The sequence below is a fragment of the Scyliorhinus torazame genome, chromosome 14 (assembly GCF_047496885.1).
Source record: "Scyliorhinus torazame isolate Kashiwa2021f chromosome 14, sScyTor2.1, whole genome shotgun sequence".
NCBI classification, from domain to species: domain Eukaryota; kingdom Metazoa; phylum Chordata; class Chondrichthyes; order Carcharhiniformes; family Scyliorhinidae; genus Scyliorhinus; species Scyliorhinus torazame.
This window is the reverse complement of record NC_092720.1, coordinates 156,466,643-156,610,821: the sequence shown is the minus strand read 5'-3', so window position 1 is coordinate 156,610,821 and position 144,179 is coordinate 156,466,643. Positions and strand designations below refer to the sequence as shown.

Genomic DNA, 144,179 nt, shown 5'->3' with positions numbered 1-144,179 from the left:
TCTCTCCATCTCCAGTGGTCTCCAAGGGGCATCCTGCGGGCGTCGCATGCCAGAGGATCCGGGTCTCTCCATCTCCAGTGGTCTCCAAGGGGCACCTGCGGGCGTCGCATGCCAGAGGGTCCGGGTCTCTCCATCTCCAGTGGTCTCCAAGGGGCATCCTGCGGGCGCCAGGGGGTCCGGGTCTCTCCGTCCCCCATGGTCTCCGAGGGGCATCATGCGGGCGGTCTGCATCTGCGGGGATGGGTGCCTCGACGTTTGCTCCTGCGATACACAATGAAGCATGCATGGTTAGACACGCAGGCAGTGATCAGGTGATATGGGGGAGGGGGGATATGGGGGAGGGGGGACATGGGGAGGGGGATATGGGGAGGGGGATATGGAGGATATGGGGGAGGGGGGATATGGGGGAGGGAGGATATGGGGATGGGGATATATCGGAGGGGGGATATGAGGGATATGGGGAGGGGGATATGGAGGAGGGGGAGGGGGATATGGGGGAGGGGGGATATGGGGAGGGGGATATGGGGGAGGGGGGATATGGGGGAGGGGGGATATGGGGGATATGGATATCGGGCAGGGGGGGGGCAGCTCACCCTGGCTGCTCTGACGAGGTCGTTCACCTTCTTGTGGCACTGGGTGCCTGTCCGTGGTGTCAGGGCCACAGCGCTGACGGCCTCTGCCACCTGTCTCCACAGACGCCGGCTGTGGCGTGGGGTGACTCTGTGGCCATGTCCGGGATCCCTCCTCTGCTCCACTGCATCCCGGAGCGCCTCAATATCGCGGGATATCCGGTCAGGTCTTGTGGTCGGGTGGGGGGAGCAGCGCTTCTTATGAGCCGTCACGCCATGCGGCGTGTATGACGCCGCATGACATGAAACACGTGAGCCAGCGCTGCTAACGTCACGTCGCTGCTAGCCCATTCCGGGCCGGAGACTTTGCGACGTTTGGGGCTGCGTGATGCAGGTGGGATTTGCGCCGTTTTTGGCGCTGGTCGGCGGACATCGCGCCGATAACGGAGAATTTCACCCCCGAAACGGACAATCCGGCGCCGGGGCAGGTTCTCCGTTGCCCGACATCAAAATCGCGGAGACACTATTTGCACAGCATTAGCGGGCCGAACCCTGGGCGCGATTCTCCACTCCCACGCCGGTTGGGAGAATCGCCTGGGCCGCCAAAATTTCCGGGGCCGCCGGTCTGACGCCCTCCCGCGATTCTCCCAAGCAGCGGGAATGGCCCGGTCGAGTTTCGCGGGCTAGACCGCAGAATCGCCGGAGACACCCAAAACGGCGATTCTCCGGCACCCCTGCTATTCTGAGGCACGGATGGGCCGAGCGGCCAGGCCAAAACGGCGGGTTCCCCCCGGCGCCGTCCACACCTGGTCGTTGCAGTCGTGGGTGGTGCGTGAACACTGGGGGGGGCGGCTTGTGGGGGGGCGAGGGGGGATCCTGCACCGGGCTTCACCTGGAATGTGGGGTGGCCCGCGATCGGTGCCCACCGATCGTCGGGCCGTCCTCTCTGAAGGAGGACCTCCTTCCTTCCACAGCCCCGCAAGATCCGTCCCCCATCTTCTTGCGGGGCGGAATTAGAGAGGACGGCAACCACGCATGCGCGGGTTGGCGCCGGCCAACCCGCGGATGACGCCCATTATGCGGCGCCGGCCGTGTCATCTATGCGGCGCCGCGTTTACCCGGGCGGCAAGGCCTGGCGCGTGTAGATGACGCGGCCCCGATCCTGGCCCATTGTCAGGGCCTGAATCGGTCGGGACCGGGGCCGTTCCGCGCCGTTGTGAACCTCAACGGCGTTCACAACGGCGCGGCCAATTCGGCGTGGGAGTGGAGAATCCCGCCCCCTGTATTCTCCGGGGCCTCCGGATTCTCTGCCCCCGATGGGCCAAGTTCCGGATCGCATAATTCACATGTGCTTTTAAAAATCGTTAAATCGCCGTTGTGGCTGCTGAGAGACAGAGAGAGGAGGTAGGACATGGCGAGGAGCGACTGCGGACTGCCAGCCCCAACACGAGCCGTGCTGGCTGGGGTTGTGGGAGCTTTTACAACCTCACTTCTAATGCGTTTTGCCAAATTAGTAATCCTTTTGGAGTTACCTGACCCAATTAAATTGAACAAGCTGAGCAGGAAATCTATCTCACACTGAGTGCACGTTGACTTCTTTGGGATGGCAGTTTGTATCAGCGATTGTTCAACCTTGACATCTCATAACACTGTCTTAAGGGCATATGTTCCTTCTCCCTTGTCAATTGTGAGTGTGATGCGAAGACCGGGTCATGGCTTGGGCTTGTTGCGAAATTGAGTATAAAACAATATTGAGTTACGATACGTAGATTATGTGTTAACTAAACTAAAATAAATGTCATTTCAACTCATGAGTAACGTGCAATATAGTTCCAGTTTTCATAGGGTGAGATCGTACTCTTCCACCCCTTATATCATTAGTATTCTTCATCACTTTCTTTCTCCATCCCTTAAGTGGAGTGATCAGTGCAGGGAGAAAATTCACTTTTGTTTTCGATTCCACTTTATTCCATAATCTATTGGATCTTTGAATGTGATCTTTGAATAATTTGTTTGATACCCCTTTCTCTCTGACACTCTGCAAATCACTGAAATATCATTCAAAATAACATCATGCATGGACTTAAAATATTCTCCAGCTCTCCAAATTGTCTGTATCCGTCTTGTGGCTATTCCTCAGCTGATTTACTTGCTACTAGGCCCTTACTTGTTCTTATCCAAATAATCCACCCTGTCACTCGAATTGTGCTAATTTCGCCAGGTGTTTGGGGGTTAGTGCGGGGGTTAGTGTGTTTAATTCAATCGCAATTATTTTAAGTAGGTTTTTCTATGGGATATATGCCAGTGCTTTGATCACTTAATTATATTGTTTCAGTCTGTTGGCCAGATTGACCATTTCGGCAATGCTGTTTGTCAAGTAATGTGCATACATCGGGCCTGCTGTTCAAAGCAGAACGGCAAACCTGCCTATCCATCACTTCACACGTAATTCTTCTGCGCACACACGCGGTGCCCTGAATGTCATACCACGCATTCTTGAACTTTTGTAATCTTATCAAATGATCTCAAAGTTGTTCCTTCTCTCTAGATGTATGGTCTAGCAGCCTTGGATGGTGGCCAGAGTATCAGACTTTGTTCTCTTGAAAAAAAACATAGACAAGGACACAAACATTACCGAGAGACATTTATCAATTTACCAGCTTCCCCTAGACTGTCCCCTTCATATTAATGTTAGATTGAAATATTCCATTGAATTGCATCCAATATTCCAATTCCCATTTCCTGTTTTGATTTGCTGTCTCAATTGTCGACCCTCAGTTCCTTAATCCTATCCCAAAAATGAGCCTTGGAGAAATATTGCAGTACAATAAAATATCTTCATGGTGAAAATAGAAATCAAATATTTCCATTTGATTCCAGGCAGTAACATTGTGATTGTTTGCTCTTTGTCTTACATTTCCGAGAACAGTATGTAATGGAACCTACGAGGGAACAAGCAGTCTTAGATCTGGTCATGTGTAATGAGACAGGATTGATTCATAATCCCATAGTTAGGGATCCTCTCAGAAGGAGCGATCACAATATGGTGGAATTTAAAATACAGATGGAGGGTGAGAAGGTACAATCAAACACTAGTGTTTTGTGCTTTATCAAAGGGGATTGCAATGGGACGAGAGACGAGCTAGGTAAGGTAGACTGGGAGCAAAGACTTTATGGTGAAACAGTTGAGGAACAGTGGAGAACCTTCCACGCGATTTTTCACACTGCTCAGCAAAGGTTTATACCAACAAAAAGGAAGGTCGGTAGAAAGAGGGAAAATCGACCGTGGATATCTAAGGAAATAAGGGAGAGTATCAAATTGCAGGAAAAAGCATGCAAAGTAGCAAAGATTAGTGGGAGACTAGAGGACTGGGAAACCTTTAGGGGGCAACAGAAAGCTACTAAAAAAGCTATAAAGAAGAGTAAGATAGATTATGAGAGTAACCTTGCTCAGAATATAAAAACAGATAGTAAAAGTTTCTACAAATATATAAAACAAAAAAGAGTGTCTAAGGTTAATATTGGTCCTTTAGTGGATGAGAAGTTAGATTTAATACTGGGAGATGAGGAAATGGCTGAGGAACTGAACAGGTTTTTTGGATCGGTCTTCACAGTGGAAGCCACAAATAACATGCCAGTGACTGATGGAAATGAGGCAATGACAGGTGAAGATCTTGAGATGATTGTTATCACTAAGGAGGTGGTGATGGATAAGCTAATGGGGCTAAAGGTAGACAGGTCTCCTGGCCCTGATGGAGTGCATTCCAGAGTGCTAAAAGAGATGGCTAGGGAAATTGCAAATGCACTAGTGATAATTTACCAAAATCCACTAGACTCTGGGGTGGTCCCGGCGGATTGGAATAGGCAAACGTGTTTATAAAAAAGAGGTAGGCAGAAGCGGGTAATTAAAAGCCAGTTAGCTTAACTTCGGTAGTAGGGAAGATGCTGGAATCTATCATCAAGGAAGAAATAGCGAGGCATCTGGATGGAAATTGTCCCATTGGGCAGACGCAGCATGGGTTCATAAAGGGCAGGTCGTGCCTAACTAATTTAGTGGAATTTGTTGAGGACATTACCAGTGCGGTTGATAACTGGGAGCCAATGGATGTAGTATATCTGGATTTCCAGAAAGCCTTTGACAAGGTGCCACACAAAAGGTTGCTGCATGAGATAAAGATCCATGGCATTAAGGGTAAAGTAGTAACATGGATAAAGGATTGGTTAATTAATACAAAGCAAAATGTGGGATTAATGGGTGTTTCTGTGGTTGGCAACAGTAGCTAGTGGTGTCCCTCAGGGATCAGTGTTGGGCCCACAATTGTTCACAATTTACATAGATGATTTGGAGTTGGGGACCAAGGGCAATGTGTCCAAGTTTGCAGACGGTACTAAGATGAGTGGTAAAGCCTGTAGGGGAGGTCCCGGAACACAGCGACACCTCGGACTCCCCCCATTCCTTCCTAGGTGCATCGGGTGGGCAACGGGCAGGACAGGCTGGCAGCTCGCCATCCCAGTCACCCGGGCCGCAGCCTGGACCATCTAGGCCAGGACGCTCCAGGAAACGGCCGCCAAAGGGATCCCGTGTCAGAGGGCAGGAATCACAGGAGTCCACCTCCAGTTCTGCTGTACCATCTGGGGAACCACGTAGACGTAGTCAAAGGGCCCGGAAGGCCAAACAATTAGACACTGAGTAAGTTGGCACGGGTGCAGGGCACAGATGAGTGTTAGGGGCTAGGGCACGTGCATGAACTCCTTTGGTTATTAAAGTCAATGTTACACCTACAGAAGCTGCCTTTGTGCTCTGTCCAAAGCGTGCGGGGGTGTCATGTACGTTGAGCGCAAGTGTGTGTGTGAGGCGTGGTCTTACCTCAGCCCCAGGTGAGTCTGCCCCTTCCCCCTGGGCCGCCATCAACATCCCCCCCGGGCAGAGGACGGGACCGTGCGCTGCAGTGTCACAGCCGCATGCAGGGATGGTCCGGGTGGATGGTGGTACTGTGGCCATGGGTCAGACATAGTCCAACTATGTGGAGCCAGGAACTCATCGCAGGGCGGGTTGTCATCATCCTCCATGGCCTGCAATAGACACGCATCCACCGGCAACTGTGTGAGCCCGGCCATTGTGCCGCAGGTGGATCGGCAATGGGGGGGGTGGTGTGCATGCGGGTGGGGTGGGTGGGGTTGGGGAGGGGGGGGGAGGGTGCTGGGTGGGTGGATGGGTGGGGGGTGTGGGTGGTCGGCTGTTGCCATGGTGTGCGGTCTGTGGCCGTTCTACTCGATTCCCACGCCCATCTAGTCAGTGAAGCGGGCGGCTATCAGCCTGTCCCGTGCCCGCTGGGCCAGCCGGTAACGGTGGACAGCCACCCGCCTGTGTCTAGCCCGTCTGCCCTGACCATTGCCCCCATCCCTCTCATCTGGGAGGACTGCGCCTCTTCCTCTGCTCCTCCACTCCGCCCTCCTCTGCCTGCAGCACATCGCCCCTCTGCTGGGCTATGTTGTGCAGGACGCAGCACACCACAATGATGTGGCCGACCCTATCTGACCGACACTGGAGGGCGCCCCCAGAGAGGTCCAGGCACCTGAAACGCATCTTCAGCACGCCAAAGCACCGCTCGGACACTCCCCTTGTCGCTACATGGGCATCATTGTAGCGGTTCTCCGCCTCATTGCATGGCCTCTGTATAGGCGTCATCAGCCACGATCGCAATGGGTAGCCCCTGTCGCCCAGCAACCAGCCCCTCAGCTGGGGATGGCGTCCCTCGTACATGCCGGGGATGGATGACCGCGACAACACGTATGAGTCATGTACACTGCCTGGGTAACGGGAGCAGATGTGCAGGATCATCATGCAGTGGTCGCAGACCACCTGTATGATCATCGAATAGTCCCCTTCCTATTGGTGAACACGGCCCTGTTATCTGCAGGTGGCCGCACGGCGACATGCATCCCATCAATCGCGCCCTGTACCATGGGGAACCCGGCCACGGCAGAGAAGCCCACGGCCCGGGCATCTTGGCTGGCCCAGTCCAAAGGGAAGCGGATGTAGCGGTGCGCCATGGCATATAGGGCATCTGTCACTGCCCGGATGCACCGATGCACCGATGTCTGCGATATGCCGGACAGGTCCCCACTCGGTGCCTGGAATGACCCCGTTGCATAAAGGTTCAGGGCCACCGTAACCTTGACGGACACGGGGAGAGGGTGTGCCCCGCCAGTGCCATGCGGTGACAGGTGTGCCAGCAGGTGGCAGATGTGTGCCACGGTTTCCCGCCTCATCCGGAGTCTCCTCCTGCATTCCCGGTCTGTGAGGTCCTGGTATGACTGCCGGGGGCCGGTACACGCGGGGCGCCCTCGGGTGCCTCCGTTGCCGTGGGGGCCGCGGCGTCCTCCTCCCCTCCTCGTCCTGTCGGTCAGGTGTCCTTCCAGCCGGGGCGGCTGCCGCCTACCCCTCTGCGCAACTGCTGCCTGCCCTCTGCCCTCTCTGGCACGCTCCTCCTCCTCCTCATCCAGGGCAACATAGACATTAGCAGCTGCCGCCACGGCGGCCAACATCGCTGGATGATCGGAAAACATGACGGCCTGGTGGGGGAGGGGGGGGGGTGGGAACGACGACATGTCTTCATTGCCCATATCCCCGCCTCTACCCAGCCAGGTGGCATGGACCGCATGGGTCCAACTGTTGGAGGCTGGCACCTGGCCAGGTGGACCAACTCACTTGCCCTCCCACCCCCCCTCCCCAGCACGGACCCCCCATCCTCCTCCCCGGCACGACCACCCCCCACCCCACCCCACCCCCCTCCCCGGCACGGACCCCCCATCCCCCCTCCCCGGCACGGACCCCCCATCCTCCTCCCCGGCACGGACCCCAACCTCCTCCCCGGCACGGGCCCCCCCATCCCCCTCCCCGGCACGGACCCCCCCATCCTCCTCCCCGGCACGGACCCCCCACCCCATCCCCCTCCCCGGCACAGGTCCCCCATCCTCCTCCCCGGCACGGACCCCCCCCACACCCCCCTCCCCGGCACGGACCCCCCATCCTCCTCCCCGGCACGGACCCCCCATCCTCCTCCCCGGCACGGGCCCCCCATCCCCCTCCCAGGCACGGACCCCCCATTCCCCTGCCCGGCACTTGCCCTCCCATCCCCCTCCCCGGCACGGACCCCCCCATCCTTCTCCCCGGCACGGACCCCCCTCCCCCATCCCCCTCCCCGGCACGGACCCCCCATCCTCCTCCCCGGCATGGACCCCCCACCCCCACCCCCCCCTCCCTGGCATGGACCCCCCATCTTCCTCCACGGCACGGCCCCCCCCCCCCATCCCCCTCCCCGGCACGGACCCCCCTCCCGGCACTCCCCTGGAGCCCAGCCCACTCTAGCCACACACACCCCCGCCGCACACACACACACACAACCCTAGACACACCTCTCCCCACACATTTAGACTGCGGCCGCGCCATCGCCTGCCCAGCGGCCAAACCCCCAGGCCGTCACTCACCTCCACGCTGGTCGGCGTGAACCTGGAGCACAGGTTGACGCCGATTAAAAGGAGGTTTGATTTACGTCGACATGACCCGTCATCACGTCGACGGGACTTCGGCCCATCCGGACGGGAGAATATCGGCAGGCCCAAAATTGGCTGCCTTGCGCAGACCCGTGACATTCTCCGACGTCTGCGGCGCCATTAACGCCCCGCCGACTTTTCTCCCTTCGGAAACTTCGGCAACCGGCGGGGGCGGGATTCACGGCGGCCAACAGCCATTCTCCGACCCGCTGGGGGGTTGGAGAATGACGCACAAGGTGAATTTTCAATCATCTTTAAACAGAGATTCTACTTGCAGCTACTTGAAGTTTTCAGAGGCTAAAGTGAGACAGTATAAATGTGAGCCAGCTTACAGCGCTGACTTTGTATACACCGAGTACTGGGTTTGGGTGCATTACAGTGCTATAGTGAGAGTTTGGTGACTGTGGGAGTTAGGTGAGGCGGGAGCAAGGTGCTCCTTTCATTTCGTTTCCTACACTTCCTCAAAGAGCGTTCAGGGAGCTGGGAGTTTACAAAGAGTGCAGCTGACTGGGTGCAGTCGGAGGGCGGAGTTCCAGCTGTTTCACTGGGCAGCTACATTCTGCAAGGTACGAGTTGTTTGTTTTGGGGTTTTTATATTTTAAATTTTTTTAATTGTATTTTTTGTGTTTTTTTGCTTTTGGGAGGCAGCAAGCTATCATTGTACCATTTCGCAGAATCACCAAATTTAGAGGGTTCACTTGGGAGACTAGCGATAGTATATATATATATTTTTTTAAAGGGCCGAACGGGTGTTTAATCTTTTCTTTTTTTTCCCCTTTAAATCTCTTTGTAAATTCAGATCAGAGCGGATGGAGGCTAGGGCAGCTCCATGCTCCTCCTCTAGGATGTGGGTGGTATCCCCGCTGACAACACCTGCGGGAGGTGCACCCAACTCCAGTTCCTCAGAGACTGTGTTAAGGAACTCGGATCATCCGGGAGGCAGAAGTGGTAAAGAGAAGAGTTACAGGGAGGTAGCCACACCCAAGGTTCAGGAGGAAGGGTAGCTGGGTTACAGTCAGGGTAAGGAAAACTAACGAGCAGACAGTGCACGGGTTCCTCGTGGCCGTTCACCTTCAAAACTAGCATACCGTTTTGCACGCTATGGCGGGGTGGGGGGGATGACCTACCAGGGGGAGGCCCTAGCGGCCAGGTCTCTGGCACTGAGCCTGGCTCTGTGGCTCAGAAGTGAAGCGGGGAGAATAGAAAAGCAATAGTGATGGGAGACTCAATGGTTAGGGGAATGGATAGGAGATTCTGTGGTCGCGAACGAGACAATCGCAAGGTATGTTGACTCCCAGGTGCCAGGGCCAGGGATGTCTTGGATAGAGTCAGGATTCAAAAGGGGGGAGGGGGATCAACCAGAAGTCGTGGTGCACATAGGCAGCAACGACATAGGTAAGAAAAGGGATGAGGATTTTAAAAGTGATTTTACGGAGTTAGGTTGGAAGCTAAAGAGCAGAACACGCAGAGTAGTGATCTCAGGATTGCTGCCGGTGCCACGTGAAAGTGAGGCAAGGAAGAAAGAGCGAGTGAAGCTGAACACGTGGCTACAGGGCTGGTGCAGGAGGGAAGGCTTCGTATATGTGGATCATTGGGATATCTTCTGGGGAAGGTGCGACCTGTACGTGTCGGACGGATTGCACCTAAACTGGAGGGGCACTAATGCCCTGGGTGGGAGGTTTGCTGGAGCTCTTCGGAAGGGTTTAAACTAGTTTGGCAGGGGGATGGGAACCAGAGCTATGGATCCGAGGATAGAGCAGCTGTTGAACAGGCAGAAATAGTATGCAGCAAGTCTGTGAGGAAGGATAGACAGTTCATCGGGCAAAGTTTCACTCAGTGGAACGGGTTAAAGAGTATCTGTTTCAATGCAAGGAGTGTCAGGAAAAAGGGAGATGAACTTAGGGCATGGATCAGTACATGGAACTACGATGTTGTGGCCATTACGGAGACATGAGGCGAAATTCTCCGTTATCGGCGCAAAGTCCGCCGATCGGCGCACAAAACGGCGCAAATCCGACTTGCGTCACGCCTCAAAAATCGTCGCGAAGTCTCCGGCCCGAAATGGGCTAGCAGCGACGTGACGGGATCCGCGCTTGCTCACGTGGTTCATGCCTTGCAGCGTCATACGCGCTGCACGGCGTGACGGCTCATAAGGACGCGCTGCTCCCCCCCCACCCGACCGGAACACCCGACCGGAACACCCGACCGGATGGCCGGCCGCCGCTCAGCCCCGAGGTTCCAGTCACGGGATGTGGAGGCGCTCCTGGACGCAGTGGAGCAGAGGAGGGAGGCCCTGTATTCCGGGCACGGCCGCAGAGTTGCCCCACGCCACAGCCGGCGTCTGTGGAGGGAGGTGGCAGAGGCAGTCACCGCTGCGGCCCTGACACCACGGACAGGCACCCAGTGCCACAAGAAGGTGAACGACTTCGTCAGAGCAGGCAGGGTGAGCCTCCCCGCCCCCCCTGCCCGATATCCATATCCCCCATATCCCCCCTCCCCATATCCCCCCTCCCCCATATCCCCCCTCCCCATATCCCCATCCCCATATCCCCCCTCCCCATATCCCCCATATCCCCCCTCCCCATATCCCCCATATCCCCCCTCCCCCATATCCCACATATCCCCCCCCCATATCCCCCCTCCCCATATCCCCCCTCCTCATATCTCCCTCCCCCATATCCCCCCTCCCCCATATCCCCCCTCCCCATATCCCCCATATCCCCCCTCCCCCATATCCCCCCTCCCCCATATCCCCCCTCCCCATATCTCCCTCCCCCATATACCCCCTCCCCCATATCCCCCCACCCCATGTCCCCCATATCCCCCCTCCCCCATATCCCCCCTCCCCCATATTCCCAAGTGAATCCAGCCCTAACCTTAACCTCTGCAATACACGCGCAACCGATGGCGTGCATTCATATACCTGTCTAACACTGTTGCCTTTTACCCCTGCCACCCCCCCCCCCCCCCCCCCCCCCACGCCACAGGAGAAATGCGCACACAACACCAGGGAGCATGTGAGGACTGGAGGAGGGCCCGCTGATGAGAGGCCACTGACCGAACACGAGGAAAGGGCCCTGGAACTGGCTGGCGGACCTGAGGACCAGGAGGTTGCTGATGCAGAGGTCGGGGGCGTACCAGCAAGTAAGCCACCGACAGCCCGTCCACATATCCCCCCTCCCCTATATCCCCCTCCCCCATATCACCTGATCACTGCCTGCGTGTCTAACCATGCATGCTTCATTGTGTATCGCAGGAGCAAACGTCGAGGCACCCATCCCCGTAGATGCAGACCGCCCGCAGGATGCCCCTCGGAGGCCACGGGAGACGGAGAGACCCGGACCCTCCGGCATGCGACGCCCACAGGATGCCCCTCGCACACCACGGGAGACGGAAAGACCCGGACCCTCCGGCATGCGACACCCGCAGGATGTCCCTCGGAGACCACGGGAGACGGAGAGACCTGGAGCAACAGGGAGATGACGCCCCCGTCACGTGCGGGTGCGACGACGCAGGCGTGTGCCACCCAGTGATGAGAGAGGCAGCCACAGGCCCCCGTCACAGCTGAGCCAGGACACCACTACCCAGGATACCCCTAGCCAGGACACCCCTACCCAGGACACCAGTACCCAGGACACCATGACCCAGGACAACACTACCCAGGACACCCCTACCCGGGACACCCCTACCCGGGACAGAACTACCCAGGAAGACAAAATACCGGACAGTGACACAGAGTGGATGGGTGGAGACGAACCTCCACCCCAAAGTGCCATGGACTCAGAGTGGGACGAAGAGCACGACACAACGCCACTGCTGTCACCAACACCCTCCACCATTGCAGAAACACTCACCTCGGTTGGGCACTTTAGTGATGAGGCGCCCGGGCGGTCGGAGGGCAGCCCAGCCCAAGCGAACATCTGCCGCCCAGATGGATCCCGGGTTCCTGGAGTTACCACACCCACCCATAGATCCGATGCAACCACCGACCCGGAGACGAGCGAAGAGGGTGACGGCTGGCTTGCGGCGGCTGCAGTCGCAGGTGGAGGAGTCCACCCGCGTCCAGGAGCTGGGAGTGGTGCCGGTCATACGTGCCACCCAGGCCGACACCGCACGGGTGGCGTCCGCGGTGGAGGCAATGGGTGCGACGGTGTCAGACATGGGGAATGGTTTGCGAGGCCTGGGGCTTTCCGTGCAGGCGCCGTCTGTGGCCCATGACATGGCTGCCCCCTCACAGGAGGCCATGAGCCAGCGCCAGCGCCAGATGGCAGAGGCGCTCAACGCCATGGCCCAGTCTCTGCAGGCCATGGCCCAGTCTCAGCAGGCCATAGCCCAGTCTCTGCAGGCCATAGCCCAGTCTCAGCAGTCCATGGCCCAGTCTCAGCAGGCCATCGCTGAGGGCATCGGCGCCATTGGCCATGTGCGAGCCGGCGTCGCACAGTCACAGACAGGGTTTGCCAATCCCCTGGGCTCCATGGCTGCAAACTTGCAGACCCCTGTCGATACCAGCACGGGCCTCCAGGACTGGCAGCGCCAGATGTCGGGGGGCGTCGGATGGCCAGTCCGTTCGCATCCCCCACCCATGTAGAGGCCTGCGGGCCATCGGGCACCCCGAGGGAGGAGGAGGTGCTGTGGTCCGTCCCGGGTCCCCCTGTAGGGGAGGTCCCGGAACACCGTGACACCCCGGACTCCCCCCCTTCCATCCCAGGTGCATCGGGTGGGCAACGGGCAGGACAGGCTGGCAGCTCGCCATCCCAGTCGCCCGGGCTGCAGTTTGGCCCATCTAGGCCAGGACGCCCCAGGAAACGGCCGCCAAAGGGATCCCGTGTCAGAGGGCAGGAATCACAGGAGTCCACCTCCAGTTCTGCTGTACCGTCTGGGGAACCACGTCGACGTAGTCAAAGGGCCCGTAAGACCAAACAATTAGACACTGAGTCAGTTGGCACGGGTGCAGGGCACAGATGAGTTTTAGGGGCTAGGGCACGTGCATGAACGCCTTTGGTTATTAAAGTCAATGTTACACCTACAGAAGCTGCCTTTGTGCTCTGTCCAAAGCGTGCGGGGGTGTCATGTACGTTGAGCGCCAGTGTGTGTGTGTGAGGGGTGGTCTTACCTCAGCCCCAGGTGAGTCTGCCCCCTTCCCCCTGGGCCGCCATCAACATCCCCCGGGCAGAGGACAGGACCGTGCGCTGCAGTGTCACAGCCGCATGCAGGGATGGTCCGGGTGGATGGTGGTACTGTGGCCATGGGTCAGACATAGTCCAACGATGTGGAGCCAGGAACTCATCGCAGGGCGGGTTGTCATCATCCTCCATGGCCTGCAATAGACACGCGTCCACCGGCAACTGTGTGAGCCCGGCCATTGTGCCGCAGTTGGATCGGCAATGGGGGGGGGGGGTGGTGTGCATGCGGGTGGGGTGAGTGGGGTTGGGGAGGGGGGTGAGGGTGCTGGGTGGGTGGATTGGTGGGGGGTGTGGGTGGTCGGCTGTTGCCATGGTGTGCGGTCTGTGGCCGTACTACCCGATTCCCACGCCCATCTAGTCAGTGAAGCGGGCGGCTATCAGCCTGTCTCGTGCCCGCTGGGCCAGCCGGTAACGGTGAACAGCCACCCGCCCATGTCTAGGCCATCTGCCCTGACCATTACCCCCATCCCCCTCATCTGGGGAGGACTGCGCCTCTTCCTGCTGCTCCTCCACTCCATCCTCCTCTGCCTGCGGCTCATCGCCCCTCTGCTGGGCTATGTTGTGCAGGACGCAGCACACCACAATGATGCAGCCGACCCTATCTGACCGATACTGGAGGGCGGCCCGAGAGAGGTCCAGGCCCCTGAAACGCATCTTCAGCACGCCAACGCACCTGTCTATCACTCCCCTTGTCGCCACATGGGCATCATTGTAGCGGTTCTCCGCCTCATTGCATGGCCTCCGTATTGGCGTCATCAGCCACGATCGCAATGGGTAGCCCCTGTCACCCAGCAACCAGCCCCTCAGCTGGGGATGGCGTCCCTCGTACATGCCGGGGATGGATGACCGTGACAACACGTATGAGTCGTGTACACTGCCTGGGTAACGGGCGCAGACGTGCAGGATCATCATGCGGTGGTCGCAGACCACCTGTATGTTCATCGAATAGGTCCCCTTCCTATTGGTGAACACGGCCCTGTTATCTGCAGGTGGTCGCACGGCGACGTGCATCCCATCAATCGCGCCCTGGACCATGGGGAACCCGGCCACGGCAGAGAAGCTCACGGCCCGGGCATCTTGGCTGGCCCGGTCCACAGGGAAGCGGATGTAGCGGTGCGCCATGGCATCTAGGGCATCTGTCACTGCCCGGATGCACCGATGCACCGATGTCTGCGATATGCCGGACAGGTCCCCACTCGGTGCCTGGAATGACCCCGTTGCATAAAAGTTCAGGGCCACCGTAACCTTGACGGACACGGGGAGAGGGTGTCCCCCGCCAGTGCCACGCGGTGACAGGTGTGCCAGCAGGTGGCAGATGTGTGCCACGGTTTCCCGCCTCATCCGGAGTCTCCTCCTGCATTCCCGGTCCGTGAGGTCCTGGTAAGACTGCTGGGGCCAGTACACACGGGGCGCCCTCGGGTGCCTCCGTTGCCGTGGGGCCGCGACGTCCTCCTCCCCCTCCTCGTCCTGTCGGTCAGGTGTCCCTCCAGCCTGGGCGGCTGCCGCCTGCCCCTCTGCGGCAGCCTCTCTGGCACGCTCCTCCTCCTCCTCCTCCTCATCCAGGGCAACATAGACATTAGCGGCTGCCGCCATGGCGGCCAACATCGCTGGATGATCGGAAAACATGACGGCCTGGTGGGGGCGGGGGGGGAACGACGACATGTCATCATTGCCCATATCCCCTCCTCCCCCCAGCCAGGTGGCATGGACCGCATGGGTCCAACTGTTGGAGACTGGCACCTGGCCAGGTGGACGAACTCACTTGCCCTCGCATCCCCCTCCCCGGCACGGGCCCCCCATCCTCATCCCCGGCACAGCCCCCCCATCCCCCTCCCCGGCACGGGCCCCCCATCCTCCTCCCCGGCATGGACCCCCCATCCTCCTCCCTGGCACGGACTCCCCCCCATCCCCCTCCCCGGCACGGGCCCCACATCCTCCTCCCCGGCACGGCCCCCCCACCATCCCCCTCCCCGGCACGGGCCCCCCATCCTCCTCTTCGGCACGGACCCCCCCATCACCCTCCCCAGCACGGGCCCCCCATCCTCCTCCCTGGCACGGCCCCCCCCCATCCCCCTCCTCGGCACGGGCCCCCCATCCTCCTCCCCGGCACGGCCCCCCACCCATCCCCCTCCCCGGCATGGACCCCCCATCCCCCTCCCCGGCACGGACCCCAACCTCCTCCCCGGCACGGGCCCCCCCAACCTCCTCCCCGGCACGGGCCCCCCCATCCTCCTCCCCAGCATGGACCCCCATCCTCCTCCCTGGCATGGACACCCCCCCATCCCCCTCCCCGGCACGGGCCCCCCATCCTCCTCCCCGGCACGGACCCCCTCCCCATCCCCCTCCCCAGCACGGACCCCCCATCCTCCTCCCCAGCACGGACCCCCCCACCAGCCCCCTCCCTGGCACAGGTCCCCATCCTCCTCCCCGGCACAGAGCCCAACCTCCTCCCCGGCACGGGCCCCCCATCCTCCTCCCCGGCACGGACCCCATCCTCCTCCCCGGCACTGACCCCCCTCCCGGCACTCCCCCGGAGCCCAGCCCACTCTAACCCCCCCCCGCCGCACACACACACACACAACTCTAGACACACCTCTCCCCACACATTCAGACTGCGGCCACGCCATCGCCTGCCCAGCGGCCAACCCCCCAGGCCGTCACTCACCTCCACGCTGGTCGGCGTGAACCTGGAGCACAGGTTGACGCCGATTAAAAGGAGGTTTGATTTACGTCGACGTGACCCGTCATCACGTCGACGGGACTTCGGCCCATCCAGATGAGAGAATATCGGCAGGCCGAAAATCGGCTGCCTTACGCACACCCGTGCCATTCTCCGACGTCTGCGGCGCCATTAACGCCCCGCCAACCTTTCTCCCTTCGGAGACTTCGGCAACCGGCGGGGGCGGGATTCACGGCGGCAAACGGCCATTCTCCGACCCGCTGGGGGGGTCGGAGAATGACGCCCATGGAGTTGACAGGGGCAGGAATGGTTGTTGATGTTCGGGGGTTTAGATGTTTTCAGAAAAATAGGGAGGGAGGTAAAAGAGGAGGGGGGAGTGGCACTGTTAATTAGGGAGTGTACCACAGCTGCAGAAAAGGATGTAGTTGAGGAGGGTTTGTCCACGGAGTCAGTATGGGTGGAAGTCATAAACAAGAAAGGAGCAGTCACTTTATTGGGAGTTTTCTACAGACCCCCCAATAGCAGCAGAGAGATAGAGGAACAGATTGGGTGGCAGATCTTGGAAAAGTGCAGAAGTAACAGAGTTGTTGTAATGGGTGACTTCAACTTCCCTAATAGTGACTGGTACCTCCTTCGTGCAAATGGTTTGGATGGAGCAGATTTTGTCAGGTGTGTACAGAAAGGATTCCTGACTCAATATGTAGATAGGCCGACTAGGTGGGAGGCCATATTGGACGTGGTGCTCGGCAACGAACCAGGCAGATGCCTAACATGTGTGCCGCCCCCGCCAACACCGCCAGGGTAGCGTCCATTGTCTAGGCATTGTGGCAACCGTATTGGCATGTGCCAGAGCCCCCTGGACATTGCAGCAGCGTTCCTCAGCGTTGCCCAATCACAGCCATGGCTGGGAACGCCAGCGGCATTGCCCAGGCGCTGGCCAGTGTGGCACAAACACAGCAGAAGGTGGACCATTGCCAGAGGGAGATGGTGCAGTTACTGGTTGAGTTGACAGACATATAAGGTGATGGCACAGTCACAGCATGATGTGGCGCAGCCCCAGGTGGAAATGGACCACTCCCTGTGATCCATAGCCATGAGCCTGCAGACCCTGGCCGAGACCAGAGTGGCGTCCAGGATTGGCAGTGCCAGGTGGCGGTGGAGCCTAAGGGCCCTGCTCGTATCCCCGTACCATTGAGTAGCCCAGGGGCCATCTGGCATCCCGAGGGAAGAGGAGGTGATGAGGTCCGTGCAGGTGACTCCCGCGGGGGAGGTGATAGAACAATGCAGCACCTCAGACTTCCCCTCCTGTCCCTGGCGCATCTGGTGGGCAGCGGGCAGAACAAGGCAGCACCATGCCATCTGGAACACCTGAGCAGCGGCAGGGCCCATTCAGGCTCGGTTGTCACAGAAGACACGTGCCAATGGGGACTCTTGTCACAGAGCGGGAGTCACAGCAGGACGCCTCCACTCCTGCTGTACCGTCTGGGTAACCACCTAGACGTAGCGATAGGGCCCATAAGGCCAGAAAGTTTGACGCTAGCTTGGTTGTTATGAGGGCCGGGCAGAGTTTAGTCATCGGAACTAGGGCACAGATCGCAAATATCTGTACACAATTAAGACCTGTTACCACTGTTACAATCTGCCTCGGTACTCTGTGTGATGGGTCTGATATGTCGGCTAGTCTGGCTGGGTGGCAGCGGGAGGAGGAATGGTGCAGGCCTGTGGGTGGCCAGTGCTCAGCACCTTCCTTCCCACAGCCCCCACCATCCCAACCACCATCGCTCCAGGAATTTGGTGGGACCATGCGATGGAATGGCCAGCCCGGATGCAGGGATCACCCAGGTGGACGGTGCAACCGTGGTCATGAGTCAGATGGTGTCATACGATGCGGAGCACCTTGGCTCATCGAAGGGCTTGTTGTCATCACCCTCAATCCCAGAGCTCAGACCCGTTGTAACTGCCAACCCAGTGTCTCCACCCCGCAGTGCTGCTGGCATGTATCACGGAGGGGTAGTAGATGGGGTGTTTAGAGGGTTGGAAGTGAGGAAGTATGGGGTTGGGATGTGGTGTCCGTGCCCCTGGACATGTTGGAAAGTCAAACACAATCCATTAGAGTCAGCATATTTTTAGGAAAGCTAAATTATATTTGATTGATTTGCAACAGTCCTTTAAAAGTATAACAAGCAAAGTGGATAATGGGGATCCTGGATGCAGTACAACTGGACTTCCAGAAAGCAGTTGATAAGATGCTGTACAAAAGCTTAATCCACAAGGTTAGATCACACAACGTTCAGGGCCATTCTTTATCTTGGATAGTTGACTGACTGACGGACAGAAGACAAAGAGATGGGATAAATTAATATTTTTCTGGATGGCGAGCTAGAACTAGTGGGCTTCCACAGGAAACAGTTCTCGGGCCCCAACTATGTACAATCTATGTTAATGTCTTGTCAAGGGGGCAGATGTTTCCAATTCCAAACTTGCAAATAATACAAAACTAGTCGGGACACGAACTTGCAATGAGGTAATAAGAACCTTACAAGTGGATATAGATGGGTTATGTGAGTGGGCTCAAATGTGGCAGAAGGAGTTTAACGTAGATAAATGTAAGATCATCTACTTGGTTGGGTAAAACGGAATGTCAATCTATTATCTAAATGGGGAGAGACTTTTGGGGGCTCGGGTGCAGAGGGATATGAGTGTCCTCTTGCATAAGTTGCAGAACACTAGAATGCAGGCATAGCAGGTATTAAAGAAAGTGAATGAAATGCTGGCATTGAAGGAACTGAGTCTAAATGTAAATATGTGTTGTTGCAATTGAACAAGGCATTGGTGAGGCCGCAACTGGAGCAATGTGCACAGTTTTGGTACCTTTATTTGTGGACTAGTGCAGTGGCATAGGAGGCATTTCAGAAGAGATTACTAAATTTATTCCAGAGATGAGGGGTTTGTCTTATGAAGAAAGATTGGGCAGTTTAGGCCTATACTCTCTGGAATTTAGAAGAATGAAGGGAGATCAAATTGAAGCATATTAGGTGATAAAAGGTGTGGATAAAATAGACGTAGAGCTTCCTCTTGCGGGGCATTCTAGAACGGGAGGGCACAGTCTCAGGATAAGGGGCAGCAAATTCTTCAAAGGGTTGAGAGTCTGTGGAATTTGTTACTTCAGAGTGCAGTGGATGCAGGGACAGTGAGTAAATTTAAGGAGGAATTAGACAGATTTTTAATTGGTAATGGTTGAAGGGTTGTGGAGAACGGGAAGGACGGTGGAGTCCATGGTGCTGAATATTATGCATCATCCGCAAACATTGCCACTTCTGACCTTATGATGGAAGGGAGGTCATTGATGAAACAGCTGAAGATGGTTGGGCCAAGGACACTACCCTGAGTAACTTCTGCAGCTGAGAAGATTGACCGCCAACCACCACAAAAACCTTCCTTTTAGCCAGGTATGACACCAAACAACGGAGAGCTTGCTCCCTGATTCCCATTGAGTCTAGTTTAGCTAGAGCTCCTTGGTGCCATACTCGGTCCGATGCTGCCTTGACGTCAAATGCAGTCATTCACACCTCACCTCTGGCATTCAATTATTCTGTCCATGTTTGAACCAATGCTATAAAGAGGTCAGGAGCTGAGTGAAGCAAGCAGAACCCAAACTGAACGTCCGTGAGCAGGTTATTTCTGAGAAATTCAAAATTGGCTGGACGGCAGAAGGCAGAGGGTGGTTGTAGAGGGTTGTTTTTCAAACTGGAGGCCTGTGACCAGTGGTGTGCCTCAGGGATCGGTGTTGGGTCCACTGTTATTTGTGATTTATATTAATGATTTGGATGAGAATTTAGGAGGCATGGTTAGTAAGTTTGCAGATGACACCAAGATTGGTGGCACAGTGGATAGTGAAGAAGGTTATCTAGGATTGCAACGGGATCTTGATCAATTAGGCCAGTGGGCCGATGAATGGCAGATGGAGTTTAATTTAGATAAATGTGAGGTGATGCATTTTGGCAGATCGAATCAGGCCAGGACCTATTCAGTTAATGGTATGGCGTTGGGGAGAGTTATAGAACAAAGAGATCTAGGAGTACAGGTTCATAGCTCCTTGAAGGCGGAGTCGCAGGTGGACAGGGTGGTGAAGAAGGCATTCGGCATGCTTGGTTTCATTGGTCAGAACATTGAATACAGGAGTTGGGACGTCTTGTTGAAGTTGTACAAGATATTGGTACGGCCACACTTGGAATACTGTGTGCAGTTCTGGTCACCCTATTATAGAAAGGATATTATTAAACTAGAAAGAATGCAGAAAAGATTTACTAGGATGTTACCGGGACTTGATGGTTTGAGTTATAAGGAGAGTCTGGATAGACTGGGACTTTTTTCCCTGGAGCGTAGGAGGCTTAGGGGTGATCTTATAGAGGTCTATAAAATAATGAGGGGCATAGATAAGGTAGATAGTCAACATCTTTTCCCAAAGGTAGGGGAGTCTAAAACAAGAGGGCATAGGTTTAAGGTGAGAGGGGAGAGATTCAGAAGGGCCCAGAGGGGCAATTTCTTCACTCAAAGGGTAGTGAGTGCCTGGAATGTGCTGCCAGAGGTAGTAGTAGAGGCGGGTACAATTGTGTCTTTTAAAAAGCATTTAGATAGTTACATGGGTAAGATGGGTATAGAGGGTTATGGGCCAAATGCGGGCAACTGGGACTAGCTTAATGGTAAAAACTGGGCGGCATGGACTGGTTGGGCCGAAGGGCCTGTTTCCATGCTGTAAACTTCTATGATTCTAACTGCCACTTGATAGCACTGTTGACTCCTTCCATCAGTTTGCTGATGATGGGAGTAGACTGATGTGGCGGCAATTAGCAGGGATGGATTCGTCCTGTTTCTTGTGTACAGGTTACACCCGGGTAAAGTTCCACATGCCGGGTAGATGTCAGTGTTGGAGCTGTACTAGAACGGCTTGTCTAGGGGTGGAGCAAGTCTGGAGCACAAGTTTGCAGTACTATTGCCGGAATAATGTCAGGGCCCATACCCTTTGCCTTCAGCCGTTTCCTGATATCACTTGGATTGAGTTCTTGATATCACTTGGAGTGCATCGAATTGGCTGAAGACTGACACCTGTGATGCTGGGGATCTCCGGAGGAGACAGAGATGGATCATCCACATGGCAATTCTGGCTGAAGATTTTTGTGAATGGCTCAGTCTTAACTTTTCCACACATGTGCTGGGCGCCTCCCTCATTGAGGATGGGGATATTCGTGGACACTCCTCCAGTGAGTTGTTTAATTGTCCACCACCATTCACGGCTAGATGTGGCATGACTGCAAAGCTTAGATCTGATGCGTTCGTTGTGGAATCACTTAGCTCTTTATATTACTTCCTGGTTATGCCGTTTTGCACACAGGTAGCCCTGTGTTGTAGCATCAGCAGGTTGTCACCTCATTTTTCGGTATGCATGTTGTTACGCCTCGCATCCTCTCCTGCACTCTTTGTTGAACCAGGGTTGATTCCCTGCCTTGATGGTAATGGTAGTGTGGGATATACAACAGGTGATGGTGTTGTGGATTGTGGTTGAATACAATTCTGCTGCTGCTGATGGCCCCCAGCACCTCATGGATGCCCAGTTTTGAATTGGTAGATCTGCTCGAAGTCTATCCGATTTAGCACGATGGTAGTGCCACACAACATGATGGACGGTATCCTTAATGTGAGGAGGAGACTTCGTCTCCATAAGGATTGTGCAGTGGTCACTTCCACTGATATTATCATGGACAGATGCATCTGGAGAAAGCAGATTTGTGAGGATTCTGACAGAGGGACTATTTAAGGTTGTGAAGTCAGGAAATTCAGTGTGGATATATTAAATGGAGTTCAAAAGTTGGAGGATGTTGATTGGATGTTTTATGGAGGTAAGAAATATGGTGGATGTGGGCAGCACTGTGGATGGGTATTTTGGCAAGGCTTCTCACAAAGCCACATGGCAGGCTCCCAAGAAAACAAAGGTCCTCAGGATCTAGGGACCAACAGGATCCAGAACCAAATTACCGGCAGGAACAGAAATGACAGCTGGTTTTTTTTGCGAACGGAACCTGCTACCAGCAAGTATTCACAGCCTGCCTGGGTACTGGGTTTTTCAAGTCAATATCCACGATTTAGACTCAAATATACTGGCGTGATGAAGAAGTTTGCACATGATACAAAAATTGACCGTAAATTTAACTATGAAGAGGCGTTGGTATTGTCATCCAATGGTCGAGTCATTCAGACACCCAAGAAAATGCTCTAGGGATCCGGGTTCGAATGCACGATGGCAGATTGTGAAATTTGAGCTCAACAAAAACGATGGCATTTTTAAATAAAAGGCGATAGTGAAACAATTTTTCATTATAAACCCACCAGAAGAATCACAGGGGGGGTGAAATGGACGTGTGTACAATTATCCGTGACCGAGAGCTTTACTTACCGAATGTTCAAAAACCAAAGATTTAAACCTGAGGAAGGAGCAGCGCTCCGAAAGCTAGTGACATCGAAACAAACCTGTTGGACTTTAACCTGGTGTTGTAAGACTTCGTACTGTGCTCACCCCAGTCCATCGCCGGCATCTCCACATCAAAGATTTAAAATAACGGATAAATGGATCAGAGGGGAGGTACGGGACAGATCCTTCACCCAGTGGGTAGTAGGGAGCAAGAACTCACTCCTGGAAATGTGTTGGAAGCAGATTCTCACATTAAAAGGCACGCCAACTTGGAGAGCTCGGACCGGCAGAGCCGTGTACCGGAGCTGCTTTCCTCTGAGCACAGATCGAACTGGGTTGTGACTTGCTATGAGGTTCTAAGCCTATGATATTCTCCCGTCCAGCTCTGTAATATTATCCTTAATCAATCCCCCATCTCCTCCTGTGTCTCCTCCCCTGAATTCCCTAAATCTTCTTTATCCAGGAACATTTTGTAATTTGTCCTGAAATTTTCGGAGACCAGTCTCTGTTGCTCCCACATCCAATAATCACCTATAATGGCATTTACGTGAGAAAAATAAATGAAATCAGAGATCGGATTTCCACACAGTGACAGATATGAGGACTTCACTTCAACAGTGAATGACGTTTCGTCAATTGTTAATGTTGTATCTGAGATTGAAAGATTCTGAAATATAGTACTTTTCAACCTATAGATCTTACACAATCTGTTTGTTTAATGACTGTGAACAATATATGTCTCTCTGGGACCAGCCTGTCCCACCAGGGGGTTGCTCTCCACAATAAATAAGGGATTAATGTCATAATTATCTTCCGGAGCAAGACGGCGCGTGGCCTGAAACACATGGACCAAATCGCGGGAAAATCGCATGAGCCTCCATCATGTTCTCAAAAACCGAAGGTTCCATGGTACAATCAGTTACGATGGGCACTCGAGAAGATTGACGATGTATACTATCCGCTCCTTGCTGCTGTCGGTGTTTGTTGTAAGTCTGTACACATTTAGTAATTCTATACTCTCTAACTGTATCGCTATATTTTAACGTAATGCCATTTCTTCCTTAATGTTGGTGCATCTGGTAAGGTTTCGTGCGCAGCTTTAATTCACTAAACCGCGTTTGGCAATACTATCATCAATACATAGATTCATCCACCGCTGCTTAACTGGATTACTGTGCAGATTCACTGTTCGCTCCTCACTTCTGCCGTTACCTTGAAAGGCACTCAGTCCAGTTGTTCCAGTTCTAAAACATGTTTAAGAATCTTGTTTATGGATTAATATGTTAGGATTGCAGAAGTCTTGTTTCTCATACAAATAAATCTCAGTTGGTTTGCATTTCACTGCATGACTGATCAAGTCCTAAAATTTATGTTGCATGCCGTTTTATCACAAACTGAACGCCAGCCGATTTTATCACATTGTATTCTAGATATGGGTTAAGGAATTTTCCGTTGAAAAGAGGAATACAATTAAACGAACCGTTTTTTTGACAATATTTGTTGAGTTGAAAACATTAGGGATTGATATTTCCATCGATTGTTTGAAGATGTTCTATTCAATTGGCCATTCTCTCTCGAACGCAGCATGACAGAATAGAGATCAAGAGCAGAAACCTGTGCTTATATCTCTCTCTAACCCAAGTTAGCTGTTTAGATATTATGATAAAGAAGGTTTTCTGATTCCATTTCCTGGCACAGGATAACTGCGTTGCAGTCAGGAGCAGAAACATCTGCGCATCCTCCAGCTAACCAAGGATAACTGCATAGAAACCAGGAGCAATAGCCTGTGTTGATTCCGATCCCCAACCCAGGATATCTGTATAGAGATCAAGAGAAAGATGCTCTCTGATTCCTTTGTCTAATGCAGAGATAAGGTACAGGAAACTGTGCTGATTCCTCTCTCTAACCCAGGCTGACTGTACAGGGATCAAGAGCAGGAAGCTGCACTGAATCCTCTTTCTTACCATGGATAAATAAATAGAGATGAGGAGCAGGCAACTGTGCGTATACCTCTCTCTAACCCAGGATAATTGTAAAGCGATCAGTAGCTGGAAGCTGTGGGATTCCACTCTCTAACCGAGGATAACTGAATAGAGATCAGGAGCAGCAATTTGTGCTGCGTCCTCGCTAACCCATTATAACTGTATAAAAGTCAGGAGCATGAAAATGTGCTGATTCCTCTCTGTACCCAGGGTAACTGTTCAAAGATCAGGATCAGGAACCTGTGTTGATTCATCTCTCTAACCCAGCATAACTGCAAAGAGATCAGGGGAGGGAATCTGTGCTGATGCCTCTCTCCAACCCAGGATACCTCTCTAGCGAACAGGAGTAGGAACATGTGCTGAGTTCTCTCTCTAACACAGAATAACTGAACAGAGATCAGGAGCAGGAATCTTTGCTGTTTCCTCTCATTAACACACGATAACTTTAATGTTATTGGGAGCAGGAACCTGTGCTGATACCATTTTCTAACACAGCTGCAAGAAGCCGTGTTGATCCATCTCCCTAATGCAGATTAACTGTACAGAGATCAGGAGCAGCAACCCTTGCTGATCCCCCTCTGTAATACAGGATAACTGCATAGAAATCATGTGCTGATACTACTCGCGAACCCAGGATAAGTGTACTGATATCAGGAGCGGGAAGTGTACTCATTCCTCTCTCTAACCCAGGATAACACTATAAATATCAAGAGCAGAAAATTGTGCTGATTGTACTCTGTAACTCAGTATAACGTGCAGAGATGAGGAGCAGGAAGCACTGGTGAATCCTTTCTCTTACACAGGATAAATGTAAGGATATCATGAGCAGGGTGCCGTGCTGACTCCTGGTCCTAATCCACAGTCATCAGAAGCAGGAAGCTCTGCTGATTCCTCTCTCGAACAAATGATCAATGGGTAGAGATGAGGAGCAAAAAGCTGTGCTGATACCACTCACTAAGCAAGGATAAATGTAGCGAGATCAGGAGCAGGATCCTGTGCTGATTCCTGTCACGGACAAATGTTAACTGTATAGCGGTCAGAAGCAGGAGACTGAGCTGAGCGCGCTCGCTCTCTAACCCAGGATCACTATATAGATATCAGGAGCAGGAACCTGTGCTGATTCCGCTCTTCAACCCAGGATAAGCATATCGAGATCAGGAGCAGGAAGCTGTGTTGATACGACTCACCAACCCAGGATAACTGCACAAAGATCAGGAGCAGGAAACGTTGCTGATTCCCCTCCCGAACCCTGGTTAACTGTATCGAGATCAGGAGGAGGAATATGTGCTGATTCCCCTCCCTAACCCTGGTTAACTGTATCGAGATCAGGAGGAGGAATATGTGCTGAATCCCCTCCCTAACCCTGGTTAACTGTATCGAGATCAGGAGGAGGAATATGTGCTGATTCCCCTCCCTCACCCTGGTTAACTGTATCGAGATCAGGAGGAGGAATATGTGCTGATTCCCCTCCCTAACCCTGGTTAACTGTATCGAGATCAGGAGGAGGAATATGTGCTGATTCCCCTCCCGAACCCTGGTTAACTGTATCGAGAACAGGAGGAGGAATATGTGCTGATTCCCCTCCCGAACCCTGGTTAACTGTATCGAGATCAGGAGGAGGAATATGTGCTGATTCCCCTCCCTAACCCTGGTTAACTGTATCGAGATCAGGAGGAGGAATATGTGCTGATTCCCCTCCCGAACCCTGGTTAACTGTATCGAGAACAGGAGGAGGAATATGTGCTGATTCCCCTCCCGAACCCTGGTTAACTGTATCGAGAACAGGAGGAGGAATATGTGCTGATTCCCCTCCCGAACCCTGGTTAACTGTATCGAGATCAGGAGGAGGAATATGTGCTGATTCCCCTCCCTAACCCTGGTTAACTGTATCGAGAACAGGAGGAGGAATATGTGCTGATTCCCCTCCCGAACCCTGGTTAACTGTATCGAGATCAGGAGGAGGAATATCTGCTGAATCCCCTCCCTAACCCTGGTTAACTGTATCGAGGTCAGGAGGAGGAATATGTGCTGATTCCCCTCCCGAACCCTGGTTAACTGTATCGAGATCAGGAGGAGGAATATGTGCTGATTCCCCTCCCTAGCCCTGGTTAACTGTATCGAGATCAGGAGGAGGAATATGTGCTGATTCCCCTCCCTAACCCTGGTTAACTGTATCGAGGTCAGGAGGAGGAATATGTGCTGATTCCCCTCCCGAACCCTGGTTAACTGTATCGAGATCAGGAGGAGGAATATGTGCTGATTCCCCTCCCTAACCCAGGTTAACTGTATCGAGATCAGGAGGAGGAATATGTGCTGAATCCCCTCCCGAACCCTGGTTAACTGTATCGAGATCAGGAGGAGGAATATGTGCTGATTCCCCTCCCTAACCCAGGTTAACTGTATCGAGATCAGGAGGAGGAATATGTGCTGATTCCCCTCCCTAGCCCTGGTTAACTGTATCGAGATCAGGAGGAGGAATATGTGCTGATTCCCCTCCCGAACCCTGGTTAACTGTATCGAGATCAGGAGGAGGAATATGTGCTGATTCCCCTCCCTAACCCTGGTTCACTGTATCGAGATCAGGAGGAGGAATATGTGCTGATTCCCCTCCCGAACCCTGGTTAAATGTATCGAGATCAGGAGGAGGAATATGTGCTGAATCCCCTCCCTAACCCTGGTTAACTGTATCGAGATCAGGAGGAGGAATATGTGCTGAATCCCCTCCCTAACCCTGGTTAACTGTATCGAGGTCAGGAGGAGGAATATGTGCTGACTCCCCTCCCGAACCCTGGTTAGCTGTATCGAGATCAGGAGGAGGAATATGTGCGGAATCCCCTCCCTAACCCTGGTTAGCTGTATCGAGAACAGGAGGAGGAATATGTGCTGATTCCCCTCCCTAACCCAGGTTAACTGTATCGAGATCAGGAGGAGGAATATGTGCTGATTCCCCTCCCTAACCCTGGTTAACTGTATCGAGATCAGGAGGAGGAATATGTGCTGAATCCCCTCCCTAACCCTGGTTAACTGTATCGAGATCAGGAGGAGGAATATGTGCTGAATCCCCTCCCTAACCCTGGTTAGCTGTATAGAGATCAGGAGGAGGAATATGTGCTGATTCCCCTCCCTAACCCTGGTTAATTGTATCGAGATCAGGAGGAGGAATAATTGCTGATTCCCCTCCCTAACCCTGGTTAACTGTATCGAGTTCAGGAGGAGGAATATGTGCTGATTCCCCTCCCTAACCCTGGTTAGCTGTATCGAGAACAGGAGGAGGAATATGTGCTGATTCCCCTCCCTAACACTGGTTAACTGTATCGAGATCAGGAGGAGGAATATGTGCTGATTCCCCTCCCTAACCCTGGTTAACTGTATCGAGATCAGGAGGAGGAATATGTGCTGATTCCCCTCCCTAACCCTGGTTAGCTGTATAGAGATCAGGAGGAGGAATATGTGCTGATTCCCCTCCCTCACCCTGGTTAGCTGTATCGAGGTCAGGAGGAGGAATATGTGCTGAATCCCCTCCCTAACCCAGGTTAACTATCGAGGTCAGGAGGAGGAATATGTGCTGATTTCCCCTCCCTAACCCTGGTTAACTGTATCGAGAACAGGAGGAGGAATATGTGCTGAATCCCCTCCCTAACCCTGGTTAACTGTATCGAGGTCAGGAGGAGGAATATGTGCTGACTCCCCTCCCGAACCCTGGTTAGCTGTATCGAGATCAGGAGGAGGAATATGTGCGGAATCCCCTCCCTAACCCTGGTTAGCTGTATCGAGAACAGGAGGAGGAATATGTGCTGATTCCCCTCCCTAACCCAGGTTAACTGTATCGAGATCAGGAGGAGGAATATGTGCTGATTCCCCTCCCTAACCCTGGTTAACTGTATCGAGATCAGGAGGAGGAATATGTGCTGAATCCCCTCCCTAACCCTGGTTAACTGTATCGAGATCAGGAGGAGGAATATGTGCTGAATCCCCTCCCTAACCCTGGTTAGCTGTATAGAGATCAGGAGGAGGAATATGTGCTGATTCCCCTCCCTAACCCTGGTTAATTGTATCGAGATCAGGAGGAGGAATAATTGCTGATTCCCCTCCCTAACCCTGGTTAACTGTATCGAGTTCAGGAGGAGGAATATGTGCTGATTCCCCTCCCTAACCCTGGTTAGCTGTATCGAGAACAGGAGGAGGAATATGTGCTGATTCCCCTCCCTAACACTGGTTAACTGTATCGAGATCAGGAGGAGGAATATGTGCTGATTCCCCTCCCTAACCCTGGTTAACTGTATCGAGATCAGGAGGAGGAATATGTGCTGATTCCCCTCCCTAACCCTGGTTAGCTGTATAGAGATCAGGAGGAGGAATATGTGCTGATTCCCCTCCCTCACCCTGGTTAGCTGTATCGAGGTCAGGAGGAGGAATATGTGCTGAATCCCCTCCCTAACCCAGGTTAACTGTATCGAGGTCAGGAGGAGGAATATGTGCTGATTTCCCCTCCCTAACCCTGGTTAACTGTATCGAGAACAGGAGGAGGAATATGTGCTGAATCCCCTCCCTAACCCTGGTTAACTGTATCGAGGTCAGGAGGAGGAATATGTGCTGATTCCCCTCCCTAACCCAGGTTGACTGTATCGAGAACAGGAGGAGGAATATGTGCTGATTCCCCTCCCTAACCCTGGTTAACTGTATCGAGGTCAGGAGGAGGAATATGTGCTGATTCCCTTCCCTAACCCTGGTTAACTGTATCGAGAACAGGAGGAGGAATATGTGCTGATTCCCCTCCCGAACCCTGGTTAACTGTATCGAGGTCAGGAGGAGGAATATGTGCTGATTCCCCTCCCTAACCCAGGTTAACTGTATCGAGGTCAGGAGGAGGAATATGTGCTGATTCCCCTCCCTAACCCAGGTTAACTGTATCGAGGTCAGGAGGAGGAATATGTGCTGATTCCCCTCCCTAACCCTGGTTAGCTGTATCGAGATCAGGAGGAGGAAACTTTGCTGATCCCCCTCCCTAACCCTGGTTAACTGTATCGAGGTCAGGAGGAGGAATATGTGCTGATTCCCCTCCCTAACCCTGGTTAACTGTATCGAGATCAGGAGGAGGAATATGTGCTGAATCCCCTCCCGAACCCTGGTTAACTGTATCGAGATCAGGAGGAGGAATATGTGCTGATTCCCCTCCCTAACCCAGGATAACTTTCTAAAGATCAGTAGCAGGACCAAGTGCTGATGCTTCGCCCTAACTATGGTAAACTGTACAGAGGTCAGGAGTAGGAACCTTTACTAATTCTACACTCGAACCCAGGATTACTGCAGAGTTATCAGCGGCAGGAAGATGGCCTGATTCCTTGCCATAACCCAAGTTAACTGTACGGAAATCAGGAGCCAGAACCTGTGCTGATTCCTCTCTCTAAGCCAGTATAACCGTGTCGAGGTCTGCAGAAGGAAGTCGTGCTGATCAGTATATCTAACACAAGGTAACTGTATGGAGATCAGGGCGGCACGGTAGCACTGTGGTTAACAGTTTCTTCACAGATCCAGAGTCCCGGGTTCAATTCCCGGCTTGGGTCACTGTCTGTGTGGAGTTTTCACTTTCTCCCTGTGTCTGCACGTGTTTGCTCCGGGTGCTCCTGTTTCCTCCCACAGTCCAAAGATGCGCAGGTTAGGTGGAATGGCCATGCTAAATTGCCCTTAGTATCCCAAAAGTTCAGGTGGGGTTACTGGGTTACGGGGATAGGGTGGAGGTGTGGGCTTCGGCACGGTGCACTTTCCGGGAGCCGGTGCAGACACGATGGGCCGAATGGACTCCTTCTATACTGTAAATTCTACGGGCAGAAAGTAGTGCTAATTCCCCTCCATAAATTAGTGTTGAGCCTTTTATCACTGTATCTTCAAAAGAGGTTAAACAGTTGCGTATCAAACCAGCACTTTACACTGAACAAATAATTCAACATGGTGTATTCACTAAACTTGCATAAAATACACCATGTATTCAAATGTCATGCTATTCTACTGATCACAATTTGCCTCAATTTGTCTCAGAGCTTCAGACAGAAGTAGAGCTTACTTTGAACTGAATTTGCCAAATTCTTCTCGGAGGTCTGTTCTGTTCTCTGAGCCGTCACTCAGTGCCACAGCCTTTGCGCTGGTTGATCCAAGGTCTTCTCCTCAACAGAGTTTCGATCCTTGGTACTTGGACTCTTTCTGACCCGTGACCGAGACAGAACAAATTCGTCCTACTTCGAACTGCTGAATTACAACTTTCTTCTTACCACAGATCCATTCTTCAGACATTGTGGTTAAAGGTGTCAACTCAATTTCTGCTTGGCATTCCGCAATCTTTCCATTGGTGTATTGCAGCCTCCAAATAGGTGACCAGTCAGAATGTAACAAGTCCCATTTCAAATTGACCAAAACGTTTCCATCATGTCAGCAATCAGTCAGTTTAGCACAAACAGGTTCTTATCGCTACAGCAAGATAACTGTATAGTGATCAGAATCTGGAACCTGTGCTGATTCATCGCTCAAACTGAGGATAATTTAGTAGAGATCACCTGCAGGGAGCCATTGTGATTCCTCGCCCAGATTAACTGTACAGAGATCAGGAGCAGGAATTTCTGCTGATCCCTCTCTTTAACACAAGATAACTGGATAGAGATCAGGAGCAGGGAGCTGGACTAATACCAATCCCTCAACCAGGATATCTGAATAAAGATAGCAGGAATAAAGGAGCAGGAACCTGTGCTTATTCCGCTCTCTAGCACAAGCTAATAGAGATCGGAAGAAGGAACCTGTGCTGATCCCCCTCCCTAACCCTGGACATCTGTATGGAGATCACAAGCAGGAAGCTGAGCTGATTCCCCTCTGTAACACATGATAATTAAGTAGAGATTAGGAGCAGGAAGCTGTTCTGAACCTCTACAATCCAGAATAACTGTGTAGAGATCAGAAATGGGAACCTCTGATTCCTCTCTATAACCCAAGATAACTGTTTAGAGATCAGGAGCAGTGTCCTGCTGATTCCTTTCTCTAAACGTGGATAAATGCATCGAGATTTGGAACAGGAGGCTGTGCTGATTCAGCTGCCTAACATTATTTAACTGTATAGAGGTCAGGAGCAGGAACCTGCACTGATTTTTCTCTCTAATCCAGGATAACTGTATACAGATCTGGAGCAGGAACCTGTGAGGATTCCTGGGCGAAATTCTCCATTATCGGCGGAAAGTCCGCCGATCGGCGCAAAAAACGGCGCAAATCCCACTTGCGTCACGTCATAAAAATGGGCCGATATTCTGCGGCCCGAAATGGGCTAGCAGCGACGTAACGGGATCCGCGCTTGCGCAGTGGTTCACGCCGTGCAGCGTCATACGCGCTGCACGGCGTGACGGCTCATAAGGCCGCGCAGCTCCCCCCCACCCGACCGGAACAGCCGACCGCAACACCCGACTTGATGGCTGGCCATCGCTCAGCCCCGAGGTTCGAGTCATGCGATGTGGAGCCGCTCCTGGACGCGGTGGAGCAGAGGAGGGACGCCCTGTTTCCCGGGCACGGCCGCAGAGTTGCCCCACGCCACAGCCGGCGTCTGTGGAGGGAGGTGGCAGAGGCCGTCACCGCTGTGGCCCTAACACCACGGACAGGCACCCAGTGCCACAAGAAGGTGAACGACTTTGTCAGAGCAGGCAGGGTGAGCCTCCCCCATATCCCCCATATCCCCCCTCCCCCAAATCCCCCCCTCCCCCATATCCCCCCCTCCCCCATATCCCCCATATTCCCCCCTCCCCCATATCCCCCCCTCCCCCATATCCCCCCTCCCCCATATCCCCCATATCCCCCCTCCCCCATATCCCCATATTCCCCCCTCCCCCATATCCCCCCTCCCCATATCCCCCATATCCCCCCCTCCCCCATATCCCCCCTCCCCCATATCCCCCATATCCCCCCTCCCCCATATCCCCCATATTCCCCCCTCCCCCATATCCCCCATATCCCCCCTCCCCCATATCCCCCATATCCCCCCTCCCCCATATCCCCCCCTCCCCATATCCCCCATATCCCCCCTCCCCCATATCCCCCATATTCCCCCCTCCCCCATATCCCCCCTCCCCATATCCCCCATATCCCCCCTCCCCCATATCCCCCCTCCCCATATCCCCCCTCCCCCATATCCCCCATATTCCCCCTCCCCCATATCCCCCATATCCCCCCTTCCCCATATCCCCCATATCCCCCCTCCCCCATATCCCCCTCCCCATATCCCCCATATCCCCCCTCCCCCATATCCCCCCTCCCCCATATCCCCCATATCCCCCTCCCCATATCCCCCCTCCCCCATATCCCCCATATTCCCCCCTCCCCCATATCCCCCATATCCCCCCTCCCCCATATCCCCCCTCCCCCATATCCCCCATATTCCCCCTCCCCCATATCCCCCCTCCCCATATCCCCCATATCCCCCCTCCCCCATATCCCCCCTCCCCCATATCCCCCATATCCCCCCCTCCCCCATATCCCCCATATTCCCCCTCCCCATATCCCCCATATCCCCCCTCCCCCATATCCCCCATATCCCCCCTCCCCCATATCCCCCCTCCCCATATCCCCCATATCCCCCCCTCCCCCATATCCCCATATTCCCCCCTCCCCCATATCCCCCATATCCCCCCTCCCCCATATCCCCCATATTCCCCACTCCCCCATATCCCCCCTTCCCCATATCCCCCATATCCCCCCCTCCCCATATCCCCCCCTCCCCCATATCCCCCATATCCCCCCTCCCCCATATCCCCCATATTCCCCCCTCCCCCATATCCCCCCTCCCCCATATCCCCCATATCCCCCCTCCCCCATTTCCCCCCCTCCCCCATATCCCCCATATCCCCAAGTGAATCCAGCCCTAACCTTAACCTCTGCAATGCACGCGCAACCGATGGCGTGCATTCATATACCTGCCTAACACTGTTGCCTTTTACCCCTGCCACCACCAACCCCCCCCCAGGAGAAGCGCGCACACAACAATAGGGAGCATGTGAGGACTGGAGGAGGGCCCGCTGATGAGAGGCCACTGACCGTACACGAGGAAAGGGCCCTGGAACTGGCTGGCGGACCTGAGGACCGGGAGGTTGCTGATGCAGAGGTCGGGGCCCCACGAGCAAGTGGGCCACCAACAGCCCGTCCCCATATCCCCCCTCCCCTATATCCCCCTCCCCCGTATCACCTGATCACTGCCTGATGTCTAACCATGCATGCTTCATTGTGTATCGCAGGACCAAACGTCCAGGCACCCATCCCCGCAGATGCAGACCGCCCGCAGGATGCCCCTCGGAGACCACAGGAGTCGGAGAGACCCGCACCCTCCAGCATGCGACGCCCGCAGGATGCCCCTCGGAGACCACAGGAGACGGAGAGACCCGCACCCTCCAGCATGCGACGCCCGCAGGATGCCCCTCGGAGACCACGGGAGACGGAGAGACCCGCACCCTCCAGCATGCGACGCCCGCAGGATGCCCCTCGGAGACCACGGGAGACGGAGAGACCTGGAGCAACAGGGAGACGACACCCCCGTCACGTGCGGGAGCGACCACCCAGCGATGAGGGGGGCAGCCACAGGCCCCCGTCACATCCGAGCCAGGACACCACTACCCAGGACACCACTATCCAGGACACCCCTACCCGGGACACCACTACCCAGGACACCCCTACCCAGGACACCACTACCCGGGACAGCACTACCCGGGACAGCACTACCCGGGACAGCACTACCCGGGACAGCACTACCCAGGACACCCCTACCCGGGAAGACGAAATACCGGACAGTGACTCAGAGTGGATGGGTGGAGACGAACCCCCACCCCAAAGTGCCATGGACTCAGAGTGGGACGAAGAGCACGACACAACGCCACTGCTGTCACCAAAACCCTCCACCATCACAGAAACACTCACCACGGTTGGGCACTTTAGTGATGAGGCGTCTGGTACACTCACTGGTGCGCACAACACAGCCGTCCCGGTACAGCAGGTGGAGGTAGGAGCAGCAGAGGGACCGGGCGGTCGGAGGGCAGCCCAGGCCAAGCGAACATCTGCCGCCCAGATGGATCCCGGGTTCCTGCAGTTACCACACCCACACATAGATCCGATGCAACCACTGACACGGAGACGAGCGAATAGGGTGACGGGTGGCTTGCGGCGGCTGCGGTCGCAGGTGGAGGAGTCCACCCGCGTCCAGGAGCTGGGAGTGGTCCCGGTCATGCGTGCCACCCAGGCTGACACCGCACGGGTGGCGTCCGCGGTGGAGGCAATGGGTGCGACGGTGTCAGACATGGGGAACGGTTTGCGAGGCCTGGGGCCTTCCGTGCAGGCGGCGTCTGTGGCCCAGGAAATGGCTGCACTCTCACAGGAGGCCATGAGCCAGTGCCAGCGCCAGATGGCAGAGGCGCTCAACGCCATAGCCCAGTCTCAGCACGCCATAGCCCAGTCTCAGCAGGCCATGGCCCAGTCTCAGCAGGCCATGGCCCAGTCTCAGCAGGCCATAGCCCAGTCTCTGCAGGCCATGGCCCAGTCTCTGCAGGCCATGGCCCAGTCTCAGCAGGCCATCGCTGAGGGCATCAGCGCCAGTGGCCATGTGCGAGCTGGCGTCGCACTGTCGCAGACAGGGTTCGACAACCCCCTGGGCTCCATGGCTGCAAACCTGCAGACCCCTGTCGATACCAGCACGGGCCTCCAGGACTGGCAGCGCCAGATGTCGGGGGCGCGTCGGATGGCCAGTCCGTTCGCATCCCCCACCCATGTAGAGGCCTGGGGGCCATCGGGCACCCCGAGGGAGGAGGAGGTGGTGTGGTCCGTCCCGGCTCCCTCTGTAGGGGAGGTCCCGGTACACCGCGACACCTCGGACTCCCCCCCTTCCGTCCCAGGTGCATCGGGTGGGCAACGGGCAGGACAGGCTGGCAGCTCGCCATCCCAGTCGCCCGGGCCGCAGCCTGGCCCATCTAGGCCAGGACGCCCCAGGAAACGGCCGCCAAAGGGATCCAGTGTCAGAGGGCAGGAATCACAGGAGTCCACCTCCAGTTCTGCTGTACCGTCTGGGGAACCACGTAGACGTAGTCAAAGGGCCCGTAAGGCCAAACAATTAGACACTGAGTAAGTTGGCACGGGTGCAGGGCACAGATGAGTTTTAGGCGCTAGGGCACGTGCATGAACTCCTTTGGTTATTAAAGTCAATGTTACACCTACCGAAGCTGCCTTTGTGCTCTGTCCAAAGTGTGCGGGGGTGTCATGTACGTTGAGCGCAAGTGTGTGTGTGAGGGGTGGTCTTACCTCAGCCCCAGGTGAGTCTGCCCCCTTCCCCCTGGGCCGCCATCAACATCCCCCGGGCAGAGGACGGGACCGTGCGCTGCAGTGTCACAGCCGCATGCAGGGATGGTCCGGGTGGATGGTGGTACTGTGGCCATGGGTCAGACATAGTCCAACGATGTAGAGCCAGGAGCTCATCGGAGGCGGGTTGTCATCATTCTCCATGGCCTGCGATAGACACGCGTCCACCCGCAACTGGGTGAGCCCGGCCCGTTGTGCCGCCGGTGGATCGGCAATTGGGGGTGGGGGGGTGGTGTGCATGCGGGTGGGGTGTGTGGGGTTGGGGAGGGGGGTGAGGGTGCTGGGTGGGTGGATGGGTGGGGGGTGTGGGTGGTCGGCTGTTGTCATGGTGTGCGGTCTGTGGCCATACTACCCGATTCCCACGCCCATCTAGTCAGTGAAGCGGGCGTCTATCAGTCTGTCCCGTGCCCGCTGGGCCAGCCGGTAACGGTGGGCAGCCACCCGTCTGTGTCTACCCCGTCTGCCCTGACCATTGCCCCCATCCCCCTCATCTGGGGAGGACTGGGCCTCTTCCTGCTGCTCCTCCACTCCGCCCTCCTCTGCCTGCGGCACATCGCCCCTCTGCTGGGCTATGTTGTGCAGGACGCAGCACACCACAATGATGCGGCCGACCCTATCTGACCGATACTGGAGGGCGCCCCCAGAGAGGTCCAGGCACCTGAAACGCATCTTCAGCACGCCAAAGCACCTCTCGATCACTCCCCTTGTCGCTACATGGGCATCATTGTAGCGGTTCTCCGCCTCATTGCGTGGCCTCCGTATAGGCGTCATCAGCCACGATCGCAATGGATAGCCCCTGTCGCCCAGCAACCAGCCCCTCAGCCGGGGATGGCGTCCCTCGTACATGCCGGGGATGGATGACCGCGACAACACGAATGAGTCGTGTACACTGCCTGGGTGACGGGCGCAGACGTGCAGGATCATCATGCGGTGGTCGCAGACCACCTGTACGTTCATCGAATAGGTCCCCTTCCTATTAGTGAACACGGCCCTGTTATCTGCAGGTGGCCGCACGGCGACGTGCATCCCATCGATCGCGCCCTAGACCATGGGGAACCCGGCAATGGCAGAGAAGCCCACGGCCCGGGCATCTTGGCTGGCCCGGTCCACGGGGAAGCGGATGTAGCGGTGCGCCATGGCATAAAGGGCATCTGTCACTGCCCGGATGCACCGATGCACCGATGTCTGCGATATGCCGGACAGGTCCCCACTCGGTGCCTGGAATGACCCCGTTGCATAAAAGTTCAGGGCCACCGTAACCTTGACGGACACGGGGAGAGGGTGTCCCCCGCCAGTGCCACGCAGTGACAGGTGTGCCAGCAGGTGGCAGATGTGTGCCACGGTTTCCCGGCTCATCCGGAGTCTCCTCCTGCATTCCCGGTCCGTGAGGTCCTGGTCTGACTGCCGGGGCAAGTACACACGGGGCGCCCTCGGGTGCCTCCGTTGCCGTGGGGCCGCGACGTCCTCCTCCCCCTCCTCGTCCTGTCGGTCAGGTGTCCCTCCAGCCTGGGCGGCTGCCGCCTGCCCCTCTGCGGCAGCCTGCGCCGCCTCTCTGGCACGCTCCTCCTCCTCCTCCTCCTCCTCATCCAGGGCAACATAGACATGAGCGGCTGCCACCACGGCGGCCAACATCGCTGGATGGTCTGAAAACATGACGGCCTGGTGGGGGGGAGGGGAACGACGACATGTCATCATTGCCCATATCCCCTCCTCCCCCCAGCCAGGTGGCATGGACCGCATGGGTCCAACTGTTGGAGGCTGGCACCTGGCCAGGTGGACCAACTCATTTGCCCTCCCATCACCCACCCCGGCACGGACCCCCCCCCAACCTCCACCCCGGCACGGACCCCCCCCCCCAACCTCCACCCCGGCACGGACCCCCCCCCCAACCTCCACCCCGGCACGGACCCCCCCCCCCAACCTCCACCCCGGCACGGACCCCCTCCCCAACCTCCACCCCGGCACGGACCCCCCCCCCCCAACCTCCACCCCGGCACGGACCCCCTCCCCAACCCCCAACCTCCACCCCGGCACGGACCCCCTCCCCAACCTCCACCCCGGCACGGACCCCCTCCCCAACTTCCACCCCAGCACGGACCCCCCCCAACCCCCAACCTCCATCCCGGCACGGACCCCCCCCCCCCCAACCTCCACCCCGGCACGGACCCCCTCCCCAACCCCCAACCTCCACCCCGGCACGGACCCCCTCCCCAACCTCCACCCCGGCACGGACCCCCCCCAACCTCCACCCCGGCACGGACCCCCTCCCCAACCCCCAACCTCCACCCCGGCACGGACCCCCCCCCCCCACCTCCACCCCGGCACGGACCCCCTCCCCAACCCCCAACCTCCACCCCGGCACGGACCCCCCCCAACCTCCACCCCGGCACGGACCCCCTCCCGGCACTCCCCCGGAGCCCAACCTACTCTAACCACCCCACCCACCCCCCCGGCCGCACACACACACACACAAGCCGAGACACACCTCTCCTCATGCAATCAGTCTGCGGCCACGCCATTTCCTGCCCAGAGCCAACCCCCCAGGCCGTCACTCACCTCCTCGCTGGTCGGCGTGAGCCTGGAGCACCGGGTCACGCCGATGAAAAGGAGGTTTGATTCACATCGACGAGAACGGTCATCACGTCGACGGGACTTCGGCCCATCCGGAAGGGAGAATATCGGCAGGCCGAAAATCGGATGCCTTGCGCAGACCCGTGACATTCTCCGCGGCAGCGGCGACATTAACGCCCCGCCGACTTTTCTCCCTTCGGAGACTTCGGCGGGGGCGGGATTCACGGCGGCCAACGGCCATTCTCTGACCCGGCGGGGGGTCGGAGAATGACGCCCATATTCTTTATTATATACTTTCTCTCCGTCTTCATTCTACCAAAACGGACAACTGCATAGGTCTCTGCATTCATCTGCATCTGCTACGGATGGTGCCCATTCGTTTCAACAACATGTCTATTTCCTTTTGAATTTCTCCACATTCCTCACATTTTCAAAGATTTCAAATTTAGCGTCACCCAAAATGAATGAAAGTGCGCAGTTACCTTCGTGGGGAGAGCGCACCGGACCTGCGAGGCACAACTTGTACTGCACAGGATATTTAGACAGCCTAAGTCTCACGGTAGCAAGCTGAGAGAATTAAGGAGAACTGACTCGAAAAGCAGAAACACGAAATCAAAAGGAGCTAATTGTTTAGTGCAGTTGTAAATTCTGTAACAACAAGGAGCAGAGAAGAAGGAGTAACACCGAGAACAGCCAGGCGTTTCAAGGAACGAGAGAAGTTTTAAAGAGCAAGAGATAGAAGGATAAATATAAACGCCAGTTCAGAAAGTGGCGTGAGACCAACCAAAGCAGCTGATGAGGTGAGTACGTCCAGTGGAGTTTTGTTTTTCAATCTTTTAATCAAATTCATTGCACACTGGGCTAAATCGCTGGCTTTTAAAGCAGACCAAGGCAGGCCAGCAGCACGGTTGAATTCCCGTACCAGCCTCCCCGAACAGGCGCCGGAATGTGGCGACTAGGGGCTTTTCATAGTAACTTCATTGACGCCTACTTGTGACAATAAGCAATTTTCATTTTCATTTCAACTCCGTTGGGACTAGAAATAAATAAATAATTGGGAGTTTGGATTGGTATAAAATATATATGATCATCGAAGGGTTAAGACAGAAACAATGTTCCTAGCTAACGAACAGCAGGCCAGTAGCTAACGTATTTTTCTTTTCATGGAGTATCTAGCTTAATAAAGAAGTACATCATGGCACGGGACCTCACACCCATGATATGTTCCTCGTCCACAATGTGGGAAATGAGGGACACTTCCAGCGTCACTGGTGACGATGTCTGCTGGAACTGTGCCCAAATGCAGCTGCTAGCCAACCGCATTTTGGAGTTGGAGCTGAGGTGTGCTCACTGTGGAGCATCCGCGATGGTTTTTAAAAATTTACAGTGCCCAATTATGTTTTCTCCAATTAAGGGGCAATTTAGCATGGACAAGGCACCGAACATACACATTTTTGGGTTGTGGGAAGAATGTGCAAACTCGACACGGACAGTGACCCAGGGTGGGGATTCGAACCCGGATCCTCAGCGCCACAATCCCAGTCCTAATTACTGCGCCACATGCTGCCCCTCGCATCCGCGATGCTGAGGACTTTATGGATCGCATGTTTAGCGAGGTGGCCCCATTGCAGGTGATAATTACAGAGCCAGAAAGGGTGGCTGACCATCAGGGACAGTAAAACAAGCAGGAATTCACTGCAGGAGACACCTGTAGTCATCCCCTGTCAAACAGATATACAGCTCTGGATACCGTCGGGAGGGATGCACCCTCAGGGGAAAACAGCAGCAGCCATACCCGAAGCATCGTGGGTGGCTAAGCGGCTCAAATGAGTAGGAGAAAAAAAATGGCAGGGCTTTCGTGATAGGGGATTCAATAGTTAGGGGACCATACTTTGTGCTCGAATACGTGAATCAAGGATAGCATGTTTCCTCACTGGTGCCAAGATCCTGCATACGATGGAGCAGCTGCGGGTCATTGTGAGGAGGAACGGTTAACAGCGATTGGTCACAGTACACATTGGTACCAACGACATAAATAAACTGAAGGATGAGGACCTGCAAGCCGAGTACAGGAAGTTAGGAGATAAACTAAAATGCAGGATCCCAAATGCAGTAATCTCAGGATTACTTCCAGTTCCACGCTCTAAAGTGAACAGGAATAGGAAGATAGATGAGACGACTGTGTGGATGGACAGATGGTGTAATTGGGTGGGAGTCAGATTCTAGAGGCACTGGAACCGGTTCTAAGTCCGGGGGGCTGGTTTAGCACAGGGCTAAATAGCTGGCTTTTAACGCAGGCCGGAAGCGCGAGTTCAATTCCCAAAGCGACTAGGGGCTTTTCACAGTAACTTCATTTGAAGCCTACTTGTGACAAGAAGCAATTTTCAGTTTTTCATTTCAGGTGCAAGGAGTCTTACATACGACGTATACAAGTTAAGAGCACAGGTAGACACACAGAAGCACGATGCCATTGCTATAACGGTAAACTGGTTAAATAAGGGGTAAACTTGCCCCTCAATAGCCATGGGTACGAGTTTTGAGGCAGGACAGTGGGGAAATAAAAAAAAGGCTGGGGAGGAGCATGAATGGTAATGGAATATATTCCAGTTGTGAGAAGATATAATATACTAAACGGGTCAACATAGGAGGCTTTATGGGTTGAACTTAGAAATACAAAAGGAGAAGTCGCACTGCCGGGGGCAGTCACACACACTGTCGACCCACAAATTGTGAAAGGGAGATAGAAGAGAAAATATGAAGACAAATCACTTCCGTAAGAACAAGAGGACAATGATAGGAGGAGAGTTTAACTATCTCAATATCAACTGGGAATCAAACAATATTAAGGGAATGGAGGGAGAAAAATTCATGTATTGTGCCCAGGAATTGTTTTCCACCCAATTCATAACAAACCCAACCAGAGGTGATGCAATTCTGCATCTAGTCTTGGAGAACAAAGAAGGACAAGTGGGTAAAGTGACAGTCGGTTACCAGATCGGGGATAGTAATCAGAATTCAGTTATATTCAGTAGTGCCATGAAAATAGACAAAGATTGGGCAGCACGGTAGCACTGCAGTCTCACAGCGCCGAGGTCCCACGTTCGATTCCGGCTCTGGGTCACTGTCAGTGTGGAGTTTGCAAATTCTCCCCGTGTTTTGCGTGGGTTTCGCCCCCACAACCCGAAGATGTGCAAGATCAGTGGATTGGATATGCTAAATTGCCCCTTAATTGGAAAAAATGAATTGGGTACTCTAAATTTAAAAAAAAAAAGAAAAAGGACAGAGATAAAGCAGCCCTTAACATTTTGAATTGGGTGAAGACAATTTTTGCAGAAATGAGAAAGGACTCGACTGAGATGGACTGGCCAACAATGTTATAGGATGAATCTGTGGAAAACCAGTGAGAAGCTCTAAAATGTCAGATTTCAGTGGTGCAAAGCAGAAATGCCCCCTTCAAAAATTACGGTGGAACGGCCATATCTAGAACCCCTGGTTGTCTAGAGAAATACAGGGGAAGATCAAACAGAAAAAGAAAACGTACGACAGGCATAGAAAATGAAGCACTGACGATAGCCGAGGTAAGTATAGTAAGTGCAGGGAAGAAGTAAAAACGAAAATAATGAAATCAAAGAGAGGGCATGAAAAAAGATTACCAAGTAAAGTTAAAGAAAATCCAAAGATGTTTTACCAATATATTCATGGTAAGAGCTTAGTTAAGGAAAAATGGGGACCTGTGGTGATATGCCTGCAGGTATTTCATGTATTCAGCAGTGTAACCTACAACCAGCAGGTGGCGGTATAGATCTGCAATGCGGACTTGTGACGTCGGTCGTGTGACATCAGACTCTCATCAGAAGGTTGTAAGGTGTGCATGAGGACAGTCACACATACACAGAGTTCCAGGAGAGTCGAATGTAACTCTATGATAACTTTGTCTGATCCTGATCGTTACCTTACCAAGTGTATATTAAAAATCCTAATTCTGGCTCAATGACCAGCAGTTCTGTCAAATCATTGCAAGACAAGTTCACGGAACACAACGTGGTACCACAGTGCTGAGGATTTGAGGGTAACTTCCGAAAAGGTGAAGTTAAATCGGCTGAAGAACCGACCTGGTGTGAACAGCATGGTATCACAGTGGTTAGCACTATTGCTTCACAACGCTCGGGCCTATGTTCGATTCCCGGATTGGTCACTCTCTATGTGGAGTCTGCACGTTCTCCCTGTGCCTGCGCGTGTTTCTTATGGGTGTTCCGGTTTCCTCCCACAAGTCCCGAAAGACCTGCTGCTGTTAGGTAATTTGAACATTCTGAATTCACCCTTTGTATACCTAAAAGGGCGCCGGAATGTGGGCCTATTGGCTTTTCACAGTAACATAATTGCAGTGTTCCTGTAAGCCTCCTTGTGACAATAAAGATTATTATGTTTATTATAATTCTTAATACCTGCGAATATTGGCGACTTGCAATGGTCAGAGGGTTGGTTGTCTAACAGATAAAAGGAAATGGATCACTTTTGGGGATTTTCAACATGTAACCAGACAAGTTCCGTAGGGAGCAGTGCTTCTCCTTCAACGTTTTACAATCTTTATCAATAAAATTTTTGAAAAATTTGCTGACGCTACGAAAATGGGTAGAGAGGTAAATTGGGAAGAGGGCACAAAGAATTTTCAAATGCATCTCGATGAAATAGGTGAGGGAGTTAGATAAATGGAGTATAATATGGAATAATGTGAATTTTCCAACGTTGGCAGGAAAAATGAAAAGCAGCACATTCTTCAAATGGACTGAGCACTGCACATGAAATTTGGTATCCTGATACATAAGACCATAAGTCATAGCAGCAGGAGCCAGGCCATTCGGCCATCGAGTCAGTTTCGAAATTCAATGAGATAATTGCGGATTTGATAAGGAATCCTAAAGCACACTTTCCCACCTTCCCACCTCAACTCCTGATTTCCTTGCTGATTAAAAATGTGTCTGTCTTAGCTTTGAAAATTCGTAATGACCAAACCTCTACAGCCCTCTGCGACAAATAATTCCACAGACTCACTATCCCCAGAGAGAATACATTCCTCTTCATCTCTGTCTTAAACACCCTCTCAGCATTTATCCTGTTAACTCACCTGCGAATCCAATATCTCTCAATAAGGTCACCATTCATCCTTCTAAACTCCAAAGAGTACAGACCCAATCTACTCAAACAGTCGTCATAAGAAAGTCCCTCCATACTCGGGTCTATTTAATTTTCCCTGGACTAGATCCGGTATCAGTAGCTCTTTCATTAGGGAAGGGCCTAAAAATGCACATGTAATTCCAGATGTGATCCAAATAATGTTGTATTATACTTTTAGCAAGCCATTCCGATTTTTATATTCCACGTCCTTCAAGTAAAGGCTGGCACTCCATGTGTCATCCGTATAATTTGCTGAACTTTCACTCTCGCGTTTTGCGATTTATGCACGAGCACCATGAATCCCCCTGTGCTGCACTTTTCTGTAGTTCTTTCCATTTAAATAATATTTAGTTGCTGTACTCTTCCTACCAAATAGTTTAACTTTTTCTATCTTGTATTCCATATGCCACATTTTTACCACTCACTACATCCTGACTCTGTCCCTCTTACACACTTTGTGTAATCGTTAACATCCTTTCCATCTATTTTTGTCTGATTCGTAAACTTGGCAAAATTATGTGAATTCCACCCCCCCTCCGCCCCCCCCCCTATGATATTTAACGAGTTATGTGTTGCCATTTTCATAATGTCTCTCTTATCCTAATTCTATCCTCTATCAGTTAGCCTGTCCTCTATTCGTGCAAATACATTCCACCAAACAGAATGGGGGGTTATCGAATTAAGTAGACTGCTATGTACTACCCTATCTGACGTGTTTTATTTTGCAGGATGTTAATCACAAAACGTTATCATGCAAATGCAGGCAGTGATAAAGAAGGCAAGGGAAATGTTGTCGTTAATTTAATGAGTAATTGAATATAAGGGTGTAGATACTTAATGTAGTTGTAGAGGTTGTTGTTGAGACCACATCTCGAATATAGTGTACAGTGTCGAACTAATTATTTTAAAATAGGACGTCCTTACATCAAGACCAGTGCAGAGAAGGTTTATTCAACTAATCCCTGAGATAGAGCTGCTGTTTTCAAATGAACGTTTGGATAATCATTACGAGGCGATGTTACTGAAACATGTAAGACGTTCGAAGGATATTTCCCCTTGTGGAAATGACTAAAACAGGGGTTACTGTTTGGAAATACGATGAAGATGCTTTTACTCTCAGTGCTGTTCATTTGTAAACTTATCCTCCCTAGAGAGTGGCAGAGGGAAGACTGTATTGAATTAGATTGATTCTTGACTAACAAGGAAGTCAAAGATTACAGACAGTGTATGCAGAAAAGTGGAATCTTATGGTTTTATCAAATGGGAAAGCAGACTCGAAAGGCTGAATGGTCTACTATTGTTCACAATTCGCCTATCGAAATTTAGGCAGAACATTTATGGAGAGGCAAATTAGATTAAGTGGCACAACTCAAACGAGGATTTCCGGCAGTGAGGCCTAAACGGTAATGCACACGGATCTCTGAAAACAAGTCAACATTCCGGCTTTGCGATCAGCAAAGAAAATGAGTTCCTGCACTTCATTAGTCAAGATATTTATCAAGAAGGCAGAATTTACCTAGTTGCTTGGAGCACAATGTGCAGACAAACAGATGGGCGACCGCTAGAAAGGGCAGGCAGTCAGCGCAGGAATCCCCTGTGGTTGTCCCCCTCTCTAACAGGTATACCGTTTTGGATGCTGTTGGGGGGGATAGCCGATCAGGGGAAAACAACAGCAGCCAGAACAGTGGCACCGCAACTGGCTCTATTGCTCAGCAGGGGAGGGCAAAGTGCAAGAGAGTGATAGTTATAGGGGACTCTATAGTAAGGAGCACAGATAAGCGCTTCTGTGGACTGGAAAGAGACTCCAGGATGGTATGTTGCCTGTCTGGTGCCACGGTCAAGGATGTCTCTGAACGAACACAGGACATCTTGAACGGGGAGGGTAAACAGCCTGAGGTCGTAGTACACATAGGTACCAACGACTGAGGCAGGAAGAGTGATGAGGTCCTGCAGAAGGAGTTCAGGGAGTCAGGCAGTAAGCTAAAAAGCAGGACCTTTATGGTTGTAATCTCAGGATTACTCCATGTTGGACGTGCCAGAGAGGCTAGAAATAGGAGGATAATGCAGCTAAACACGTGGCTAAACTGGTGGTGTAGGAGGGAGGGTGTCAGATGTTTTGACCATTGGGATCTCTTCCGGGCCTGGTGGGACCTGTACAAGAAGGACGGGTTACATCTCAACTGGATGGTCACTGATATCCTGGCTGGGAAGTTTGCTAAACTCACTCGGGAGGACTAGTATGGTAGGGGGGTGGGAACCAGAATGTGAACCTAGCAGGTGTAATAACTGAAGGGGAAATAGAGAACCAAAATAAAAGAACAGTGTCACCCTCAGGAAGAGCGAAAACGGTGATAAGTGTGAAAAGGGAGGTGGTCAATGCAGAATTAAGGGTATTGTGCCGAAATGCACGCAGTATACGAAACAAGGTAAATGAGCTTATTGCACACATTGAAATTGGCCGGTACGATGTTGTGGACATCGCAGAAACGTGGCTACAAGGGAATCAGGGCTGGAATCTAAATATACAAGGATATCTGTCCTAGCGAAAGGATAGGCAGATGGCCAAAGAGGCTCGGTTGCATTGTTAGTAAGGAATGAAGTTAAATCGATAGCAAGGAGCGCTATAGTGTCACGTGAATCCACCTTTAAGAAATGGGTGTTCATGAAATAGCTGCAGTGATGTCAGTGTATGGGTGGAGCTGGGCTGTCTTTCTATCTTTCTCTTTCGTTTTGAGCTGTCAAGCTGCTTTGTGGATCTGTTTTTGGTTTCGTTTTCAGAGTTGGAGAGCTGAATTCAAAGCAAGCAGATGTGTAATGTCTCTCTCTGCTATCTAAATAATGTCTCCAGATCACTTGATGATTCCAAAGTAATACCTGTTTCTGTAGAGAACATAATCCTGCTGTCTTTGTTTGAAAAGGGTTTAACCTATGGATGTTACTAAGAAAGGTACTGAGGGTTACCTATAGAATATTGCATCTGTGGGGTTACGTGTGTTGGTAGTTGATGAGATGCTTACTGTGTGTTTATAACATTTTAACGGGTTCAGAGAATAAACATTGTTTTGTTTTAAAAATACTTATGGTCCCTGTTGCATAACATCTTGAGGGTGGACCCTTGTGCTCCCCATAACCAAAATCTATTAAAAGTTGTGAGTCATGATACACTCCATGACTCCATGATACACTTTGGAGTTTTCTAAACCCTGGCCCATAATAATAGGATCAGAAGGCATAGAAACTCTAAGGGTAGAGTTGAGGAATCGCAAACGTAAAAAGACCCTGATGTGAGCTATTACAGGCCCCGGAGCAGTAGTCAGGAGGTAGGGCAAAAAATCAATCAGGACATAGAAAAGGCATGTAAAAAAGGCAATATTACAATATCCAGGTGGATTGGGAAATTAGGTTGGTAGTGGATTCCAAGAAAAGGAATTTGTGGTATTTCTAAGAGGTGTTTTTTTGAAGCAACTTGTGACAGAGCCTACCAGGCATTTCTAGATTTAGTGATATGTAATGAGGCAGACTTGATTAAGGAACTGAAGGTGAAGGAACCCTTCGGGAGCAGTGACCACAATATGATAGAATTTACCCTGCAGTTTGAGGGAGAAGCTGCAATCAGATGTACCGGTATTATAATTAAATGTGGGTAACTACAAATATATGAGGGATGAGCTGGCTAGAGTTGATTGGAAAAGGAGCCTAGCAGGGAAGACAGTGGAACAGAAATGGCAGGTGTTTTGGGGGGTTATTCGGGAGGCACAACAGATATTCATCCCAAGAAGGAACAAGCATGCTAAGGGGAAGACAAGGCATGCATGGTTGACGAGGGGCGTCAAGGACAGCATAAAAGCTAAAGAAAAAGCATACAAAATGGCGAGGATTATTGGGAAGTCAGAGGATTGGGAAGCCTTTAAAAGCGAGCAGAGGACAACTAAAAAAGCAATAAGAGGGGAGAAGATGAAGTATGAGTGCAAGATAGCTCATGATATAATGGAAGATAGGAAGAATTGTTTTCAATATATAAAAGGTAAGAGAGAGGCAAAAATAGACATTGGACCACTGTATTTATAGAGTATGGAGTATATAATTCAAAGGCATTTGGAAAAAAACAGCGCTTGATTCGGAGTAATCATCAAGGCTTTTTTCTTTGGAGATCATAAATCTGCTATAGTTCGTTGATGAAGTGACCAGGACAGTTGTTGTGAGCAGGGCAGTAGAGGCAGTCCATATGGATGATGTTCCACATGGTATGCTAGATCACAGGGAGAGCTGGTAACTGGATGTACAATTGGCTTAATTGGTAGGAAGCATAGGGTAATGGTGGAAGGATGCTGGTCGAACTGGTGGCCTGTGACTAGTGGATTGCTTATGAGTCGGTGCTGTACCCATTGCTGCTTGTTTACTGTATCAACAATTTGGATGAGAATACAAAAGGCATGCTCAGTAAGTTTGGGGATGACACTGAAATATGGGAATCGCAGACAGTGAGGAAGGTTATCAAAAATTGCAGCAGGGCCTTGAGCAGCTGCAGAAGTGGGCACAGAAATGTAAGCAAGGGTGAGGTGTTCCATTTTGGAAAGTCAAATCAAGGTAGGACTTTCACATTGAACGGTATGACCTTAGAGCATATCGTGGAACAGAGCGAACTTGAACTTCATGTGCACCGTTCTCTAAAGGTGGAGTCACAGGAAATTAGCACTGAAGAAGGTATTTGGCATGCTGGCCTTCTTCAGTCAGGGCATTGAGTATAGAAGTTGGGAAGATATGTTGCAGTTGTGCAGGACGTTGGTGAGGCCACATCTGGAGAATTGCATTCACTTTTGGTCGGCTTGCGGTAGGAAATATGTCGTTAAAAAGGAGAGAGTTCAGAAGAGATTTACAAGAATATTGACAGGTCTCAACGGACGGGGTTAGAGGGAGAGATTTGAACAGTCTAGAAGATTTTTATTTGGGGCAAAGGAGATTGAAGGGTGATCTTATAATTATAATAATAATCTTTATTACTGTCACAAGTAGGCTTCCATTGACATTGCAATGAGGTTACGATGAAAATCACCTGGTCGCCACATTCGGCACCTGTTCGGGTACACTGAGGGAGGATTCAGAACGTACAATTCACCTAAAAAGCACGTCTTTCGGGACTTGTGCGAGCAAACCAGAGGAAACCCACGCAGACGCGGGGAGAACTTGCAGACACCAGACAGACAATCGCCCACGCTGGGAATCAAACCCGGGACACGGGCGCTGTGAAACAACAGACAAATAGTGCTAACCACTGTGACACCATGAGCGGCATAGATAGGGTGTTGCACTCAGCCGTTTACCGAGGATTGGGGAATCGAGAACTAGAGGGCCTTGGTTTAGGTTAAGAGCGGTAGCAATTAATGGGAAGCTGAGGAGCAACATTTTTATACAGAGGGTGGTACGGATGGTAAATGAGGTACTGGAAGAAGAGGCTCAGGCAGGGACATTGTCAACGTTTCTAAGGCATTTGGACTGATAGGTGGATAGGAAATGTTTAGAGCGATATCAGTCAAATGCAAACAAATTAGGTTAGGTTAGATGGGCTTTTTGGTTGACATGGAGCAGTTAGGGCCGGAGGGCCAGCCTCTGTGCCATGGATTCTATGGCTGTATAATTTTCTGATTCTATGATTCTGTGATTCTTTCTAGCATCCATCTTGGATTCACTACTGAACCTGAGGGAAGGAGAACTGACATCCGTACCAGATCTAACGTACACGTTACCTTAGACCCAAACATTCTGTCTGACTGTTAATTGAAAATACATAATCAGCTAATCAGCCACTGTCTTTCAGCTATATTGGGGATCTCGGACTTGCGGGAGCTACAGATGGGGCAAAGGTGAGTTGCCTTAGGCTCTCTAATAACCCGAAGACGAGGGCCGCTTCATCTTAGTTAGGCCCCATCTGGAGTGTGAGCACTGATAAACGATATAAAATATCTTGTCTCTGTCGTCAGGGGGGTTCTACTCGAGATGGCAGCATTTTGTTTCGTCTTTGAGGGAACTGGTAACCGTCAGATGTTAGGGGAGGGGTTCACAGGAGAGGCAAGGGACAGTGTTTGTATTGTTTTGGTTTTTGTCTCGGTTGTTTTTTTTTGTGGTGAGGTGTACCGGATGTGGTTGAGCCTGGAAAAGTATTTGTCGTGTAGTATGGTTTTACGGTGTTACATTGAAAGCAATTCTCAATTTAAAATAATTTTAAAATGGAACTGGAATTTAGACAGCGTCAAAATTAGCAAACCGTTACAGTAGGCAACATTCCTGGTGTGGCCTTCATTTGCCTCCAGCCGCATTGCAATATTGTTTACTTTAAATAGTCTTGTGAACTGTCCAAGCGAGCTCAAGGGAGAATTGTGAATGGAAAGATGTTGCTTGTCCAGCTAATGATGCCCACATCTCATGAAATAAACATTTTTTTTAAGCGCAGGCAACCCATCGCTCTCTCACACATGAAACAGAATATGTTGGACAATTTCAGCAGGTTTATTATACCTGTGGAGAGAGAATGGAACTGACGTTTCGTGTCTGTATGACTCTTCGACAAAGCTCTCTCTCTATATATATCTTTACTTTTAGCATATGTTGTTAATCTTTCACATTTTCCGTCCAGATAACCTTCCCTTTGTCTCCCATCTATATAGTTTATTTTCCGCAGTTTTAATCAGATGAACAAGCCAACTTCCTGCTATTTCGGCAACATAATGAACCTTTTATAATCCTTGGAACCAGGTGTAAGATTTAATCTGTTATCCATAGCAAATGCAAATATCAGTAAAACTAAGATGTAACAATAGATCCAGTATAGAAATGGTGAATCAGCTTGTACCGCACTATTTACACAGGAGGATGGACAAAAACTGTAACTTAGGAGGAAATAAGGCTAAAACCAGTTCAGAGAACTTTTCAAAGATTATTAACAGGAATGGGTGGGTTATTTTGTGAGTGAAAGGCTGGAGTATTTAACTTTCTATCGACCAGACTATTGAAGAGGAAGAAACGACCTGGCGAAAACATTAAGATCCTGAGGGGCTTTCACAATGTTTATGTTGAGGGGAACATGAGGTTCCTCCGGGTGCTCGGATTTCCACCCGAAGTCAAACATGTGCAGCTTAGTTGACCATGCTAAATTGCCCCTTAGTGTCCAAAAGCAACCCCACCCAACACTAAGGCCAATTTTGGACACTAAGGGCAACTTATCATGGCCAATCCACCGAACCTGCACATCTTTGGACTATGGGAGGAAACCAGAGCACCCGGAGGAAACCCACGCACACACGGGGAGGATGTGCAGACTCCGCACAGACAGTGACCCAAGCCGGAATCGAACCTGGGACAGGGATTGAAGAATTTTCATTGGGTGCGGCTGTTAGAATCTAAATCTACGTCGGCCATGTGGGAGTCTTTCAAGCGACAGTTGTTTAGGATTCAGGAAAGCCACATTCCTGAGAGAACAAAGGATACACGTGGGATGTTTAGGGATCCTTGGATAACGCAGGGTATTGCCAAACTCGTGAAATAGAAAAATGAGGCCTTTCTACGGTCTAAAAGGGTGGAGAGAGTCGAAAGCCTTGAGGAATATAAAGAAAATAGAAATATGCTGAAGCGGGGAATTCGGAGGGCTAGGAGGGTACACGAACAGTCCTTGGCAAGTCGGATTATGTGAATACCAAAGCTTTTTATTCATATGTAAAAAGCAAGAAGGTGACTGGGAAAGAATTGGACCACTTAAGGAGCGTGGGGGGAATCTATGTGTGCAGCCAGAGGAAATGGGCGAGGAACTTAATGAGTCCTTTGCATCAGTGTTCACAAAAGAAAATGACTTTGTGGAAGATGATTCTTGGGTATATTGTTGGATGTCTCTCCAATGTTGAAGGAGGCATTGGGTATTTTAAAATATATTAAGGTAGATTAGTCTCATGGGCCGGATGGGATTTACCCCAGCATACTGAGAGAGAAAATTGCTGGGGCATTGACTGATATCTTTGTATCCTAATTAGCTACAGTTGAGATCCCAGAGGACTGGAGAATTGCTTATGCGGTACTGCTGTTTAAAAAAGGCAGCAGGCTGCTGTTTAAAAAAGGCAGCAGGGATAACACAAAAAACTATGGATTGGTGGGTCTAACGTCGGGAGTAGGTAAATTATTGGAGATAATTCTCAGGGACAGGATTCATACTCAATTGGAATCAAATGGATTAATCAGCATAGGGACATGATTTTGTTGAGGGGAGGACGTGCCTCACAAACTCGATCGGGTTTTTGAGGAGGTAACAAAGATAATTCATGAGGGGAGGGCGGTGCATGTTGTTTACATGGACTTCATGACAGACTGGTACACAACATGAAGGCACACGGGATGAGAGGTGAGGTGTCAAGATGGATACAATACTGGCTCGGTCACAGAAGATCGAGGGTAGAGAATATGAGTGCTTTGCTGAATGGAAGGTTGTGACAGGGATCGGCGCTGGGGCCTCTGTTGTTTGTAGTATGCACAAACAATTGAGAGGAATATGTAGCTGGTCTGGTTAGTAAGTGTACATTTGACACTAAGGTTAGTGGAGTTGCAGGTAGTGTTGAGGATTGTCATCGGATACAGCAGGTCATAGATAGTTTGGATACTTTTACAGAGAAATGGCAATGTAGCTTAATCCGGACAAATATGAGGGAATGCATTTTGGTGGGTATGACATAGAGGAGACATATACAGTAAATGGCAAAACTCTTAAGAATATAGGAAGTCAGAAAGATCAGGGCGTAAAGGTCCACAGATCTTTGAAAGTGGCAACGCAAGTGGACAAGTTAGTCACGAAGGCATATGGAATGCTTGCCTTCATTAGACGGTGCATCGAGTCTCAAAACAAGCAAGCCATGCTGCAGTTGTATAGAACGTTGGAAAGGCCACACTTGGAATACTGTGCACAATTCTGGTCGCCACACCACCGCTGAATGTGGAGGCTTTGGAGAGGGTGCAGAGGAGGTTTATCAGTATTCTGTCTGGTCTGGCGGGTGTTATCTACGCGGAGAGGCTTAATATATTGTATTCATTAGAACGACAGAGGTTCAGGGGCGACCTGATAGAGGTCTACAAGATTACGAAGAGCATGGATAGTTTGGATGGGTAGGCACTCTTTACCAGGTTGGAGGGGTCATTAAATAGGGGCACGTAGATTCAAGGTACGTGCGGCAAAGATTGGAGGAGATGTGTGTTTTGGACAAGGGTGGTATCATGACCGGAAGAGATTTGAAGGACCGAAGTACTTCCTGTGCTATAGTGTACTTTGTTCTTTGATTCATCAGGTTTTCTCAGAGGGTCGTCTTCCTTTGCAAATCTCTCCTTCATATGGCAGTGGAAACAAACGTTTTCAATAATTTTAAGGCATTGGTCATCATATTCCTGATTACAAAGGGATTGATCATATCATACCTACAGTGCAGAAGCAGGACCATCGTCCCATTTAGTCTGAGTCTATTCTCTGAAAGGCACCCTTCCCAAACCCACTCACTCGCCCTACCCCCATAACCCAGCCTGATTTTTGGCACTAATTGGCAATTCACCATGGGCAATCTGCATTTTTTGGATTGTACGAGGAAATTCGATCACCCGGAAGAATCCTACGAAAATCGGGCAGAATGTGCCTATGTATTGAGGTGTATAGAAAACTGGTTGGCAGAGAGGAAACAAAGAATAGGAACTAATGGTTCCTTTTCAAATTGACTGGCAGTAAATAGTGGGGTGCCACAGGAATCGTTGCTGGGAACCAACTATTCGTATTAATGTTTTGCATGAGGGAGCTAAACGTAACATCTCAAAGTTTGCACATGATACTAAATTGGGCGGGAGGGTGACCTGTAACGAGGTTGCATAAATCCTACAGCATGATCTGGTAAGGTTGGGCGAGTGGGAAAATCAATGGCAAATGCAGTATAATTTGGATAAGTATGAGGTTATTCACTTTGGAAGCAAAAATAGGAAGGCAGATTACTACCTGAAAGGTTGTAAATTGGGACAGGGGAGTGTGCAGCGGGAACTGGGTGTCCTTCTGCACCAGTCGCTGTAGGTAAGCATGCACGTGCAGCAGGCGGTAAAGAAGGCTAATGATTTGTTGGCCTTCATTCCGAGAGGATTCGATTACAGCAGCAGGGATGGGTTGTTGCAATTATCCAGAGCCTCGGTGAGGCCATACCTAAAATAGTGTGTGCAGTTTTGCTCTCTGTTTCTGAGGAAGGATGTTCTTGCTCTCGAGGGAGTGCAGCAAAGGTTTTAGAGACTTATTCCTGGGATGGCGGGACTGTCATATGAGGAGAGATTGACTAGGTTAGGATTGTTGTCCCTGGAATTTAGACGAATGACTGGGGGTTTCATAGAGACTTATGAAGTTCTAACAGGAGTAGACAGGGTAGATACAGGGAAGATGTTCCAAATGGTGGGTGTGTCCAGCACCAGGTGTCACGGTCTGAGGATTCATGGTAACCCATTCCGGACAGAGATGAAGAGACATTTCTTACCTTAAAGAGTGGTGCGCCTGTTGAATTCATTACCACAGGAATTAGTTGATGCTAAAACACTGAATGTATTTAAGAGGTGGCTAGGTATAGCACTTTGGGCGAATGGGATCAAATGTTATGGGGAGAAAGCAGTATTAGGCTATTGAGTTGGATGATTAGCCATGATCGTGATAAATGGCAGAGCAGGCTCGAAGGTCCAAATGACCTCCTCCTTCTATCTTCTATGTAAACGTTCTCGTATTCTCACTCAATCCATGTCTCTCTACCTTGCTTCATTTCTTCAAGCCGTTCAAGGCAATATTATCGATCAAGGTGAATATTACCGCCTCCTCTCTCTAATTCTCCCTATCTTCCTGCCACACAATGCATTAGTATGCGTAGAGGTGAATGTTGCCTGTCTCATGGGCTCTCTCTGTACTCTCGTCTACTAGCCACTGAATGGAACATTGTAGATAAACTCTCTGCATCTCTGTATCTGTCTCTGACTTTCTCCCTGTCTACATGCTGTTTGTAAAGTGAGGTGAACATTGCTTCTTTCTTTCTCAGTTCATCCCCCACTCTTATAGAATTTCTACAGTGCAGAAAGAATCCATTCAGCCCATCGGGTCTGTACCAATGCTCTGAAAGAATACCCTACATCGGCAGTCGTTCACGCCTCACCCTGTGCCCGTAACCCAGTAACCCCACACAACGTTTTGGACAAGGTCAATTTAGCATGGCAATCCATCTGACCTGCAAATCTCTGGACTGTGGAATGAAACCAGACTCCCGGAGGAAACCAACGCAGACATGGCGAGAATGAACAAACTCCGCAGAGTCAGTCATCCAAGGTTGGAGTTCAACTTGGGTTCCTGGCGCTGTTTTTCAGCAATTCTAGCTGCAATGTCACTGTGCCACTCTTGCCTCTCCTTGTCTCCCAGCAGCTCAATGGAATTTTATGAATCGATGTGAAGATTATCTCTGTATCGCAATCTCCCTTTTTAAGGGGCAGGGTTTTGAATACTCCAAAATATGTTATGGAGTTCAACTGACCTATAACTTTTGTTTTATTTTGGCTATGATGAGCACAAGAGCCTGCCATAAGGCCATAAGACCATAAGACATAGGAGCAGAACAAGGCCACTCGGCCAATCGAGTCTGCTCCGCCATTCAATCATGGCTGATATTTTTCTCATCCACATTGTCCTGCCTCCTCCCCTTAACCACGGATCCCATTATTAATCAAGAACCAATTTATCTGTGTCTTAAAGACACTCAGTGATTTGGCCTCCACAGCCTTCTGCGGCAAAGTGTTCCATGGATTCACCACCCTCTGCTAAAGAAACCGCTCCTTATCTCTGTTTTAAAGGACCGTCCCTTTAGTCTGACATTATGTCCTCCGCTTCTAACCTTTTAAGTGTTATTCAACAGATTTCTCAGGCGCTTATAATCAAAATAACATCGTTTATTCGAAGAACATGGTTAACATTTGTATAAACACACACAGCAAGATTGTTTAACAACTACTAACATAAGGACCCCCACAACTACAGTAATCTACGTATAACCCTTAATGAATTCCCCCTTAACTGCTCCAATTCAATAACAAATTCCAAGTAAATTCAGAAACCCTTTTTCAAAGGTGTGGCCCAGAATACGGCATTCTTACTGGTATATGACATGTTAGTGATACTTTGATGAGGACTGTCAGAGGATACAGCAGGAGTTAGATTGTTTGGAGACTTGGGTGGAGAGATGGCAGATGGAGTTTAATCCGGACAAATGTGAGGTAATGCATTTTGGAAGGTCTAATGCAGGTAGGGAATATACAGTGAATGGTAGAATGGTAGAACCCTCAAGAATATTGAAAGTCAAAGAGATCTAGGAGTACAGGTCACAGGTCACTGAAAGGGGCACCACGGGTGGAGAAGGTAGTCAAGAAGGCATACGGCATGCTTGCCTTCATTGGCCGGGGCATTGAGTATCAGAATTGGCAAGTCATGTTGCAGCTGTATAGAACCTTAGTTAGGCCACACTTGGAGTATAGTATTCAATTCTGGTCGTCACACTACCAGAAGGATGTGGAGGCAGAAGAGATTTACCAGGATGTTGCCTGGTATGGAGGGCATTAGCTATGAAGAGAGGTTGAATAAACTTGGTTTGTTCTCACTGGAACGAAGGAGGTTGAGGGGCAACCTAATAGTGGTCTACAAAATTATGATGGGCATAGACAGAGTGGATAGTCAGAGACTTTTTCCCAGGGTAGCGGGTTCAATTACTAGGGGGCATAGGTTTAAGGTGCGAGGGGCAAGGTTAAGAGGGGCAAATACGAGGCATTCTTTTTACACGGAGGGTAGTGGGTGCCTGGAACCCGCTGCCGGAGGAGGTGGTGGAAGTAGGGACGATAGTGACATTTAAGGGGCATCTTGACGAATACATGAATTGGATGGGAATGGAGGGATACGGACCCAGGAAGTGTAGAAGATTTTAGTTTAGACGGGCAGCATGGTCGGCGAAGGCTTGGAGGGCTGAAGGGCCTGTTCCTGTGCTGTACTTTTCTTTGTTCTTTGTTTGTCTCCTCTCTTTCTATTGAAGCATAGAATCTTAGAATTCTAGAGCAGAAAGAGGCCATTAAGCTCATCGAGTCTCTACCAGCTATCATGTCCACACCTCCACCCTTTCCCAAAACCCAGTAACCCCACCTAAACTAAGAGCATTTAAGCATGTCATATCCACCTAACCTGCACATCTTTGGTCTGTGGGAGGAAACCGGAGCACCTGGAGGAAGCCCACGCAGTCACGGGAAGAATGTGCAGACTCCGCACAGACCCCAATGGAAATAGCCCCAATCTGCTTAATCTTTCCTTTTGAAATAAGCAAGTCCAGCTGGTCGCTAAGGGGAGAGCAGCACTGCTTCTGGGTTCGAAACCACGCTCAGGAATCACTGTAATTCTTTAATTGACATTGTTTAAGCAATATAATGAAATGTGTGTCCTTCAGCCAACCAGCACTTCCATCAGCCACACGGGATATGGAACTGATGGAGGATTTTCTGTGATTAGGAGTGGCACCGCTAAGAGTTGACTCAGCCTGAGAAAGGGGCGAACCAGTAAAGCTGAAAGCAGAGATTCTCACACGGTGGCATCTTCTTTGGGGGCTTGAGTGAGCCGTCGGGCATCAATAACTTTGTTATCACAAGCTCCGATGCTTTGTCACTTCTTTTAACTTTGTCAGGGAGAAACATTATCCTATGCAGAGAGAGGGCTCAGTAAAAGTAGATTATTAGGACATTAGAATGGTGTCTCCAGCAGACACTGACGACAGCATTAGGACACTTGCGGTTAACTAACGCCTGATTCGCCGTTGGAATAGATTATCGTTCAGATTCAGGACTCCTTTCAAGGGCAGCATGTCGGTAAGGGCGAGATATTAGGGGTCACCTCTCTCCTGATAGTTCAGTGAGAAGGGCGGACTGATTTCAACTGTGGATACATGTTTCAGAGGGAGGAGAAGCAGAGCCAAACTCAGATTATAGCGTATAGATGAGGGAGGGGTATAAAGCTCACCTTCATTGGACGCGGCATCGAGTACAAAAATTGGTAGGTCATGCTACACTTGTGCAGACTCATGGAAAGGCCACACTTGGAATATTACGCACAATTCTGGTTGCCGCACTATCAGAAGGATGTAGCGGTTTTGGACAGGGTGCAGGGAAGGTTTGGCAGGGTGTTTGCTGGCCTCGGCGGTGTTAGCTGTGCGGAAAGGCTGAATAGACTCGGACTGTTTTCATTAGAACAACGGAGGTCGGGGTGGGGGGGGGGTTACCTGATCGAGGTCTACAAGTTTCTGAGCACCATTGATAGAGTGGATGGGCAGACAACTTTCCCAGGGTGGAGGGTGCAGCCATATGTTTAGGTTCCATGGGAAAATGTTTGGAAGAGATGTGCAAGGCAGGTTATTTTACACAGAGGGTGGTGACTGTCTCGAACGCGTTGCCAGGGGAGGTTGTGGAAGCAGATACATCAACGACGTTCAAAAGGCATCTTGAAAAATAGGATGGGAAGGATATAGAGGCATTCGGTACAATGAAGGGTTGAAGCAAAGGTTGGTATCATGACCGGTGCAGGCTTGGAGGGACTAAGATCCTGTTTCTGTGCTGCATTGTTCTTTGTTATCTGACTCTCCGGTGTCAATGACGTACACCAATAATGCCGTAGGCGTCATGGTGAAGGAAGTGTATGGAGTTCCGTATTACAAATATATATTCTCAGTAATGCATTGTCTAGTTCCTTTATACACATCGCCCCGATCCTATCCCCTTTAGTCACTGTGATAATAATTCTGTACTTTCCTCTCAAGAATAGCGCCAATGAGATGAGATCGCTGATACTGCTGCTGGGTTGCCTGGGTAAGTACATTGCTTTTTGGATACAATTATCCCCTTTGTAAATTTAGATCGCATTCTAGTTCTTTGAAGATTCCAATTTGAAAAATGCTGCCAAGCATCTCAAAGTAGTCTACTCTGAGGAGCGCGAAGATAATTAGAATGTGGGTCTTAACAAATTGACAGAATGTAGGAACGTGAAGTGGTGAAAGAGGTGCTGAGATTGACCACGACGGCAATCATTTGAAATGAAGAATGAAAAATGTATATCTGAGACGCCGATTGTACAGTGAGCAATGTACGCGAGCCAGGACAATGTTAGTGCCTGAACGACAATTAGTTACAGGTAGCAGGATGCTGAATGTGCTTCGCTTTCTGTAAGCTGGCAGTTGGGATACCGAACACATACGTGTTGGATCAGCTGGGATTGGAAGATGAGGAGAGTTTCGGCGAGGCAGGCCATGAGATGAAAAGGTGCATTGGGAAACTGAAATTATTAAACTGGAATTATTCTTACTGCAATGAATTCTGTGGTTCGCAATCAGCTCGTCTGCAGCTCCTTGATCGAACAATTTGTGGTATTTGGGAAAAAGGATAGTTCATGGGCGTGAGAGAGGAGCAAACAATGTGAGAGCAGCACAGAAGGCATTCCCGACACTCTAATTTACAAACTTTACATAAATATGTAAACATGTTCCCTTCCCATCTGATGCAGGAAAGTGTTCCCAATATTTCCCTGGGAAAATGGATGCCGAGTTCGAGACTGAGAGTGAGGCTATTGATGCTTGACAAGGTACAAGCCTCTTTGCAGGTACAATTGTCCGTTACACTAATACTAACATTAAACGTTGTCTGTTCCTCAGTCACGGAGTCCACACTCACTGACCCCTGTGGAAATTACACGGTGCTGGAGCAGCCATGGAGGAGCACGGATTGCAAAGATACAGATTGTTCGGGCCAGTGGATGTGCGACACTCGACTTGGCAAAGCATGGTACAGACTGAAAAGGTAATGGAAAGGAGAAATGTCATGTAAATTGGTGGATGAGGGACGAGCGTTTGTACAGTGTACAGCTGAGCACAAAAACAAGGATCAGGATAGGCCATTTGGCGCCATTGAGGCTGAAACCCCGTTTAGTAATAACACGGCTGAACGTATGGTAACATTAAATCTGCGTACCTTTCACTCCCAAATGTCAAAATGATTTCGGATGATGTTCACAATTATTCGAAACATAGATCCGATAGAGAGCAAGGCATATATCCCCTTAATAGAGGGGGAAATAAGACCCAAGCACAGGAACACGCCCTGCGGCGCTCCAAGCCTGCTCCGACCATGGTACCTGCCTAAACTAAAACTGTGAGCACTTACGGTGTCCGTATCCTTCCAGTCCCACCCTATTCGTATATTTGTCTAGATGCTCCTTAAATGCCGCTGTCGTACCTGCTCCCACCACCTGCCCAGGCAGCGTGCTCCATATACTTACCACCCTCGGTTTAAACAACTTGCCTCGCTCATTTAGAACCCTCTGTTCTAAACTTTTCCCCATGCACTTTAAACCTATGTCCCTTAGTGCTTGACTCTCCTACCCGAGGAAAGAGCATCTTTATACCCACTCTGTTCATGCCACTCATAATCTTGTAGACCGCTATCAGGACGCCTCTCAACCTGCACCATTCAAGTGAGAACAGACCAAGCTTATCGAACGTCTCCTCATAGCCAATGCCCGCCATACCAGACATCATCTTCGTAAACCGCTTCTGTACCCTCACCAAAGCATCCACGTCCTTCTGGCAGTGTGGTGACCAGAATTGTACACAATAACATAACCATATACACATAACCATAGAGTCATCGAGTAATAGATCATACAACACAGAAAGGTTCCTTCGGCTCACTTCATCTGCGCTGGTGAAAAACAAACACTAAACCATTCTAATCACATTTTCCAGCACTTGGTACATATCCGTGTACGCCCTTGGATCGCAATCAAACATCTAAATACTTCTTAAATGTTATGAGGGTCTCCCCCTTCACACCCTCCCAGGCAGCGGAATCCAAACTCGCCCCACTACCCTCTGCCCCTTACCTTGAATCTATTACCTCTGGTCATTGACACCTCCACCAACGGGAAAAGTTTGTATCTGTCTACTCTATCTATGCTTCTCGTAATTGTATACATCTCAGTTCTGTCCCGCTCTGCCTTCCTTGCTACAAGGAAAATAATTCAAGCTCATCCAATCTCTCCCCATTATTTTGCCTGGCAGTGTCCTTCCATGTCCTTCCATGTTTTGGTCTCCTAATTTCCCTTTTAAGTTCCTTCTCGCAGATTGTATATATCTCTCAGGTATCTGCTGTTGTGAGCCCTAGATATCTGACACAAGCCTTCCTTTTTCTCCATCTCCAATGCTATATTTACCGAGATATTCAGGGGTCACTGAATTTGTTGGTCGGACCCTTTTTTTTTATTTGGACATATTAGCTCTGCGCTCTCCCTATTTCCTTCTTACTGCTCTGTCACAGATATACCTGTAAGTACCAGCTCCCAGTCCACTCTGGTCAAATCATACATAATCAAATTGAAATCAGACTTGCCCAGATAAGAACTTTGATCGCCGACGCATCATTATCCTGTTCCATAGTAATCCTGTATCTAGCAGAGTTAGTATTTACTGTCTGTAAAATGTTTCCCGACTGATGTTTCAACCACCTGCCCAGCTCCCAGCTCCGTTACCGAAAATTAAGTCCAGGACTGCCCTCTCTTGTAGGTCCTGGATTTAAACATTTCTCGTCCCTGCATTGTAAAATTTTGTTCCCTCTAAACTTTCGCACTTTGGCTTCCTCAGTTACTACTGGAGAAGTTGAAATCCCGCACTATCACTATCCAATTGCCATTACACGTCTTGATAATTTGACTAGATATCTGCTCTTCTATTCCTCTCTGACTGTTTAGGGGTTGATAGAACACGCCCACCAATGTGATTGTTTCTTTCTGTTTTTAAACTTGGGCTCCTATGGCCTCTGTTCAAGAGCCTTCAGATATTTCATCCCAGTTTACCGCTTTAACTGATTCCATGATCAAAATTGCGACACTCCCTTCTGTTCTACGTCCTTCCTTATCTCGCCTGAAGATTCTGTATCCTGGAATATTGAGCTGCCATTCCTGCCTCTTTCTCAATCATGTCACAATGACAACAAAGGCGTCATTCATCGATGTTTTAATTTCTGCCATCAATTAATCTGTCTTGTTCATCATACTCCTCGCATTAAAATAAGTATAATCCAAACTTGCCAAACTCCCTCGTGACTTAACTGGTCTGGATATTCTATACATTCCTGACCCACTTGGTGTCTTATCCAATTTTGGCAGTGCATCTATCTCTGCTAAACCTTCTCTCATGATCCCAGGCCCTGGACATAGATAGGTTGGAGACTTTGGCAGAGAAATGGCAAGTGGAGTTTAATCCGGAAAAATGTGAGGTAATGCATTTTGGTAGGTCTAACATAGAGGGGATATATACCGTAAATGGCAACACTCTTAGGAATATAGAACGCAGAGAGATCTGGGCGTGCAGGTCCAGAGATCTTTGAAGGTGGCAACGCAAGTGGGCAAGGTAGTCAAGAATGAATACGGAATGTTTGCCTTCATTGGACGGGGCGTCGAGTATGAAAACTGTTACACAGAACATTTGTAAGGCCGCACTTGGAATATTGCACACAATTCGGGTCGCCACACTACCAGAAGGATGTGGAGGCTTCGCAGAGGGTGCAGAGGAGTTTACCAGGATATTGCCTGGTCTGCATGGTGTTAGCTATGTGGAGAGCCTGAATACACTCGGACTGTTTTCATTAGAAAGACGGAGGTTGAGGGGTGAACTGATAGAAGTCTACAAGATTATGAGGGGCATGGATAGAGCGGATGGGCAGGCCATCTTTCCCAGAGTGGTGGGGTCAGTTACCAGGGGTCAAAGGTTTAACGTCTGTGGTGCAAAGTTTAGAGGAGATGTGCGAGTCAGGTATTTTATGCAGAGGGTGCTGAGTACTGGAATGCGTTGCCATGGGAGGTTGTGGAATCAGATACGTTAATGGGGTTCAAAAGGCACCTTGACAAATACATGGATCCCATGTGTATAGAGGCGTACGGCATGAGGGAAGGCTGAGGGTTGTGACTAAGGTTGGTATCATGACCGGTACAGGCTTTGAGGGCCGAAGGGCCTGTTCCTGTGCTGTATTGTTGTTTGTTCTCCTTTTCCTCTTTGTTCGCTTTTTACCTTTGTTCTTCGTACTATTTACTTACCTCACTTAAACGCTAGCTTTACTTCCCTCTTCCTACATTGTTTACTTATATTACTTTATTATAAATATACCTGCCTTACACTTATTTTTGCTGTTTCTCAGTTACTCCGCTCCTTCAAATAAACAAAAAGCAAAGAAAACACTGTCTGCACTCACGATTGTTTCACTGTGATGCTGACTGCGAAATCAATGAGGACACGAATCCGGCCTTGTTTTCTATGAAACGCGGCTGTCCTCCACTCCTGCCCGTACAGAGCTCTATACTCAAACTTTTCAGTTTCACCTTCTGTCAGATACACCTAACTATCTGTGTTCATTCAACTCCAAAAGCGCTATCGCTCAGCCAAAGCAGGCACTCGCAGTTCAGACAAACAGGCACTGTTTAGCCTCTATTTCCATAGGCTTCAAATTACAATGTTCAGGAATTTGGTTTCAAACAATTCGTAGCAGCATAGAATCTGCGGCGTGGTGACAGGCTCCTTGGCCCGAACTGGTTCTCCCAGTAAGCCAATGAGTTCTCCCAGTGAGCCAGAGAAGACACAGCCAGAGTGAGACAGAACCAAGAGTGAGTTTGGGAATTTGAATCTAGGTGGGAATTGAATCAAATCAGAAAGGCAGCGCCTTTTAAATTTCAGGAGTGTAAATTAATTTAAATTAAGCTAGAATTGTGCAGTGTAGGTTAACAAGGGCTGCCCACCCACTCACATAACTGGTTGGCAGTTAAACGTCAGTCACTTAAATCTACTTTGATCTAAAAGCAGGTGGGGGAGGGGAGTCAATTCAGGACAGTTTAAAAAGAGCAACTTGTGAACTCACTCGCAGTGAGTTCTCCCAGTGAGCCAGAGAAGACACAGCTAGTGTGACACAGCTAAGAGTGAGTTTGGGAATTTGAATCTAGACGGGAATTGAATCAAATCAGTAAGGCAGCTCCTTTTAAATTTCAGGAGTTTAAGTTAATTTAAATTAAGCTAGAATTGTGCAGTGTAGGTTAACAAGGGCTGCCCCACCCACTCACATAACTGGTTGGCAGTTAAGTGTCAGTCACTTAAATCTACTTTGATCTAAAAGCAGGTGGGGGAGGGGAGTCACTTCAGGACAGTTTAAAAAGAGCAACTTGTAAACTCACTCCCAGTGTGTTCTCCCAGTGAGCGAGAGAAGACACAGCCAGAGTGAAACAGAACCAGGAGTGAGTTGGGGAATTTGAATCGAGGTGGGAATTCAAAGCTTGCCGGGGGCGGGGGTGGGGGGGGGGGGGGCTTTTTAATCCCTGGTAAGTGACTGGTAAGTAGTGTTTCTGTTTTTCTTTTTCTTTTCATTGGTATATTTATTTAATTTTTTCTTCGTTGTTTATTAATTTATTTAATTTGGGGGGGGGAAATTGTAATTGCTGAAGTTAACTGAAGGTTTAAGACATGGCAGGAGATCTCAGGCCCGTGTCATGCTCCTCGTGTGCGATGTGGGAGCTCAGGGACACGTCCACTCTCCCTGGCTCCTTCACGTGCAAGAAGTGTGTCCAGTTGCAGCTCCTGTTAGACCGCTTGACGGCTCTGGAGCTGCGGATGGACTCACTTTGGAGCATCCGTGATGCTGAGGACGTCGTGGATAGCACGTTTAGCGAGTTGGTCACACCGCAGGTGAAAGGCACTGAGTGAGATAGAAAATGGGTGACCAAAAGACAGAGCAAGAGTAGGAAGGCAGTGCAGGAGCCCTCTGTGGTCATCTCCCTGCAAAACAGATATACCCTTTGGATACTGTTGAGGGAGATGGCTCACCAGGGGAAGGCAGCAGCAGCCAGGTTCATGGCACCGTGGCTGGCTCTGCTGCGCAGCTGGGCAGAAAGAGGAATGGCAGGGCTATAGTGATAGGGGACTCAATTGTAAGGGGAATAGACAGGCGGTTCTGAGGACGCAATCGAGGCTCCGGGATGGTATGTTGCCTCCCTGGTGCAAGGGTCAGGGATGTCTCGGAGCAGCTGCAGGACATTCTGGCGGGGGGGGGGGGGGGGGAGGGTAAACAGCCAGCTGTCGTGGTGCACATAGGCACCAACGATATAGGTAAAAAACGGGCCGAGGTCCTACAAGCTGAACTTAGGGAGTTAGGAGTTAAACTAAAAAGTAGGACCTCAAAGGTAGTAATCTCAAGATTGCTACCAGTGCCACAAGCTAGTCAGACTAGGAATGTCAGGATAGAGAGGATGAATGCGTGGCTCGAGAGATGGTGCAAGGGAGAGGGATTCAAATTCCTGGGACATTGGAACCGGTACTGGGGGCGGTGGGACCAGTACAAACCGGACGGTCTGCACCTGGGCAGGACTGAAACCGATGTCCTAGGGCATGTGTTTGCTAGAGCTGTTGGGGAGAGTTTAAACTAATGTGGCAGGGGGATGGGAATCGATGCAGGAAGTTGGAAGGTAGTAAAACAGGGACAGGAACAAAAGGCAGTAAGGGTGAAAGTGTAATGCAGGGAAGCCATAGTCAAAAATCAAAAAGGGCGACAGTACAAGGTACATTGACTGAGGGGAGCTCAGTGAATAGGAGTAGGAATACTAAAAGGAATAACACGGGAAGTGAAAACATTAATGGAAAGTGACGCGGCAGGTTGTTACATGAAGATATGGGTTCAACGACAAGTAAAATTAGGAGAAAGGTGAAGAGGAAATATAACTTGGGAGAGGTTATCGATCGAGGTGTTAAGATTCAGAACAGAGGTAAAAAAGCCAACATAAGTGTACTTTACCTGAATGCTCGTAGTGTTCGGAATCAGGTAAATGAGTTGATGGCGCAAATCATCGTGAATGACTATGATTTAGTGGCCATTACTGAAACATGGTTAAAGGATGGTCACGACTGGGAGTTAAATATCCGAGGGTATCAAACTATTCGGAAGGGCAGAGTGGATGGTAAGGGTTATTTAAGGATGACATCCGGGCAACAGTAAGGGATGACATCGGTGCTATGGAGGATAAGGTTGAATCCATTTGGGTGGAAATCAGGAATAGTAAGGCGAAAAAGTAACTGATAGGAGTAATCTATAGGCCACCAAATAGTAACATTATGGTGGGGCAGGCAATAAACAAAGGAATAACTGATGCATGTCGAAATGGTACAGCAGTTATCATGGGGGATTGATTTCACCAGGTCGGTCAAGGCAGCCTTGAGGAGGAGTTTATAGAATGTATCCGCGATAGTTTCCAAAACAGTATGTAATGGAACCTCAGAGGGAACAAGAGATCCTAGATCTGGTCCTGTGTAATGAGACAGGATTGATTCAGGATCTCATAGTTAGGGATCCTCTCGGAAGGAGCGATCACAATCTGGTGGAATTTAAAATACAGATGGAGGGTGAGAAGGTAAAATCAAGCACTAGTGTTTTGTGCTTAAACAAAGGAGATTACAATGGGATGAGAGAAGAACTAGCTAAGGTAGACTGGGACCAAAGACTTTATAGTGAAACAGTTGAGGAACAGTGGAGAACCTTCCAAGTGATTTTTCACAGTGCTCAGCAAAGGTTTATACCGACAAAAATGAAGGACGGTAAAAAGAGGGAACATCGACCGTGGATATCTAAGGAAATAAGGGAGAGTATCAAATTGAAGGAAAAAACATACAAAGTAGCAAAGATCAGTGGGAGACTGGAGGACTGGGAAATCTTTAGGGTGCAACAGAAAACTACTAAAAAAGATATAAAGAGTAAGATAGATTATGAGAGTAAACTTGCTCAGAATATAAAAAGACAGTAAATGTTTCTACAAATATATAAAACAAAAAAGAGTGGCTAAGGTAAATATTGGTCCTTTAGAGGATGAGAAGGGCGATTTAATAATGGGAGATGAGGAAATGGCTGAGGAACTGAACAGGTGTTTTGGGTCGGTCTTCACAGTGGAAGACACAAATAACATGCCAGTGACTCATGGAAATGAGGCTATGACAGGTGAGGACCTTGAGAGGATCGTTATCACCAAGGAGGTAGTGATGGGCAAGCTAATGGGGCTAAAGGTAGACAAGTCTCCTGGACCTGATGGAATGCATCCCAGAGTGCTAAAAGAGATGGCTAGGGAAATGGCAAATGCACTCGTGCTAATGTGCCAAAATTCACTAGACTCTGGGGTGGTCCCGGCGGATTGGAAATTAGCAAACGTGACACCACTGTTTAAAAAAGGAGGTAGGCAGAAAGCGGGTAATTAAAGGCCAGTGAGCTTAACTTCGGTAGTAGGAAAGATGCTGGAATCTATCATTAAGGAAGAAATAGCGAGGCACCTGGACGGAAATTGTCCCATTGGGCAGACGCAGCATTGGTTCATGAAGGGCAGGTCGTGCCTAACTAATTTAGTGGAATTTTTTTGAGGACATTAACAGTGCGGTAGATAACGGGGAGCCAATGGATGTGGTATATCTGGATTTCCAGAAAGCCTTAGACAAGGTGCCACACAAAGGGTTGCTGCATAAGATAAAGATGCATTGCATTCAGGGGAAAGTAGTTGCATGGATAGAGGATTGATTAATTAATAGAAAGCAAAGAGTGGGGATTAATGGGTGTTTCTCTGGTTAGCAATCAGTAGCTAGTGGTGTCCCTCAGGGATCAGTGTTGGGCCCACAACTGTTGACAATTTACATAGATGATTTGGAGTTGGGGACCAAGGGCAATGTGTCCATGTTTGCAGACGACACTAAGATAAGTGGTAAAGCAAAAAGTGCAGAGGATACTGGAAGTCTGCAGAGGGATTTGGATAGGCTAAGTGAAAGGGCTAGGGTCTGGCAGATGGAATACAATGTTGACAAATGTGAGGTTATCCATTTTGGTAGGAATAACAGCAAAAGGGATTATTATTTAAATGATAAAATATTAAAACATGCTGCTGTGCAGAGAGACCTGGGTGTGCTAGTGCATGAGTCGCAAAAAGTTGGTTTACAGGTGCATCAGGTGATTAAGAAGGCAAATGGAATTTTGTCCTTCATTGCTAGAGGGATGGAGTTTAAGACTAGGGATGTTGTGCTGCAATTGTATAAGGTGTTAGTGAGGCCACACCTGGAGTATTGTGTTCAGTTTTGGTCTCCTTACTTGAGGAAGGACGTACTGGCACTGGACGGTGTGCAGAGGAGATTCACTAGGTTAATCCCAGAGCTGAAGGGGTTGGATTACGAGGAGAGGTTGAGTAGACTGGGACTGTACTCGTTGGAATTTAGAAGGTTGAGGGGGGATCTTATAGAAACATATAAGATTATGAAGGGAATAGATAGGATAGATGCGGGCAGGTTGTTTCCACTGGCGGGTGAAAGCAGAACTAGGGGGCATAGCCTCAAAATAAGGGGAAGTTGATTTCGGACTGTGTTTAAGAGGAACTTCTTCACCCAAAGGGTTGTTAATCTATGGAATTCCTTGCCCAGTGAAGCAGTAGAGGCTCCTTCATTAAATGTTTTTACGATAAAGATAGATAGTTTTTTGAAGAATAAAGGGATTAAGGGTTATGGTGTTCGGGCCGGAAAGTGGAGCTGAGTCCACAAAAGATCAGCCATGATCTCATTGAATGGTGGAGCAGGCTCGAGGGCCAGATGGCCTACTCCTGCTCCTAGTTCTTATGTTCTTATGGTCCATGCCAATCAAAAGGCCCAACGAAGCACTTCCCATTTGCCTGTATATGGCGCATATCCCTCTAAACCTTTGCTATCCATGTTTCTCTCCAAATGCCTTTTAAATGTTTTCAACGTCCCTGCCTCAAACACTTTCTCCAGCAGCTCATTCAATATGTGAACCAGCGGCTGTGTCTAAAGGTTGCTCCTCAGGTTTCCATTAATTATTTCCCCTCTTAATTTACAACCATGCCCTCTAATTCTCGATTCCACAACCCTGGGAAAAGAACTGAGTGCATTCCCCCTATCTATGCCATTCATGATCTTAAACACCCCTCAGTCTCCCACGCACCGAAGAAAAAAGTCCTAGCCTCTCGACTCTCTCCCTCTAACTCAGTCCCTTGAATCCTAGAAGCATCCTTGTAAATCACTTTAATAACACCTGTCATATAGCATGGCAATCAAAACGGAAAATAATACTCCAGGTGCGGCCTCAGAAACGCCCTGTACAACTGCAACATAACTGCACAACATATCTGCATAATTAATAAGCTGGAGCTACAGTTAGTCGAACTAACTTAAAGAACAGGTTTTAATTAACCGATTAAAGAACTATTTTAGCTTTCAATTAAACCTGAAAATAATTTTATTTACTACTTAGCCCCTTACAAATCACCACTTCAACACCCTGTGACCACGCAACTCCAAAAACACTCTCACTCAGCCAAAGCAGGCACTCACACTGCAGTGCTGCTGGAGTTGGAAATGGATGCTGCTGTGTGTAGTGGCTTCTGCTGCTGCTCTCTCTCTCTGCTGCTGTTGTTGTTACTTCTGCTGAGTTTGCTACCTGTTCCCAGTACTGTTTGCTGCTGAGCTGACTGGAGGAAGGAGAAGTGATGGGAGGACAGAGGAGGGAAGGACAAGAAGAAGGTGACTTCAACACCAAGGTGGAGTGGAGAGCTTTGGATTGCTTCTTTTCTGGATCCCTCCCGGATTGAGAGCTGTCTGGTCCGGTTCTCCCAACCATCAACACCTGCCTTAAGCGAAGACGAAGCCTTCTTCTTCTCACAGTTATGCCTGTTCAGAGCAGGGGACCCAGCAGCCGCCCCGTTTGCTGAGCCCCTCCTGGGCCGAAGACGTCGTACATGAGCAGCTTGTTCTCGCAGGGAGGACTTCGGAATACATCGCTGTTGGCGTTCCAGGATGGAGCACGGGCTGTGATTTGCTGCGCCCTTGTCAGGCTGGAGAACTCGTAAACCAGCACCTACAATGTATCAGTGTGGTAGCTCTAGGGTGGGAGTTGGACTGTGTTTTCTCTCGGTCCCCTCGCGGTCTGAACAGCAGCTTGAGCTCCCGTGGCCTGTTTCCCTCCAGCATCACAAGAGTCTCCCACCTCAGGCACAAATCCATGCACGGTGCCCGCTCTCCTGTGCCGCTCTCCTCCTCATCCCGCTGTGCCTCTGCTCGATCTTCCCTTCATTTCCTCGTTCCCCCAGATACCTTTCCAGGGGAAGATTACATTGTTCCACTTCGCTCTACGCCTAATCCCCCCTGTCTATTTTCATGAATAACCAACACGACAAAGCCCACCTTTGGGTGGGCGTGGCACATGCACTGATGGCCACTCCACCTAAGCCGGTGGTAGGGCAGTCCAGAGTCACATATGCAGGGATGTTGGCCTCTTTGGCCCCAACTACACGCGCAGCTCCGCCACCCTTCTCGTTGGTCGCCTGGAATCCTGGGATTAAGTGTTACACGACTGTGACCATAGAGTTGTATGTTCGCTCAATGACCAGGGTCATCAACACATGGCCACCGTGGCCTTCACTCATAAGGACGGAATGTTGTGTTTTTCCTGAGAGGGTGGTTCACCTTGCCGTTGAAAAGACGATCACGGTGAGTGGCATCTACCTAGCGATGGACACGCTTGCAGCCATCGCCGGGAGGGTAATACTCTCAAATGTACCATCTGTGGAACTACTCCCCCACCTCCAACTACTGGAGGAGGTACGTTCCGAGGTACGCCGCTCCCTCTTGACCAAAAGGATGGCCCCCATCAGGCACATCTATTCCTTCGGGCGCCAGGCCGGTTATTAGAAGTTGTTTTTAAAGTCTCCCATAAAGGCGAGACGTTCCGTATATTTTGGTCTGCAGATGGCGTATTGCAGATGACTGCAAGCTGCACGAAGGTGGGGAAAGTGCGAAAGGCCGCCACAGACACCAAGGCTGTCGTGCCTGGTACCGGCGCCCCCTCCCGCTCCAACGGCATTACCAACCCACTAACACGAGGAGATACTGCGTCTACAGCTGCCAACCAACCTCGGCTGCCAGCGTGGAGGAAGGAGGGTGTCCACAAGTTTGCAAGGCACATAAGAAGGCGGTGCAAGGATCGGCCCCTGTTCCGGGCGGCCAAGAGAACTCCGCATCCTGGAACTCCGGCTGGGCAGAAACTAATACACACTCAGCGGACACTCCTCCTTATCTGGGGCCCATGGCACCACATCATTGGGCACTGGGCCAGCGGCTGCCCCATTCTGGTTGCTCGTCGGGAAACTGGGGCTTAAGAGTTACTCTCACCGGACTGTGTCCAGCGAGGTGTATGTTCGCTCAATGGCCAGTGTCATCAACACATGGCTATCGTGGCCTCCTCTCATATGGACGGAAATGGTATGTTTTTCCTGAGAGGGTGGTTCACCTTGTCCTTGAAAAGGCGCTCAAGGTGAGTGGCATATAGCTGGCGGTGGACCCATTTGCAACCACCGTACAGAGTGTCTAAATCTCCATTGTGCTACCTGTGGAACTCCTCCCCCACCAACTATTGGAGGAGGTACGTTCCGAGATGGCGCCGCTACCTCTTGGCCATCTGCTCCTGCCGGTGCAAGGCTTTTGTTTGCCAGTTATTAGTGGGAGATTTTGATGTCTCCCATCAATGCGAGACTTTCCGTATATTTTGGTATGCAGATGACTGCAAGAACGTGGGGCAAGTAGCAATGAATTTCCCCAACACCAAGGCCACCACAGACACCAAGGCTGCCCTGCTTGGTACCCGCGCCACCTCCCACTCCACTGATATCACCAGGCCACTCACACGAAGGGACACTCTGTATACAGCTGCCAACCAATCTTCTGTCAGCGTGGAGGAGGGAGATCGTCCCACAAAAGGGCAAGGCAGGGATCGGACCCAGACACCCCTGTCCCCGTCGGCCTAGCGAACCCCGCACCCTGCAACTCCGGCTCGGCAGCCACTGATTATACTCACTCCGCAGAAACGCCTCCTTATCTGGTTCCCATTGGTACCTCACCATTGAGCACTGGATCCAGCCGCGTTTCGACACAAATCACAAGGGGGCACCGCCGATGCACGCAAGCCCGAGCCGTCGCATAGATCAACAAAGTCACGATCCCAGGGGCAGCATATCATGGGAAGAGGGGCTGGTGAGAGGATGACATTTCCTCAGTGGTGACAACGCCTGTAATCGGCGCCACTCCTTGGAGGGGGGTGAAACACATCATGACCCGACTCCCCATTGCGGGGTTGAAGTCGCCACCACTCCTGACCCCTCGACATCACACCCGTCCACTGAAAGAAAATGGAAAAGGCGAAGCACATCTCCAATTCTGAGCCAGCACAGCCCGCCCCAGAACAGGACGCATTGCGGCCGGGTGTGAGTGGGAGCCCCGACGGCCCGTTCCACCCGGTGCAATTTTCCACCTCGTCGGCGTTCGTTTCCACTACGCTAGAGGGCTGCGACAGGTCCCTAACCTCGGGAGCATTGGCCGTTGGTAGTGTGGAGGGCACCATTCTCCGTTACAATCTTCGATAACGGGTGATTCCATCTCAGTGCCAGAGCTCTTTCCGGTATTCTTCCTCGATCTGTCCGGTAACCCGGTGGCGCAAGCGGAGCGACTGCCTGAGCCTCCGCCTCCCTCTGGCCCAGTGCACTCAGAGAAGCCCGCGAGGACCCCATCTGCCGATGTGGTGGAAGACTCGGTCCCAGATAACGACTGTCCGGAGAAGGAAGTCTGCTAGGCGGGAGGCACGGTGTTTGATTTGAGTCCATATGCAGCCATGTGAACACCATTGTTCCCGACACCGAGTTGCCCGTCATCCCCCGGGGGAATGCCAGGATTCCCTACACACCAACTGCGGTTGCTGAAAAAGATAGCAGCGTGCACTCGACTGATGGTCGAATATGGCACTGCGCATGAATTCTTCCCGCGCATACGTTAAAGACACTAAGCGGCAGTGCCTTTAACCTTTCCTCGACGGACTCCTTGGGAGTGGAAGCTTCTCCCCGCCGCTTCATTCTGTTGCTGAACTGCTGGGGACAAGTCTCGCTTAATAAAGCCTCATCGACTTCATCACTACTCGTCTCTCTCGTAAGTCATTGTGCGCTACAATTTATTAAGCGAGCTTAAAGGACTATGGAGCTCCGGATCGCCCCGGAATGCCTGCGGATCAGCCCCCACGCAGCGAACTCGGCAGCAGTATTTAAACACTGGCAAGCTTGTTTTGAAGGCTACCTCCGAACGGCCCCTGGCCGGATCACAGAAGACCAGAAAATGCAGGTCCTGCATTCGAGGGTAAGCCCGGAAATTTACCCTCTCATAGAAGACGCAGAGGATTTCCTGACGGCGCTCGCAGCACTGAAGAGCATCTACGTTCGCCCCGTGTACCAGGTCTACGCACGCTACCAACTCGCAACGAGACGGCAAAGTCCCGGAGAATCGCTAGAAGAATTCTACGCTGCGCTGCTAATTTTGGGACGGGGCTGCAGCTGCCCGCCGGTGAACGCAATCGAACACACGGACATGCTAATTCGCGATGCGTTTGTGGCAGGTATGAACTCTCCCCAAATCCGCCAAAGACTTTTAGAAAGAGAGTCGCTAGGACTCTCAGAGTCACGGGCCCTTGCACCTTCCCTAGATGTGGCCTCGCAAAACACCCGCGCCTACGGCCCTGACCGCGCGGCCGCCCCTTGGGCTCCGTGGACCCCCGTCGCGACAACCCCCCCTCCCTCACAGGCTTGCGCGGTTAAAGCGCCAGACCATCCCGGGGGGGCCCGCTGCTATTTCTGCGGGCAAGCGAAACACCCCCGGCAGCGCTGCCCGGCCCGCGCAGCTAGTTGCAAAAGCTGCGGCAAGAAGGGCCATTAAGCGGCTGTGTGCCGGTCCCGGGGGGACGCCGCAATCCCCGGAGAAGAACAAGCCCAGCGCATCCCAAATGCTCCCCAACCCCCCCCCCAGCGCCCCATGAGCGACCCGCGGGCGCTGCCATTTTGGGTCCCGGGCACCACGAGGGGTGGATGGGCGCTGCCATATTGTGACCCCCCAGCCACGTGCGGTTCATGGGGGCGGCCATTTTGTCCACCCCTGACCACGTGCGATCCATGGGGGCGGCCATTTTGTCCACCCCCCGGCCGCGTGCGATTCATGGACACCGCCATCTTGGATGACAACAAAGGACCCCAGCATCGACGGCTCCACGGGGTCCGAAGAAGACGCCGAGACACTATGACCACGACTGGCTTCGGTGACGCTGGATCAATCACGGCCCCGGACGCTCCAGATGACGACAACAACGGTGCTGATCAACGGACACGAGACATCATGCTTGATCAACTCCGGGAGCACCGAAAGTTTCATTCACCCAGACACGGTAAGACGCTGTTTTCTGACCATCCATCCAAGTACCCAAAAGATTTCCCTAGCTGCAGGATCCCACTCCGTAGAGATCAAAGGGTTCTGCATCGCGAACCTAACGGTGCAAGGGAGGGAGTTTAAAAACTACAGGCTCTACGTCCTTCCCCAACTCTGCGCGCCCACATTACTGGGATTAGATTTCCAGTGTAACATGCAGAGCCTAACATTTCAATTCGGCGGCCCAATACCCCCACTCACTATCTGCGGCCTCGCAACTCTCAAGGTTGAACCGCCGTCCTTGTTTGCAAACCTCACCCCGGATTGCAAACCCGTCGCCACTAGGAGCAGACGGTACAGCGCCCGGGACCGGATATTTATTCGGTCTGAAGTCCAGCGGTTGCTGAAGGAAGGCAGAATCCAGACCAGCAATAGTCCCTGGAGAGCCCAGGTGGTAGTAAAGACCGGGAAGAAGCAAAGGATGGTCATAGACTATAGCCAGACCATCAACAGGTACACACAGCTAGATGCGTACCCTCTCTCCCGCATTTCCGACATGGTAAATCGTATTGCCCAGTATAAGGTTTTCTCCACCGTGGACCTCAAGTTCGCCTACCACCAGCTCCCCATCCGCCCAGGTGACCGCAAGTACACAGCCTTCGAGGCAGACGAGCGTCTATACCACTTCCTAAGGGTCCCATTTGGTGTCACGAACGGGGTCTCGGTCTTCCAACGGGAGATGGACCGAATGGTTGGCCAGCACGGATTGCAGGCCACGTTCCCGTATCTCGACAACGTAACCATCTGCGGCCACGATCAGCAGGACCACGACGCCAACCTCCAAAAATTCCTCCAGACCGCTAACGCCTTGAACATCACATACAACGAGGAAAAGTGGGTTTTTAGCACAAACCGGTTGGCCATCCTGGGATACGTAGTGCGCAATGGGATAATAGGCCCCGACCCCGAACGCATGCGCCCCCTTATGGAATTTCCCCTCCCCCCACTGCCCCAAAGCCCTGAAACGTTGCCTGGGGTTCTTTTCATATTACGCCCAGTGGGTCCCCCAGTACGCAGACAAGGCCCGCCCGCTAATACAGACCACTACCTTCCCCCTGTCGACAGAGGCTCGCCAGGCCTTCAGCCACATCAAAGCGGATATCGTAAAGGCCACGATGCGTGCCATCGACGAATCCCTCCCCTTCCAGGTCGAGAGCGACGCCTCCGACGTAGCTCTGGCGGCCACCCTTAACCAAGCGGGCAGACCCGTGGCCTTTTTCTCCCGAACCCTCCACGCCTCAGAAATCCGCCACTTCTCAATGGAAAAGGAAGCCCAAGCCATAGTGGAAGCTGTGCGACATTGGTGGCATTACCTGGCCGGCAGGAGATTCACTCTTCTCACCAACCAGCGGTCGGTAGCCTTCATGTTTGATAATGCACAGCGGGGCAAAATTAAAAATGACAAGATCTTAAGGTGGAGGATCGAGCTCTCCACCTTCAACTATGAGATCTTGTACCATCCCGGAAAGCTGAACGAGCCGTCCGATGCCCTATCCCGCGGCACATGTGCCAACGCACAAATAGACCGTCTCCAAGCCCTCCACGAGGACCTCTACCACCCGGGGGTCACTCGGTTCTACCATTTCATAAAGTCCCGCAACCTCCCCTACTCTGTGGAGGAGGTCCGTACAGTCACCAGGAACTGCCACATCTGGCACTTTTTCAGGCCGGATAGAGCGCACCTGATCAAGGCTTGCCGCCCCTTTGAACGCCTCAGTCTGGATTTCAAAGGGCCCCTCCCCTCCACCGACCGCAACGCATACTTCCTGAACGTGGTGGACGAGTACTCCCGTTTCCCCTTCGCCATCCCCTGCCCCGACATGACAGCGGCCACAATCATTAAAGCCCTTGGCACCATATTCACACTGTTCGGTTGCCCCGCATATATCCATAGCGACAGGGGGTCCTCCTTCATGAGTGACGAGCTGCGCCAGTTCCTTTTCAGCAAGGGCATAGCCTCGAGCAGGACGACCAGCTACAACCCCCGGGGGAACGGGCAAGTAGAGAGGGAGAACGGCACGGTCTGGAAGACTGTCCTACTGGCCCTACGGCCCAGGGATCTTCCAGTTTCCCGGTGGCAGGAGGTCCTCCCGGACGCTCTCCACTCCATCCTGTCGCTGCTGTGTACCACCACTAACCAAACGCCTCATGAGCACCTCCTTGTCTTCCCCAGGAAGTCCTCCTCCGGAATGTCGCTGCCGACCTGGCTGGCGGCCCCAGGACCAATCTTGCTCCGGAAACATGTGCGGGCGCACAAATCGGACCCGTTGGTCAAGAGGGTTCACCTTCTCCACGCGAACCCGCAGTACGCCTACGTGGCATACCCCGACGGCCGACAGGACACAGTCTCCCTGCGGGACCTGGCGCCCGCCGGCAACACACCCCCCCCCCGACACTGATCATCCCCTCCCTACCACCGGCGCACCCCGCGACCGCCCCCTTCCCGGGAGGATCGGTCCTCCTCCCGTGCCCGCCCAGGAGTGAAACAGGAACGAACACCGAAACGCTCCCGGAGACGACAACGCCTGAACAAGCACCTGCACCACCACCGGGGCTGAGGCGATCGACGAGGAAGACCAGACCGCCCGCTCGACTCGTGGCATCGGCGTGAGACCAAGAATGTTGTTGGATTGTAACAAAAAAAAAACAAAACATTTTTCTCTTACTAATATTGTAAATAGTTTCACAAACCTTGTACATAGCCCAGTGTAGGGCTAAAACTGTAATAACATGCCTGAAATTTTCCTCCCAGGACCAGCCTTGTAAACCCCTACCACCATGCGAACCACCACCCAGCCGGGTTCCTTTTTAACAAGGGGTGAATGTGGTGGTATGTAATAGGGGTCATGTGGGACTGTGAAGCCGTGATGCTATTGGCTGACAGATCCCGGGTCCTGGTTGGCTGTTGACTCCTGGCTCCGCCCTGAAGGCGGAGTATAAGAACCCGAGCTTCTCCCCGCCGCTTCATTCTGTTGCTGAACTGCTGGGGACAAGTCTCGCTGAATAAAGCCTCATCGACTTCATCACTACTCGTCTCTCTTGTAAGTCATTGTGCGCTACAAGGTGGCACTTCACTTGTGATATGGACGTGACCATAGCCAAACTCAACATCGATGGTAACAGGGACGTGCTCCGCAGATTCTTGAACATTTCAGTCCTTCGTCCCGGAAAGTATGTGGTGAGCTTTCTGCAAGAAACGCAAACCGCTCCAGGAGACAAAGCCACGTGGCTCCTGTAATGGTGAGGGGGGCGCGTTCGACATGAGTTACCTGACCTCACCTTTAGGAGGGGTGGCTATCTTGTTGGCTTAACAGTTTCAGCCGGGGATCGTGTTGGGGGTGTGGAGGTGAGGGGATCAAGGAGCCACTGAAAGGCCGATTGCTGGACCACGAGGGGGGCGAGTCACTTCACGTTTTGAATGTACACGCTACCCTGGCTGGCCGACAGCAGACGACATTCTTTGAAAAAGTGTTCCCTCATCTTTGCAACATCACCGTTGGACAGTGCATCATCCTGGCTGGGGATTTGAATTGCACCCTCGGGGCAAAGGGCTTCTCGGTACCCATTGTGTCTCTCGTGTGGTGGTGAGGTTGAGGAACATGTTCGGGTTCTTTGACTTGGTGGATGTCTGGCTTACTCTTCACCCTAAAGGGGAAAATATCGTGACTGGAGAGATGCCCCTCTCATGGGGCAGGGTTACATCAACCTGTTGACAAAGAGTGCGTGATCTCCACCAGCTTAGAAAATTGTGGTCGGGCAGCACGGTGGCGCAGTTGTTAGCATTGCTGCCTCACGGCACCGAGGTCCCAGTTTCGATCGCGGCTCTCGGTAACTGTCAGTGTGGAGGTTGCACATTCTCCCCGTGTTTCCGTGGGTTTTACCCCCACGACCCAAAGATGTGCAAGGTAGGTGAATGGGCCACGCTAAATTGCCACTTAATTGGAAAAAAGAATTGGCCATTCTAAATTCATAAAAAAGAAATAAAAATGGTGATCTATCTCCCTCCTCAGCACGGAATACAAGATCTTCGGCAAGGCGATGTTTCCTCCTTGGAACCATGTTCGACCACATGATCCACCCCGAACATTCTTACACAGTCTAAGGCAAACGATCCATGACAACATCCATCTGCTCCGGGGTCTGTTCCATCTTTCCCAGAGATCTGCTCTACCGAGCGCCTCCCTGTCCCTGGTTCAGGAGAAACCATTGGACAGTTGGAGCACAAATGTTTATTTGGGATTCTTCAAGCATACGTGATCGGGACACATTTCGTCACACGTATCCGACCTCTGTAGACTGGCACAGAGTGTCCCATTAAGGTTAGCGGTGACCTGATGGTGCCCCTGCGTTTTGGGAGAACAGTATGCCAGGACTGGCCCTTGACTGGCGAACTCTATTTTATTTGCCTGGAGACTTTCCTGCGCCTGCTGCGGTGAAGGTGTGTGGACTGGTTCTGCGCATGCCGGGCATTGGGGTGGTCCTTTAGGCTTCTACCAAAGACCTGCTCCTCAAGTTCACCAGCGCTGCTGACCTGCGGAGGATGCGAGAGTGCCAGACTGTCTACTCGGCTGTGACCTCTGCGAGGATCAATGGACCAACTTTTCCAGACTACTGGTCAGTCGTGGCAGATGGATCTCCACCCAGAGGACATCGCGCCTTTTACTTGGAGCAGGACCAGCCTTGTATACTTTGGAGTCCATCGTTGCCAGGCTGATGAATGGTGACGGCTAACGGGCAAGAGCTGGAGGCAAAGATCGCAGTTCGCTTGGGACGCTGGCCAGGACTGCTGCAAGTTCTCGCATAAACCAGCTGACAGCCTCCATGTTGTGTCACTGGCTGGTCATTTTCATGCCTTTCCCTGATTTTGTCACAAACCTCCGAAAAATATTTGTAGAGTCCTTTTGGTACAAGGCGCAGCACTGGTTCGCTGCTGAGGTTCTGAATGTCCCGTTTATGTAAGGCGGCCAAGCGTTGGTGTGCCTTTGCATCCTGGAGGCGACATTCTGCCTTCGGACCCTGCAACAAAATCTTTACGTTGAGCCATGGTGTATCATTCTAACCGATCACCCACTTGCTCACCAAGAATCTGTCTGAAAAATATTCAAACAATTTGCTTCCACTATTGCTTAAGGAAGAGAATTCCATGGATTCGTGGCACTCAGAGAGAAAACATAAAAGGCCTGGTATGTGCCTTAGACCAGGGGCTACTCATACTTAAGCAGCAGCGCCCCAATAGTGTCTGGAACTTCAAGGAAAGTAAATACAATTAGACTGAGCTGAGAGAAACAGGTGGATTGGAGAAAATATTCGTGATAGCGATGGTATAGAAATGGGGTATAAATGGACAATGCCCAGCGTAGACGGGACTGGAAAACGGGGTCAGGGTGAGTAAGGGATAGGCACAGATTACCCGTCCTCTCGGATGGATCCGGTCTTTCTAAAGGTTGATGAATGACATTATTTCAGCAGGTCACTGCATGCTTTCTCTTTCAGTTCTGGTGGATGGAAGATTCCAGAGCATGTTGTGCCAAAACGTCGCTGCTCCACAGACTTCACAATCTGGTTAAATGGTATTGTCAGTCTCTTGCATATCACATTCACAATTTATGTGCTGTATTGTTTATATCGGTGACAATTTTCAATGTTCATACATCTAATTTCAGGTTCGCATCCCACAGTTGGTCAAGGAGAGGTAACCAAAACGGTTTGCTTCCACGGGAATACAGACTGCAGCTACACCCTGGAAATTAATATCAAAAACTGTACCGATTACATTGTTTATGAGCTGAAGCCACCACCTCACTGTCAGTCTGCTTATTGCACAGGTAGATTATCGGTACAGCATGCTACTGAAATGTGTCTTTCGAATCTACATTATAAACAAGAGCAGAATAACTCTATGTATTGTGACATAGAAAACGGATGGAAGAACTTGTACAGAAGGATGAATACCCATAGACCGGCGCAGACAATGACATATGGCTACGTGCATAGACGGCGTGGAGGTCGAGGGATGCTGCGCAGAGAGAAAGAGAGAGAGATGTGGAGGGATATTGACACACAGATGAAAAGATGTAGAAAGAGATAGATAAATGGATGGTCCGATGCCAAGAGAGATGATTTAATGGACGGACAGAAGCGACTTGACAGAGGTAGATACACAAATGGACAGATGAAAAACAGAGAGACAGATACACGGAACACTATCTCTGCTAAACAGAGATAAACATAGAAACGTATTCGGCCCATCAATCCTGCTCTGCCATTCAACATGATCGTGGCTGATCATCAAGTTCTTTATCCTGATCTCAGCTTCCCCCATATCCCTTGATCCCTTTTGCTCCATGAGCTAAATCTAATTCCTTGTTGAAATTAACAACGTGTTGACGCCAATGACTGTTTGTGATAGTGAATTCCACAGGTTCGCCTCTGTCTGGTTGAAAGAAATTCTCCTCACCTCAGTCCTAAAAGGATTGCCCCTTATCCTCAAACCATGACCCCTATTTCTGGACACCCCCACCATCAGGAATGTTTGTTTAGAATCTACCTTGTCTAACACTATTAGAATTTTGTAAATGTCTATGAGTCCCCTCTCACTCTTCTAAACTCCAACGAATATAATCCTAACTGATTTAGTCTCCCCTCATATGACAGTCCCATTATCCCAGAGATCAGCCTGGTAACCCTTCGCTGCATACCCTCCTTAGCAAGAACTCAATACTCTAGCTGTGGCTTTCAGGTCTGAGGCACGGACTGACAGATGCAGAGAGACATGTGATGCACAGACAGAGACAATATCGAGTAATATCGATGCATGGGCAGACTTATGCGGAAAGATATAGATGCATGGACAGACAGATACAGAGATTGATATAGATATATGGACAGACAGATGTGGAGGGAAAGGTACATGTACAGACAGAAATATGTGGAGAGATATTTGGATACACAGACAGACAGAAGCGGAGAAAGAGAATTTTACACACACAGGGACAGACACAGATAGAGACATGGACGCACAGATAGACAGTCATGGAGGAAGATATAGATACACAGCCGAACACACTTGGAGAAGGTGGGGGGTGGGGGGGGGGGGGGGGGGAGGGGGGGCGGGGGGTGGTGAGATAGATTCATGGATGGACGGACACATACAGAGAGAAATAGATAAATTGACTGACAGACATGGAGATACAGATAGATTCACAGACAGACAGAAGCGGAGAGAGAATGATGGACAGACATTTAAAGATAGAGATATAAAGATAGATACCCGGGTACACAGATGCAGAGGAAAATATAGATACACAAATGGACAGGAATGGAGAGTGAGAGATAAATACACGGCTGGACAGATGCAGGGATAGAGATAGACAGACGGATAGAAAGTCACGGGGAGAATTTGATATATGAAGAGACAGGCACATAGATAGAGAGATATAGAGACTTGGGAAAACAGACATTGAGAGATATAGCTAAACTGGCGGCAAGCTGTGGAGACAGAGTGGGATAAAGTGACATACACAAAAGAACAGACAGAGATATAGATATACAGATAGACAGATTCGGAGAGGGAGGGATATTTCCAATGCAAGAAAGATGGAGAGAGAGAGAGATGGATACATGGCCAGACCGACACGGAAAGGGAGATGGCTAAGGGATAGCCTGGCTCATTGAGATAGAGAGATAGCTACATGGACACATAGACAGGCGGAGAGACAGTTACGTACATGGAGAGACAGACGTGGAGAGAGAGTAAGATACATGAGCAGACAATGAAGGTGGGATATATGTAGATCCACCGGTTAGGCTGACCCGGCAAGAGATATAAGTGAGAGATATAGGTCCACCGATTGACAGATATGGACAGTGAAAGATAGGAATACGGAAAGACCGATGAGGAGGGAGAGATAGATACACAGACAGCCGCGGAGAGAGTGATATAGATACATGGATAGACAGAGGTGGAGAGAGAGATATCAAAACATATAGACAGACTCATATGGATATAGATACATGGATAGAGCGAGAAGTAAGACACGGATACAAAGACAGAGAGAGAGATAGCTACATGGACAGTCTCGCTGAAAGAGCGAAAGATGCGGAGTGACGTAGATACATGGAAAGACAGGCACTAGAGATAAATAGATTAACAGACATACAGATGCTGAGGTATAGCTAATTAGATGGACAATGCGTGAGATAGAGTGATAGATACACGGACACAGACATGGAGGGAGAGTTGTGGATAAATGTTCCTGTGCTGTGTTTTTCTTTGTTCTGGCAAAGGTTTTGGCAAAGGTTGGTATCATGAGCCATACAGGCTTGGAGGGCCGAAGGGCCTGTTCCTGTGCTGTATTTTTCTTTGTTTTTTTATGAACGGACTGACGCGGCAAGAGGGGTAAATGTATGGACAGACAAATGAGGAGGGAGTGGTGTATAATCTTATAATATGTTTTGCTGGTGTCACAAGTAGTTTTACATTAATACTGCAATACAGTCACTATGAAAATCCCCTCATCGCCACACTATGGCGCCTGTTCTCGTACACTGAGGGAGAATTCTGAATGTTCAATTAACCTAACTGCCCGTCATTTCAGACATGTGACAGGAAACTGGAGCACCCAAGGGAACCCACCAGACGCGGGGCGAACGTGCAGACTCTGCACAGACAGTGGCCCAAGCCAGGAATCGAACACGGATCCCTGGAGCCCCGAAGCCACTTGCTAAACATTGCGCTACCATTCCGCCCTTACTGTGCTATCAGATAGTGTCGCCCATATATATATAATATATATATATAGATGTATAGCCCGAATTATAGAGATATAGAAAAACTGATGGACGGAAAGGGAGAGAGGGAGAGATAGATATTCAGATAAACAGACGCGGAGAGAGATAGCAGTATACATGGACAGACAGATGCGGTGTGAAAGCGATTGATACACGGACAAACAGCCAGAGAAATAAAGATGCACAGACAGGCACATGCAGCGTAACAGTGATAGATTAACGGATAGTCAGAAGCGGAGAGGGATATATAGATAGGTACATGGACAGACAGACGTGGAACGAGAGACAAATTAAGGGCAGACAAAGGCGGAGCGACAGTAATGGATACAAACACAGAGATAGGGATAGATGCACGGACTGGTGAATACCGACCGAACATGATAGATACCCGCAGTCCTGTGCGTGGGGAGTTAGTTCCATGGACAGACAGACGCGGAAAGAGTTGAAGAGATACACGGACATACAGATTCAGAGCGAGAGTGATGGATACACTGATAGATAGTGTGAGATAGATATATGGAGCGGCACATGCAGAACTAGAGAGATAGATATACGGACAGTCAGATGCGGACAGTGAAATAGAGATATGGACACACAGACGCAGAGAGAGAGCTACATAAAAAGACAAAGGGACAGGGAGAGAGAGATGCAGATACACGGACAGCCAGTTGCGGCAAGAGAGACAGGTCCATGGACAGACATGGAGAGAGACAAATAGACGGGCAAACACACTCTGTTGGATGATGATCGTCATCCAGTTTGGCACTGGAGTGGTACTTCCTTACCCACAGGACAGTCGAGGTGACTGAGTTGACTTGTCCCAGAATCCTCCTCTGCCGATCTGCTGGACGATGACTTTGCTCCCGTCTGTCACTGGAGCTACAGTACAATCGAGGCGACTGAATGACTACTGTCCCAGAATCCTCTTCTGCCACGTCTGCAGAATGATGATCTTCCTCCTGTTTTTCACGGGGGGGGGGGGGCTTCTTCGGACATCCACAGAACAGTCGAGGTGATTGAGTTGACTTCTTCCACAATCCTCTTCTGCCTATTACAGCCTCAAATAATTTGGTAAAATTTATCAAACATCTTTACCTTTCGTAAAACCACGTTGACTTTGTTTGATTATATTCATGTTTCCTAAATGCTTAGCTATTTCCTGTTTGATATTACACTCCAGCATCTTGTCAAGTGTAGATGTTAAACTAACTGCCCTGTATTTCTATGCCTTCTGCCTTCCTCCCTTTTTGAACAACGGAGTCGCCGAGACCGTCACAGAATTTAGCAAGTTTTGAAAATTTGCAACCATTTTGTCCACTATTTCTGAAGCAATTTTCATTAAAATCCTAGTGTGCAGTTCCCCGATTATGTCTTTTGCCACTTCTGTGATTGGCACGTTTGGCAGTTCTACCATGTAATTTTAAATCGGCCCATCTGATACCCCAGGGATATTTACAATATCTTTCACGGTGAAGGGTGATGCAAACAATATATTTAGCATATCTGCCATCTCTTTGTTTGCTGGTTATAATTTACCAGCCTCGATCAGTAGCGGTTTCACAATTAATTTAGTCGCCCGCTTCCTTTTTGTATAGAGTTCCATAGGAACTCGAACGGCTTTTACACTGCATGCATGCTTTCTCTTGAAAGTCATTTTCCCCTTCTTTGGAGATTTTTTGTCTTTTGCTGTTGGATCCGAAACACTTCCGAGTCCTCTGGTCAACCACTGACACTGGCCACTTTGTACATCCTGCTTTTCAACTTAATATTATCTAAGAACAAAGAACAATATAGCGTAGGAACAGACTCTCCGGCCATCCAAGCCTGTACCAATTATGATACCACCCTTGAGCAAAACCCTCAGAACGCCCTACACCATCTACACCCCTGCTACCAATGTATTTGTCGAGATGCCTTTTGAACGCCGTTAATGTATCTGCATCGACAACATCCCCTGGCAATGCGTTCCAGACACATCACCCTCTGTGCAAAAAGCCCTGCCTCGAAAATCTCGTCTACACTTTGTCCCATGGACCTTACACCTATGCCTTGATCTCCTTTGTTAATCGTGCATTTTGCCTCTTTCTCGTGGAATCCCTCTTTTATATTTGGATAAACCACTGCTGTGAATTCTGGACCAGTTGTTTGAATACCTGCCACTGCTCACCTACTGACTTATACCTGAACTTGTTTGCCTAGTTCATCTTATGGATTTTTCCCTCATACTAATATAATTGTCCCTATTTGCGTTGAAGACACTAGTTATGGACTTATGGAGTTCACCCTCGCACTGTACCTGGAATTCTATCATATTGCGGTCATTGCCTCGTCGGGAATCCTTGCCACAAGATCCCTTATTAATCTCTCAACAAGGTCTTCTTTAACCCATCACACTTTCTCCAAATCAAAGGGTGTAGCAAATGGTACCCGCATGGGTCCTAGCTACACTTGCATTTTTATAGGGTATGTGGAACTTTCCTTATTTCAGGCCTACCCGGGCCCCCTCACGCAATTTCTTTACCGGTACATCGATGAATATTTTGGTGCCATTTCATGCTCTGGCCCGGACCTGGAAAAAAGTATTAACTTCACTTTCAATTTCCAGCCCTCCATAACTTTCACCTGGTCCATCTCAGACTACTTCCCTTCCCTTCCTTGACCTTTCATTCACTATTTCCAGCAAAAGACTATCTACTAATATCCATTACAAGTCTACCGATTCCCACAGCTATCTGGTCAACAGCTCTTCGCACCCTACAACCCTTAAGAACTCTATTCCTTTCCCCCAGCTTCTTCGCCTCCATCGCATTTGTTCCGATGATGCCACTTTCCAAAGTGGTGCTTCGAAAATGTGTTCCTTCTTCCTCAACTGTGATTTCCCAACTATAGTTGTTGGCATTGCTCTCAACAGCATGCGGTCGATCTTCCGCGCCCTCTCAAAACAAGGAGAGTCCCCCTCATTCTCAAATGTCACCCCACTGTTATGGGCCAGGGTTTAGAGAACCCAAAAGTGTATCATGAAGCTGACCTGACCCACAACTTTTAATAGATTGTGGTATGGGGAGCACACGGCCCACTCTACACGAGTGGTACAGCAGAAATGGAAAAGCACTTTTTCAAGCAAAACAATGTTTATTCTGTGAACTTAAGTTAACCTTTTTTTTAAAAAAAGTGAACATCTTAGCAACCATCAATTCAAATATAACCACAAAAGAACACAACACTAAGTAATCCTTAAGCTGTCCTTTTAACATCCATGAGACTTAAAACAAAACTTTTAACAGAAGCACATCAGGTAAAAGTCAATACTGAGAGCAGTTATTAGTTTTAAATCACCAAAGGATCAATTTACAGTCGTTAGATTAAAGAGAGAGAGACTCATACACCTTCTGGTTGTGACTGCAGCTATCCAGCTCTGAAAACGAAACAGAAACACACCCTGCAGCAAACAGCCTAAAATGAAAATAAAACGCTGACAGACAGATCAGCTCCACCCACACTCTGATATCACTGATAAACAACCATTTCTTACAGGAACATTTCTTAAACACCCATGTCTTAAAGGTACTCTCACATGACACCTGCCTCCCCCAAAAAAACCATCAACTTCAAGATGGTTTCATTTTTCACCTTTTTACTATCCTTTAAGAAACGCACACAGTAAATATACTTTTTCGTTTCAAAAAACAACACACGGTAACAGGTATAATAATATAGTCCATTTTTGACCTTCTTCCTCCAACTGGAATCCTTCTCAATTGACAGTCTCTTTGAACAAGAAGGTCTCTGCACGATCCATCCATTTCTCTACGCCTCGGCATTTCTCTTTAAATTTAGATCTGTTCACTCTGATCAGAGTCCCTTGTAATTCTCCAACACTTGAAAATTGGTTATCACAGCTTTCAGGCAGTTAAATGCCTGTTGAAAGTCCGCTGTCCACTGAAATTTTCGACGGTTCTTCAGCAAGTCCATCAGTGGAGCAACCACACTGCTAAAATTCGGTACAGATTTCCAGCAAAATCCACTCATACCAAGAAATCGCGTTATTTCCCTTTGTGTTGAGGGTATCGGAAACGCCCCAATAACTTTTGTTTTCACATCCCGTGGGACCATTCGGCCTTGTCCGATTGCATGGCAAGAAAAGTGACTTGAGCATTTCCAAATTACTTTTGGCTAGGTTTATCACCAAACCCGCCTCCTGAAGTCGATCGAATAACTCCATGAGATGTTTTAAATGCTCTTTCCATGTCTGGCTGAAAATTACCAGATCATCGATGCATACCGCACAATTGGGTAATCCTGAAACAACTTTGTTAGTTAACCGTTGAAATGTGGCTGGGGCGTTTTTCATGCCAAATGGCATAACTTTGAATTGGTATACCATCAGGAGTCACAAAAGCTGCAATCTCCTTCGCCCTTTCGGATAAAGGTACCTGCCAGTAACCTTTAAGTAAATCCAATTAGCAAATAAAAGCTGATTGTCCCACTTTCTCAATGCAATCCTCCAAACGTAGGATAGGATAAGAGTCCATTCTTGTAACTGCATTAACCTTTCTATAATCCACACACAACCGTTGGGTACCGTCTGGTTTAGGTACCATCACTATGGGTGAGCTCCATTGGTTGCAAATCACTTCAATTGTATCATTTTTAAGCATACTCTCAATCTCTTTATTAACCTGTGCCATTTTAAAACCATTAAGTCTGTATGGATGTTGTTTGATTTTAACATCCTTTCCTACATCTACATCATACATAGCCATTTTAGTACTTCCCAATTTATCTCCACAAACTTGCCCATGTGATATCAATAACTCTTTCAGGTCAGTTCATTTATCCTCTGGAAGGTAACTCAACAATTTATCCCAATTTTTAAGAACATCCGCGTTTTCCAATTTAATTTGAGGTATGTCAAATTCACAGTCATCTGGATTTGGTTCGGCACTTTGAGTTAGAATCATTAAAACCTTCTCCTTTCTCTCTCCTTCCCTTTCAAAGTACCTTTTAAGCATATTCACTTGACACACTCGGTGAGTCTTCTTTCTATCTGGTGTTTTTACCACATAATTCACCTCACTGTATTTCCTTTCTATCTGATAAGGTCCACAAAACCTAGCTTTTAAAGTCTCACCTACCAGTGGTAACAACACTAAAACTTTTAATCCACTGGCAAAACTATGAACTTTATATTTCTTGTCTACGACCCGTTTCATCACATTTTGTGCAACTTTCAAATGTTGTTAGCCAATTCACCTGCTCTATTTAATCGTTTCGTAAAATTTGACACATAATCCAATAATGCAAATTCTGATTTATCACTCACCAATTTTTCCTTAACCAATTTAAGTGGTCCTCTTACCTCATGACCAAAATTTGGTTGAATAATTTGGTGCATCCCTAATTGCAAACAGTATGAATGGAGTTCCTTTATCCCCAATCCTCTTGACAATAAGCCCCCAACATTGTCGTTAATGTCTGATGCCACTTTTCAAACGCTCCCTGTGATTCTGGATGCTACGCAGTTGATTTAAATTGTTTTATTCCTAAGCTAACCATAACATATTTGAATAACCGCGAGGTAAAATTTGATCCTTGATCCGATTGTATTTCTGTGGGTAGTCCATATCTAGTAAAGAGTTTAAGTAACTCCTCCACAATCTTTTTAGCTGTAATATTACGTACTGGAATGGCCTCTGGAAACCTAATGGACACATCTATTATAGTCAAAAGATATTGATTCCCACTTTTCGTTTTAGGAAGTGGTCCTACGCAATCAATTAAGACCTTTGTAAAAGGTTCCTCAAATGCTGGAATGGGTATTAAGGGCCCTGGTTTTATCATTGCTTGAGGTTTCCCTACCACTTGACATGTGTGAATGATTGACAACATTTAACTGCATCTTTATGTAGTCCAGGCCAATAAAAATGTTTCTGGATTTTAGGTTGAGTTTTCCTTATTCCCAAATGACCTCCCACTGGTACCTCATGTGAACTCGCAAGACTTCCTTTCTACACCCTACCGGCAATACTACTTGATGAACCTCTGCCCACTTTTCATCCGCCTGCATCTGTAAAGGTCTCCATTTTCTCCACAAGACATTACTTTTACGGTAATAACACTCTGGTATTCACTCAGATTCCTCTTCCGTGTATGCATTCTGATACATCTGTTTTATTTCCACATCTTTTTGTTGTAACTCCGCCAATTTTCCTGAACTAAAAATATCCACCTCATCCTCCACCTGTTCTTGTTCTTTTTCAACCAGCTGATCAAAAGTCGTTTCTGATAATTGCACTTCAACTTCATCTTCACTCTTTGATTTCTCCTCTTGTCTTAACCTGTGACTTTGTGACCTTGTTGCTGCACAATCCTGAAAAATTCCAGGATATTCGTCCTTCAACACTTAAGTTGTCTGATTTTCCACTGGCTTATCACCACAGTAGGCATCACGCCCACCTGCGATCCAGCTATATAATTTCCCAAGATAAACTGTATTCCTGGACAATATTGTTTCTCTATTACTCCTACTACCACTTCACCACTCTTCACTGGGCTTTCCAACCTTACCTTATATAATGGAACGCTACTCCTCTCACCCTAAATTCCACATATTACGACCTTTTCTGGCAACATTCTTCCCAAACTACATAACTCCTCATCTCTTACCATTAAAGATTGACGAGCTCCCGTATCTCTTAATAGTGTGACTTATTTACCTGCTCCTTCTGGTACATAAAGAAAAAACAACAAAGAAAAGTACAGCATAGGGACAGGCACTTCGGCCCTACAAGCCTGTGTCGACCATGCTGCCCGTCTAAACTAAAATGTTCTACACTTCCTGGGTCCGTATCCCACTATTCCCATCCAATTCATGCATTTGTCAAGGTGCCCCTTAAATGTCACTATCGTCCCTGCTTCCACCACCTCCTCCGGCAGCGAGTTCCAGGCATGCACTACCCTCTGTGTAAAAAAATTACTTGCCTCGTACATCTCCTCTAAACCTTGCCCCTTGCACCATAAACCTATGCACCCTAGTCATTGACCCCTCTACCCTGGGAAAAAGCTTCTGACAATCCACTCTGTCTATGCCCCTCATACTTTTGTAGACCTCTATCAGGTCGCCCCTCAACCTCCGTCGTTCCAGTCAGAACAAACGTTTGCACATGAGTAAACTTTACCCACACAAGTACATGTTTTAAAGAGATCTGGCACCTTCTTTCAATCACCTCTTGATCAGGCTGTACAATCGTTTGCACCTACTTCACTTTACTTGGGCTTTCGTTTGCCACTTTAACAAACCCCAGTGTCTTATCCTGTTTTACCACATCCGCCTTTCCAGTGCTTTTCTTCAACCACCAACAATGTGACTTTACATGGCCTAGTTTCTTACAGTGAAATCAATTGAAACTTTTCAATTATTTTCCACCCTCCTGGATTTCTTTTTTAATCTGAGGTACACTCACCTTATTATCTCCCATCAGATCACCTTTACCTTTACCACTTGAGTATTTCTCATGCCCCCAGTTTATATCCCTCACAGGCTGAAACAGATGTCGGAAACCAAGTTTTGATTTATGAACTAATTCAGAATCATCTGCCATTTCTGCTGCTGAACTCACAGTTTTAACCCTCTGCTCTTCCACATGAGATGTCACTACATCAGGAATTGAATTTGTAAAATCCTCCAGAAGTATAATTTCTCTGAGAGCTTCATCCATTTGGTCTATTTTCAAAGCCCGTATCCACCCATCAAAATTACTCTGTTTGAGCCTTTAAAACTCCATGTATGTTTGACCAAATTCTTTCCTTAAATTTCTAAATCTTTGTCTGTAAGCTTCAGGCACTGGTTCATATGCACCTAACATGGATTTTGTCACCTCCTCATACGACCCAGGTACCTCCTCCGGTAGTGATGCATACACTTCACTAGCCCTACCTACCAGCTTTGTTTGAATCAGTAATACCCACATGTCCTGTGGCCATTTCATTTGTTTAGCTACCTTCTCAAATGAAATGAAAAAGGCTTCCACCTCCTTCTCGTCAAACCTTGGCAATGCTTGGACATATTTAAATAGATCCCCAGCAAGCATTCAACATTGATGCTCTTTCTCACTATCCTCATCACTAATATCCAACTGCACGTTTCCCTTTACGTCTGCCAATTTTAACTGACTGTCATGCTTCATGGGCATTTTCAGAAGTTCAAACTCTCTCTCTTTATCTTTTTCCCTGATCTGTATCTCCCTTTCTCTTTCTTTTTGTTCTGCTAGGGCTATTCTTTCTTTTCTCATTTCTTCTCTCTCTTTTTCTTTCTCCTCGCTCTCTTTCTTTTTCCTCTCTATCTCTTTCTCTTTCTTTTTCTGCTCTCTCTCTTTCTTTTTCCTCTCTTTCAAGCTGCTTTAATTGTTTCTCATGTTCCATTTGTTTAATTTGTAACTACATTTTTGCCATTCCCAATAAGTGAAACTGTATCTCAGGCAACTTTAAATGCTTCGCCATCGCCATAATTACCTCACCTTTTCGCATTTTGTCAGGCAATGTTAACTGCAATGTTTTTGCCAAATCTAAAAGTCTGCTTTTAGTCTCTGTCCGTAAGGTACTGCGTGTGACCGTCTCCACCCCCAAATACTTCAGAGCCTCTGAAAGAGCCATTGTCCACAACACACTCCCCACTTAAACTGGAATACCACACCTGAAAAGCAACCACAATATGCTCACCCCTCACTGTCTTTAGGTTCACTAAGCTAATCCAATAGATAGACTTTTATCCCCCTCGAGCCCCAAATTTGTTATGGGCCAGGGTTTAGAGAACCTAACCTGCACATCTTTGGACTGTGGGAGGAAACCGGAGCACCTGAAGGAAACCCACGCACACACGGGGAGGATGTGCAGACTCCGCACACATAGTGACCCAAGCCGGAATCGAATCTGGGACCCTGGAGCTGTGAAGCAATTGTGCTATCCACAATGCAACCGTGCTGTTGTTTCATGTTCACACTCACTGCAATCCTACCTTTAACTTTGAATTCCAGCTTTTCCAAGAATCAGAGACCTCACCCTCACTCGTTAGTTTAAAGCACTTGCTACTTCCCCAGTTATATGGTCCGCAAGGACACTGGTGCCAGCCTGGTTCAGATTTAAGCCATCCCAACGATAGAGCCGACCACTTTCTCCAGAACTGATGCTAATGCCCAGGAACCGATACCACCTTCTCCCGTTCTAGCCTTTGAGCCATGTATTCATCCCACTAATTTTACACGCCCTTCCCCAATTTGCACGTGGCTCGAGTAAGAATTCCGAGATTATAAACTTGAAGGTTATTTTCTTTAATTTAGTGCCTAATACTCAAGCTGCTTACACAGAACCTCCTTCCTCATTCTACATATGTATTTTCTGGCTACGTTGATCACGGACAATAAATTCTTCCCCTCCCACCGCAAACCCAGAGCTGATGTCCCGAACCATGATGAATGGGGAGGCAACACAGCCTTCATGACTCTCAATCCTGGGTACAGAGAAGAGTGTATGTTCCTCTTTCTGTACTGTCTCCAACTACGATTACATTTGTCTTTTCCCCCCTCACCGCAGTTCAATGCTTCCCTAAACCAAGGTACCATGGTCAGTTTGCTCATTCTCGCTGAAGCCCCTTTTATCGTGGTAGAAGTGCAAAACTGTCGTACGTATTTGACATGGACAAGGACTGAGGCTTCTGCAGTGTGATCCATTTTGTACCTCTACCAGACGTGAGGCAAGCGAGATAGATTTACGGACAGAGAGAAAGACAGATGCAGAGAGAAGAAACATAGATATTGGACAGACAAACGTGGAGAGAGGTACGCGGATGGACAGACGCAGAAAGAGAGAGATACACGGGCAGACAAATTCGGGGAGAGAGAGATATATGGACGATTGGGGGAGTGGGATGTGACGGCTTTCGGGTGTCGGAGGTCGTGACTGAGGGGAGTAGGATGTGATTGAGGTAATTGGGATGCAGGGAGTGATAGAGCTGGGGTGTAGGAATTGAGGGGAGTAGGGTTGAAGTGTGTGCGCGCTGAGATGTACTAATAGGAGCTTGTGTCCACCGTGCATGGTGTAATTTCGAGTTTTTACAGATTATATGTGCACTGCCTGATTTTAGATGGTATATATACTGAAGCACAACTTCAATTGAACTTAACGTTCTCAAATGTAAGGTGATGAATATTGGAAGGCCTAATACAGGTGGTAAATGTACAGTAAATGGCAGAACCCTTCGGAGTATTGACAGGCAGAGGGATCTGCGTTGACAGATACAAAGGTCACTGAAAATGGCAATGCATTGGGCGGCACGTGGTGCAGTGGTTAGCACTGGAACTGCGGCGCTGAGGACCCGGGTTCGAATCCCGGCCCTGTCACTGTCCGTGTTGAGTGTGCACATTCACATTCTCCATGTATGTGTGTGTTTCACCCCCACAACCCAAAAATGTGCTGGCTAGGTGGATTGGGCATGCTAAATTGCCCCTTAGTTGGAAAAAAAATAATTGGATACTCTAAATTATTTTTTTTTTAAAGAAAGTGGCAATGTACAGCAATGTTCAGGGCAGCACGGTAGCATTGTGGATAGCACAAATGCTTCACAGCTCCAGGGTCCCAGGTTCGATTCCAGCTTGGGTCACTGTCTGTGCGGAGTCTGCACATCCTCCCCGTGTGTGCGTGGGTTTCCTCCGGGTGCTCCGGTTTCCTCCCACAGTCCAAAGATGTGCGGGTTAGGTGGATTGGCTATACTAAATTGCCCATAGTATCCAAAATTGTTGGTTGGGGTTACTGGGTTATGGGGATAGGGTGGAGGTGTGGACCTTGGGTGGGGTGCTCTTTCCAAGAGCCAGTGCAGACTCGATGGGCCGAATGGCCTCCTTCTGCACTGTAAATTCTATGAATGCAGATGGAGAAGGCAGTCAAGAACGCATATATCAGCAAAGGCATTGTGTGTAAAATTGACAAGTCATGCTGCAGCTGCATAGAACCATAATTAGGTCACACTTGGAGTCTAGTGTTGAATCCTGGTCGCCACGCTAACACAAGGGTGTGGAGAATTGGAGAGGATACAGAAGTGCTTTACCAGGATGTGGCCCCATATGGAGTGCATTAGCTGTAAGGAGAGATTGGATAAACTCGGTTTCTTGTCACTGTAAGGACGCATTTTGAGGGGAGACCGGATAGATATCTACACAATTATGACGGCCTGGACAGAATGGATGGTCAGAAGCTTTTTTCCAGGATGGAAAAGTCAATTAATCTATTCTTAATCTTTTATTATTGCCACAAATAGGCTGACATTCACAATGCAATGAAGTTAATGTGAAAATCCCTTAGTCGCCACACTCCGGCATCTGTTCGGGTAGACAGAGAGATAATTCAGAAAGTACAATTCCGGACTTCTGAGAGGACACCAGAGCGCTTGGAGGAAACCCACACTGACAGTGTAATCGTGCAGACTTCGCACAGACAGTGATCCAAGCCGGGAATTGATCCCTGGTCACTGGTGCGATGAAGCAACAGTACTAACCACTGTGCGACCGTGCCACCCATAACACCGGTTATCTGCACAATGTTGTATATACAAGGGGTAGTAGATGCCTGTAACTCGCTGCCGGATGAGGTGGTGGAAGCAACAACGATTGCCACGTTTAAGAGGCGCCTTGACAAACACAGAAATCGGATGGGAATAAAGGGATACCGACCTCGGACATGTAGAAGGTTTCACGTTAGGCCGGCAGCATGGTGGGTGCAGGCTTGGAGGGTCGAATGGCCGTTTCCTGTGCTGTACTTTTTTTTTGTTCTTTGTACCTTGTATGAAATAGATTAACAATTGAATGATTTCTATACGGTGGTCTCCCATATATCCTCCGTTGTTGCAGATCCAGAGACAGCAGACGCTCTGGGATTAAACGATCATTCAACTCAACAATCCACTGACCCAGATTCACTTAGCCCAACTCCATCTCCAAAGACAGGTAAGAACCTGCTCTGAGTTACTGTGGGATCGATATACAAAAGTAAAATACTGGAAATCCCGACACGGGCAAATGGGATCCGGTGACTGAGCGGAGTCCGATGTTGTAATTCTGGGTAGTGACATATGATTACTGAATAAAGTGCGATGTAATGGCTGATGCGAATGGGATGCAGTGGTTGAGTGGAATGAGATGCAGCGACTAAAGGGTTTGAGAAGTAGTGACTGAGGGGAGTGGGAAGTAGGAACTGAAAGGAGTGGGAAGAAGCAATTGAGGGGTCTGGGAAGTAGCGACTGAGGTGTCTGGAACGTAGTGACTGAGGGGACTGTGAGGAAGCGATAGACTGAAACTAGACACTGTGGGGACTGGGATGAAGGAATTTAGGGATCTGGAAAGTAGTGACTGAGAATTGGGAACTAGTGACTGACGTGACTGGGATGTGGTACCCAGGGTTTGGAAAGCAGCGAATGGGGGGAGTGCAGTGAGGAGACTGAGGGAATTTGGACGTGGCCACTCGGGGATGTCAAAAATAGCTACTCAGGAGACTGGGATGAGGGGAGTGGGAAGCAGGGACCGAGGGCATTGGGACGCAGTCAATGAGGGGAAAGGGTCATGGTGCCTGAGGGAACGGGAAGTAGCAACTGAGTGGACAGGGAAACAGTGACTGATGGGACTGGAAAGTAGTAGCGCCCATTGGGGCTATGATGTTGTGACTGCGGGAACTGGGAATTGGCAGCTCAGGGGGCTGAGAAGGAATGACAAAAGTGGCTGGGAAATCGAAACATGAGATGTGGTGTGTCAGAGAAGTAGGACAGTACGAAGTCTTACAACACCAGGTTAAAGTCCAACAGGTTTGTTTCGATGTCACTAGCTTTCGGAGCGCTGCTCCTTCCTCAGGTGAATGAAGAGGTACGTTCCAGAAACACATATATAGACAGATTCAAAGATGCCAAACAATGCTTGGAATGCGACCATTAGCAGGTGATTAAATCTTTACAGATCCAGAGACTTGAGTGGGTTTATGATCTGTAGCCCTTTCGGGATCTTGTCTGCTTTCTTGCATCTTTGTAGAAACTAAATGTCAGTGTCTATATGCGCGATCTTCCTGGAGATCCTCTCCACTTAGGACACTTAGGATCCTCTCCACTTAGGACTTAGGAAGTAGGACACAGAGAGTGAGGGGAGTCGAGGTGTAGTGTCGAACGGGAGTAGGACATGGTGACCGAGAGGAGTGTGCTGTGGTGACTGAGGGGAGGGGGACTTGTTGACCTAGCGGAAGAAACGTGCAGACTGAGGGCAGGGGGACGTGATGAGTGAGCAGACTGGCATGCGGTGAATGAGGGGAATGGGATTTGGTGAATGAGGGGAGTGGGATTTAGTAACTGCGGGGAGTGCGACATGATGACTGAGGGGATTGGGACGTGTTAATCGAGCGGATGGATCGTGGTGAGTTAGGGCAATGGGAAGTGATGGCTGATTGAATTGAGGGAGGGTGACCAAGAGGCGTGGGAGGTACGCAATGAGCTGGCAGGGATGCACTGACCGGAGTTTGTTTATTTCGTGAAGAGAAAATTGTTATTTAATATCTTGATGTGACACAGTATGTCTGCACTTCCTAATTTTGAGTCGTATAAATACAGAGGTGCACCTTTACTTGAACTGAAAGCACTAACCAGATTATCTACTGAGCTGATTTGGAATCATAGAATTATAGAATCATAGAATTTATACTGCAGAAGGAGGCCATCGGCCCATAGTGTCTGAAGCGGCCCTTGGAAAGAACACCCTTCTTAAGTCCAGGCCTCCACCCTATCCCCGTTAGCCAATAACCCCACCGAGCCTTTTTGGACACTGAGGGAAATTTAGCATGTCCAATCCACGTAATCTGCACATTTTTAGAATGTGAGTGGAGAACGGAGCACCAGGAGGAAACCCACACAGACACGGGGAAAACGTACAGACACCGCACAGACAGTGACCCAAGTCGAGAATCCAACCTGGGACCCTGGAGCTATGAAGCAACTGTGCTAACCACTGCGCTACCATGCTCCTCAGACCTCCAATAACTGCTCACTTGTTTCACATCCAGAAACACCACCAACTCGGGGACCCAAGAATCAATCAACTCGGGGTCCCATTGGCCCAGGTTTGCCTATACTAACCGGATCTCCAACCCTGGTATCATTCTGAGACACTTCCCTTCCCTTCCTTGATCTTTCGGTATCCATTTCCAGAAATAGACGATCTACTGATGCCCACAGAAAGCCCACTGACTCCCACAGCTATCTGGACTACAGCTCTTCGCACCCTACACCCTGTAAGGACTCCATCCCTTTCCCTCAGCTCCTTCGCCTCTGTCGCATTTGTTCCGATGATGCTGTGAAGGATTTAGGTTATTCTGGACCTGATAATACTTTATTAATAACCTATGCTCTAGCTTAGCCCACCAAAAGAGGGAAATCCGTTTCTCTGCTAAGACTCAAAATAGATCTCATGAAGGAAGAGTGCTTTTCCGGAAGTTAAACAGGATCTCAATTACTTTTTATGGGAAAAGTTCAGAAACATCACTCATAACTAAATCGTTGCCTCTGTCATCGTGGGTCCTAGTCATTTAAGACTTCCTAAATGAGTGTCTAGCATGTTCAACTTTCAGAGTAAGTCTACACAGTATACTTTATAATAAAAGTTTTTTTATTGTAAAATACTCCCAATTGATACATACTGAATTGCAGAGCGAAAAATATAAGTTGACTAACAGTCTTTAGTCATCTGATAATAATATAAAACCGTTAACAGTCCTTTGTTATCTGCTAACACACTAACATCTCTTCAGAGAATGAGATATCTAAAACTTGGAAAATCCTAAAGTATCTCCTATGAATTTCTAATACATTTCTGAGAAGTTTAACAGAAACATACTTACAAAACCATGATGGGCTTTGTTTGACGAGGCAAGCTTGAAGAACAGAGCTTTGACCCACACTCCTGCACGGGAGTGAGAAGGTGCATTTCTGCCAAAATGCCCCTCTTTTTATACATAAAATCTTCTAATCGGTCAAGGACTGCTTCTGTTATCTTATCACTTATTGTTGGTTAATTGCCTAAAGCCAAATTACTAATTTGATGTATTATCATCAATATATCTTTTAATGATCTTAGTGTCTGCGTGAATGTCCGGTGTCAGAAGATATATTGGCAAAGAGGGACTCGTGTAGAGATCTGTCTCTTTTCAGTGTTGCCCTATTCCTTACATATATAGATTGTCAAACAGACACTTCTTTGAGGGTGTTATTCTAAATGTGAAGAGTTATATAGTGAAGGAAGGTTTTGTGCATTATTTATCTAAAGAATTTCCTGTCTTCGTGGTTTAAATAATTATAGGTGTAGGGGAGTGATCTAAAGAATTTACGGTTTGGCAAAGCAAGGTTTTCCACATCCTGTATTTGTTTGGAATGTATTAATGATTCTTGAAGTCAGGAATTTCTCCCTTAAAATGGTGACTTCTGGACGACCTTTTGCTGAGTGGTTTTATTCCATTCTGAATTAAAATACTGGTTGTATTAATTTCTGTTGCATTATTTCAAACCGAATTCTGCTGCGAACGTGATAGTCATCACATCCCCCTCTTGATAGACGTACATTCTTATTAATCACTGAGTTGCTCCGACTCAAGTCTGTCCTCTCACCTGCACAAATATTGACTTCTTACTTCCCTACCAAAGGAAAACCTTTAGTCGGAAGGAACAGTATAATGTACATTTGTTTGGCAGACTACCTTGTAACCCATTCTCAGTTCCATTGCATAATGGAAGATAATCGTTTCTCAGGACATCCCGACATTTATTGTGAATTCCATGGATTCGATCCTTCAAACGTTGCTGGTCTTAAGGGGTAATGTTTCCATTTTTTGTAGGAATGATGGTAACATTTGCAGGGAATGCCCATTGTAGAAATGTTATTTCTATACTTCTAATCAATGTATTTTTTGTTCTGTCTCTCGCTGCGAAAGCGGTGGTGATTGCATTTTGCATGAGGCATAAGCCTTGTTGAAGAGCTGATTTTAAGCTTCGTAATTGTTTTCTTTTTACATGATTCAGTTCAGTCTCTATTTGTTTTTCGGTTTGGTCAATTTCTTTTTGCATCAAGTTCATCAGCTAAATTATTTCAAACTTCTCTGAATTATTAAAGTTTACTCTACTTGATTTTCTTCCTTCTTATTGGGAGGAAGCTCAGGACTCTTGTTCTTGTAAGTCACAGGAATATAGCCACAAGCTTACTGAGATTCTTTATCTTTTTGTTGAGGTAGAGAAGTGGAATCAATTTTGTATTTTATTTCATCATAAATATGTTCCTTTTTTGGATTGTCTGTGGGAGGTGTTGATGAGATTGGATCCATTCTCATGTATTCACATCCACAGTCTAGCTTTCTAGTTGCTTCTATACTTTCCTTATTCTCTGATGTAAGAGAATTGGAAAGTGTTAAGTCTCAAATCTCAGGTATTCCAACGTCGAATAATTGGGATGCCGAGGTTGAATAGATTTGGTCTGTACTCCCCTTTGAGGTGCATATGGTATCTTTTTTGGAAAGGCGGATAGAATAAAATTGTTTTCTTTACTGGAAAACCTGTGTCATGAGTCTCATCCTCAGTACATTGTGTCAATTCTGAGGTGTAATATTTTTGAACATATGCTTGTTTAGGTTGTTGCAGAGATTTGCCTTGGATATTCGGCCTTTAACCAAGTTCCAGTGTTTTCTAGTTGTACTTGGTGATTACGAACTACCAAGTTCAATAGGGTGGCCAGATTGTCCGAGTTCCATATGGTACTCAGGGGAATCCAAGGATTTGCTTGATTCTTTTCTCGGGGAATGGTAGGAAAGTAGGAAACTCTTCAAGAGAATTCTATATCGCACCTATCATTTCCAAATTTCAGCATGCTATATGGCATGGCTATATTTCTCCCTGTCCATTCCCTTGGTGACAAATGAAACATGTGGTCTTCCCAAGTGGATGTACAGTATTATTACAAATAAAAGCAAGAAAGTGAAGAGTGTCTTGATCATCACTTAACATATTATTTTCATGCCTGAGGCTTGAAGGGTAAGTGCCTCAAAGTCACCTGTTCTTAGTTCAGCTTTCAAGGCATCGAATCGTTGTAATGCAGTCCTTCCTCCATACGCGAGGACAAATCTTTCTCTTATCATTTTCCCAAAATATAATTAGACGTTTTTGTTCAAAAAACCCATATTCGAGATACTAGTAATAAAGTGTCTGACTCCCTGGAGAAAGGGTTGAGATTTCTGGTTTTCCTTTAATTAAACGAACAGTAGGGATAATAACTGTTCCTGGTTCCTCATTGTTAATGAGATCAGATCGTTGATTAAATACTGTTGGTTCCAATAATGTTGGGCGTTTCGATAACTGGATGATGTCAGAATAAATAGAGTTATGATTATTCTAAACAGTCCGTTTGTCGCTGAGCGTGGTTGATACAGGAACAAAGCGTTTTCCATCTTAGCACATAGACCATAGAACATTACAGCGCAGTACAGGCCCTTCGGCCCTCGATGTTGCGCCGACCTGTGAAACCACTCTAAAGCCCATCTACACTATTCTCTTATCGTCCATATGACTATCCAATGACCACCTGAATGCCCTTAGTGTTGGCGAGTCCACTACTGTTGCAGGCAGGGCATCCCACGCCCTTACTACTCTCTGAGTAAAGAACCTATCTCTGACATCTGTATTGTATCTATCTCCCCTCAATTTAAAGCTATGTCCCCTCGTGCTAGACATCACCATCCGAGGAAGAAGGCTCTCACTGTCCACCCTATCCAATCCTCTGATCATCTTTTCTGCCTCAATTAAGTCACCTCTTCACCTTCTTCTCTCTAATGAAAACAGCCTCAATTCCCTCAGCCTTTCCTCATAAGACCTTCCCTCCATACCAGGCAACATTCTGGTAGATCTCTTCTGCACCCTTTCCAATGATTCCACATCCTTCCTATAATGCAGCGACCAGAATTGCACGCAATATTCCAGATACGGCCGCACCAGAGTTTTGTACAGCTGCAACATGACCTCATGGCTCCAAAACTCAATCCCTCTACCAATAAAAGCTAACACACCGTACGCCTTCTGAACAACCCTCTCAACCTGGGTGGCAACTCTCAGGGATCTATGTGCATGGACACAGAGATCTCTCTGCAAGAACCTTATCATTAGCCCAGTACTCTGTCTTCCTGTTATTCCTTTCAAAATGAATCTCCTCACACTTTTCTGCATTAAACTCCATTTGCTACCTCTCAGCCCAGCGCTGCAGCTTACCTATGTTCCTTTGTAACTTGTAACATCCGTCCGCACTGTCCACAACTCCACCGACTTTAGTGTAATCTGCAAATTTACTCACCCATCCTTCTACGCCCCCCTCCAGGACATTTATAAAAATGACAAATAGCAGTGGCCCCAAAACAGATCCTTGTGGTACAATACTAGTAACTGGACTCCAGTCTGAACATTTCCCATCAACCATCAGCTTCTTCTTCCAGCTAGCCAATTTCTGATCCAAACTGCTAAATCACCCTGAATCCCATGCCTCCGTATTTTCTGCAGTAGTCTACCATGGGGAACCTTATCAAACGCTTTACTGAAATCCATACACACATCAACAGCTTTACCCTCATCCACCTGTTTGGTCACCTTCTCAAAGAACTCAATAAGGTTTGTGAGGCACGACCTAACCTTCACAAAACCGTCTTGACTGTCTCTGATCAAATTATTCCTTTCCAGATGATTATCTTCCCGATGATGTTGGGATAAACTGTTTTATCACATGAAGGTAATGTTATACAGGTTCTAGCATCAATTCAGGTATCAGTACTTAATTCATGATCTGTCTATTTATAAGTAATATGATTATTATAATTAGTTGTCAATTTCCAGGAGACGTTGAATGATGACATCGATTGTGAAAATATCGGGTTTTATATCAGTTTCAGATTCAGCGAGGTAATCGATAAGTGAAGTGAGGGTTGCAGTTTCAGAATCTGTAAGATGCATGGCAAATGAAGTGAGAGTTGTTACGGCATTGGTGCCATTGGTGTCAGATCCCCCTCTATAAAGGTCGGGAAGTTCAATATAATTGATGATCGCTATGGCATCTTTGTGCGTAAGAGGTGCAAAATCTGAAGGTACTTCATGAAGCTCTCGCCAATCCTTGATTTGACGTTCAACTGTTGTGAAAGCACCTGCCTGGCTGTGAAGCAATACAGATACGGGTGGAGAAGATGAACCGGCGACGGTGGGTTCACTTCCCGCATCCGACCTCATCTCCAGATAAGGGAGTGGGGAATTTAATGATGAGGTCAGAGATGGCCCTAGTATGAGGCCATTTTTTATCATTAAGGCCGGAAGGAGTGATAACAATAGGTGTTCGTGGCGGGAAAGGACCAAAAAGATGATGAGGCATCAATTTATCAGAAAAGGCGGGGGCCACAGCAGATGCAAACTGATGTCGTCGCCAGGAAGCATAGCTGCACGGACTTTGATCTGGTAGAAGATAACCGTGACAATATTTGAATCCCATTGGGGATTGTATCATGGCAGCATACTGCGGATGACATAATGTTCGTGGTCCATGTATGTCAGAAGGAGTGTCGTATCTCCTGGGTGTAGTAAACGTAGGACGTAAGAGACCTCATCGAGTACAACGAGGGCACACTACAATTGCCATAGAAGCGCAAAGGGATCCTTCTTCATGGAGGTTAATAATCCTATTGGGAATTCTATCAATACGTTGATGAGGCATTATTTGTAAAAGGTCATAACCTATAGGAGCTATACGAAAACAAAAGCACGGAAGGATATCCGGGTTGGGAGGGTCGGTTGATTGATATTTCGTATACATATCCTCATGTCCAGAAGGACATTAATAATAATAATATTCCATTGCCACAAATATGAAGTTACTGCGAAAAGTCCCTCGTCGCCACATTCTGGCCTCTGTTCGTGTAAGCAGATACGGGAATTGAACCATTGTTGGCCTTGTTCTGTATGACAAACCAGCTATCTAGCCAATTACACAAAAAAAATGATTTCCATTGATGACCAGTGCCCTTTCCTGTATCAATAATGTGGAGATGCCGGCGTTGGACTGGGGTGAGCACAGTACGAAGTCTTACAACACCAGGTTAAAGTCCAACAGGATTGTTTCGATGTCACTAGCTTTCGGAGCGCTGCTCCTTCCTCAGGTGAATGCAGAGGTCTGTTCCAGAAACACATATATAGACAAATTCAAAGATGCATGCCATATTAGACTGGCATGCCTAATATGCTCAGTTACGTCATAATTAGTCAAAGTGACTGTAAGGTGAGTATGATACATGTGTGCTAGGAGAGCGGTCAATTCATACATCTTAATGGTGGATGGGAAGTGATTTTCTGGGGATATGGAGACTGCTGCTGCATGTCTGTGGTCTTGTTTTAAGGCCATAATCACAGCAATTTACATTTTCATGCGGTGTCAACATCCATGTTCCTGGACCAAGTTGACAGTCGTCATAATACTCAGAGGTGTGTGTCGCTCCCGATCCATTGCCCAGAATGTGAATTCTAGATAGTTTTTCAATGATTGGGGTAGCAACCACTGAACAGGGTGGATTCCGACAATCATGGTGTTTTTGCCAATCAAAGCATAAGCGTAGGGTTGTCCATATACACATGTTAGCGGAAAAATATTCTAATGGCTGTAAGGAAGTTACATTAAATCCAGCCTGACCAATTAAAGTGTACGGTGTGTGAACTCGTGCATGTGCTTTTAAATTTCCTGTGGAAGCAATTTGTCCGAGTTGGACGCGGTGATAAATGCAAAAATAACATTTGTCCGGATGTATACTTGGCACGGACACTTTAAAGAAATTCTCCAGACTCTCTATTTGAACCACCATAGAGTTTCAACTCTGTCAGGTATATGCTGTTCAATTTTGCTCACTCTGAGAAAAATGACACGAGAAGTGGATTTCTCCCGTGCCTTCAACTGCCGAATAGTCGAGAGATATTTAAATGTGGCGGAAGCAAGAGGATATGGAAGCTCTCCTCTAAGGCAGAGAAATGGGTGACCACCAGAAAGGGCAGGCAGTCAGTGCAGGAATCCCCTGTGGTTGTCCCCCTCTCCAACAGGTATACCCCTTTGGATACTGTCGGGGGGGATAGCCTATCAGGGGAAAACAGCAGCAGCCAGAGCAGTGGCACCATGGCTGGCTCTGATGTTCAGAATGGAGGGTCAAAGCGCAGAAGAGCAATAGTAATAGGGGACTCTATAGTCAGGGGCACAGATAGGCGCTTCTGTGGACATGAAAGAGACTCCAGGATGGTATGTTGCCTCCCTGGTACCAGGGTCCAGGATGTCTCCGAACGGGTAGAGGGCATCCTGAAGGGGGAGGGCAAACAGGCAGAGGTCATTGTACATATTGGTACTAACGGCATAGGCAGGAAGGGGCATGAGGTCCTGCAGCAGGAGTTCACGGAGCTAGGCAGAAAGTTAAAAGACAGGACCTCTAGGGTTGTAATCTCGGGATTACTCCCTGTGCCATGTGCCAGTGAGGCTAGAACTACGAAGATAGAGCAGCTAAACACGTGGCTAAACAGCTGGTGTAGGAGGGAGGGTTTCCATTATCTGGACCACTGGGAGCTCTTCAGGGGCAGGTGTGACCTATATAAGAAGGACGGGTTGCATCTAAACCGGAGAGGCATAAATATCCTGGCCGCGAGCTTTGCTAGTGTCACACGGGAGGGTTTAAACTAGTATGGCAGGGGGGTGGGCACGGGAGCAATAGGTCAGAAGGTGAGAGCATTGAGGGAGAACGAGGGAATAGGGACAGTGGGGCTCTGAGGCAGAGCAGACAGGGAGAAGTTGCTGAACACAGCGGGTCTGGTGGCCTGAAGTGCATATGTTTTAATGCAAGAAGTATTACGGGTAAGGCAGATGAACTTAGAGCTTGGATTAGTACTTGGAACTATGATGTTGTTGCCGTTACAGAGACCTGGTTGAGGGAAGGGCAGGATTCCAGGAAACGTTCCAGGATTTAGATGTTTCAGGCGGGATAGAGGGGGATGTAAAAGGGGAGGCGGAGTTGCTACTGGTTCGGGAGAATATCACAGCTGTACTGCGGGAGGACACCTCAGAGGGCAGTGAGGTTATATGGGTAGAGATCAGGAATAAGAAGGGTGCAGTCACAATGTTGGGGGTTTACTACAGGCCTCCCAACAGCCAGCGGGAGATAGAGGAGCAGATAGGTAGACAGATTTTGGAAAAGAGTAAAAACAACAGGGTTGTGGTGATGGGAGACTTCAACTTCCCCAATATTGACTGGGACTCACTTAGTGCCAGGGGCTTAGACGGGGCGGAGTTTGTAAGGAGCATCCAGGAGGGCTTCTTAAAACAATATGTAGACAGTCCAACGAGGGAAGGGGCGGTACTGGACCTGGTATTGGGGAATGACCCCGGCCAGGTGGTAGATGTTTCAGTAGGGGAGCATTTCGGTAACAGTGACCACCATTCAGTAAGTTCTAAAGTACTGGTGGGCAAGGATAAGAGTGGTCCTAGGATGAATGTGCTAAATTGGCGGAAGGCTAATTATAACAATATTAGGCGGGAACTGAAGAACATAGATTGGGGGCGGATGTTTGAGGGCAAATCAACATCTGACATGTGGGAGGCTTTCAAGTGTCAGTTGAAAGGAATTCAGGACCGGCATGTTCCTGTGAGGAAGAAGGATAAATACGGCAATTTTCGGGAACCTTGGATAACGAGAGATATTGTAGGCCTCGTCAAAAAGAAAAAGGAGGCATTTTGTCAGGGCTAAAAGGCTGGGAACAGACGAAGCCTGCGTGGAATATAAGGAAAGTAGGAAGGAACGTAAGCAAGGAGTCAGGAGGGCTAGAAGGGGTCACGAAAAGTCATTGGCAAATAGGGTCAAGGAAAATACCAAGGCTTTTTACACGTACATAAAAAGCAAGAGGGTAGCCAGGGAAAGGGTCGGCCCACTGAAGGATAGGCAAGGGAATCTATGTGTGGAGCCAGAGGAAATGGGCGAGGTACTAAATGAATACTTTGCATCAGTATTCACCAAAGAGAAGAAATTGGTAGATGTTGAGTCTGGAGAAGGGTGTGTAGATAGCCTGGGTCACATTGAGATCCAAAAAGACGAGGTGTTGGGTGTCTTAAAAAATATTAAGGTAGATAAGTCCCCAGGGCCTGATGGGATCTACCCCAGAATACTGAAGGAGGCTGGAGAGGAAATTGCTGAGGCCTTGACAGAAATCTTTGGATCCTCACTGTCTTCAGGGGATGTCCCGGAGGACTGGAGAATAGCCAATGTTGTTCCTCTGTTTAAGAAGGGTAGCAAGGATAATCCAGGGAACTACAGGCCGGTGAGCCTTACTTCAGTGGTAGGGAAATTACTGGAGAGAATTCTTCGAGACAGGATCTACTCCCATTTGGAAGCAAATGGACGTATTAGTGAGAGGCAGCATGGTTTTGTGAAGGGGAGGTCGTGTCTCACTAACTTGCTAGAGTTTTTCAAGGAGGTCACTAAGATGATTGTTGCAGGTAGGGCAGTGGATGTTGTCTATATGGACTTCAGTAAGGCCTTTGACAAGGTCCCTCATGGTAGACTAGTACAAAAGGTGAAGTCACACGGGATCAGGGGTGAGCTGGCAAGGTGGATACAGAACTGGCTAGGTCATAGAAGGCAGAGAGTAGCAATGGAAGGATGCTTTTCTAATTGGAGGGCTGTGACCAGTGGTGTTCCACAGGGATCAGTGCTGGGACCTTTGCTCTTTGTAGTATATATAAATGATTTGGAGGAAAATGTAACTGGTCTGATTAGTAAGTTTGCAGACGACACAAAGGTTGGTGGAATTGCGGATAGCGATGAGGACTGTCAGAGGATACAGCAGGATTTAGATTGTTTGGAGACTTGGGCGGAGAGGTGGCACATGGAGTTTAATCCGGACAAATGTGAGGTAATGCATTTTGGAAGGTCTAATGCAGGTAGCGAATATACAGTGAATGGTAGAACCCTCAAGAGTATTGAAATTCAAAGAGATCTAGGAGTACAGGTCCACAGGTCATTGAAAGGGGCAACACAGGTGGAGAAGGTAGTCAAGAAGGCATACGGCATGCTTGCCTTCATTGGCTGGGGCATTGAGTATAAGAATTGGCAAGTCATGTTGCAGCTGTATAGAACCTTAGTTAGGCCACACTTGGGAGTATAGTGTTCAATTCTGGTCGCCACACTACCAGAAGGATGTGGAGTTTTTAGAGAGGGTGCAGAAGAGATTTACCAGAATGTTGCCTGGTATGGAGGGCATTAGCTATGAGGAGCGGTTGAATAAACTCGGTTTGTTCTCACTGGAACGAAGGAGGTTGAGGGGAGACCTGATAGAGGTCTACAAAATTATGAAGGGCATAGACAGAGTGGATAGTCAGAGGCTTTTCCCCAGGGTAGAGGGGTCAATTACTAGGGGGCATAGGTTTAAGGTGAGAGGGGCAAGGTTTAGAGTAGATGTACGAGGCAAGTTTTTTACACAGAGGTTAGTGGGTGCCTGGAACTCGCTACCGGAGGAGGTGGTGGAAGCAGGGACGATAGTGACATTTAAGGGGCATCTTGACAAATACATGAATAGGATGGGAATAGAGGGATACGGACCCAGGAAGTGTAGAAGATTGTAGTTTAGTCGGGCAGCATGGTCGGCACGGGCTTGGAGGGCCGAAGGGCCTGTTCCTGTGCTGTACATTTCTTTGTTCTTTGTTTGTTCTAACTATTTGATGTAGGGTATTTTTAATTGCTTCGGCCATAGAGTTAGCTTGAACGAGATCATTATTTGCCAATGTTTGATCCCGAAGTACTGCCAGTGAGTCTGTCCTCAGCCTCGCCATTATAGTGACATATTAAGGTTTGTTTCTTAGATTCGAAGTGGTCTCACTTAACCATTGTGAGAAAATTCCTAAGGCTTGTTCGACTGAAGAGGTAGCTGAGGTTAGAAGTTTAGTGTTTTTTAACTGTACACTCATCAGTCTCAGTCTTTGACGGGCGGAGCGTGGTACCAAATATGAAGTTTTGTTTTCTTTGATTTAGGGGTGACAAAATTCTGCCAAGTGTCATTTCTCATTATGACCCTAAAAGGTGAGGAGCCTCAAGTAGAGAAATCAGAGAAGATTCCTGCATACTGTTGAATGGCGAGGTACTATTTCCACAATTAGGAAAGCTGTGTAAGAATACTTGCAGTCTGTCAGTATAATTTATTTTAACATTTCGATGGATTAGCTCAGGGGGTAATTCAAGAAGATTTTTAAACACATCTGTCCTCTTGACTGAGGGATTCTGTTTAAAATTCCATCCTATAGAGTAAACGGCTTGAATGGTGTGACTAGAATGATTAGCAGGTTTCCAATCATAAATGGAAATGTTATTAGATACCCATGTCGTGCGTCGAGCATCTTCGCTAGTCAGCCATCCAGGTTTGTCACAGTGACATTTCTGGAGTGTGCTTTGACAGTGTAGTTTACAGAATGTTGAATATAGATTAGAGGGTCTAGTCGGGTTAGAATCATTAGTGTAACAATGACTCTCATAAATGGTTTTCTTTACTCCAAATACTATATCATGTAGGGCACATGTCTATTTCGGTCCCAAGATGCGGATCAGAGGCATGAGGGTGGTTTCATCCTGCTGATTGCTGTGATTACTATTCTTTTGACGCGTCTCAACTGGATCTGTGAGCCAGGAGGAATAACATTACCTTTTATGTTTTCCAGTAAAATTTGTGCCATTTGTTTCTTGACCACCTTGATGTAGGCATTGTGAAATTTCTTCTTCCCATTTTTTATCTTGGTCTCCCGATTGATAGTACCAGCTGTCATATAATAAAGATGAACAAACTATAGTGACGTTGCCAGGACTTTCGAGTTCATTTGGTTTTTTAAATTTAAATTCTGAAAGTGTTACTCCAAACATTACCTGATTCCAGGCTGGGCTTGACCAATCATATACCAAGTTGTGATAATAGAGATTGATGGGGTAATCATATACTCCGACATAGCCTTTATAGTCACCTAGTGCAGGTGCACAATGATAGAATTTAAAATGAGAGCCGAGAGGTGGCTGTACCTTTTTGATTCCTGTCCATTTTATGAAATTGCAATGTCTATACTGATCCAAAAGGTGTTCCCTGTGGATCTGTGAGAGATGGATCTATCATATCATAGGATATTTCTGGAGAAGATTCTTTTAGAAACGTCATTGTTTCCTCTGATTCGTTCATTAGGAAAATTTGTCCGTCATGGGAAATTATTTGGAGATTATCTATCAATTTTACTAAATCGACAATTAGTTTAGCGGAGTGAGAGTCTTTCCTGGTGAAAGGCAAGTTGGTTCCAGGACTGGTGTACATATATTTGCGTTGGGAATGGATAATTTTGTACAGTACAATTTATGAGGTGCGGATCGCGCAACTCTTTGAATAGTTTGGCCTGATGTTAATTGTGTCGGGGCTGGGGTTCTTTACCTAGAAAACCTGTTTGTTGGAGGGTTTCATTCCCTATCACGATTACTACTGCCCATACAATAAAATCTGTGGTAACCAGCATACAAAGTAACATTAGTGTACAATGTCGACAAAAGTTTTGACATCCTTTCTTATTAAACCATCTTCTGAGGGTGCGGCACGTTTTGTGCCTCTCATCAGGCGCTACTGATGGATTTAAATTGTCACGAATCATTACCACAGAAGGATGTTCTGTGATAGCTGAGCTATCAGTATGCCGTGGGGGCGGACTGTCTGCAGTTGTACTGGCTGCCTGTCAGGGTTGATCTTTAACCTGTTGAATTGTGACAGGCTTGTGAGTCGTCTTTCTGAGAATGCCTATGGATTGTTTAGTTTCTTTTAATTCATCATTAATTTGGGGAGGAGTTTGTTCTATAGGAGGTCCATACAGACCTAAATATGGATGGTCACAACCCATTTCTTTTAAGGTTCGAAATACCTCGGTGCTGGCTTTAAACTATCCACAGATACTGTTCTCTGAGTGGTTCGGTCCCCCCCTTCCTGCTTCAATCCCCGCAGTTCTCTCATTGAGTGCCTACGTGATGACACATGGGGGGTTTCCATTCAGCTCTTAAGCCTGATTTATTTGACTTTTTTTTCTCCTGGACCCAGTCACCTACTTGGGGCATCCAAGTGTCCGGTGGGGGAATTGTTACTTCAGTGGTTACAGAAATTAGAGATCTCAGTTTTTAGTGAGCTATGGTTCAGGCTCCGGAAGGGATATATGAGCATATTGTGACAAAGGGGTACTCATGTGTATCCCATACATTAAACGGTAGGGTGTATTATTTCGATGCACGCCAAACTTAGCTAAAGGGATGTTATTAAGACACATTTGCACCTCAGGTACCAGGTTAGCCCAGTTTGATCCACTGATCATCATCAGTTTTGCCAAGTCGCTCTTTACTTCTTGATTCCTACGCTTCACGATCCCACTAGATCTGGGATGGTAAGGAGTACTGAATTCCAATTGTACCCTGATCGTTCACACATGTCTCTGAAACCCTTACCAATGAAGGCTGAGGCTCGATCGGCATGTATGCAGGCTGGTAATCCAGTGACAAGGAACAACAAAGACGAGATTGCGGCGGTCGTTGCGAGTTCTGAACAGCGGCTGTAAAGACTAACCAGGTAAATGCGGTACAACAATCTACCATTACCAAGATGTATTGATTCTTTTGCCCATAAGGTTTGTTACCCACGGAAGGGATAAATGATCCAATATAATCAATTTTCCATTTTACCATTGGCTTCTCTAGTTTGGCAAGCCGAATCAAAGGTGGCCTCGTGACTCCTCCTTTATTATGGAGGAGACACGGTTTGCAATTTGCAACAAGTCATTTACTATCAAATCTCATGTATGGCCACCAATAGTGCATTCCTAATTGTGCACATATGGTTTTGGCACCTCCATGGAGATGACCTTGACCTTGCTGAGCTTCCCTCATTAATTCCAATCGTTTTGTTTTAGAAGGATCACTCGGTCTGCTTTTTTGGGCCTTGATACCAATACCTTCCCTTCTTGATTTGTTTGATAGAGATACTTTGAAGGATATCCAGGCTGGTTTTCTTTACAGGGGTCTAGCAGTACTTGCAATTCTTCATCTTGATTTTCTGCTATTTGCTGTCTTTTTATGACATTGATCCTTGCCTCCCTAACCTCAGTTACGTCCATCCCTACAGCTTGTTTTGCTTGCTCGTCTGCTAAGTTATTTCCGTAGCTGTGCTGTTGGCTCTTGGTGTGTCCAGGGATGTGCAGTACCTGTATGTTTGGCTTGTCTGGTCTCAACATAGCTACTGTTTGCCATATGGATTTATGATTGATAATCTTATTTCAATTTGTCTTCCATTTAGTTCTTTCCCATATGGGGAGGTCTCTCTCATATGCGTTTCTTGCATATGCTGAATCGGTACATATTAGTGCTGCATTTTTAGAATCTGCCCGTAGCATTGCTTCTTTTAATGCCATTGCTTCTGTATATTGTGCAGTGCGGGGTCCGAAAGGGATTGTAATTGTTTGTTCTGGGATATATCTGGACTCCTAAAATTGCCCTTTGATTTGTCCTATCCCTGCGGAGGATTTCATTAGTCTATCTGGTTGAAGTATTTTCATTGAAGAGCCATCACAATACCAGACTTCTTTGTGGTCTGTGAGATTGTGTGTGGGTTTATTTTCTCTCTCTCTTTCTGGGTCCCCATCCTCCATTTGAGGAAGGCATTGCAAATCAAAATTGTTCAGGAATAACTTCCCACTCATGTGTCGTGTCCGAAAGTAATGTTAGCCATTTGCCATATCTAACTGTTGCTTTTCTTTAATTCTCTGGCAGCCTGTATAAATCTTTCAAAGTGTGACAAGCAGTCTGTATCAGAATTGGGGGCTGTCCTTGCCAAGGCCTGACTTTAATTAGGGCATGTAAAATGAAAGTTAGAGTCCGTTCAATAGCATTGTAACGCTGTTCAGTAGCAGTAAAACTGTCGGACTAAAAAAGACTAAGGGCAGCACGGTAGCCTTGTGGATAGCACAATTGCTTCACAGCTCCAGGGTCCCAGGTTCGATTCTGGCTTGGGTCACTGTCTGTGCAGAGTCTGCACATCCTCCCCGTGTGTGCGTGGGTTTCCTCCGGGTGCTCCGGTTTCCTCCCACAGTCCAAAGATGTGCGGGTTAGGTGGATTGGCCATGATAAATTGCCCTTAGTGTCCAAAATTGCCCTTAGTGTTGGGTGGGGTTACTGGGTTATGGGGATAGGGTGGCGGTGTTGACCTTGTGTAGGGTGCTCTTTCCAAGAGATGGTGCAGACTCGATGGGCTGAATGGCCTCCTTCTGCTCTGTAAATTCTATGAAATCTATGAAAAAGCTACTGGGATAATTTCATCCTTGTTGTAGGCTACTGCTACCCCTGTCTTCGATCCGATTTTAATCCTAAGGACCAGTTGTAACCTACTGTTTCTTGTGTTTAAATCAATTGCTTTCTGCAAGTCAGCCATTAGTTTCCCAAGGGATTGATAATCATCATGGGTGAAAAGGAATGGGTTGATTTTTGGTTAACATCTGTTCTCAAGAGGTTTAGCTAGTGCAAAATAATTAGGGATGAATGCCTTAGCATAATTTAGTAATCCTAAAATTGACTGAAGTTCTTTGAGTTTAGTGGGCATTTGTATGCGTGCGACGTTTTCCCGAAAGTCATTCGTCAGACCCCTGCCGGTGTCTGACACACAGGCCGAGGAAATTTACTCTCTGTCTGCAGAGCTGAGATTTATTTAGACTGATTAAATAGCCATTGTCAGTGAGTCGCTTAAAAACTTCATTCAAACGTTCAAAGTGTTGGTCTAAATTGTCTGTTGTTAGGTAGATGTCATCTACATAACTAGTTATTTGTGGTACGTCTGCCAATATTTCCATTACTCGAGCTGAAAAGATTTGTGGGGAATTTCTAAAACCCTGTGGAAGGTGGGTCCATACGTATTGATACCCATTAGGCGCAGTGAATGCAGTATACTGCTGATCTGTTTCCTTAATGGGATGAGACCAGAAACCATTTCCTAAATCCACACAAGATTTGTACTTTTTCCTAACGAATTGGCTTACCATCTGTTGGGCATTTGCCTGCTGGGCTGAGTTTGGCTCAGTGTATTTGTTTAACTTCGTATAATCAATGACCAGACACCATTTGTTGTTTGATTTAGCAACACTGAACATTGGCGAATTGTACCGTGAAGGTATTTTAATTAAGACTCCTTGTTGTTCAAGTGAGTCAATTGTTTTAATGAGACTGGCCCACCCTCGGTGTTCTGGGATGTGCCACTGCCTCTGGAAAGTGGGATTGGATCAATCTGTAACTTTCCGCAGTGATTTGCGTGCTGCTGTAAAGATTCCAAATGGTGATTTAAAAGGTGTTTTACTTTATCTCTCACTGTGCTTTCTGTGTGGTATTCGAGCTGTTTCACAACATGCTCAGCTCTTTCATCAACATCAGAATTAACGGGGAATGTGTTAAACCATAGTCCTGAATCTTTAGCTCCAATTAGTAACACATCCTTTTGACCAGAAGGCGATATCTGACTGATGTCTAACATTGCAGTTTTGAAATTGTGCTGAATTCCATTTAATTCTACAGGGCAGTCAAAAACCTGAGTTGACTGAGATTGTCCCGTTAATCCCATAATTTCAATTTGTTCTAGAGGGTCCCCCAGCTGGCACTTGGAATTTACTTGATGATCTAGAATTAAAATGTCTGACCCTGTGTCAATTAATGCTGTTCCAAATAAATCCCTTATTTTAATATCTACGTAAGGGTAATGATTTCTGTGCCTTGGGCAGGGTGTGTCAATTTTTTGTTGTTGAATCTTATACTGGGAATTCTCTGGGTGCTAATTTTTACCATATTTGTCTGGGCATGTGTTGGAGTCTGCTGGACCTTGGTGTTTGTTGTCGAGGGGATTCTCCTGAGAGTAATTGTCATTTATGTTACTGAGGTCTCCGTGATTTACAGTTATCACTTTTAGGAGATTGTCTTTTAACTCGTTCGCTGCTATGAGTCCACTATGTTTATCTCTCTTTTTATTTATTTATTTATCTATTTATAACCAATGTCAATTTTTTGTTGCTTAGCAAAGTTTGAAAGAAGTTTTAACAGTTTTCTTTTAAAACTTAAAATGTTTGACAATTCAAATTGAATTACTGCAAACTGCAAGCTTAGCTCTGATCTTAACTGAGAACTGAATTTAAGATTTGCAACTTAATTCTTTATCTTAACAATTTTTCTAACATTCACAAAAATGTTGGCTGCTTTTGGGAGGAAGCAGTTAGTTCCGGTGATTTATACCACAGCAAAGTCAACTGTCATCTCCAGATTTACATTTTTTTAAACTGATGTCATTAAGTTTCTATCAATCCACAAATAAACATTATTTCAAGTAATTTAAACTTAAGATTCTGGCAATTCCAATCAATTGCTGGTGAAAATAATTAACATTTATCAAACCGTGGAGAGCTCAGCATTGCACTGGTTTCCTTTATGTAATTTAAACTTAACTTTGCTGGAATTTCTCTGACTCAAAAGAAAGCTATCGCATTACAGTACAGGCTGTTGGAGCTGTTATCTCAAAGCCTGTCTGATAAGCACTGAATCTGCAGTCTAAAACGTTTGGCTGCTGTTAACCCTTTGAGGGACTTCTACTTTAACTACCATGCGACATCCAATTTTATGGATGCGTCTTTGGTTTCAAATTTTCAGGGTAAACAATTAATTGTCTGCAACTTGGAATAGGGCAGTTCCATTTATTACTTCATTTATTTCTCGGGCAACTTTATGCTTTTCCAGGTCTCAGACAGTTAAACAGGATCTCAGTAAATTTTTCTGGGAAAAGCACAGATGCATCACTTATAACTAAATCTTTACCCCTGTCGTCGTGGGTCCTAGTCATTTAAGACTTCCTAAATGCGTGGCTAGGATTTTAAACTTTGGGAGTAAGTCTACACAGTATAATTTTTAATAAAAGTATTTTTATTGCAAAATACTCCCAATTGATGCATAGAGAATTGCAGAGTTAAAAATATAAGTTGACTAACAGTCTTTAGTCATCTGTTAATAATATAAAACCGTTAACAGTCCTTTTTTATCTGAAGAGAATGACAAATATATAAAACATTGGAAATCCTAAAGTATCTCCTATCAATTTCTAATACATTTCTAAGAAGTTTAACAGAAACATACTAACAAAACCATGATGGTCTTTGATTGACGAGGCAAGCTTGAAGAACAGAGCTTTGACCCACACTCCTGCAGGGGAGTGAGAAGGTACCTCTCTACCAAAATGGCCCTCTCTTTATACATAAAATCGTCTAATCGGTGAAGGACTGCTTCTGTTATCTTATCACTTATTATTGGTTAATTGCCAATAGCCAAATGACTAATTTGATGTATTATCATCAATATATGTTTTAATGATCTTAGTGTCTGCGTGAATGTTAGGTGTCTTAAGATATATTGGCAAAGAGGGACTCGTGTGAAGATCTGTCTCTGTTCAGTGTTGCCATGTTTCTTAGATACATAGATTGTCAAACAGACGCTTCTTTGAGAGTGTTATTCTTAATGTCAAGAGTTATATAGTTATGGAAGGATTTGTGAATGATTTAACTGTCGAATTTCCTATCCTCATGGTTTGAATAATTATAGGTGCAGGGGCGTGATTTAAAGAATTTACGGTGTGTCAAAGCAAGGTTTTCCTTATGCTGTATTTGTTTGGAATGTATTAATGATCCTTGAAGTCAGCTAGAAATGTGTCCCTTAAAATGGTGACTTCTGGAAAAACTTTATCTGAAGTGGTTTTATTCCATTTTCAATTAAAATACTGGTTGTATTAATTTCTGCTGCCGTATTTCAAACCGACTTCTGCGCGAACGTGATATTCATCACAATGCCACTTTCCAAAATGGTGCTTCGAAAATGTGTTCCTTCTTCCTCAACCGTGATTTCCCACCGACGGTTGTTCATAGAGCACTCAACAGTGTGCGATCCATCTCTCAAGCCACTACACTCGCTCCCTCCCCTTCCTCCCAGAAAAAGGACAGTGTCCCCTTGTTCTCACATTGCACCCCAACTGCCTCCGTATGCAAAGCATAATCTCCGCCATTTTTGCCAACACCAGCGTGATGCCACCACCAAACACAGCTTCCCTTCACTCCCTCTGTCAGCATTCCGCAGAGACCGTTCCCTCTGAGATAATCTAGTCCACTCCTCCACCATACCCAACACCTCTCCCATCACGCATGGGACCTTCCCGTACAATCGCAGAAGTTGTGACACCTGCCCCTTTATCTCTTCCATGCTTATCATCCCAGGCCCAAAACACTCATTCCAGGTTAAGCAACGTTTCACTTGCACCTCTTCCAATTTGGTCTATTGCATGCGCTGCTCCCAATGTTGTCTTCTCTATGTTGGAGAGAACAAACGCTCACTGGGTGATCACTTTGATGAGCACCTTCGGTCTCTGTGAATCCAGGACCCTGACCTTCCCGTTGCTTGCCATTTTAACACAAGATCCTGCTCCCATGCCCCCACCCACGGGCAGCACGGTAGCACAGTAATTCGCACAGTTACTTCACAGCTCCAGGGTCCCAGGTTCGATTCCTGGCGTGGGTCACTGTTTGTGCGGAGTCTGCATGTTCTCCCCGTGTCTACGTGGGTTTCCTCCGGGTGCTCAGGTTTCCTCCCACAGTCCAATGATATGCAGGTTAGGTGGATTGGCCATGCAAAATTGCCCTTAGTGTCCAAAAATGTGGGGTGGGGTTACTGGCATAGGGTGGAGGTATGGGCTTCGGTAGGGTGCACTTTCCAAGGGCCGGTGCAGACACGATGGGCCGAATAGCCAACTTCTGCACTGCAAATTCTATGATTCTATGATTCTATGTCTGTCCTTGGCCTGCTGCAATGTTCCAGTGAAGCTCAACGCAAACTGGAGGAACAACATCTCAACTTCCGGTTAGGCTCGCTAGGGCCTTCCGGTCTCAACATCGAATTCAACAACTTCAGCTCTACCCCACCGTGACCCAGTTGTTTTCATCCCATTTTATTTCAACTGTCTTTACCATTTCTTTCTCTTGTGCCTTTCTTTAATTTCTTTAACCCCACCCACCCCAACTTATCCACGTGTCCTGACCCTTCCTCCCCTTTGCTTCCCCCTTACCCTCGCCCCACATCTACATCTGCCACAGTTTACCTTCTGATGTTAGTTTCTCTGCAGTTTGGTCTTTCACACCTTTTGTTCTCTCTGGGGACTGCCATTAGCACTCATTCCTCTTGCTTTCTGTGGCTATTAGCACCACGTTCCATTGGGTTTCTGTGGCCCTGACTCATCTTTCATTCTCACTCCACAGTATACATATTTCTCACTTTCTCTGTCGTTAGCTTTGACAAAGGTTCATCTGGATTGAGAAACGTTAGCTATTTTCTCTTCCTGCAGATGCTGCTAGACCTGCAGAGATTTTCCAGCATTTTCTCTTTGGTTTCAGATTCCACCATCCGCAGTAATTTTATTTTATCAGGTATCTAATTCCTGGTATAGGTCTGATGCAGTGACTGAGCGAAGTCCGATGCTGTTACTCAGGATAGTTACATCTTGTGACTGAGGGATATGGAATGTAGTGCTGAGGGGAGTGAGATGCAGTGATTGAGAGGCGTAGGGTGAAATGACTGAGGGTTTTGTGATTCAGGCGAGTGTGATACAGTGACAGAGGGTAATGTCGACTGAGTGGAATTAGCATCCGGTGACTGTCAAGAGTAGAATGTAGTAATTGCAGGAATAAAAACATAAGAACATAAGAACATAATAACCAGGAGCAGGAGTAGGCCATCTGGCCCCTCGAGCCTGCTCCGCCATTCAATGAGATCATGGCTAACCTTTTGTGGACTCAGCGCCACATTCCGGCCCGAACACCATAACCCTTAATCCCTTTATTCTTCAAAAAACTTTCTATCCTTATCTTAAAAACATTCAATGAAGGAGCCTCTACTGCTTCACTGGGCAAGGAATTCCATAGATTCACAAACCTTTGGGTGAAGAAGGTCCTCCTAAACTCAGTCCTAAATCTACTACCCCTTATTTTGAGGCTATGCCCCCTAGTTCTGCTTTCAACCACCAGTGGAAACAACCTGCCCGCATCTATCCTATCTATTCCCTTCATAATTGTATAAGTTTCTATAAGATCCTCCCTCATTCTTCTAAATTCCAACGAGTACAGTCCCATTCTATCCAACCTCTCCTCGTAATCCAACCCCCTCAGCTCTGGGAGTAACCTAGTGAATCTCCTCTGCACACCGTCCAATGCCAGTACGTCCTTTCTCAAGTAAGGAGACCAAAACTGAACATAATACTCCAGGTGTGGCCTCACTAACACCTTATACAATTGCAGCATAACCTCCTTAGTCTTAAACTCCATTCCTCTAGCAATGAAGGACAAGATTCCATTTGCCTTCTTAATCACCTGTTGCACCTGTAAACTAACATTTTGCGACTCATACACTAGCACACCCAGGTCTCTCTGCACAGCAGCATGTTTTAATATTTTATCATTGAAATAATAATCCCTTTTGCTGTTATTCCTACCAAAATGGTTAACCTCACATTTGTCAACACTATATTCCATCTGCCTGACCCTAGCCCATTCACTTAACCTATCCAAATCCCTCTGCAGCCTTGCAGTATCCTCTGCACTTTTTGCTTTACCAATCATCTTAATGTCGTCCGCAAACTTGGACACATTGCCCTTGGTCCCCAACTCCAAATCATCTCTGTAAATTGTGAACAATTGTGGGCCCAACACTGATCCCTGAGGGTCAGCACTAGCTACTGATTGCCAACCAGAGAAACACCCATGAATCCCCACTCCTTGCTTTCTATTAATTAACTAATCCTCTATCCATGCTACTACTTTACCCTTAATGCCATGCATCTTTAACCTATGCAGCAACCTTTTGTGTGGCACCTTGTCAAAGGCTTTCTGGAAATCCAGACACACCACATCCATTGGCTCCCCGTTATCTACCGCACTGGTAATGTCCTCAAAAATTTCCACTAAATTAGTTAGGCACGACCTGCCCTTTATGAACCCATGCTGCGTCTGCCCAATGGGACAATTTCCATTCAGATGCCTCGCTATTTCTTCCTTGATGATACATTCCAGCATCTTCCCTACTCCCGAAGTTAAGCTCACTGGCCTATAATTATCCGCTTTCTGCCTACCTCCTTTTTTATACAGTGGTTTGCCAATTTCCAATCTGCCGGGACCACCCCAGAGTCGAGTGAATAAGAATGTAATAACTGAGGACGTGGGATGTAAAACCATAGAAACAGAGTTAATTGAACGAGGAGCCGGACCTTCAGCACTTTGAGCCTTCTACCTCATTCTTTCTGATAATGGCTGATGGCTTCCTATAATCACGCTAGCGTAAACATCCAGAGATAAGGAGACCATAGCTGCACAGAATATTCTAGGTCTGGCTATCACAAAGACCATGTATAATTGCAGCAAGAAATCCCTGCACTTGGACTCGAATCCTATTTGGCAAACGATGGCACAGTTGTCCGCACTGCTGCCTCACAGCGCCAGGGACCCGGGTTCGATTCTGGTTTTGGGTGAGTTTGCAATTTCTTTCCGTGTCTGCTTGGGTTTTGTCCGCGTGCTCTGGTTTCGTAGAATAGTTCAAAGATGTACAGATTATTTAGATTGGCCATGCTAAAGTACCCCTTCGTGTGCATCTACATCCTCTGCAGAGCTCAGGCGCCTACCCACCTTTCTGTCACCTTTCAAATTTGTGGCGTTACACTTCGCTCCCTCCTCTCATCATTAATATATATTGTGAATCGCCGGGTCCCAGCAGTGATCACTGCGGTACCCCATTAGTCAATGTCTGCCATTGGGAAAAAGAAAATACCGGTCTATTCCTACATTTTGTTTCCTGTTGGCAAACCAGTGTTCTATCCATCTTTATGCACCATCCCTGAATGCATGCACTTCATTTTGCACACTCATCTCTTGAGTCAGATTTGTCAAAAGCCTTTTTAAAGTCCAAGTAGCGACACGGTTGTACAGTGGTTAGCACCGTTGCTTCACATCGCCAGGGACCCGGGGTTGATTCCCAGTTCCGAGCACTGTCTGTGTGGCGCTGCACGTTTTCCCCGGGTTTCGTCCGGGTGCTCCGGTTTCCTCCCACAGTCCAAAGGTATGTGGGTTATGTGGAGTGGTCACGCTAAATGCCCCAAAGTATCCAAATGTTACATGGGGTTGCTGGGCTACGGGGTTAGGATGGAAGTGTGAGCTTACGTAAGGTGCTCTTCCAGGGGTCGGTGTAGTCTCGATGGACCGAATGGCCTCCTTCTCCACTGTAAATTCTATGATTCAAGTAAACCACATCAACGACTCATCTTCATTAACTACACTAGTTACATCCTATTTTGTTTGAAATAGTGGTGTTACATTAGTCACCTCCAATCTTTAGGAACTGTTCCAGAGTTCATAAAATCTTGGGCGATGACCACCAAAGTTTCCACTATTTCTAGTGTCACTTATTTAGGTATTCTGAGATGTAGATTATCAGAGCCCGGGAATGTATCAGCTATCAATCCCATCAATATACCTAATACCAATTTTCTACAAATATTGATCTCTTTCAGTTACTCCCTCTCACTAAACCATATGTCGCCCGACATTTCTGGGATGTTATTTGTATCGTCATTTGTGAAGACACAAATACAGTATGTATTTAGTTGATCAGCCATTTCCATAGAATCCCTACAGTGTCAGAAGAGGCCATTCAGCCCATCGAGTATGCTGCGACTCTTCAAACAAGCACAATACCCATCCCCATTTCCCTCTATCCCCGTAATCCCATAACCTGACCTGCACATCCATGGGCATCAAGGGTCAAGGGGCTAATCCACCTAACCTGCACATATTTGGATTGTGGGAAGAAACAGGAGCACCCGGAGGAACCCACGCAGACATGAGGAGAAAGTGAAAACTCACACAGACAGTGACCTAAGACCAGAATTGAACCCTCGTCCCTGGTGCTGTGAGGCAGCAGTGCTAATCACGGTGCCACCATTTCTATCTTCCCCATTATAAATGTCATTGTTTCGGGATTGTAAGGGACCTACATTTGTCTTCACCAATGTTTTTATCTTCACGCACCTGTATAAACGTTTACAGTCAGCTTCATGTACCCTACAAGATTAGGCTCGTACTTTCCTGTCCCATTTAAAAATTTTTTAGTTTTTTTAAAGAAATGTCGAGTGTGCAATTATTTTGTTTCCAATTAAGGGGCAATTTAGTGTGGGCAATCTACCTAACCTGCACATCTTTGGGATGTGGCGGTGAAACCCACGCAGACATGGGGAGAATGTGCAAACTCCACACGGACAGTGACCCAGGGCAGGAATTCGAACCCGGGTCCTCAGCGCCGTAGTCCCATTGCTATCCACTGCGCCACATGCTGCCCTCTCACGTCACATTTCTAAACAATCCCTCGGTCCTCTGAAGAATTGTATACTGTTCCGTCTGTTGTTCTTTCTTCTGACCAATATGTATGTTATATTTTTCGTTGGAACGAATTCTATCGCTAACTTTCCTTGTAAGCCATGATTTGGCCGACATTAATATTTGCGTCAGACAGGAGTAAACAATTGTTTTAATTCATCGTTGCGCTCGTTGAATGTTTCCTCGTCACCTCTTCAAAAAACGTTTCAAATCCATCATAGCCGGTGCGCCTCAGATTGTCATAGTTTCCTGAATTAAGATTCAAGGCCTTGGTGTCAAAATCAAAGACGCTGTCTGCATCTTGGTGAAAAATGTTATATTATGGTCTCTCCATCCGCACGGGGCTCGCACAACTAGATTGCTCATGATTCATTCCTCAATGTACAATACCCAGTCGAGAAAGACTTGTTCTCTACTTGGTACAGAAATCCATCCCGTATACATTCCAGGAATTCCTCCACAAATGTATTGTAAGTAATTATATTTGCTCAATCACTCTGCAGAGTAAAGTCAGTCATAATTACAAATGTTCCTTCATGACCTGTTTCTCTAATTTCCTATTTAATGCAATGCCCATCATAACCACTACTCTGTGGTCTATATACAGCCCCCCCCCCCCCCCAATGTTTTCTTTGCTCCTTGATGTTTCTCATACATATTCCACATTGGAATGAACTAATATCTGTCCTCCCCATTGCACCGCCTTTTCCGTTCTGACTGTTCTTCGGAAATACTGAATGTTATTTTTTAATCCACTCATGGCCGGCTGGGCCAGCATTTATTGCCCATCAATGTGTGCATTTAACAATCAGCCACATTGCTGTGAACCTGAAGTACGACAGATTTCCTTCCCTAAACGGCATTAGAGACCCAGATGCGTCTTACAAGAATCGACAACTTGAAAACTTTTAATGCCAGGTTTTTATTGAATTCAAGTTCCACCATCTGCCGTGGCAGGATTCGAACGCTGGTCCGCAGATCATTGCTTTCGGCCTCTGGATTAGTAGTCCAGCCACAAGAACACTACACCACTGACTCCCCCTATACCTACATCTATTTGCACAATTAATTCAACCACTTTATTGTCAATGTAAGTGAACCAGCCGATAAAGTTTGTGTTTTTTTTATATGATGTAGCGCACAAAGACTCCGAGAGACGAATAGAGTGAAGTCGATGAGGCTTTATTAAGCGTGTCTGTTCCCTCGCAGCTCGATAGTAGACTGGCCTGCGGGGGAGGACTCCGGCTTCTTATACTCCGCCTTCAGGGCGGAGCTAGAGGTCAACGGCCAACCAGGACCAGGGGTCTGTCAGCCAATGACATTAGGGCTTCCAGTCCCACATGACCCCTAATACATACTACCACATTCACCCCTTGTCAAAAATGAACCCGGCGGGGTGATGCTTCGCATGGTGGTAAGGGTTTACAGGGCTGGTCCTGGGAGGAAAACATTCATATGGCAATGCAGTATGTACAATTTTGTCCAGTTTCAACTATTTACCGAAGGTATCGGGAGAAAAAGCAAAATGTTCTTGTGAAAAGTCCATATATTGATTTAGATCGACGCCACGAGTCGGTCGGGCGGTCTGGTCGTCCGTGTCGATCGCCTCGGCCCCGGTGGTGGTGGTGGTGCTTGTTCCGGTGTTGTCGTCTCCGGGAGCCTTACGGTTTCAGCTTGGGCTTTATTCTTGGTCGGGCCTGAGGGGAGGGGGACCGATCCTCCTGGGAAGGGGGCGGTCGCGGGGTGCGGCGGTGGCAGGAAGGTGGGGGGTTGGGTGAATGGTGTCGGGGGGGTGTGTGTTGCCGGCGGGCGCCAGATCTCGCAGGGAGACCGTGTCCTGTCGGCCGTCGGGGTACTCCACGTAAGCGTACTGCGGGTTCGCGTGGAGGAGGTGAACCCTTTCGACCAACGGGTCCGCCTTGTGTGCCCGCACATGCTTTTGGAGCAAGATGGGTCCTGGGGCCGCCAGCCAGGTCGGCAGCGACGTTCCAGAGGAGGACTTCCTAGGGAAGACAAGGAGACGCTCATGAGGCGTTTGATTAGTGCCCGTACACAATAGCGACCGGATGGAGTGGAGAGCGTGCGGGAGGACCTCCTGCCACCGTGAAACTGGGAGATCCCTGGACCGTAGGGCCAGTAGGACGGTCTTCCAGAGGGTGCCGTTCTCCCTCTCTACTTGCCCGTTCCCCCGGGGGTTGTAGCTGGTCGTCCTGCTTGAGGCTATGCCCTTGCTGAGCAGGAACTGGCGCAGCTCGTCACTCATGAAAGAGGACCCCCTGTCGCTGTGGACGTATGCGGGGCAACCGAACAGTGTGAAGATGGTGTTCAGGGCTTTAATGACTGTGGCCGCGGTCATGTCAGAGCAGGGGATGGCGAATGGGAAGCGAGAGTACTCGTCCACCACATTAAGGAAGTATGTGTTGCGGTCGGTGGAGGGGAGGGGCCCTTTGAAATCCAGACTAAGGCGTTCAAAGGGGCGGGAAGCCTTAATCAGGTGCGCACCATCCGGCCTGAAAAAATGCGGTTTGCATTCTGCGCAGATGTGGCAGTTCCTTGTGACTGTACGGACCTCCTCTAAAGAGTATGGGAGGTTGCGGGACTTGATAAAGTGGAAAAACCGAGTGACCCCCGGGTGGCAGAGGTCCTCGTGGAGGGTTTGGAGGTGGTTAATTTGTGCGTTGGCACATGTGCCGCGGGATAGGGCATCGGACGGCTCGTTCAGCTTTCCGGGATGATACAAGATCTCGTAGTTGAAGGTGGAGAGCTCGATCCTCCACCTTAAGATCTTGTCGTTTTTGATTTTGCCCCGCAGTGCATTATCGAACATGAAGGCTACTGACCGTTGGTCGGTGAGGAGAGTGAATCTCCTGCCGGCCAGGTAATGCCTCCAATGTCGCATAGCTTCCACTATGGCTTGGGCTTCCTTTTCCACTGAGGAGTGGCAGATTTCTGAAGCGTGGAGGGTTCGGGAGAAAAAGGCCATGGGTCTGCCCGCTTGGTTAAGGGTGGCCGCTAGAGCTTCTTCGGAGGCGTCGCTCTCGACCTGGAAGGGGAGGGACTCGTCGATGGCGCGCATCGTGGCCTTTGCGATATCCGCTTTGATGCGGCTGAAGGCCTGGCAAGCCTCTGTCGACAGAGGGAAGGTCGTGGTCTGTATTAGAGGGCGGGCCTTGTCTGCGTACTGGGGGACCCACTGGGCGTAGTATGAAAAGAACCCCAGGCAGCGTTTCAGGGCTTTTGAGCAGTGCGGGAGGGGAAATTCCATGAGAGCGCGCATACGTTCGGGATCGGGGCCTATTATCCCATTGCGCACTACGTAGCCCAGGATGGCTAGCCGGTTGGTGCTAAAAACGCACTTGTCCTCGTTGTACATGAGGTTCAAGGCTTTACCGGTCTGGAGGAATTTTTGGAGGTTGGCGTCGTGGTCCTGCTGGTCGTGGCCGCAGATGGTTACATTGTCGAGATACGGGAACGTGGCCCGCAACCATTCGGTCCATCTCCCGTTGGAAGACCGAGACCCCGTTTGTGACGCCAAATGGGACCCTTAGGAAATGGTATAATCGCCCGTCTGCCTCGGAGGCTGTGTACTTGCGGTCACTTGGGCGGATGGGGAGCTGATGGTAGGCGGACTTGAGGTCCACGGTGGAGAAGACTTTATATTGGGCAATCCGATTGACCATGTCGGATATGCGGGGGAGAGGGTACGCGTCTAGTTGTGTGTACCTGTTGATGGTCTGGCTATAGTCTATGACCATCCTTTGTTTCTCCCCTGTCTTCACTACTACCACCTGTGCTCTCCAGGGACTATTGCTGGCCTGGATTATGCCTTCCTTTAGTAGCCGCTGGACTTCGGACCGAATGAAGGTCCGGTCCTGGGCGCTGTACCGTCTGCTCCTAGTGGCGACGGGTTTGCAATCCGGGGTGAGGTTCGCAAACAAGGACGGGGGTTGCACCTTGAGGGTTGCAAGGCCGCAGATAGTGAGTGGGGGTATTGGGCCGCTGAATTTGAAGGTAAGGCTCTGTAGATTGCACTGGAAATCTAATCCCAGTAATGTGGGGGCGCAGAGTTGGGGAAGGACGTGTAGCTTGTAGTTTTTGAACTCCCTCCCCTGCACCGTTAGGGTAACTATGCAGAAACCTTTGATCTGTACGGAGTGGGATCCTGCAGCTAGGGAAACCTTTTGTGCGCTGGGATAGGTGGTCAAGGAACAGCGTCTTACTGTGTCGGGGTGGATAAAGCTCTCCGTGCTCCCGGAGTCGACTAGGCATGGTGTCTCGTGCCCGTTTATTAGCACCGTTGTCGTCGTCGTCTGGAGTGTCCGGGGCCGAGCTTGGTCGAGCGTTATTGAAGCGAGACGTGGTTGTAGTAGTGGAGCGTCTTCCTCGAACCCTGTGGAGCCGTCGACACTGGGGTCCGTTGTTGCCGTCCAAGATAGCGTCGGGGATGAACAAAATGGCTGCCCCCATACATCACACATGGCTGGGGGGTCACAAGATGGTGGCGGGGGTGGACAAAATGGCCACCCCCATGCGTCGTACAGGTCTGGGGTGGTCCAAGATGGCGGCGCCCTTCCTCCCCTCGTGGTGGCCGGGACCCAAAATGGCGGCGTTTGCGGGTCACACATGGGGCGCTGGGGGGGTTGGGGAGTGTTAGGAACGCGCGGGGCTCCCTCACCTCTGGGGACAGCGGTGGTTGGGACCCAAATTGGTAGTGCCGGCGGGTCATACGTGAGGCGCGGGGGGAGGGGGGGGTTTGGGGGGCGTTGGAGCCGCGCAGAACTCCCTCTTCTCCGGGGAGAGCGGTGGTCGGGACCCAAAGTGGTAGCGCCGGCGGGTCATACATGGGGCGCGGGGGGGGGGGTTGGGGAGCGTAAGCGGCGTGCAGGGCTCCCTGTTCTCCCGGGACCGCGGTGGTCGGGACCCAGAGTGGCTGCGCCTGCGGGTCGTACATGGGGCGCTGGGGGGGTTGGGGAGCGTAAGCGGCGTGCAGGGCTCCCTGTTCTCCCGGGACAGCGGCGACCTCGCGGGACCGGCACACAACCGCGAAATGGCCCTTTTTCCCGCAGCTCTTGCAGATTGCTGCGCGGGCCGGGCAGCGCTGCCGGGGGTGTTTCGCCTGGCCGCAGAAATAGCAGCGGGCGCCCCCGGTGCGACTTGGCGTTTGGACCGCGCAAGCCTGTGGGGTGTCCGGGGGGGGGGGGTTTGTCGCGACGGGTACGTACGGAGCCCAATGGGCTGCCACGCGGTCGGGGCCGTATTACGCGCGGCCACGTCTAGGGAGGCTGCTAGGGCCAGTGCCTCTGAGAGTCCTAGCGACTATTTTTCTAGAAGTCTTTGGCGGATTTGGGAGGAGTTCATACCTGCCACAAAAGCATCGCGCATTAACATGTCCGTGTGTTCATTTGCGTTCACCGAAGGGCAGCTGCAGGCTCGTCCCAAAATTAGTAGCGCGGCGTAGAATTAATCTATTGATTCTCCGGGACTTTGCCGTCTCATTGCGAGTTGATAGCGAGCGTAGATCTGGTTTACTGGGTGGACATAGAGACTTTTCAGTGCTGCGAACGCCGTCTGGAAATCCTCTGCGTCTTCGATGAAAGAGAAAATCTCCGTGCTTAATCTCGAGTGCAGGACCTGTAGTTTTTGGTCTTCTGTGACCCGGCCGGTGGCCGTTCTGAGGTAGGCCTCGAAACAAGTCTGCCAATGCTTGAAAGCTGCTGCCGCATTCGCTGCGTGGGGGCTGATCCTCAGGCATTCCGGGATGATCCTGAGCTCCATAGTCCATTTTAGGCACGCTTAATAAATTGTAGCGCACAAAGACTCCGAGAGACGAATAGAGTGAAGTCGATGAAGCTTTATTAAGCGTGTCTGTTCCCCCGCAGCTCCATAGTAGACTGGCCTGCGGGGGAGGACTCCGGCTTCTTATACTCCACCTTCAGGGCGGAGCTAGAGGTCAACGGCCAACCAGGACCCGGGAACTGTCAGCCAATGACATTAGGGCTTCCAGTCCCACATGACCCCTAATACATACTACCACAATATGAATTGTCTCTTTCCCAATATTGTTCTTTGAAGATAATGTAATTTTAAAGGGGAGGTGATGTGACATCGTGTAACCCTAGACCAGTAAGACTATCGTCGCTCGAGGGGAAAATTCCATTGCTCATTAGAAAATATTTAACAGCAAAGAACTTGTAAACTAATGGCAGAACCGAACAGTGTCAATAGAGATTTACAAAGGGAAAATGATGCTTGACAAATCTATTTGAACTCCGACACCTGATGAGCGGGAGCCTGTAGTTTATTTGGACATTCATAAAACTTTCTATAAAGTCCCACTGTAAAATTGAAGTGCGTAGGATTTGGGATATTGTATTGAGATGAATAAAAAAACTTGTTGGTAGACAGGAAACAATGAGTACGAATAAATGAGTCATTTTCCAAACTGAAGGCAGTCACTAAAGGGGTACCTAAGTGATTGGTGCTGGGACCCCAGCTATTCACAATATATATTATTGGTTTAGATGAGGGAATGAAAATTAATAACTCCCCATTGGGAGATCAAACATATCTGTGTGGGAAGGGGAGGCGGGGTGGCGGTGCTCTGTGAGAAATATACTTTACTGCGATTTAGACAAGTTAACTCCTTGGGCAAATGCACAGCTGTTGCAATGTAATGTGATTAATGTGATTCTATCCACATTGGTAGCAAAATCGTAAGTAACGTTGTTATCTCATTGCTTATAAATTGAGAGAGGGGTCTGTGCTATGAGACCGGTGTGTTTTTGTACACCAGTCACAGAAGGTAAGCATGCAGGTGCAGTAGGCGTTCAAGAAGGCAAATGGTTTTGATGATTCGAGCGCAGTAGTAGTGATATCTTCCTGCAATTATACATTGGTGAAATCACACCTGGAATATTGTGTGCAGTTTTGGTCCCTTTTTCCGAGGAAGGATGGTTTGCTATAGAAGGAGGGCAGCAAAGTATATAGCAGACTGATTCCTGGGATGATGGGATTGACATATGAGGAGAGGTCCTCTCGATTTTGTATTATTTTAGTTGGAGTTCAGAAGAATTCCAGTGGATCTTGTAGCAACCAATGAAATTCCAACAGGATAATGGACGTCCCAAATGGTGGGGATACAGAACCAGAGGTTATAATCTGAGGACACTGAGTAGACCTTTTCGGACATAGATGAGGCGAAATATCTTCAACCAGAGAGTGGTGAGCCTGTAGAATTAACTGCCACAGAAAGCAGCTGTGGCCAAAACGTTGCATATTTTGAACAAGGTGCAAGATATTGACAAAACCCTTAGAAATATAGAAAGTCAGAGAGACGTGCATGGCCACATATCTCTGAAGGTGGCAACACAAGTGGACAAGGTAGTAAAGAAAGCATACGGAATGCTTACCTTCATTGGACGAGTCATCTAGTATAAAAACTGGCACGTCATGCTACAATTGTATAAAACATTGGTAAGGCCACACTTGGGATATTGTGCACGAATTCTGGTTGCCACACTACCAGACGTATGTGGAGGGTTTGGAGAGGGTACAGAGGAAGTTTACCAGGAGGTTGCCTGGTCTGGAGGGTGTTAGATATGTAGAGCGGCTGAATAGACTAGGGCTGTTTTCATTAGAAAGACGGAGGTTGAGGGGTGCACACATAGAGATCCACAAGATTATGAGGGACATGGAACAAATGGATTGGCAGGCACTCTTTCTCATTGTGGAGGGGTCAGTCACCAGGGGGCATAGGCTTAAGCTCTGTTGGGCAAAGTTTAGAGGAAACATGCGAGGCAGGTTTTTTACGCAGAGGGTGGTGAGTGCCTGGAACGCATTGCCAGGGTTGGTTGTGGAAGCAGATACATTAACAGTGCTCAAAAGGCATCTTGACAAACACATGGATACCATGGGCAAAGAGGAGTACGGCACAAAGAAGTGCTCACGGTTTTGGCAAAGGTTGGTATCATGACCGGTCCAGGCTTGGATGATCGAAGGGACTGTTCCTGTACTGCATTGTTCCTTGTTCTTTTAGCTGTTGTGCTAAAGGTATCATCGTATATGGGAGAAAAGCGGAACCAGGTTACGGAATTGGAAGATCAGCCATGATCATAATGAATGGTGGAGCAAGTCCGAAAGGCTGAATGGCCTGCTCCTGTCCCTGGCTTCTGTGTTTTTACTGTTCGATGAAAGAAAAGTCTTTTGGAAGAAACATAAAGGGTGAAAAGTGAAAATGAAGCAGAATAAAGAAGTGTCATAGAGTGTGTATTGAATGGTAACAAGGGATGGTGAGATTAAGGGCTAATGACATGATACACAGAGAGTAGAAAATGGGTTGGAATGTTAAAATGGAAGAAAGAGTGCAGGGATTAAGGGGGAGAGATATTTCTATATCGATCCGGTGCCCTTCATTAATCTCTGGGTGTGTTTAACCTGTTATTGTTTTTATTGTTGTGAGTAGATACTCAGTACAAGATGATTAATGTGGAGGTCCATTCAAAGATGAAGGTTGATGATGAAACAGCGAAAGGGATCGTTTTGAAGAGGGTGAGAGACGGCACTGCACTGAAGGCAAAGAGCGGAGAACCCACAGCATCCCTCTCACTGTCCTGATTCACTGATTAATGGCTCCAGCTCAAAGACACGTACAATTCCCATATGTAGCCCTCTGCCCATTCCAGAACCTGCCCTATAACAAGCTTTAGAGGGCTTAATTACCTCCTATTTCCTCCTGTTTAACTTTCTCCAACTAGAGTAAGTGGCATAATTCCCTCTCTAGTTCTCTCTATTTCTCTCTCTTCTTTTGTCGCTTTGTTCTCACTCTCTCTGCATCTCAATCTCTTTCTCTGCGTTTGTCACTCTTTCTTTCTGCCTCTCCCACTCTGTCTCCCTCTGTCTCTGTCTCTCTTCCTCTCCCTCTCTCTCGCTATATCTGTCTCCCTCTCCCTCTGCTCCCTCTCAGTGTGTGTCCCTCGAGCTCTCAGTCATATAATGATCGGAAAGTTGCAGAGCAAGAGGAGGTAATTCGACCCATCTTGGCCATGGTTGCCCGAGGACACCTTCCTGCATTCGGTTCATAGCCCTGTATCTTCCAGATGTTAAGGTGCATATTCAGGTACATCTTAATTGCATCTTAATTAGGTTCTCGACGTCCTTTACCAACAAGGACAGCGATTTCCAGAGTCTCACTACCCTCTGTATAAAAAAACTATTCATCATGTCCCTGAGACACCTTCTGCCAACTATCTTGAATCTATGTCCCCTGAGAGATTTTTATTCTGTCCAGTCTATCTCTCCATGAAACATCTTGTACACCCCAATTAAGTCGCCCCTCTGCCTTATTTGTTCCAAGGAAATTAACCCCAACCTATCCAATCTCCTCCAGTTCCCTTTTCGCTGCATACATCTCTGTCGATCTCTTTCTCTCTGTCTCTATCTCTGTGGCCCTGTCAACCACTGCCTCACCCCTCGCTTCTGTCTATACTTCTCAATCTCTATCTTTGTCTTCCTCTCTCGCTAACTGTCTCTCTGCCACTCTTGCTGTGCTTCTGCCTTGCTCTCTCTCCCTTCTCTGATGTAACACAAATACGTTCTCTTCTCTTGTGTAGCTGCAGCAGATGACAGATGAACAATGTCCAGGGAAGTCGATTGATTTGAACCAAGTGGACGTCCAATGCTCAGATGTGGACCCCTGATGGAGATAGACCGCGGAACAAGCAACCTGGACCCGAAAATTACTAGTAGTTGCTTAATCTTTACTTCATGGCATGTTACTGTGAAAGCACTATTGATTCCTCTTTCGACAGCAAGAGCTTCGAGCATTAATACTTTGTTTTTATTTTTCTTAAATCGTGAATTAATATCGCATTTTTAAGTGCTGCCACTGGACGGCTGGAATAAGACTGACTCTCCACTTGAATCCAGTTTCAGGTTTAACTCATCTGCTGCTTTAATAAGGATACTTGATTAAAGGTTTCTCAATCGGTACGTTCCTCTGAGCTTCATGGAGCTATCAGCACTCACAAAGGACAGAACGAGAACAGATATCAATTATGGAAGGATGATTTTTCATTATGTATCATCACTTGAATAGAGATTTCCGTAGGGGGGTTATTCAAATTAACTTAACAGAATCAACATGAAGCCGTTAAGCGAATCGCTTGATTTGGTGGATTATTCATTCATGGGATGTGGGAAGTGCTGTCTGGGCAACATTTATTATCCATTCCAAGGGGAGTGCAAGAGTCAACCACATAGCTGTGGGTCTGGTGTGGCATGTAGGCCAGACAATGTAACGATGGCAGGTTTCCTTCCCTTATGGACATTATTGAATATTCATTATGTGACCAGGGTGAATCGATTAATATATTAACAAAATAAATTGAATTGCAATGAAATCCTGAGATTGTCTGCTTGTGCGTTATTGCTTGATATTTCTGCTCAATGCAGAAAATTAACATTTCAATATTTTCTTGATTTTGGTGGAATGATTCTTCCAAATGGATATTCAAATCATGTGATTTCTGCTCAGGAAATGTTAACCGATTGAACAGGGATGCTGCTAGAAAGGCTATTACTGTAAGTGAAAGGTCTGTCCAATCATCACAATAACTATTGCTAGTCCAATGTGTTCTGGTCAATATGTACATGTAAGCCAATTCATCTCTTTCATCGGATTTTATTGAAAAATTAGAAACCTTGGGAATGGGAATAGGTGATGCAACCCCATCGAAATTGATGAAAAATTAAAATAGATCACGATGCATTAAAACTGTTGCTCCATTTATTCGTCTTTGCCTCCTATCTCTTAATACACTGGCCTCGCAAATAATTCTCAATATCAGTCTTGAACTGATTCATTCAAGGAGGGAGTTCCTGAATTCCTCTGCGTGATATGTTGAGAGGCCATATGGCTACTTGAACTGAGAATCTCATGAGGGCATCCTGGGCAAAGTTAAGCGGATCGATTGTCCTCTGGATTTACTGATTCAGGCGACCTGTACTGTATTCATCAAGAAGATTACTGATAGCATCCCGCTACTCTGGGAAAGGCTGTGTCAACACTTGTTCATTGGTCTGGCATGAGAGATGAAGTTTGACAGAAAGTCCGAAAATCAGTATTTTCAGCTCAGAAAGATTACTTTCGGCCCATCGTGCTCGCAAGCCATCAAGCATCTATCTATTCCAATCCCATTTTCCTGTACGTAGTCAAGTCTTCTGTGCTATGTCATTTCAATTGCACAAATCAATAATTCTTAAATATTGTGTGGGTTCATTCCTTTAACACCCTGTCAGGCACTGCGTTTACACCACCCGCTGGATGTAAATTGTTCCTTAAATCCCCTCCAGATTTCCTGCCCCTGACCTTAAATCACCGTCACCCGATTATTGATCAATATAGGAAGGGTTCCTTCCTCTATATCATATCTATTCATTTCAAAATTCTGTACACCTGGACGTGCGCCCACACTACCCCGCGCCGCAATTTATCTTCTCCAAAGAAAACAACTTCAGCCTACCCAGTCTCCATTTACAGATGAAACTCTCCAGCATAGGCAACATTGTCCATGCTAAATTGTCCCGTACTGTCCAAAGTTTAGCTGCGGTTACTGGGTTAGGGGATAATCTGGAGGTGTGGGTTGAAGTAGCGTTCTCTTTCAAGGGCCGGTGTAGACTCAATGGGACCAATGGCCTCCTTCTGCACTGAAAATTCTATGATTCTATGATTCTGGTGAATCTCCGCTGCACTCTCTCTACTCCAGTGCCATCCCTCCTCTAGTGTGTTGACCTGCACTCAATGCTCCAGTTGTTGCTGAGCGAGCGTTTCATCTAATTCCATGATAATTTCATGCATCTATTATCTATGTATCTACTAATAAAGGCAAGTGTCGTACATGTTTCTTATCCAGCTTATCTACTTTTCCTACTGCCTACAGGGATATTTGGACATGTACCCGAAGTCCCTCTGGCTCTCTTTTCTACCCACTCCCTGACCATCTAATTAGTCCGATGCCTTGTTAGTGTTCCAAAAATGTATCACCTCACAATTTTCAGGGTTACACTGATTTTTTCTCCGGTCTGTTGATCTGACCAGCACATATATATCATCCATTAACTGAGGCTTTCCATCTCACTATTTACCATCCCATCAGTTTTCGTGTCACTTCCCAACTTAGTCATCATACCTCTTACGTCTCGATCACTAATGTACTTGACACATAGTATATCGTCCAGCATCGATACCTGTGGAAAACCACTGAACACAGGCCTCCAAGCACACGATAAATCCATGCATCATAACCTTCTGCCTCCTGTCGTTAAGACCGTTTTGGACCCAATTTGAAAAATTGTCCTGAATCCCTTGCTTGTCTTAGATACTGAATCAATCTGCAATGAGGGCCATTGTTCACTGCCTTACTGAACTCCCAGGACATCACATTAATTGTCCTACCCTTTTCTGCACAACGATTCACCACCTCAAAATTTTCTGTCTAATTTTGAGACATGGGGCAAAATTCTCCGTTATCGGCGCAAAGTCCACCGATCGGCGCAAAAAACGGCGCAAATCCGACTTGCGTCACGCCGCAAAAATCGTCGCGAAGTCTCCGGCCCGAAATGGGGTAGCAGCGACGTGACGGGATCTGCGCTTGCTCACGTGGTTCACGCCGTGCAGCGACATACGCGCCGCACGGCGTGACGGCTCATAAGGACGCACTGCTCCCCCCCACCCGACCGGAACACCCGACCGGAACACCCGACCGGATGGCTGGCCGCCGCTCAGCCCCGAGGTTCCAGTCACGGGATGTGGAGGCGCTCCTGCACGCAGTGGAGCAGAGGAGGGAGGCCCTGTATCCCGGGCACGGCCGCAGAGTTTCCCCACGCCACAGCCGGCGTCTGTGGAGGGAAGTGGCAGAGGCCGTCACCGCTGTGGCCCTGACACCACGGACAGGCACCCGATGCCACAAGAAGGTGAACGACCTCGTCAGAGCAGGCAGGGTGAGCCTCTCCCCCCCCTGCCTGATATCCATATCCCCCTCCCCATATCCCCCATATCCCCCCTCCCCCATATCCCCCATATCCCCCCTCCCCCATATCCCGCCTCCCCTATCCCCCCTCCTCCATATCCCCCCTCCCCATATCCCCCATATCCCCCCTCCCCCTTATCCCCCTCCCCATATCCCCCATATCCCCCTCCCCCATATCCCCCCTCCCCCATATCCCCCCTCCCCCATATCCCCCATATCCCCCCTCCCCCATATCCCCCATATTCCCCCTCACCCCTATCCCCCCTCCTCCATATCCCCCCTCCCCCATATCCCCCATATCCCTTATCCCCCTCCCCATATCCCCCATATCCCCCCTCCCCCATATCCCCCTCCACCATATCCCCCCTCCCCCATATCCCCCATCCCCCATATCCCCCATATCCCCAAGTGAATCCAGCCCTAACCTTAACCTCTGCAATACACGCGTAACCGATGGCGTGCATTCGTATACCTGTCTAACACTGTTGCCTTTTACCCCTGCCCCGCCCCCCCCCCTGCCACAGGAGAAATGCGCACACAACACCAGGGAGCATGTGAGGACTGGAGGAGGCCCCGCTGATGAGAGGCCACTGACCGAACACGAGGAAAGGGCCCTGGAACTGGCTGGCGGACCTGAGGACCGGGCGTTTGCTGATGCAGAGGTCGGGGGCGTGCTAGCAAGTGAGCCACCGACAGCCCGTCCCCATATCCCCCCTCCCCTATATCCCCCTCCCCCATATCACCTGATCACTGCCTGCGTGTCTAACCATGCATGCTTCATTGTGTATCGCAGGACCAAACGTCCAGGCACCCATCCCCGCAGATGCAGACCGCCCGCAGGATGCCCCTCGGAGGCCACGGGAGACGGAGAGACCCGGACCCTCTGGCATGCGATGCCCGCAGGATGCCCCTCGCACACCACGGGAGACGGAGAGACCCGGACCCTCCGGCATGCGATGCCCGCAGGATGCCCCTCGCACACCACGGGAGACGGAGAGACCCAGACCCTCCGGCATGCAATGCCCGCAGGATGCCCCCCGCACACCACGGGAGACGGAGAGACCCGGAGCCTCCGGCATGCGATGCCTGCAGGATGCCCCTCGCAAACCATGGGAGACGGAGAGACCCGGACCCTCCGGCATGCAACGCCCACAGGATGTCCCTTGGAGACCACGGGAGACGGAGAGACCTGGAGCAACAGGGAGACGACGCCCCCGTCACGTGCGGGTGCGACGACGCAGGCGTGTGCCACCCAGTGACGAGAGGGGCAGCCACAGGCCCCCGTCACAGCCGAGCCAGGACACCACTACCCAGGACACCCCTACACAGGACACCCCTACCCGGGACACCCCTACCGGGACAGCACTACCCAGGAAGACAAAATACCGGACAGTGACACAGAGTGGATGGGTGGAGACGAACCCTCACCCCAAAGTGCCATGGACTCAGAGTGGGACGAAGAGCACGACACAACGCCACTGCTGTCACCAACGCCCCCCACCATCGCAGAAACACTCACCTCGGTTGGGCACTTTAGTGATGAGGCGTCTGTTACACTCGCTGGTGCGCACAACACAGCCGTCCCGGTACAGCAGGTGGAGGTAGGAACAGCAGAGGGGCCGGGCGGTCGGAGGGCAGCCCAGCCCAAGCGAACATCTGCCGCCCAGATGGATCCCGGGTTCCTGGAGTTACCACACCCACCCATAGATCCGATGCAACCACCGACCCGGAGACGAGCGAAGAGGGTGACGGCCGGTTTGCGGCGGCTGCAGTCGCAGGTGGAAGAGTCCACCCGCGTCCAGGAGCTGGGAGTGGTGCCGGTCATATGTGCCACTCAGGCCGACACCGCACGGGTAGCGTCCGCGGTGGAGGCAATGGGTGCGACGGTGTCAGACATGGGGAACAGTTTGCGAGGCCTGGGGCTTTCCGTGCAGGCGGCGTCTGTGGCCCAGGACATGGCTGCTCTCTCACAGGAGGCCATGAGCCAGTGCCAGCGCCAGATGGCAGAGGCGCTCAACGCCATGGCCCAGTCTCTGCAGGCAATGGCCCAGTCTCAGCAGGCCATGGCCCAGTCTCAGCAGGCCATAGCCCAGTCTCTGCAGGCCATAGCCCAGTCTCAGCAGGCCATCGCTGAGGGCATCGGCGCCATTGGCCATGTGCGAGCCGGCGTCGCACATTCACAGACAGGGTTTTCCAACCCCCTGGGCTCCATGGCTGCAAACCTGCAGACCCCTGTCGATACCAGCACGGGCCTCCAGGACTGGCAGCGCCAGATGTCAGAGGGGCGTCGGATGGCCAGTCCGTTCGCATCCCGCACCCATGTAGAGGCCTGGGGGCCATCGGGCACCACGAGGGAGGAGGAGGTGGTGTGGTCCGTCCCGGCTCCCTCTGTAGGGGAGGTCCCGGAACCGCGACACCTCGGACTCCCCCCATCCATCCCAGGTGAATCGGGTGGGCAACGGGCAGGACAGGCTGGCAGCTCGCCATCCCAGTCGCCCGGGCCGCAGCCTGGCCCATCTAGGCCAGGACGCCCCAGGAAACGGCCGCCAAAGGGATCCCGTGTCAGAGGGCAGGAATCACAGGAGTCCACCTCCAGTTCTGCTGTACCGTCTGGGGAACCACGTAGACGTAGTCAAAGGGCCCGTAAGGCCAAACAATTAGACACTGAGTAAGTTGGCATGGGTGCAGGGCACAGATGAGTTTTAGGGGCTAGGGCACGTGCATGAACTCCTTTGGTTATTAAAGTCAATGTTACACCTACAGAAGCTGCCTTTGTGCTCTGTCCAAAGCGTGCGGGGGTGTCATGTATGTTGAGCGCAGGTGTGTGTGTGAGGGGTGGTCTTACCTCAGCCCCAGGTGAATCTGCCCCTTCCCCCTGGGCCGCCATCAACATCCCCCCGGGCAGAGGACGGGACCGTGCGCTGCAGTGTCACAGCCGCATGCAGGGATGGTCCGGGTGGATGGTGGTACTGTGGCCATGGGTCAGACATAGTCCAACGATGTGGAGCCAGGAGCTCATCGCAGGGCGGGTTGTCATCATCCTCCATGGCCTGCAATAGACACGCGTCCACCCGCAACTGTGTGAGCCCGGCCCGTTGTGCCGCAGTTGGATCGGCAATGGGGGGGGGTGGTGTGCATGCGGGTGGGGTGGGTGGGGTTGGGGAGGGGGGTGAGGGTGCTGGGTGGGTGGATGGGTGGGGGGTGTAGGTGGTCGGGTGTTGCCATGGTGTGCGGTCTGTGGCCGTACTATCCGATTCCCACGCCCATCTAGTCAGTGAAGAGGGCGGCTATCAGTCTGTCCCGTGCCCGCTGGGCCAGCCGGTAACGGTGGACAGCCACCCGCCTGTGTCTAGCCCGTCTGCCCTGACCATTGCCCCCATCCCCCTCATCTGGGAGGACTGCGTCTCTTCCTGCTGCTCCTCCACTCCGCCCTCCTCTGCCTGCGGCACATCGCCCCTCTGCTGGGCTATGTTGTGCAGGACACAGCACACCACAATGATGCGGCCGACCCTATCTGACCGATACTGGAGGGCCAGACAGAGGTCCAGGCACCTGAAACGCATCTTCAGCACGCCAAAGCACCTCTCTATCACTCCCCTTGTCGCTACATGGGCATCATTGTAGCGGTTCTCCGCCTCATTGCATGGCCTCCGTATAGGCGTCATAAGCCACGATCGCAATGGGTAGCCCCTGTCGCCCAGCAACCAGCCCCTCAGCCGGGGATGGCGTCCCTCGTACATGCCGGGGATGGATGACCGCGACAACACGTATGAGTCGTGTACACTGCCTGGGTAACGGGCGCAGACGTGCAGGATCATCATGCGGTGGTCGCAGACCACCTCTATTTTCATCGAATAGGTCCCCTTCCTATTAGTGAACACGGCCCTGTTATCTGCAGGTGGCGGCACGGCGACGTGCATCCCATCAATCGCGCCCTGGACCATGGGGAACCCAGCCACGGCAGAGAAGCCCACGGCCCGGGCATCTTGACTGGCTCGGTACACAGGGAAGCGGATGTAGCGGTGCGCCATGGCATATAGGGCATCTGCCACTGCCCCGATGCACCGATGCACCGATGTCTGCGATACGCCGGACAGGTCCCCACTCGGTGCCTGGAATGACCCCGTTGCATAAAAGTTCAGGGCCACCGTAACCTTGACGGACACGGGGAGAGGGTGTCCCCCGCCAGTGCCACGCGGTGACAGGTGTGCCAGAAGGTGGCAGATGTGTGCCGCGGTTTCCCGGCTCATCCGGAGTCTCCTCCTGCATTCCCGGTCCGTGAGGTCCTGGTATGACTGCCGGGGCCGGTACACACCGGGCGCCCTCGGGTGCCTCCGTTGCCGTGGGGCCGCGACGTCCTCCCCCCACTCCACGTCCTGTCGGTCAGGTGTCCCTCCAGCCTGGGCAGCTGCCGCCTGCCCCTCTGCGGCAGCCTGCGCCGCCTCTCTGGCACGCTCCTCCTCCTCCTCCTCATCCAGGGCAACATAGACATTAGCGGCTGCCGCCACGGCGGCCAACATCGCTGGATGATCGGAAAACATGACGGCCTGGTGGGGTGGGGGAACGACGACATGTCATCATTGCCCATATCCCCTCCTCCCCCCAGCCAGGTGGCATGGACCGCATGGGTCCAACTGTTGGAGGCTGGCACCTGGCCAGGTGGACCAACTAACGTGCCCTCACATCCCCTTCCCCGGCACGGCCCCCCATCCTCCTCCATGGCACAGACCCCAACCTCCTCCCCGGCACGGGCCCCCCATCCTCCTCCCCAGCACGGAACCCCCCCACCCCGCTCCCCGGCACGGACCCCCCATCCTCCTCCCCGGCACGGACCCCAACCTCCTCCCCGGCACGGGCCCCCCATCCTCCTCCCCGGCACGGGCCCCCCATCCTCCTCCCCGGCACGGACACCCACCATGCCCCTCCCCGGCACGGGCCCCCCATCCTCCTCCCCGGCACGGACCCCCCCCAACCCCCCTCCCCGGCACGGACCCCCCCATCCTCCTCCGCGGCACGGACCCCAACCTCCTCCCCAGCACGGGCCCCCCATCCTCCTCCCCGGCACGGGTCCCCATCCTCCTCCCCGCCACGGACCCCCCCCCATCCCCCTCTCTGGCATGGACCCCCCATCCTCCTCCCCGGCACGGACCCTATCCTCCTCCCCGGCACGGGCCCCCCATCCTCCTCCCCGGCACGGACCCCAACCTCCTCCCCGGCACGGGCCCCCCATCATCCTCCCCGGCACGGACCCCTCATCCTCCTCCCCGGCACGGACGCCAACCTCCTCCCCGGCACGGACCCCAACCTCCTCCCCGGCACGGGCCCCCCCCATCCCCCTCCCCGGCACGGACCCCCCCATCCTCCTCCCCGGCACGGACCCCAACCTCCTCCCCGGCACAGGCCCCCCCCATCCCCCTCCCCGGCACGGACCCCCCCATCCTCCTCCCCGGCACGGACCCCAACCTCCTCCCCGACACGGGTACCCCATCCTCCTCCCCGGCGCGGTCCCCCATCCTCCTCCCCGGTACGGACCCCCCCCCCCCATCCTCCTCCCCGGCACGGACCCCATCCTTCTACCCGGCACGGGCCCCCCATCCTCCTCCCCAGCACGGGCCCCATCCTTCTCCCCGGCACGTACCCCCCATCCTCCTCCCCGGCACGGACCCCCCCATCCCCCTCCCCGGCACGGACCCCCCATCCTCCTCCCCGGCACGGACCCCATCCTCCTCCCCGGCACAGACCCCATCCTCCTCCCCGGCACGGACCCCATCCAACAAAGTCATGGGTGACTATCCGGGATTAGTTGTTACCTCTCCAAATGAAGATTAATTCTGTCACTCAGAACTAGTTCCAATCATTTCCCTACTAATCATTTTAGACCAATGACCTGTGATTGGCTGGTTCATCCCGATTTTTCTTCGTGAATTACAGTGCCATATGAGTTCACCTGAAGCATTCTGGCGCCTTTCCTGTAGACAGAGAGGATTTGAAAATCATCGTTGTACCCCCTACCACCTCGTTCCTAGCCTCACACAAAATCCGAGGATGAATTTCATCTGGGTCTAGAGATTTCCCCATTTTCGAACCCGCTAAAATCATGAACAACTATTCAACCTCAATGCTAACTTCTTCAATTATCAGACGGACACCAATCCCTGATTTCTATACCTGTATCGTCCTGCTCCACACTGAACGCAGACAGAGAACACTCATTTAGCACTTCACCTACGTCGTCCTTGCACTTAATATTAGGCGGGAACTGAAGAACATAGATTGGGGGCGGATGTTTGAGGGCAAATCAACATCTGACATGTGGGAGGCTTTCAAGTGTCAGTTGAAAGGAATACAGGACAGGCATGTTCCTGTGAGGAAGAAAGATAAATACGGCAATTTTCGGGAACCTTGGATGACGAGAGATATTGTAGGCCTCGTCAAAAAGAAAAAGGAGGCATTTGTCAGGGCTAAAAGGCTGGGAACAGACGAAGCCTGTGTGGCATATAAGGAAAGTAGGAAGGAACTTAAGCAAGGAGTCAGGAGGGCTAGAAGGGGTCATGAAAAGTCATTGGCAAATAGGGTTAAGGAAAATCCCAAGGCTTTTTACACGTACATAAAAAGCAAGAGGGTAGCCAGGGAAAGGGTTGGCCCACTGAAGGATAGGCAAGGGAATCTATGTGTGGAGCCAGAGGAAATGGGCGAGGTACTAAATGAATACTTTGCATCAGTATTCACCAAAGAGAAGGAATTGGTAGATGTTGAGTCTGGAGAAGGGGGTGTAGATAGCCTGGGTCACATTGTGATCCAAAAAGACGAGGTGTTGGGTGTCTTAAAAAATATTAAGGTAGATAAGTCCCCAGGGCCGGATGGGATCTACCCCAGAATACTGAAGGAGGCTGGAGAGGAAATTGCTGAGGCCTTGACAGAAATCTTTGGATCCTCGCTGTCTTCAGGGGATGTCCCGGAGGACTGGAGAATAGCCAATGTTGTTCCTCTGTTTAAGAAGGGTGGCAGGGATAATCCCGGGAACTACAGGCCGGTGAGCCTTACTTCAGTGGTAGGGAAATTACTGGAGAGAATTCTTCGAGACAGGATCTACTCCCATTTGGAAGCAAATGGACGTATTAGTGAGAGGCAGCACGGTTTTGTGAAGGGGAGGTCGTGTCTCACTAACTTGATAGAGTTTTTCGAGGAGGTCACTAAGATGATTGATGCAGGTAGGGCAGTAGATGTTGTCTATATGAACTTCAGTAAGGCCTTTGACAAGGTCCCTCATGGTAGACTAGTACAAAAGGTGAAGTCACACGGGATCAGGGGTGAACTGGCAAGGTGGATACAGAACTGGCTAGGCCATAGAAGGCAGAGGGTAGCAATGGAGGGATGCTTTTCTAATTGGAGGGCTGTGACCAGTGGTGTTCCACAGGGATCAGTGCTGGGACCTTTGCTCTTGTAGAAAATATAAATGATTTGGAGGAAAATGTAACTGGTCTGATTAGTAAGTTTGCAGACGACACAAAGGTTGGTGGAATTGCGGATAGCGATGAGGACTGTCTGAGGATACAGCAGGATTTAGATTGTCTGGAGACTTGGGCGGAGAGATGGCAGATGGAGTTTAACCTGGACAAATGTGAGGTAATGCATTTTGGAAGGGCTAATGCAGGTAGGGAATATACAGTGAATGGTAGAACCCTCAAGAGTATTGAAAGGCAAAGAGATCTAGGAGTACAGGTCCACAGATCACTGAAAGGGGCTACACAGGTGGAGAAGGTAGTCAAGAAGGCATACGGCATGCTTGCCTTCATTGGCCGGGGCATTGAGTATAAGAATTGGCAAGTCATGTTGCAGCTGTATAGAACCTTAGTTAGGCCACACTTGGAGTATAGTGTTCAATTCTGGTCGCCACACTACCAGAAGGATGTGGAGGCTTTAGAGAGGGTGCAGAAGAGATTTACCAGAATGTTGCCTGGTATGGAGGGCATAAGCTATGAGGAGCGATTGAATAAACTCGGTTTGTTCTCACTGGAACGAAGGAGGTTGAGGGGCGACCTGATAGAGGTATACAAAATTATGAGGGGCATAGACAGAGTGGATAGTCAGAGGCTTTTCCCCAGGGTAGAGGGGTCAATTACTAGGGGGCATAGGTTTAAGGTGAGAGGGGCAAGGTTTAGAGTAGATGTACGAGGCAAGTTTTTTACGCAGAGGGTAGTGGGTGCCTGGAACTCACTACCGGAGGAGGTAGTGGAAGCAGGGACGATAGGGACATTTAAGGGGCATCTTGACAAATATATGAATAGGATGGGAATAGAAGGATACGGACCCAGGAAGTGTAGAAGATTGTAGTTTAGTCGGGCAGTATGGTCGGCACGGGCTTGGAGGGCCGAAGGGCCTGTTCCTGTGCTGTACATTTCTTTGTTCTTTGTTCTTTGTTAATATAATTGTAAAATATCATGAGACGTCGCTTTATAATTGATGCGCGATCAATTGCACTCAAGACGAAGTGATTTCATAACTGAAGGCTTTAATCTACTAGAACTTGTTCCCCAGCAGCTTCGGTACAGAAAGTGAAGGCTGCTGGGACGGCACCATCTCTTATACTCCGCCTGTCAGGGCGGAGCTACGTACAACAGCCAATGGTAGACTCCTGGGTCTAACCAATGGTCATCGGCCTCTTAGGTACCGCAATACCTGGTACTACCACAATAATGCTAGCCCGTTTTTTGTTTCTTATCCTTCTTCGCTCTCCTAATTTTATGCCCGCCGCATAATTAAATTGTTTCCCAGAATTGATCAAGTTTCTGTATTGTGTGGTGACTATAACCTGGTCTTGACACACACACACCTATATAATTTGCATGTTGTGTGGAGAAAATTGAAGTCTCAATGAGTTCAAGGATCGTGGATATATATTTGCAACAATTGGTGTGTTCTAGGTAAAGTATGCGTCTGTGTGTACGTGTGGTAATTCAAATGCCGAATTGTTTTCGCATTGCGAAGTTATGTTTATGGGTATTAGTATTTTCTTTAAATTAATTATTAGGCTTTAAGAAATACTACAGGACGACTAGACTGCTTATTCTCATTGGGATTTTACTTGACTACCCACAACATTCCAAAGATAAAACCATGCAGCCCCATGATCCGGTGCTCCAAGTTGGGATACCCTGGCAGATACAATCAGCGTGGTTCCAACCAATGAAAAAGCCTCTTCATCCCTCTGCTGCAGGCAGAACAACACTAACATCTTTAATTCTTCCAACTACTTGGAAACATACCTTCCAAATGGCATTGCATGAAAGTGTCCCTGTATACGAAACTATATACATCCTCCTCCCAGAATTTGTGTTACTGAATCAAATAGTATACAGTGTGTACCTAACAAGTGATTAATCAGAATTTAGTGACAGAACTACAATTCAAGAATTTTATCCCCAACGTTGAGCAGATGGTGTATTTTGAGATGTACACGCTATCGGTGATTTAGGATTAGGTTAACACATAACAGGATAAATCAATTCCCTCATGGATGGGAATCTGAACTCCCCCATCCCCCTCTCACGCCAACCATTTCCAGAGCTTACGATCAATACATGAAGAAACCCCGCCACCCCCTATTCAACGCGCCAGCACTTACCCCCTCCACACCCGACCTGAAAAACTAGTTCTTGAAAGATACATAAGATGCCTCTCGTCTGCAGGAGACAGCTTTGCACCTATTTATTCATGCGGCGAGTTGTTAGCATT

At 49.2% G+C, this 144,179-nt stretch overlaps 1 protein-coding gene across 2 annotated transcripts; it reads left to right on the top strand.

Annotated features, from left to right (window-relative positions):
- The first annotated feature begins 23,155 nt into the window (after positions 1 to 23,155).
- Positions 23,156 to 131,816, top strand: LOC140389361 (pancreatic secretory granule membrane major glycoprotein GP2-like). Of its 2 annotated transcripts, XM_072473528.1 has the most exons (9): positions 23,378 to 23,441; positions 49,214 to 49,405; positions 58,409 to 58,457; positions 59,297 to 59,441; positions 79,490 to 79,566; positions 79,660 to 79,821; positions 94,684 to 94,779; positions 129,881 to 129,966; positions 131,028 to 131,816. In XM_072473528.1, exons 3-9 carry the CDS (start codon positions 58,424 to 58,426, stop codon positions 131,112 to 131,114), a joined length of 687 nt encoding a protein of 228 aa, XP_072329629.1. In that variant the 5' UTR covers positions 23,378 to 23,441; positions 49,214 to 49,405; positions 58,409 to 58,423; the 3' UTR covers positions 131,115 to 131,816. The 2 variants fall into 2 exon arrangements, with proteins under 2 accessions (XP_072329628.1, XP_072329629.1); XM_072473527.1 differs by lacking the exon at positions 49,214 to 49,405 and having other exon boundaries at positions 23,156 to 23,441.
- Positions 131,817 to 144,179: the final 12,363 nt, after the last annotated feature.

What these genes read in the sequence shown, in the direction of transcription:
- LOC140389361 (XM_072473527.1), top strand. Translation starts at nt 23,325, where the DNA reads ATGAGCCTCCATCATGTTCTCAAAAACCGAAGGTTCCATGGTACAATC. An exon ending in TCAGTCTGCTTATTGCACAG is followed by an intron (nt 79,822 to 94,683) that starts GTAGATTATCGG and finishes CCGTTGTTGCAG; the next exon opens with ATCCAGAGACAGCAGACGCT. An exon ending in AAGGGATCGTTTTGAAGAGG is followed by an intron (nt 129,967 to 131,027) that starts GTGAGAGACGGC and finishes TCTCTTGTGTAG; the next exon opens with CTGCAGCAGATGACAGATGA.